General features: G+C 50.7%; 2 protein-coding genes across 3 annotated transcripts; both read right to left on the bottom strand.

Annotated features, from left to right (window-relative positions):
* Window positions 1–16,163: 16,163 nt before the first annotated feature.
* Window positions 16,164–17,741, bottom strand: LOC134346013 (basic proline-rich protein-like). The gene has a single exon (XM_063047353.1). The coding sequence runs from the start codon at window positions 17,739–17,741 to the stop codon at window positions 16,164–16,166; it is 1,578 nt and encodes a 525-aa protein (XP_062903423.1).
* A 5,381-nt stretch (window positions 17,742–23,122) lies between these two features.
* Window positions 23,123–97,258, bottom strand: cpxm1a (carboxypeptidase X (M14 family), member 1a). 2 transcript variants are annotated; one of them, XM_063047236.1, is made up of 14 exons: window positions 97,054–97,258; window positions 94,172–94,246; window positions 93,335–93,444; window positions 74,812–74,951; window positions 69,079–69,163; window positions 63,380–63,530; window positions 55,052–55,134; window positions 54,815–54,938; window positions 53,096–53,292; window positions 49,639–49,818; window positions 44,395–44,692; window positions 37,742–37,881; window positions 36,135–36,234; window positions 23,123–23,393 (listed from the first exon to the last, which is right to left on the bottom strand). In XM_063047236.1, exons 1-14 carry the CDS (start codon window positions 97,193–97,195, stop codon window positions 23,374–23,376), a joined length of 1,845 nt encoding a protein of 614 aa, XP_062903306.1. In that variant the 5' UTR covers window positions 97,196–97,258; the 3' UTR covers window positions 23,123–23,373. The 2 variants fall into 2 exon arrangements, with proteins under 2 accessions (XP_062903306.1, XP_062903304.1); XM_063047234.1 differs by lacking the exon at window positions 23,123–23,393 and adding an exon at window positions 28,083–29,190 and having other exon boundaries at window positions 97,054–97,249.
* Between the last annotated feature and the right edge of the window lie 19,649 nt (window positions 97,259–116,907).

Here is a 116,907-nt window from a genome sequence, read left to right as displayed (position 1 = left end):
GAGGGAGGGATTGAGGTGACGGGTTTGGGAGGGTTTGATAGAGACTGATGTCGGAAGGATGGTGAGGGAGGGATTGAGGTGACGGGTTTGGGAGGGTTTGATAGAGACTGATGTCGGAAGGATGGTGAGGGAGGGATTGAGATGACGGGTTTGGGAGGGTTTGATAGAGACTGATGTCAGAAGGATGGGGTGGGCGGGATTGAGGTGACAGGTTTGGTAGGGTTTCATAGAGACTGATGTCGGAAGGATGGTGAGGGAGCGATTGAGGTGACGGGTTTGGGAGGGTTTGATAGAGACTGTTGTCGGAAGGATGGTTTGGGAGGGACTGAGGTGTCGGGTTTGGCAGGGTTTGATGGAGACTGATGTCGGAAGGATGGTGAGGGAGGGATTGAGATGACGGGTTTGGGAGGGTTTGATAGAGACTGATGTCGGAAGGATGGGGAGGGAGGGATTGAGGTGACGGGTTTGGGAGGGTTTGATAGAGACTGTTGTCGGAAGGATGGTTTGGGAGGGATTGAGGTGTCGGGTTTGGGAGGGTTTGATAGAGACTGATGTCGGAAGGATGGTGAGGGAGGGATTGAGGTGACGGGTTTGGGAGGGTTTGATAGAGACTGATGTCGGAAGGATGGTGAGGGAGGGATTGAGATGACGGGTTTGGGAGGGTTTGATAGAGACTGATGTCGGAAGGATGGGGAGGGAGGGATTGAGGTGACGGGTTTGGGAGGGTTTGATAGAGACTGATGTCCGAAGGATGGGGTGGGAGGGCTTGAGGTGACGGGTTTGGGTGGGTTTGATAGCGACTGATGTCGGAAGGACGGTGAGGGAGGGGTTGAGGAGACGGGTTTGGGACGGTTTGATAGAGACTGATGTCGGGAGGATGGTGAGGGATTGAGGTGACGGGTTTGGGAGGGTTTGATAGAGACTGATGTCGGAAGGATGGTGAGGGAGGTATTGAGGTGACGGGTTTGGGAAGGTTTGATACAGACTGATGTCGGAAGAACTGTGAGGGAGGGATTGAGGTGACGGGTTTGGGAGGGTTTGATGGAGACTGATGTCGGAAGGATGGGGTGTGAGGGATTGAGGTGATGGGTTTGGGAGGGTTTGATAGAGACTGATGTCGGAAGGATGGTGAGGGATTGAGGTGACGGTTTGATAGAGACTGATGTCGGGAGGATGGTGAGGGATTCAGGTGACGGGTTTGGGAGGGTTTGATAGAGACTGATGTCGGAAGGATGGGTTGGGAGGGATTGAGGTGACGGGTTTGGGAGGGTTTGAGAGAGACTGATGTCGGAAGGATGGTGAGGGAGGGATTGAGTTGACGGGTTTGGGAAGGTTTGACAGACACTGATGTCGGAAGGATGGGGTGTGAGGGATTGAGGTGATGGGCTTGGGAGAGTTTGATAGAGACTGATGTCGGAAGGATGGTGAGGGAGGGATTGAGGAGACGGGTTTGGGACGGTTTGATAGAGACTGATGTCGGGAGGATGGTGAGGGATTGAGGTGACGGGTTTGGGAGGGTTTGATAGAGACTGATGTCAGAAGGCTGGTGAGGGATTGAGGTGACGGTTTGTTAGAGACTGATGTCGGAAGGATGGTGAGGGAGGGATTGAGGTGACGGGTTTGGGAGGGTTTGATAGAGACTGATGTCGGAAGGAGGGTGAGGGAGGGATTGAGGTGACGGATATGGGTGGGTTTGATAGAGACTGAGTCGGAAGGATGGTGAGGGAGGGATTGAGGTGACGGGTTTGAGAGGGTTTGATAGAGACTGATGTCAGAAGGATGGTGACGGATTGAGGTGACGGGTTTGGGAGAGTTTGATAGAGGCTGATGTCGGAAGGATGGGGTGGGAGGGATTGAGGTGACGGGTTTGGGAGGGTTTGAGAGAGACTGATGTCGGAAGGATGGTGAGGGAGGGATTGAGGTGACGGGTTTGGGACGGTTTGATAGAGACTGATGTCGGAAGGATGGTGAGGGAGGGATTGAGGTGATGGGTTTGGGAGGGTTTGAGAGAGACTGATGTCGGAAGGATGGTGAGGGAGGGATTGAGGTGACGGGTTTGGGAGGGTTTGATAGAGACTGATGTCGGAAGGATGGGGTGGGAGGGATTGAGGTGACGGGTTTGGGAGGGTTTGATAGAGACTGATGTCGGAAGGATGGTGAGGGAGGGATTGAGGTGACGGGTTTGGGAGGGTTTGATAGAGACTGATGTCGGAAGGATGGTGAGGGAGGGATTGAGGTGACGGGTTTGGGAGGGTTTGATAGAGACTGATGTCGGAAGGATGGTGAGGGAGGGATTGAGGTGACGGGTTTGGGAGGGTTTGATAGAGACTGATGTCGGAAGGATGGTGAGGGAGGGATTGAGGTGACGGGTTTGGGACGGTTTGATAGAGACTGATGTCGGAAGGATGGTGAGGGAGGGATTGAGGTGACGGGTTTAGGAGGGTTTGATAGAGACTGATGTCGGAAGAACTGTGAGGGAGGGATTGAGGTGACGGGTTTGGGAGGGTTTGATGGAGACTGATGTCGGAAGGATGGTGAGGGAGGTATTGAGGTGACGGGTTTGGGAGGGTTTGATACAGACTGATGTCGGAAGAACTGTGAGGGAGGGATTGAGGTGACGGGTTTGGGAGGGTTTGATGGAGACTGATGTCGGAAGGATGGGGTGTGAGGGATTGAGGTGATGGGTTTGGGAGGGTTTGATAGAGACTGATGTCGGAAGGATGGTGAGGGATTGAGGTGACGGTTTGATAGAGACTGATGTCGGGAGGATGGTGAGGGATTGAGGTGACGGGTTTGGGAGGGTTTGATAGAGACTGATGTCGGAAGGATGGGTTGGGAGGGATTGAGGTGACGGGTTTGGGAGGGTTTGAGAGAGACTGATGTCGGAAGGATGGTGAGGGAGGGATTGAGGAGACGGGTTTGGGACGGTTTGATAGAGACTGATGTCGGGAGGATGGTGAGGGATTGAGGTGACGGGTTTGGGAGGGTTTGATAGAGACTGATGTCGGAAGGATGGTGAGGGAGGGATTGAGGTGACGGGTTTGGGAGGGTTTGATAGAGACTGATGTCGGAAGGATGGGGTGTGAGGGATTGAGGTGATGGGTTTGGGAGGGTTTGATAGAGACTGATGTCGGAAGGATGGTGAGGGAGGGATTGAGGTGACGGGTTTGGGAGGGTTTGATAGAGACTGATGTCGGAAGGATGGTGAGGGAGGGATTGAGGTGACGGGTTTGGGAGGGTTTGATAGAGACTGATGTCGGAAGGATGGTTGGGAGGGATTGAGGTGACGGGTTTGGGAGGGTTTGATAGAGACTGATGTCGGAAGGATGGTGAGGGAGGGATTGAGGTGACGGGTTTGGGAGGGTTTGATAGAGACTGATGTCGGAAGGATGGGGTGGGAGGGATTGAGGTGACGGGTTTGGGTGGGTTTGATAGAGACTGATGTCGGAAGGATGGTGAGGGAGGGATTGAGGTGACGGGTTTGGGAGGGTTTGATAGAGACTGATGTCGGAAGGATGGTGAGGGAGGGATTGAGGTGATGGGTTTGGGAGGGTTTGATAGAGACTGATGTCAGAAGGATGGTGAGGGAGCGATTGAGGTGACGGGTATGGGAGGGTTTGATAGAGACTGATGTCGGAAGGATGGTGAGGGAGGGATTGAGGTGACGGGTTTGGGTGGGTTTGATAGAGACTGATGTCGGAAGGATGGTGAGGGAGGTATTGAGGTGACGGGTTTGGGAGGGTTTGATAGAGACTGATGTCGGAAGGATGGTGAGGGAGGGATTGAGGTGACGGGTTTGGGTGGGTTTGATAGAGACTGATGTCGGAAGGATGGTGAGGGAGGGATTGAAGAGACGGGTTTGGGACGGTTTGATAGAGACTGATGTCAGGAGGATGGTGAGGGATTGAGGTGACGGGTTTAGGAGGGTTTGATAGAGACTGATGTCGGAAGGATGGTGGGAGGGATTGAGGTGACGGGTTTGAGAGACTGATGTCGGAAGATGGTGAGGTGAGGGATTGAGGTGACGGTTTGGGAGGTTTGAGAGACTGATGTCGGAAGGATGGTGAGGGAGGTTGAGGTGACGGGTTTGGGAGGGTTTGATAGAGACTGATGTCGGAAGGATGGTGAGGGAATTGAGGTGACGGGTTTGGGAGGGTTTGATAGAGACTGATGTCGGAAGGATGGTGAGGGAGGGATTGAGGTGACGGGTTTGGGACGGTTTGATAGAGACTGATGTCGGAAGGATGGTGAGGGAGGGATTGAGGTGACGGGTTTGGGAGGGTTTGATAGAGACTGATGTCGGATGGATGGGGTGGGAGGGATTGAGGTGACGGGTTTGGGAGGGTTTGATAGAGACTGATGTCGGAAGGATGGTGAGGGAGGGATTGAGGTGATGGGTTTGGGAGGGTTTGATAGAGACTGATGTCGGAAGGATGGTGAGGGAGGTATTGAGGTGATGGGTTTGGGAGGGTTTGATAGAGACTGATGTCGGATGGATGGGGTGGGAGGGATTGAGGTGACGGGTTTGGGAGGGTTTGATAGAGACTGATGTCGGAAGGATGGTGAGGGAGGGATTGAGGTGACGGGTTTGGGTGGGTTTGATAGAGACTGATGTCGGAAGGATGGTGAGGGAGGTATTGAGGTGACGGGTTTGGGAGGGTTTGATAGAGACTGATGTCGGAAGGATTGTGAGGGAGGGATTGAGGTGACGGGTTTGGGTGGGTTTGATAGAGACTGATGTCGGGAGGATGGTGAGGGAGGGATTGAAGAGACAGGTTTGGGACGGTTTGATAGAGACTGATGTCGGGAGGATGGTGAGGGAGGGATTGAGGTGACGGGTTTGGGAGAGTTTGATAGAGGCTGATGTCGGAAGGCTGGCGAGGGATTGAGGTGACGGTTTGTTAGAGACTGATGTCGGGAGGATGGTGAGGGATTGAGGTGACGGGTTTGGGAGGGTTTGAGAGAGACTGATGTCGGAAGGATGGTGAGGGAGGGATTGAGGTGACGGGTTTGGGAGCGTTTGATAGAGACTGATGTCGCAAGGATAGGGTGTGAGGGATTGAGGTGATGGGTTTGGGAGGGTTTGATAGAGACTGATGTCGGAAGGATGGTGAGGAGGGATTGAGGTGACGGGTTTGGGAGGGTTTGATAGAGACTGATGTCGGAAGGATGGTGAGGGAGGGATTGAGGAGACGGGTTTGGGACGGTTTGATAGAGACTGATGTCGGAAGGATGGTGAGGGAGGGATTGAAGAGACGGGTTTGGGACGGTTTGATAGAGACTGATGTCGGAAGAACTGTGAGGGAGGGATTGAGGTGACGGGTTTGGGAGGGTTTGATGGAGACTGATGTCGGAAGGATGGTGAGGGAGGTATTGAGGTGACGGGTTTGGGAGGGTTTGATACAGACTGATGTCGGAAGAACTGTGAGGGAGGGATTGAGGTGACGGGTTTGGGAGGGTTTGATGGAGACTGATGTCGGAAGGATGGGGTGTGAGGGATTGAGGTGATGGGTTTGGGAGGGTTTGATAGAGACTGATGTCGGAAGGATGGTGAGGGAGGGATTGAGGTGACGGGTTTGGGAGGGTTTGATAGAGACTGATGTCGGGAGGATGGTGAGGGAGGGATTGAGGTGACGGGTTTGGGAGGGTTTGATAGAGACTGATGTCGGAAGGATGGGTTGGGAGGGATTGAGGTGACGGGTTTGGGAGGGTTTGATAGAGACTGATGTCGGAAGGATGGTGAGGGAGGGATTGAGGTGACGGGTTTGGGAGGGTTTGATAGAGACTGATGTCGGGAGGATGGTGAGGGAGGGATTGAGATGACGGGTTTGGGAGGGTTTGATAGAGACTGATGTCGGAAGGATGGTGAGGGAGGGATTGAGGTGACGGGTTTGGGAGGGTTTGATAGAGACTGATGTCGGAAGGATGGGGTGTGAGGGATTGAGGTGACGGGTTTGGGAGGGTTTGATAGAGACTGATGTCGGAAGGATGGTGAGGGAGGGATTGAGGTGACGGGTTTGGGAGGGTTTGATAGAGACTGATGTCGGAAGGATGGTGAGGGAGGGATTGAGGTGACGGGTTTGGGAGGGTTTGATAGAGACTGATGTCGGAAGGATGGTTGGGAGGGATTGAGGTGACGGGTTTGGGAGGGTTTGATAGAGACTGATGTCGGAAGGATGGTGAGGGAGGGATTGAGGTGACGGGTTTGGGAGGGTTTGATAGAGACTGATGTCAGAAGGATGGGGTGGGCGGGATTGAGGTGACGGGTTTGGGAGGGTTTGATAGAGACTGATGTCGGAAGGATGGTGAGGGAGGGATTGAGGTGACGGGATTGGGAGGGTTTGATAGAGACTGATGTCGGAAGGATGGTGAGGGAGGGATTGAGGTGACGGGTTTGGGTGGGTTTGATTGAGACTGCTGTCGGAAGGATGGTGAGGGAGGGATTGTGGTGACGGGTTTGGGAGGGTTTGATAGAGACTGATGTCGGAAGGATGGTGAGGGAGGGATTGAGATGACGGGTTTGGGAGGGTTTGATAGAGACTGATGTCAGAAGGATGGGGTGGGCGGGATTGAGGTGACAGGTTTGGTAGGGTTTCATAGAGACTGTTGTCGGAAGGATGGTTTGGGAGGGACTGAGGTGTCGGGTTTGGGAGGGTTTGATAGAGACTGATGTCGGAAGGATGGTGAGGGAGGGATTGAGGTGATGGGTTTGGGAGGGTTTGATAGAGACTGATGTCGGAAGGATGGTGAGGGAGGGATTGAGGTGACGGGTTTGGGAGGGTTTGATAGAGACTGATGTCGGAAGGATGGTGAGGGAGGGATTGAGGTGACGGGTTTGGGAGGGTTTGATAGAGACTGATGTCGGAAGGATGGTGAGGGAGGGATTGAGGTGACGGGTTTGGGAGGGTTTGATAGAGACTGATGTCGGAAGGATGGTGAGGGAGGGATTGAGGTGACGGGTTTGGGAGGGTTTGATAGAGACTGATGTCGGGAGGATGGGGAGGGAGGGATTGAGGTGACGGGTTTGGGAGGGTTTGATAGAGACTGATGTCGGAAGGATTGTGAGGGAGGGATTGAGGTGACGGGTTTGGGAGGGTTTGATGGAGACTGATGTCGGAAGGATGGGGTGTGAGGGATTGAGGTGATGGGTTTGGGAGGGTTTGATAGAGACTGATGTCGGAAGGATGGTGAGGGAGGGATTGAGGTGACGGGTTTGGGTGGGTTTGATAGAGACTGATGTCGGAAGGATGGTGAGGGAGGGATTGAGGTGACGGGTTTGGGAGGGTTTGATAGAGACTGATGTCGGAAGGATGGTGAGGGAGGGATTGAGGTGACGGGTTTGGGTGGGTTTGATAGAGACTGATGTCGGAAGGATGGTGAGGGAGGGATTGAAGAGACGGGTTTGGGACGGTTTGATAGAGACTGATGTCGGGAGGATGGTGAGGGATTGAGGTGACGGGTTTGGGAGGGTTTGATAGAGACTGATGTCAGAAGGCTGGTGAGGGATTGAGGTGACGGTTTGTTAGAGACTGATGTCGGGAGGATGGTGAGGGATTGAGGTGACGGGTTTGGGAGGGTTTGATAGAGACTGATGTCGGAAGGATGGTGAGGGAGGGATTGAGGTGACGGGTTTGGGAGGGTTTGATAGAGACTGATGTCGGAAGGATAGGGTGTGAGGGATTGAGGTGATGGGTTTGGGAGGGTTTGATAGAGACTGATGTCGGAAGGATGGTGAGGGAGGGATTGAGGTGACGGGTTTGGGAGGGTTTGATAGAGACTGATGTCGGAAGGATGGTGAGGGAGGGATTGAGGAGACGGGTTTGGGACGGTTTGATAGAGACTGATGTCGGAAGGATGGTGAGGGAGGGATTGAAGAGACGGGTTTGGGACGGTTTGATAGAGACTGATGTCGGGAGGATGGTGAGGGATTGAGGTGACGGGTTTGGGAGGGTTTGATAGAGACTGATGTCGGAAGGATGGTGAGGGAGGTATTGAGGTGACGGGTTTGGGAGGGTTTGATACAGACTGATGTCGGAAGAACTGTGAGGGAGGGATTGAGGTGACGGGTTTGGGAGGGTTTGATGGAGACTGATGTCGGAAGGATGGGGTGTGAGGGATTGAGGTGATGGGTTTGGGAGGGTTTGATAGAGACTGATGTCGGAAGGATGGTGAGGGAGGGATTGAGGTGACGGGTTTGGGAGGGTTTGATAGAGACTGATGTCGGAAGGATGGGTTGGGAGGGATTGAGGTGACGGGTTTGGGAGGGTTTGATAGAGACTGATGTCGGAAGGATGGTGAGGGAGGGATTGAGGTGACGGGTTTGGGACGGTTTGATAGAGACTGATGTCGGGAGGATGGTGAGGGGTTTGGGAGGGTTTGATAGAGACTGATGTCGGGAGGATGGTGAGGGATTCAGGTGACGGGTTTGGGAGGGTTTGATAGAAACTGATGTCGGAAGGATGGGGTGTGAGGGATTGAGGTGACGGGTTTGGGAGGGTTTGATAGAGACTGATGTCGGAAGGATGGTGAGGGAGGGATTGAGGTGACGGGTTTGGGAGGGTTTGATAGAGACTGATGTCGGAAGGATGGTGAGGGAGGGATTGAGGTGACGGGTTTGGGAGGGTTTGATAGAGACTGATGTCGGAAGCATTGGTTGGGAGGGATTGAGGTGACGGGTTTGGGAGGGTTTGAGAGAGACTGATGTCGGAAGGATGGTGAGGGAGGGATTGAGGTGACGGGTTTGGGAGGGTTTGATTGAAACTGATGTCAGAAGGATGGGGTGGGAGGGATTGAGGTGACGGGTTTGGGAGGGTTTGATAGAGACTGATGTCGGAAGGATGGTGAGGGAGGGATTGAGGTGACGGGATTGGGAGGGTTTGATAGAGACTGATGTCGGAAGGATGGTGAGGAAGGGATTGAGGTGACGGGTTTGGGTGGGTTTGATTGAGACTGCTGTCGGAAGGATGGTGAGGGAGGGATTGTGGTGACGGGTTTGGGAGGGTTTGATAGAGACTGATGTCGGAAGGATGGTGAGGGAGGGATTGAGATGACGGGTTTGGGAGGGTTTGATAGAGACTGATGTCAGAAGGATGGGGTGGGCGGGATTGAGGTGACAGGTTTGGTAGGGTTTCATAGAGACTGATGTCGGAAGGATGGTGAGGGAGCGATTGAGGTGACGGGTTTGGGAGGTTTTGATAGAGACTGATGTCGGAAGGATGGGGAGGGAGGGATTGAGGTGATGGGTTTGGGAGGGTTTGATAGAGACTGTTGTCGGAAGGATGGTTTGGGAGGGACTGAGGTGTCGGGTTTGGCAGGGTTTGATGGAGACTGATGTCGGAAGGATGGTGAGGGAGGGATTGAGGTGACGGGTTTGGGAGGGTTTGATAGAGACTGATGTCGGAAGGATGGGGTGGGAGGGATTGAGGTGACGGGTTTGGGAGGGTTTGATAGAGACTGATGTCGGAAGGATGGTGAGGGAGGGATTGAGGAGACGGGTTTGGGACGGTTTGATAGAGACTGATGTCGGGAGGATGGTGAGGGAGGGATTGAGGTGACGGGTTTGGGAGGGTTTGATAGAGACTGATGTCGGAAGGATGGTGAGGGAGGGATTGAGGTGACGGGTTTGGGAGGGTTTGATAGAGACTGATGTCGGAAGGATGGGGTGTGAGGGATTGAGGTGATGGGTTTGGGAGGGTTTGATAGAGACTGATGTCGGAAGGATGGTGAGGGAGGGATTGAGGTGACGGGTTTGGGAGGGTTTGATAGAGACTGATGTCGGAAGGATGGTGAGGGAGGGATTGAGGTGACGGGTTTGGGAGGGTTTGATAGAGACTGATGTCGGGAGGATGGTGAGGGATTGAGGTGACGGGTTTGGGAGGGTTTGATAGAGACTGATGTCGGAAGGATGGTGAGGGAGGTATTGAGGTGACGGGTTTGGGAGGGTTTGATACAGACTGATGTCGGAAGAACTGTGAGGGAGGGATTGAGGTGACGGGTTTGGGAGGGTTTGATAGAGACTGATGTCGGAAGGATGGGGTGTGAGGGATTGAGGTGATGGGTTTGGGAGGGTTTGATAGAGACTGATGTCGGAAGGATGGTGAGGGATTGAGGTGACGGTTTGATAGAGACTGATGTCGGGAGGATGGTGAGGGATTCAGGTGACGGGTTTGGGAGGGTTTGATAGAGACTGATGTCGGAAGGATGGGTTGGGAGGGATTGAGGTGACGGGTTTGGGAGGGTTTGAGAGAGACTGATGTCGGAAGGATGGTGAGGGAGGGATTGAGTTGACGGGTTTGGGAAGGTTTGATAGAGACTGATGTCGGAAGGATGGGGTGTGAGGGATTGAGGTGATGGGTTTGGGAGAGTTTGATAGAGACTGATGTCGGAAGGATGGTGAGGGAGGGATTGAGGTGACGGGTTTGGGAGGGTTTGATAGAGACTGATGTCGGATGGATGGGGTGGGAGGGATTGAGGTGACGGGTTTGGGAGGGTTTGATAGAGACTGATGTCGGATGGAGAGACTGATGTCAGGAGGATGGTGAGGGATTGAGGTGACGGGTTTGGGAGGGTTTGATAGAGACTGATGTCGGAAGGATGGTGAGGGAGGGATTGAGGTGACGGGTTTGGGAGGGTTTGATAGAGACTGATGTCGGGAGGATGGTGAGGGAGGGATTGAGATGACGGGTTTGGGAGGGTTTGATAGAGACTGATGTCAGAAGGATGGTGAGGGAGGGATGAGGTGACGGGTTTGGGAGGGTTTGATAGAGACTGATGTCGGGAGGATGGTGAGGGATTGAGGTGACGGGTTTGGGAGGGTTTGGGTGGGTTTGATAGAGACTGAGTCGGAAGGATGGTGAGGGAGGGATTGAGGTGACGGGTTTGGGAGGGTTTGATAGAGACTGATGTCGGAAGGATGGTGAGGGAGGGATTGAGGTGACGGGTTTGGGTGGGTTTGATAGAGACTGATGTCGGTAGGATGGTGAGGGAGGGATTGAAGAGACAGGTTTGGGACGGTTTGATAGAGACTGATGTCGGGAGGATGGTGAGGGATTGAGGTGACGGGTTTGGGAGAGTTTGATAGAGGCTGATGTCGGAAGGATGGGGTGGGGGGGATTGAGGTGACGGGTTTGGGAGGGTTTGAGAGAGACTGATGTCGGAAGGATGGTGAGGGAGGGATTGAGGTGACGGGTTTGGGAGCGTTTGATAGAGACTGATGTCGGAAGGATGGTGAGGGAGGGATTGAGGTGACGGGTTTGGGAGGGTTTGATAGAGACTGATGTCGGAAGGATGGTGAGGGAGGGATTGAGGTGACGGGTTTGGGAGGGTTTGATAGAGACTGATGTCGGAAGGATGGTGAGGGAGGGATTGAGGTGACGGGTTTGGGAGGGTTTGATAGAGACTGATGTCGGAAGGATGGTGAGGGAGGGATTGAGGTGACGGGTTTGGGAGGGTTTGATAGAGACTGATGTCGGAAGGATGGTGAGGGAGGTATTGAGGTGACGGGTTTGGGAGGGTTTGATAGAGACTGATGTCGGAAGGATGGTGAGGGAGGGATTGAGGTGACGGGTTTGGGAGGGTTTGATAGAGACTGATGTCGGAAGGATGGTGTGTGAGGGATTGAGGTGACGGGTTTGGGAGGGTTTGATAGAGACTGATGTCGGAAGGATGGTGAGGGAGGGATTGAGGTGACGGGTTTGGGAGGGTTTGATAGAGACTGATGTCGGAAGGATGGTGAGGGAGGGATTGAGGTGACGGGTTTGGGAGGGTTTGATAGAGACTGATGTCGGAAGGATGGTGAGGGAGGGATTGAGGTGACGGGTTTGGGAGGGTTTGATAGAGACTGATGTCGGAAGGATGGTGAGGGAGGGATTGAGGTGACGGGTTTGGGAGGGTTTGATAGAGACTGATGTCGGAAGGATGGTGAGGGAGGGATTGAGGTGACGGGTTTGGGAGGGTTTGATAGAGACTGATGTCGGAAGGATGGGTGAGGGAGGGATTGAGGTGACGGGTTTGGGAGGGTTTGATAGAGACTGATGTCGGAAGGATGGTGAGGGAGGGATTGAGGTGACGGTTTGGGAGGGTTTGATAGAGACTGATGTCGGAAGGATGGTGAGGGAGGGATTGAGGTGACGGGTTTGGGAGGGTTTGATAGAGACTGATGTCGGAAGGATGGTGAGGGAGGGATTGAGGTGACGGGTTTGGGAGGGTTTGATAGAGACTGATGTCGGAAGGATGGTGAGGGAGGGATTGAGGTGACGGGTTTGGGAGGGTTTGATAGAGACTGATGTCGGAAGGATGGGGAGGGAGGGATTGAGGTGAGGGTTTGGGAGGGTTTGATAGAGACTGATGTCGGAAGGATGGGTGAGGAGGGATGGTGAGGGGATGGGGAGGGATTCGAGGATGACGGGTTTGGGAGGGTTTGATAGAGACTGATGTCGGAAGGATGGTGAGGGAGGGATTGAGGTGACGGGTTTGGGAGGGTTTGATAGAGACTGATGTCGGAAGGATGGTGAGGGAGGGATTGAGGTGACGGGTTTGGGAGGGTTTGATAGAGACTGATGTCGGAAGGATGGGAGGGGAGGGATTGAGGTGACGGGTTTGGGAGGGTTTGATAGAGACTGATGTCGGAAGGATGGTGAGGGAGGGATTGAGGTGACGGGTTTGGGAGGGTTTGATAGAGACTGATGTCGGAAGGATGGTGAGGGAGGGATTGAGGTGACGGGTTTGGGAGGGTTTGATAGAGACTGATGTCGGAAGGATGGTGAGGGAGGGATTGAGGTGACGGGTTTGGGAGGGTTTGATAGAGACTGATGTCGGAAGGATGGTGAGGGAGGGATTGAGGTGACGGGTTTGGGAGGGTTTGATAGAGACTGATGTCGGAAGGATGGTGAGGGAGGGATTGAGGTGACGGGTTTGGGAGGGTTTGATAGAGACTGATGTCGGAAGGATGGTGAGGGAGGGATTGAGGTGACGGGTTTGGGAGGGTTTGATAGAGACTGATGTCGGAAGGATGGTGAGGGAGGGATTGAGGTGACGGGTTTGGGAGGGTTTGATAGAGACTGATGTCGGAAGGATGGTGAGGGAGGGATTGAGGTGACGGGTTTGGGAGGGTTTGATAGAGACTGATGTCGGAAGGATGGTGAGGGAGGGATTGAGGTGACGGGTTTGGGAGGGTTTGATAGAGACTGATGTCGGAAGGATGGTGAGGGAGGGATTGAGGTGACGGGTTTGGGAGGGTTTGATAGAGACTGATGTCGGAAGGATGGTGAGGGAGGGATTGAGGAGACGGGTTTGGGACGGTTTGATAGAGACTGATGTCGGGAGGATGGTGAGGGATTGAGGTGACGGGTTTGGGAGGGTTTGATAGAGACTGATGTCGGAAGGATGGTGAGGGAGGGATTGAGGTGACGGGTTTGGGAGGGTTTGATAGAGACTGATGTCGGAAGGATGGTGAGGGAGGGATTGAGGTGACGGGTTTGGGAGGGTTTGATAGAGACTGATGTCGGAAGGATGGTGAGGGAGGGATTGAGGTGACGGGTTTGGGAGGGTTTGATAGAGACTGATGTCGGAAGGATGGTGAGGGATTGAGGTGACGGGTTTGGGAGGGTTTGATAGAGACTGATGTCGGAAGGATGGTGAGGGAGGGATTGAGGTGACGGGTTTGGGAGGGTTTGATAGAGACTGATGTCGGAAGGATGGGGTGGGAGGGATTGAGGTGACGGGTTTGGGAGGGTTTGATAGAGACTGATGTCGGAAGGATGGTGAGGGAGGGATTGAGGTGACGGGTTTGGGAGGGTTTGATAGAGACTGATGTCGGAAGGATGGTGAGGGAGGGATTGAGGTGACGGGTTTGGGAGGGTTTGATAGAGACTGATGTCGGAAGGATGGTGAGGGAGGGATTGAGGAGACGGGTTTGGGACGGTTTGATAGAGACTGATGTCGGAAGGATGGTGAGGGAGGGATTGAGGTGATGGGTTTGGGAGGGTTTGATAGAGACTGATGTCGGAAGGATGGTGAGGGAGGGATTGAGTGACGGGTTTGGGAGGGTTTGATAGAGACTGATGTCGGAAGGATGGTGGGGAGGGATTGAGGTGACGGGTTTGGGAGGGTTTGATAGAGACTGATGTCGGAAGGATGGTGAGGGAGGGATTGAGGTGACGGGTTTGGGAGGGTTTGATAGAGACTGATGTCGGAAGGATGGTGAGGGAGGGATTGAGGTGACGGGTTTGGGAGGGTTTGATAGAGACTGATGTCGGAAGGATGGTGAGGGAGGGATTGAGGTGACGGGTTTGGGAGGGTTTGATAGAGACTGATGTCGGAAGGATGGTGAGGTGAGGGATTGAGGTGACGGGTTTGGGAGGGTTTGATAGAGACTGATGTCGGAAGGATGGTGAGGGAGGGATTGAGGTGACGGGTTTGGGAGGGTTTGATAGAGACTGATGTCGGAAGGATGGTGAGGGAGGGATTGAGGTGACGGGTTTGGGTGGGTTTGATAGAGACTGATGTCGGAAGGATGGTGAGGGAGGGATTGAGGTGACGGGTTTGGGACGGTTTGATAGAGACTGATGTCGGGAGGATGGTGAGGGATTGAGGTGACGGGTTTGGGAGGGTTTGATAGAGACTGATGTCGGATGGATGGGGTGGGAGGGATTGAGGTGACTGGTTTGTGAGGGTTTGAGAGAGACTGATGTCGGAAGGATGGGGAGGGAGGGATTGAGATGTCGGGTTTGGGAGGGTTTGATAGAGACTGATGTCGGAAGGATGGTGAGGGAGGGATTGAGGTGACGGGTTTGGGAGGGTTTGATAGAGACTGATGTCGGAAGGATGGTGAGGGAGGGATTGAGGTGACGGGTTTGGGAGGGTTTGATAGAGACTGATGTCGGAAGGATGGTGAGGGATTGAGGTGACGGTTTGATAGAGACTGATGTCGGAGGATGGTGAGGGATTGAGGTGACGGGTTTGGGAGGGTTTGATAGAGACTGATGTCGGAAGGATGGGAGGGATTGAGGTGACGGTTTTGATAGAGACTGATGTCGGAGGATGGTGAGGGATTGAGGTGACGGGTTTGGGAGGGTTTGATAGAGACTGATGTCGGAAGGATGGTGAGTGAGGGATTGAGGTGACGGGTTTGGGAGGGTTTGATAGAGACTGATGTCGGAAGGATGGTGAGGGAGGGATTGAGGTGACGGGTTTGGGAGCATTTGATAGAGACTGATGTCGGAAGGATGGGGTGTGAGGGATTGAGGTGACGGGTTTGGGAGGGTTTGATAGAGACTGATGTCGGAAAGATGGTGAGGGAGGGATTGAGGTGACGGGTTTGGGAGGGTTTGATAGAGACTGATGTCGGAAGGATGGGGAGGGAGGGATTGAGGTGACGGGTTTGGGAGGGTTTGATAGAGACTGATGTCAGAAGGATGGTGAGGGAGGGATTGAGGTGACGGGTTTAAGAGGGTTTAATAGAGACTGATGTCAGAAGTATGGCAGTGGGAGAGACAGAGATGGTTACGGGGAGGAGCGTAAGCGATGGTCGGTAGGAGAAGTTGTAACTCAGCTGATTGGGGTGGAGTCCATTCAAAATGAGTGTCATGTTCACTGAGATCGTGTGTCTGGCTGTTGCAAGTGTGCGGACATCTGAGTGGTGTGAGAATGCTGTCTGAGTGGGAGTTCCAGGTGGTGGGAGTGTCCGGTCTGGGTGGTGGGTGTCCGGTCTGGGCGGTGGGAGCGTCCGGTCCGGGCCCTGGGAGGGTCCGTTCTGGGTGCATGGTCTGGGCGGTGTGATCGTGCGATCTGGGCGGTGGGGACGTCCATCTGGGTGGTGGGAGTGTCCGGTCTAGGTGTACGGTCCGGGCGGTGGGGGTGCCCGGTCTGGGTGCTGGTGTGTCCGGTCTGGGTGTACAGTCCGGGCGGTGGGGGTGTCCGGTCCGGGTAGTGGGGGTGTCCGGTCTGGGTGTCCGGTCCGGGCGGTGGGGGAGTCCGGTCTGGGTGGTGGGGGTGTCCAGTCTGGATGGTGGGAGTGTCCGGTCTGGGTGGTGGGTGTCCGGTCTGGGCGGTGGGAGCGTCCGGTCCGGGCCCTGGGAGGGTCCGTTCTGGGTGCATGGTCTGGGCGGTGTGATCGTGCGATCTGGGCGGTGGGGACGTCCATCTGGGTGGTGGGAGTGTCCGGTCTAGGTGTACGGTCCGGGCGGTGGGGGTGCCCGGTCTGGGTGCTGGTGTGTCCGGTCTGGGTGTACAGTCCGGGCGGTGGGGGTGTCCGGTCCGGGTAGTGGGGGTGTCCGGTCTGGGTGTCCGGTCCGGGCGGTGGGGGAGTCCGGTCTGGGTGGTGGGGGTGTCCAGTCTGGATGGTGGGGGTGTCCGGTCTGGGCGGTGGGAGCGTCCGGTCTGGGTGTACGGTCCGGGCGGTGGGGGTGTCCGGTCTGGGCAGTGGGGGTGTCCGGTCTGGGTGTCCGGTCCGGGCGGTGGGGGAGTCCGGTCTGGGTGGTGGGGGCGTCCGGTCTGGGTGTACGGTCCTGGTGGTGGGAGTGTCCGGTCCGTGCGGTGGGAGCGTCTGGTCTGGGTGTGCGGTCCGGGCAGTGGTGGTGTCCGGTCCGGGCGGTGGGGGTGTCCGGTCTGGGTGCTGGAGTGTGTCCGGTCTGGGCGACGGTAGTGTCCGCTCTGGGTGTACGGTCCAGGCGGTGGAGGTGTCTGGTCCGGGCGGTGGGAGTGTCGGGTCTGGGTGGTGGGGGTGTCCAATCTGGGTATACGGTCCGGACTGTGGGGGTGTCCGGTCCGGGCAGTGGGAGTGTCCGGACCGGGCGGTGGGAGTGTCCAGTCTGGGTGTACGGTCTGGGCGGTGGGGGTGTCCGGTCCGGGCGGTGGGGGTGGCCGGTCTGGGTGCTGGGGTGTGTCCGGTCTGGGCGATGGTAGTGTCTGGTCTGGGTGTACGGTCCGGGTGGTGGGGGTGTCCGGTCTGGGTGTACGGTCCAGGCGGTGGGGGTGTCCGGTCCGTGCGGTGGGAGTGTCGGGTCTGGGTGGTGGGGGTGTCCAATCTGGGTATACGGTCCGGGCGGTGGGGGTGTCCGGTCCGGGCGGTGGGGAGTGTCCGGTCCGGGCGGTGGGGAGTGTCCGGTCCGGGCGGTGGGGGTGGCCAGTCTGGGTGCTGGGGTGTGTCCGGTCTGGGCGATGGTAGTGTCTGGTCTGGGTGTACGGTCCGGGCGGTGGGGGTGTCCGGTCTGGGCGGTGGGGGTGTCCGGTCTGGGTGTACATTCCAGGCGGTGGGGGTGTCCGGTCCGTGCGGTGGGAGTGTCGGGTCTGGGTGGTGGGGGTGTCCAATCTGGGTATACGGTCCGGGCGGTGGGGGTGTCCGGTCCGGGCGGTGGGGGTGTCCGGTCGGGTCCGGGCGGTGGGGAGGGTCCGGTCCGGTCCGGGCGGGGGGGAGGGTCCGGTCCGGTGCGGGCGGTGGGGAGGGTCCGGTCCGGGCAGTGGGGAGGGTCCGGTCCGGTCCGGGCGGTGGGGAGGGTCCGGTCCGGTCCGGGCGGTGGGGAGGGTCCGGTCCGGTCCGGGCGGTGGGACCTGTCCGGTCTGGGCGATGGTAGTGTCCGGTCTGGGTTACAGTCCGGGCGGTGGGGGTGTCCGGTCTGGGTGGTGGGGGTGTCTGGTCTGGGCGGTGGGGAGTGTACGGTCTGGGCGTGGGGTGTGTCCAGTCTGGGCAGTGGGAGTGTACGAGAGAGTGGTAAGTCTATGGAACGCTCTGCCAGAGACTGCATTGAGACCAAGTCTGTGTGTATTCAAGGTAGAAGTTGATAGTTTCCTGATCGGTCAGGGCATCAAAGGACATGACAAAAGGCAGGTGTGTGGGCTAGAGTGGGATCTGGGATCAGCCATGATGGAATGGTGGAGCAGACTCAATGGGCTGAATGGCCTTATTCTGCTCTCATGTCTTATGGGTCTATGGAGACCATAGTCTTGGAGAGTCCAAAGCTACAAGAAACAAATACATAAGATATACCAGACAGGTAACTTCTTTACACGGAGGGTAATGAGGAGCTGATACGATTGCCAAATCTGAGGCTCTGGGAGGGCCGTGGATTAACAGGGAGGTTGCCATGGGCCTGGTTTCCTCTGTCACCTTGTCCTCTCCACCCTCAGCTCCATCACTGCTTTATACTCCCCGTAATCCAGGCCACCCTTATTCTCTTCTCCCTCCCTCCATCAGTCGGTCAATGGCCCCTCCTGCCCCTCTCAATCACCTCTCCTCCCCGCTCTCAATCCTTCCTGTCCCCGCCCTCCACCCCTCAGTCACCCTCCCAGCCCCACTCCTCAATCTCCCCACCCTACCGCTGCCAGATACCCCCCAGTCCCTCCCCTCCCTCACCCCAACCTCCCCGCTCGCTCACCTACCCTCCCTCCTCCCCCTCCCCAGCACATCCCCTCCCCCAATCCGCAACGCTGCCCATCCTTCCCCTTCCCCAAACTCCTCCCTCCCCTGCGTACCTCCTACCCCTCCTATCCCTCCTCCTCCTTCTGCCTCTGACTGCTGCGGTCAGCCGGTACCTCCTCCCGCTCACTCCAGGACCTCACCTCTACTGCGGCCGCTCCGACTGAACTTCGCCCGGCTCCGGGTGAACACTTCCGGGTCGCTCCGCGCTCGGCTTCCGGCGCTACGTGGCCGCGCCTCGCTGACTGGTGCGTGTGTTTATATGTGTGTGTCAGTGTCTGCCTCTGTGACTGTGTGTCTGTATGAGCGTGATAGTGTCTGTCTCACTGTGAGTGTCTTTATTAGTGTTATTGTGTGCATGAGTGTGTCAGTCTGTCTCACTACAAGTGTGTTGGTGTGTGTCTGTGTGAGCATGTTAGTGTCTGTCTCAATGAGTGTGTCAGTGTCTCTACTTCCTTAGAGGTTTGTGAAAATTTGGCATGACATTTAAAACTTTGACACACTTCTATAGATGTGCAGTGGAGGGTATATTGACTGGCTGCATCAGAGCCGGGTATGGAAACACCAGTGCCCTTGAATGGAAACTTGTACCAAAAGTAGTGGATAGAGCCCAGTCCATCTCAGATAAAGCCCTCCCTGCCATTGAGCACATCTAGAGGAAGCACTGTCACAGGAAAGTAGCATCCATCATCAGCGACCGGCACCACCCAGGGCATGCTCTCTTTGGACCCTCCATAAAATCCTGGCAATTCTGGTAAAGGTTTCTCACCCTCTTGGCTGAATAGGCTAAGAACTGTGCTGCTCTAAAGAGCGCTATATGAGGTCATTTTAGTTAGGAAAAAGGGAAGTACAATGAGATCTTGTACATCAGTCACTGAAAGTAAACATGCAAGTACAGCAGACAGTGAAGAAAGCTAATGGCATGCTGGCCTTCATAACAAGGGGAATTGAGTATAGGAGCAAAGAGGTCCTTCTGCAGCTGTACAGGGCCCTGGTGAGGCCATACCTGGAGTATTGTGTGCAGTTTTGGTCTCCAAATTTGAGGAAGGACATTCTTGCTATTGAGGGAGTGCAGCGTAGGTTCACAAGGTTAATTCCAGGGATGGTGGGACTGTCACATGTTGGAAGATTGGAGCGACTGGGCTTGTATACACTGGAATTTAGAAGAATGAGAGGGGATCTGATTGAAACATAAGATTATTAAAGGATTGGACACGCTAGAGGCAGGAAGCATGTTCCCGCTGATGGGTGAGTCCAGAACCAGAGGCCACAGTTTAAGAATAAGGGGTAGGCCATTTAGAAGGGAGTTGAGGAAAACCTTTTTCGGCCAGAGAGTTGTGGATCTGTGGAATGCTCTGTCCCAGAAGGCTGTGGAGGCCAAGTCTCTGGATGCTTTCAAGAAAGAGCTGGATAGAGCTCTTAAAGATGGCGGAATCAAAGGTTATGGGGATAAGGCAGGAATTGGATACTGATTGTGGATGATCAGCCGTGATCACAGTGAATGGAGCTGCTGTCTCGAAGGGCCAAATGGCCTACTCCTGCACCTATTGTCTATTGACAAGCCTGGTGGTTCACCTGGAGGCTCCCACAAGGGGGAGTTACTGTCATGGTCCCAATCGTTTATTCCCTACCTTGCTCCTAACTTCCGTTGATTGTGCCACAGTTCCGACTGTTTATTTCCCAATTACTTCTAATTCGCTTTGATGACAGCACACCTGCAGTATAAGAACCCCGGTGTCACAACCACTAGTCACCAGTTCGTTGGTCTTTTTCCTGTGAGATAGCTACGTTTCCCGACCGTTTAGAACCGTTTGTTCTAAGTTTAGCCCCATTTTCAAGGTTTACCTATGAGACTCCATCTCTCTGAGTCAAGGCTCTGTATCAGGGCTCCGTGTCAAGATCCCTCCTGTTTGCTGTTCGGCGTTTACGCCTGTGTAAGCATCCAAACTGTATCTCCGTGCCTGTGTCCTGCACTTGGGTTGCTTCCTTCACTCACTGTAACAGCTGATCTCCCTCCTGGCACTTATCCCTGCGAGTGACAGAAATGACCAATCATTTTACTCCTATCCCCATTCCTGTTCCGACACGTCAGTCCATGGCCTCCTCTTCTGCCACACTCGGGTGGAGGAGCAACACCTGATATTCCGTCTCGGTACCCTCCAACCTGATGGCATGCACAATGTTGTGGCGACTTTTAAACCTACTCTAAGATCAATCTAACCTCTCCTACATTGCCCTCCATTTTTCTGCCATCCATGTGCCTAAGAGACTTATAATTGTCCCAAATGTATCTGCCTCTACGCATCTGCCACTCCTGGTGTAAAACAAACACCTCTGACATCCCACCCCCATACATTCCTCCAAATTCAAAATGATGCCCTCCTCATATTAGCCATTTTCACCCTGGGAGGCAGTCTCCACCCATCCTCAATCTTTGCCTCTGATCATCGTGAACTCCTCTCATGCTGAGAAAAGCCTGTGTTCTTCATACGACTCCAAAAGGAAGTATTCGATTTCTGCAACAACCAGGATTTCCCAACGGCCAGCCATTTCAATTCAGCTTCCCATTCCAATTCTGACATAGCTGTCCATGGCCCCTCTTCTACCACAATGGAGCCAAACTTGGGATGGAGAAGTAACACCGACTAGGTAGCCTCCAACCTGAAGGCATGAGCGTCTGAGCGTCGATTTCTCCAACTTCTAGTAATTTCTACTCCCCCTCCCTCTTTTTCCAATCCCCAGTCTTGTTCATATCCCACCTTCTTTCCTCACCTACCCATCTCCTCTGTCTGGTTCCCTGCCTCTCTAGCCTTTCACCTCTTCCTCCTCTCACCTCCCATCTTCTTACTTCATCCTCCCTCCCCCACCCGCCCATCACCTTCACAAGAGAAAATGTGCAGATGCTGGAAATCCAAGCAGCACACACAAAATGCTGGAGGAACTCAGTAGGCCAGGCAGCATCTACAGTCGACGTTTCCGAAAGGTCTGCTGAGTTCCTCCAGCAACTTTTGTGTGTTGCACATCACCTTCCTCTTGTTCCCATGCTCTCCAACACTTCAAGCACTGTCCTCTGCCGTCTAGAGGTTACACTGCCTTCTGTAGTCTGTTGGTAATAGTGTAACCGCTGTCCTCTGTCGTCTATGGGTAATAGTGTAACCACTGTCCTCTGTCATCTATGGGTAATAGTGTAACCACTGTCCTCTGTCGTCCGTGGGTAATAGTGTAACCACTGTCCTCTGTCATCTATGGGTAATGGTGTAACCACTGTCCTCTGTCGTCTATGGGTAATAGTGTAACCACTGTCCTCTGTCGTCTATGGGTAATAGTGTAACCACTGTCCTCTGTCATCTATGGGTAATGGTGTAACCACTGTCCTCTGTTGTCCGTGGGTAATAGTGTAACCACTGTCCTCTGTCGTCTATGGGTAATAGTGTAACCACTGTCCTCTGTCATCTATGGGTAATGGTGTAACCACTGTCCTCTGTCGTCTATGGGTAATAGTGTAACCACTGTCCTCTGTCATCTATGGGTAATGGTGTAACCACTGTCCTCTGTTGTCCGTGGGTAATAGTGTAACCACTGTCCTCTGTCGTCTATGGGTAATAGTGTAACCACTGTCCTCTGTTGTCTATGGGTAATAGTGTAACCACTGTCCTCTGTCATCTATGGGTAATGGTGTAACCACTGTCCTCTGTCGTCCGTGGGTAATAGTGTAACCACTGTCCTCTGTCGTCCGTGGGTAATAGTGTAACCACTGTCCTCTGTCATCTATGGGTAATGGTGTAACCACTGTCCTCTGTCGTCTATGGGTAATAGTGTAACCACTGTCCTCTGTCGTCTATGGGTAATAGTGTAACCACTGTCCTCTGTCGTCCGTGGGTAATAGTGTAACCACTGTCCTCTGTCGTCTGTGGGTAATGGTGTAACCACTGTCCTCTGTCGTCTATGGGTAATAGTGTAACCACTGTCCTCTGTCGTCTATGGGTAATAGTGTAACCACTGTCCTCTGTCATCTATGGGTAATGGTGTAACCACTGTCCTCTGTCGTCCGTGGGTAATAGTGTAACCACTGTCCTCTGTCATCTATGGGTAATGGTGTAACCACTGTCCTCTGTCGTCTATGGGTAATAGTGTAACCACTGTCCTCTGTCGTCTATGGGTAATAGTGTAACCACTGTCCTCTGTCGTCCGTGGGTAATAGTGTAACCACTGTCCTCTGTCGTCTATGGGTAATGGTGTAACCACTGTCCTCTGTCGTCTATGGGTAATAGTGTAACCACTGTCCTCTGTTGTCCGTGGGTAATAGTGTAACCACTGTCCTCTGTCGTCTATGGGTAATAGTGTAACCACTGTCCTCTGTCGTCTATGGGTAATAGTGTAACCACTGTCCTCTGTCGTCCGTGGGTAATAGTGTAACCACTGTCCTCTGTCGTCCGTGGGTAATAGTGTAACCACTGTCCTCTGTCATCTATGGGTAATGGTGTAACCACTGTCCTCTGTGGCTATTGCGTAATGGTGTAGCCACTGCCCTCTGTCACTTTTGAGTAATAGTGTGTAGCCCCCTGGTCAGCCTCAGGCTCGCTCAGCTGGCTTTCATCTACGGGGAGCAGCCTTCGGCCCCGCCAAACTGGGTAATCAAGTTTGTGTGGATGCTGTGTGATGTACCCCACACCGCCAATTAACAGACAGCACGCAATGTACGATTTACAGATTACACTTTATAGATCTTACTGGAACTATGTAATTAATAGAGATACAATATAAAAGGAAAGTAAAAGGTGCCAAACTTATCAGAGTTCAACCACTTCGTGCACAACCGTTGGAGTTCAATTAACGGAGTCTTCTTTCCACCATTCCTCTTTGGTTCTCCTGAAAAGCCCTGGGACTCGGACTCCCTCTTGGGTCCGATCCTCGCCCAGTTTACAGCACCTCTTTCATCACGTCTCCTCCCTCTGTCCCCATCACGCCTTCTGACCAAAGCCTGCGAAGACAATAGCTTACAGACACACAAGAAAGAATAACATCTATCCCAATTGGTTAGCAAATGAACACAATTCCCGTTATCAGTAATTATAACCCAAACAAGCTGTTACCGTTAACTCAGCAGTTAACATTACAGAGAAGCCATTTTATTAGAACATAACAAAGAAGCCATTTTATTAGCCTTAGCAGTAACATAAAAGAAGAAACCCCTTACACTCTCCCCCCACCAAATTTAGTCCTGTCCTCATGACTTCTAAATAACTTGCCAACCCTTCCTGCAGACGCAAAAAACCCAATCTAGGTACAGAAAGTCACTTTGCTCCCCAAACAGTAGACCTTACGCCCTGTTCCTCAGGCGCTACACAGGCCAACCTATCTGGGAGTTTCCTAATCCTCCGAGACCTCCGTACCCCCTCACCTAAACCCTTAAGGCTCGGACACTACTGGGGTAACTCGGGTCTGCTTGCCAAATCCTCTCTCAATCTCTGACTCATGCCCCCACTGCAACTCGAAGTCCCCTGTCCCGTGTCCAGGGCCCCGCTTCTTTTCCTTCCTGATCCTGCTGTAACCCAGGCTGCCCACAGATAGCCCTCTCCACTACCCCTGACTCAGTGGGTGAAGGGCCAAAAGTCTCTTCCTCAATGAAGGGGAAGTTAGCGAAAGGCAGCATGTACCACACATCCAGCACATCATCCTTCAAATCCGTATTCTTCCTCATTCCCTCAATCAGTAGCTGCTGTTTGATTTTCTCCAAACTGAAGCACTTAGCCCGGGCTGCCTCTGCAGCCTCTTCAGCATCCTGCAGTCGAGATGTCAGCTTCTTCACTGACTCCTCCAATTCTCGCCCCAGTCTCAGCAGTCCTGCCCCACGCTTCATGTCCATCTCCACCCGGGACGCAATTACACCACCAGCTTCTTCCAATCTGTTCTGGATCGATGTCTTGAGTTTCTGCTGATCCTTTCGAAGGTTGGTCATTATTTCGTCTCTCTGGATTAATTCATCAGTACATGACCGCAGTTTCGGCTCGGAATTCCGTTTCTCCGTCTCCACTTTCACGAGCGTGGACTCCAATTCTTCAATGGTTGTCCCAAAATTGCAGCACTCCATCTCCAGCCTGCATTTCTGAGCGTTCAGTTCAGCGGTGCAAATCTCCTCTCTCAACCACACACGCAGGAGCTGCGCCGTTCTCCAGACCTGGCACTTGTCCAAAGGAAGTTTTACTTCGTTAACCCCTAGTCGCCCGGGATTCCTCACTCGTCTCGCTTCATAGTCTTCCAAGGCGAATCCCAATGCTAGGACATCATCCAAATACACCAAAACTCCACACAAGTCCACATCCCCCATGGTCTTCCCATGGAGAAGGCTGCAGGGGATCGGATATGCCCTGCGGCATCTTTTCGGACCGGAACAATCCGAGGGGACCTATAACGGCCGTTTTCTCCTCGTCAGCCTCACTCATCAGGATCTGTCAACATCCACTCCTCAGATCCAGCACATTAAACCACGTCGCACCACTCAGACAGACCACCAACTTCAGCCCTCAATGATCGGTCCTCCACAGCTGTATGTGGCAATGAATTCCATAAATCCACGACCCTCTGGCTAAAAAAATTTTCCTCATCTCTGTTTTAAATGGGTAACCTCTAATTCTAAGACTGTGGCCTCTTGTCCTGGACTCACCCACCAAGGGAAACAGCCTTTCCACATCTACTCTGTCCAACCCTTTCAACATTCGAAATGTTTCTATGAGATCCCCTCTAATTCTTCTACACTCTAATGAATACAGTCCAAGACCGGACAAACACTCGTCATATGTTAGCCCCTGTATTCCAGGAATCATCCTGGTAAATCTTCTCTGAACTCTCTCCAACATCAGTACAACCCTTCTAAGATAGGGGGCCCAAAACTGCACACAGTATTCCAAATGAGGTCTCACCAGTGCCCCATAGAGCCTCATCAACACCTCCTTACTCTTGTACAGTATTCCTCTTGAAATGAATGCCAACATAGCATTTGCTTTCCTTACTGCCGATCCAACCTGGTGGTTAACCTTTAGGGTGTCCTGCACGAGGACCCCCAAGTCCCTTTGCACTTCCAATTTTTGAATTTTCTCCCCATCTAAATAATAATCTACCCGATTATTTCTTCTGCCAAAATGTACAACCGTACATTTTCAACATTGTATTTCATCTACCATTTCTTTGCCCACTCTCCTAAACTGACTAAGTCTCTCTGCAACCTTTCCATTTCTTCAACACTTCCTGCTCCTCCACCTATCTTGGTATCATCCACAAACTTAGCCACAAAACCATTTAATCCATAAACTAAATCATTGATATACATTGTAAAAAGAAGTGGCCCCAACACCGACCCCTGTGGAACACCACTAGTAACCGGCAAGCAATCAGAGTAGGATCCCTTTATTCCCACCCTTTGCTTTCTGCCTATCAGCCAATGCTCCACCCATTCCAATACCTTTCCTGTAATTCCATGGGCTCTCATCTTATTAAGCAGCCTCTTCTGCTGTACCTTATCGAAGGCCTTTTGAAAATCCAAATACATAACATCCATAGCCTCTCCCCTGTCAATCTTATTTGAGATTACTCAAAAAATTCCAATAGGTTGGTGAGGCAGAACCATGCTGGCTTGGGCCTATGTTGTCATGCACCTCGCGGTATTTCATAACCTCGTCCTTGAGGATCGACTCCAATAACTTTCCAACTACCGATGTCAGACTAATAGGTCTGTAATTTTCTTTTTGCTGCCTCCCTCCTTTCTTAAACAGCGGAACTACTTTTGCGACCTTCCAGTCCTCTGGAACCATGCCAGAGTCTATTGATTCCTGGAAGATAATTTCCAATGCCTCCACAATCTCCAAAGCCACCTCCTTCAGAACCCATGGGTGCACCTCATCCGGTCCGGGAGACTTATCTATTCTTAGTCCATTTAGCTTCCCAAGCACTTCCTCTCCAGTAATCTTGACTGTACCTAATTCTATTCCCTGAGACCTCTGGCTATCAGGTATGTTGCTAATGTCTTCCACTGTGAAGACTGATGCAAAATACTCATTTAATTCCTCTGCCATCTCTTTATTATGCATTATAATTTCTCCAGCATCATTTTCAGTTGGTCCTATATCTACCCATGTCACTCTTTTACCCTTCATAAATTTTAAAAAACTTTTAGTATCCTTTTTAATGTTAATTACCAACTTCCTTTCATAATTCATCTTTTCTTTCCTCTGTTGCTATTGGGTAATAGTGTGTTACGTACCCCATAACGGGTTAAAAGAACCAGCAGAAATGGAACACACCTGGAGTCTGCTTTTGCAGTTTACTAATACTATTTTTATTAGTAACTATGCAATATAGTAATATAAAACTAGATGAATCAAACAGGTTAGCAGAGTTTATGCATATACAGGTGTGGAAATGAGGTGTATAGGGTGTCAGGGAGGGGTAGCACCTCTGCTCAGGGAACACATCGTGTCCTTTTCAAGGCGGTTAGTCCACTTTTGGTCCCCACCTGGCACTCAGCTCTCACCTGTGGCTCCTCATAGCTGTTTGCATGCGACAGCGGCCACACCCCGGGCAACGGCTTCAACAAACCAGCTAAACCAGGTGAGGGTAGCCGACGGGTCTCAAACCCTCGGTGAGATAGGGAGTTGTCTATCCCAGCATGTGAAGACAGACTCTGGTGGATTGAGCGAACGAGACCGATGGAAGGTCCAACGGTCAAGAAGGCGGTCTCTGCAAGCGTCGTGGAACGTGTAGAGCAGGATAAGACACAGAAGATGTCCTGGTCATCCACTGCGCCTAGTCCCATCTCCAGCCGTCTAGACTCTGTCTTGCCACTGGATCCAGATGGGAATTGGGAAGAGTGAGGCTGACGCTGCGCAACTCTCCCTCACTTAAATCCAAATCACAATCGATCCTCAGTCCCACACTATTGGGCACCTGAAAGTGTAGTGGCAATTTCACCACACCTTAGTGCATCTATGTGTCCCTTTTTCTGTGCGTCCTGTGAAACAAGCAACTACGCTGGTTTAAATACTGTTGTGCTGAACACCAGCTGTCCATCAAGTAGCTCCTCCCTTCTCTCTCTGTAGGAACTCAGAAGCTGGCAGTGTCCTTGCAGAAATCCCAAACAAACTGTGAGCCATCTTCACCCCTCTCTCTCGGTAACAAGCTGTTTGTGCTGTACAGCTGCACTCTCTCTTTTTAAAAGTGCAGTCCATAATGAGTAACTCAGGATATCATCACAAGTGTAACCACTGCCCTCTGTCGTCTATGGGTAATAGTGTAACCACTGTCCTCTGTCGTTTATGGATAAGTTGTGTATTCCTCTTCACCTCGGTGTGTTGCACAGATGGACGTGGTCTTACTGGAAGCAAATGGAATTAGTGTGGAGGGAAGCCGGTGGGCCATAGGACGTGTTTCTGTCCTATCGAACTCTGATCTGTGTGCATTGGAGGTGTGACTCTGCACAAGTTGACCGGAAGCGAGTATACATGTCGTGCGAGTGCCCGTGGTGTGGTGGCTTCTTGGGAATGAGCTGGACGAGTAACTGAGAGACTTTATTGATTCTTTTGCTGTAGGGTCTCTGGACATCAGTGAACACAGCATGACTTCTCCCTTTGTTCCCACAGACAGTGAGAGGATATGAGAGGGACTCCCCGGAGATGCGCAGTGAGTGCTCAGTGTGTCCGTGGGGTCATCAGCACGTGCTGGTGGAGGGTGTGAGCAGAAGGAGCAGGTACACAGGAGCTGGACACCCGCTGAAAGGTGCTGTGGACCCAGGAGCCAGAGCATGGGATTGGTCCAGATGGAGTTCTTGTGGTAGCAGAGACATGTGGGCTGAAGGGTCTTATCTGAACAATACTGTGGGGGAGGGGGGTGACCAGCCTGTGCGCATGTGAGCTTCCCAACAACATGCGTCACTACATGGTATGGAAATTGCACTGTTACAGACAGGGAGGTCAAAACTGCCCAATGCTTCATCAGCACTAGCCTACCCACCATCAAGGACAATTATACAGAAAGGTGCCCGAAAGGGGCCAATAACATCACGAAGGATCATGGACAGTCTGTCCCACTCCCATCAGGGAGGAGGCTGCAAACATCCACACCAGGACCACCAGACTCAAAAACAGTGACTTTCCCCAAGCAGTGAGGCTGATCAACACCTCCCCCAACTAATCACCCACTACACACCACCACGACTTTATAATGTCCTGTCAGAGCCACCTTATGTACAGACACTCCTGTGCCGAGCATCATTTTATGGACATATAATCAATCCATGTATATAGGCTGTTTTATGTATTGATATTTATTATTTCGTTCTCCTTTACACTTGTGTTTCGGAAATTACCTTAAACAATCTCAGATCTTTAATGTCAAACAGGCACCTCCTAGCCCACGGACAGGGTTCGATGGGCAGAATGGCCCTCCCCTGTCCCTGAGCACCAGAATATGGGGTTTGGGTCTTCTGGTGCTGTGAGTAAGTGGGTGCCTTGGCTTCTGGGGTTGGGGTTCAGGGGAGGTGGTTCCAGGGACAGGCCAGCTGCCCTGTGCGGGTGGGACTCAGTGCACCTGGGACCTCCTGCGGACAGCCCCCCTCCCCCTGGGAACCCGCCCACCCGCCGGCCGGCGGCTCAGCTGGAAGTCACAGATGGTCGGCTGTCTGTCGTAACCGACGGAGCAGGTCTGGCTGGATGGGACGAACCCCGCCGCTTTCACCGTCACCTCGTAACGGCCGGGGTTCAGCAGTCGCCAGTAGTCACCGCTGGCAGCTGCGGACAGAAGAGGGAAGGCTCAGGGGTTGGGCACCACCACCCAGATACCATACCAGACCACCCCACCCCCTCCTCACCAACCCAACACCACAGCTTCCCCTCCCCAGGCACTGCAAACTCCGAGCTCATCTGCACAGTGCACTGTCGCAAGGGAGCAGCGTCCATCATCGGGGACTCCCACAACCCAGACCATGCTCTCTTCACTCTAAACAGTCAGCTCTCGAACCAAAGGAGATGACTTCACTCAACTTCACTACCCCTTCTCTGAACTGTTCTCACAACCTACGCACTCACTTCCAAGGACTCTGCATCTCATCTTCTCGATATTGATTTCTTCTTATTCTTATTTTTTCTTTTTGTATTTGCATAGTTTGTTGTCTTTTGCATGCTGGTCTTTCATTGATTCTATTATGGTGATTGAATTTATTGAGAATGCCTGCAGGAAAATGAATCTCGGGGTGCATATGGTGACATATCGGTACTGTGATAATAAATTTACTTTTCACCAAATGTCCCTCGGTCTGCACCGTGAATAACCCTGATACATTGGTATATATTGAACGTTCGATATGTCAGAGACTGCGGACTGACCTGGGAGTGGGAAGGGTGGGGTAGAAGGGGCTGAGGAAGGGCAGAGAAGTTCACCAGCGTGTTGCCACGACTACAGAGAAATTGTTGTAAGGAGAGATGGCCAGGCTTGGTCACAGGAAGCTGAGGGTGGAGGTTTATACAATCATCACAATCTTTATAATCAGCAGCCAATCCAGACATGGAAGTTGGGAGAGGAGACGACTTCAATCAGCTCCACTGTCCAAGGACAAAGAGCAGTGGCAGGTCGCTACAAAGTAAAAGAACTCTGACCAACAAGAAATCGGCGTTTGGGATTGATTACTAAAATCAAATTAAAGAAAGGCAAGGGCAAGCACAGTGGCCATCATTGCAGTGGACGCAGTCAGAGTGGACAGGGTCAGAGAGATGATCTTGACCCTTTAACTCTTCGAGGCCTCAGTGAAGAGAGGCTTCAGTCAGAGAAAACAAAGAAAAGCTCCAGTCTTTTCCTTTTCTTCTTTCTATCTGGTCAACTAGGACAGTAGAGAAGCCAGGCAGGTTACTGAAATGCTCCTCTTGTGGGATGTGGGAAGACAGGGAAACATCCATTGACCCTGGTGACTACAACTGCAATTGAGAAGTGCATCCAGTTGCAGCTTCTAGCACTCCACGTTAAGGAGTTGGAGCTGGAACTGGATGAACTCCGGATCATTCGGGAGGCTGAGGGGGTGATAGATTGGACATATAGACAGGGAGTTAAACCCAAGGTGCTGGACACAGGAAACTGGGTGACAGTCAGGAAGGGGAAAGGGGTTAAGGAGCCAGTGCAGAGTACCCCTGAACAACAGGTATACCACTCTGGATACTGTCGGGGGGGGGAGGGGGCGACATAATATTGCAAAGTCACGGTGGTCAGGTCTCTGGCACTGAGCCTGCCTCTGTGACTCGGACAGGAAGGGGGAAGAAGAGGCATACTGTGGTGGTAGAGGATTTGTTAGTCAGGGAATGGACAGGAGGTTCTGTGGTCGAGACCAAAATTCCCGGATGGTACATTGCCTCCCTGGAGCCAGAATGCTGGATCGAGTCTTAAGTGGGAGGGTGAACAGCCAGAAGTCGTGGTCCATGAAGGTACCAATGACATGGGCAAGACAAGTGACGACATTCTGGATAGGGATCTCTGGGAGTCAGGTTCTAAGTTAAAGAGCAGGACTTCCGGGGTTGTGATCTCAGGATTGCTACCTGGCCACCTGCTAGTGAGGCCAGAACTCAGAAGTTTATACAGTTTAATATGTGGCTAAGGTGTTGGTGTAGGAAAGAGGGTATAAGATTTTTGGATCATTGGGCTCTCTTCCAGGGAAGGTGGGTCCTGTACAGAAGGGACAGCCTGCACCTAAACTGGAGGGGGACTAATATAAGACCATAAAACATAGGAGCAGAATTAGGCCATTTGGCCAATCAAGTCTGCTCCACCATTCAATCATGGCTGATCCTTTTCTCCCCCTCCTCTTCAACCCCAGTTCCTGGCCTTCTCCCTGTAACCTTTGATGCCGTGTCCAATCAACAACCCAGTAATCCCTGCCTTAAATACACCCAACCACCTGGCCTCCACAGCTGCTTGTGTTAATAAATTCCACAAATTCACCACCCTCTGGCTAAAGAAATTTCTCCACATCTCTGTTTTGAAAGGGCGACCCTCTATCCTGAGGCTGTGCCCTCTTGTCCTAGACTCTCCCACCATGGGAAACATCCTTTCCACATCTACTCTGTCTAGGCCTTTCAACATTCGAAAGGTTTCAATGAGAATCCCCCCGTCATCCTTCTGAATTCCAGTGAACCTCTGGAGATGATCTTTGCATCATCAATGAGGACAGGAGAGGTTCCAGAGGATTGAAGGGTTGTAGATGTTGTTCCATTATTCAAGAAAGGGAGTAGAGATAGCCCAGGAAATTATAAACCAGTGAGTCTTACTTCAGTGATTGGTAAGTTGATGGAGAAGATCCTGAGAGACAGGATTTATGAACATTTGGAGAGATATAATATGATTAGGAATAGTCAGCATGGCTTTGTCAAAGGCAGGTCGTGCCTTACGAGCCTGATTGAATTTTTTAGGATGTGACTAAACACGTTGATGAGGATAGAGCAGTAGATATGGATTTCAGCAAGGCATTTGACAAGGTCCCCCACGTGAGACTTATTGAGAAAGTAAGGAGGCATGTGGTCCAAGGGGACATTGCTTTGTGGATCCAGAACTGGCTTGCCCACAGAAGACGGGTTATATTCTGCATGAAGGTCGGTGACCAGTGGTGTGCCTCAGGGATCTGTTCTGGGACCCCTACTCTTCATGATTTTTATAAGTGACCTGGATGAGGAAGTGGAGGGATGGGTTAGTAAGTTTGCTGATGACACAATGGTTGGGGGTGTTGTGGATAGTGTGGAAGGCTGTCAGAGGTTACAAGGGGACATTGATAGGACCCAAAATTGGGCTGAGAAGTGGTAGGTGGAGTTCAACCCGGATAAGTGTGAGGTGGTTCATGTTGGTAGGTCAAATATGATGACAGACTCTTGGTAGTGTGGAGGATCAGAGGGATCTTGGGGTCCAAGTCCATAGGACACTCAAAGCTGCTGCACAGGTTGACTCTGTGGTTAAGAAAGCATATGGTGTATTGGCCTTCATCAATCGTGGGATTGAGTTTAGGAGCTGAGAAGTAATGTTGCAGCTATATAGGACCCTGGTCAGACCCCACTTGGAGTACTGTGCTCAGTTCTGGTCGCCTCACTACAGGAAGGATGTGGAAGCATAGAAAAGGTGCAGAGGAGATTTACAAGGATGTTGCTTGGATTGGGGAGCATGCCTTATGAGAATAGGTTGAGTGAACTTGGCCTTTTCTCCTTGGAGTGACGGAGGATGAGAGGTGACCTGATAGAGGTGTACAAGATGATGAGAGGCATTGATTGCATGGATAGTCAGAGGCTTTTTCCCAGGGCTGAAATGGCTAGCACAAGAGGGCACAGTTTTAAGGTGCTTAGAAGTAAGTACAGGGGAGATGTCAGTGGTAAGTTTTTTTACGCAGAGAGTGGTGAGTGCATGGAATGGGCTGCCAGTGATGGTGGTGGAGGCGGATACAATAGGGTCTTTTAAGAGTCTCTTCGATAGGTACATGGAGCTTAGAAAAATAGAGGGCTATGTTACCCTACGTAACTTTTAAGGTAAGGACCTGTTCAGCTCAGCTTTGTGGGCTGAAGGACCTGTATTGTGCTGCAGGTTTTCTCTGTTTCTACGATGTTTCAGGCCAAAACCCCTCAGCAGGACTGGAGAAAGAAAGCTGGGGAGTCGATTTAAAAGGTTGGGAGGGGGAAGAAATAGAAACACATGGTGAGAGGTGAAACCTGCAGGAGGAAGGGATGAAGTGAAGACTTGGGAAGTAAATTGGTGGAAGAGACAGAAGGCCATGGAAGAAAAAAAAGGGGGAGGAGCACCAGAGGGAGGTGATGGGCAGGCAAGGAGATGAGGTGAGAGAGGGAAAAGGGGATGGGGAATATAAGCTGCTGTTCGCCCAACCTAAGTGTGGCCTCGTCACAACCATGAAAGCGGCCATGGAAGCAACAGCAGCCGTGCCTCTGGCACCAAGTCTGGCCCTGTGCCTCAGAAGGGTAGGAAAAGGAAGAGGATGGCAGCAGTAACAGGGGACTCGATAGTCAGGGGGACAGATAGGCGATTCTGTGGATGCAAGGAAACACGGATGGTAGTTTGCCTCCCAGATGCCGGTGCCTGAGATGTTTCTGAGTGCGTCCACAATATCCTGAAAGGGGAGGGTGAGCAGCCTGAAGCTGAGGTATATATTGGTACCAACAACATAGGAAGGAAAAGAGAAGAGGTCCTGGAAAAAGTATTCAGGGAGTTCGGAAGGAAGCTGAGAAGCAAGACCTCAAGGGGAGTAATCTTGGGATAGCTTCAGGATAGAGGGATGCCCCTTTCAAGTGGAGATGAGGAGGAGTTTATTTCATCAGAGGGTGGTGAATCTGTGGAATTCATTGTTGTGGATGACTGGAGAGGCCAGGTCATGCGGTATACCTAAAATGGAGGTTGATAGGTTCTCGATTAGTTAGGAAGTCAAAGGAGGCAGGAGAATGGAGTTGAGATGGAACGTTGGAATGGCCAAACAGATCTGAGGGGCCAAATGGCTTCCTTCCACTCCTTTATCTTGTGAACCACGGAAGGGGTACAGCCTGCCTGCCTTTGTCGGTCAGGGCATTGAGCGTAAACAGCAGGATGCCATGTTGCAAGTTATATAGAAACATAGAAACATAGAAAATAGGTGCAGGAGTAGGCCATTCGGCCCTTCGAGCCTGCACCGCCATTTATTATGATCATGGCTGATCATCCAACTCAGAACCCAGCCTTCCCTCCATACCCCCTGACCCCTGAAGCCACAAGGGCCATATCTAACTTCCTTTTAAACATAGCTAATGAACTGGCCTCAACAGTTTGCTGTGGCAGAGAATTCCACAGATTCACCACTCTCTGTGTGAAGAAGTTTTTCCTAACCTCGGTCCTAAAAGGCTTCCCCTCTATCCTCAAACTGTGACCCCTCGTTCTAGACCTCCCCAACATCGGGAACAATCTTCCTGCATCTAGCCTGTCCAATCCCTTTAGGATCTTATACGTTTCAATCAGATCCCCCCTCAATCTTCTAAATTCCAATGAGTACAAGCCCAGTTCATCCAGTCTTTCTTCATATGAAAGACCTGCCATCCCAGGAATCAATCTGGTGAACCTTCTTTGTACTCCCTCTATGGCAAAGATGTCTTTCCTCAGATTAGGGGACCAAAACTGCACACAATACTCCAGGTGTGGTCTCACCAAGGCCTTGTACAACTGCAGTAGTACCTCCCTGCTCCTGTACTCGAATCCTCTCGCTATAAATGCCAGCATATAAATCTTTCAAGAGACCAGATTTGTAATGTTGTGTTCATTTCTGATCGCTGCACTACAACAAGGATGTCGAGGGTGCAGAGAAGGTCTCCCAGTCTGCTGCACCCAGAGAGCTTGTGCTGTAAAAGAGTTTGGACAAACTTGGGTTCTTTTCTCTGGAGTGTCAGAGGCTGGCAGGAGATCTGATAGAGGTTTATAAGATTATGAGAGGAGTAGATAGAGAGAATCTGTTTCCCAAGGTAAACATGTCTGGTACCCCTGGAGGGCATACATTTAAGATGAGAGGGAAAGGAGATGTGAGGGGCAAGTTGTTTTTTTTTCAGAAATGGAAGGGGCGGTGACTGGAAAGCACTGCCTGGGGTGGAGTTGGAGGCAGCCGTACGCAAGGAATGGAGGAATATGGGGTTAGTTTCATTTGGAACCCATGGTTGGCACCGAGATTGTGGGCTGAAGGGCGTGTTTCTGTGCTGAACTGTTCTATGGTGTGGAGAGGAAAGGGGGGTCGGGGAGAGGGATGAGTCTTTCTCCCCCAGGGCTGGAGAATCAAGAACTGGAGGGCAGAGGTTTAAGGTGAGGGGGAGAAATTTAAAGGAACTTAAGTTTGTAGGTGACACTAAGATAGATGGTATAGCAGAAAATGAAGAAGTTTATCAGAAGTTACAGGGGATCTTGATCAGCTGGGGAAGTGGGCCAAGGAATGGCAAATGGAGTTTAATCTGAATAAATGTAAGGTGTTGCATATTGGAAAGTCAAATCCTGATGGGGCCTCCATACCGAAAGGCAGGACCGTGCCAGCTGTTGTAGAACAGGGTAGGAGTGCAAACACATGGTTCCCTGAAGCTGGAGTCACAGGTAGACAGGATGGTGAAGAGGACTTTTGCCGTGCTAGCTTTCGCAACTCAGAGTATTGAGTTTAAAAGTTGGGAAGTCACAGTGTGATTGTACAGGAGGCAGGTGAGGTCCCACTTTGAGTATTCTGTTCAGTTTTGGTCACCCTGCTATAGGAAAGATGTTGTCAAACTGGCAAGAGTGCACGAAAGATTTATGATAATACTGCCAGAACTTGAGAGAATGTGTTATAGAGAGAGGATGGACGGGATGGGACTTCTTTAGAGCATTGGAGACTGAAAAGTGATCTCATAGAGGTGTTTAAAACCATGAGGGGAACAGATAGGGTTAATACACTCTTTACCCAGTGTTGGGCAATTGAGGACTAAAGGGTGGAGGTTTAAGGTGAGAGGGAGAGATGTAATAGGAACCCGAGTGGTCAGTATATGGGGTGAGTTGCTAGAAGATGTGGTTGAGACAGGTGCATGAACAATATTTGACAGACATTTGGGCAGGAACATGGATACAAAAGGTTTAGAAGAAAATGGATCAAACATGGGCAAGTCAGATGAAGTTAGGCGTGAATCTTGGCCAGTGTGGATGATTTTATGACCTGGCTATGATCCCTCACCTGTCCGAATGTCGTGGTTTATACCGTCCACGCTGATGATGGCTCCGGCAATCCCGTTGCCCTGGTGATCCTTCACCACACCCTTTATACCCCGGTGAACCTGCAGAGGGAGAGGTCAGAGGTCACGGGGCACTGAAGAACACATATACGGAGTGAGCGTTGCTCTCTGACGGGGGGAGGGGGGCATGAATCTTTACTGGGACCTACTGAAAGTCAGGAGTGGAGCTGCCTCTGGCCGGGACCCCCTCCGCCGGCAGGGGGAAAGTGCCCTGACCGAGGGAACAGTGTACCTCTGCCCTATCACGCCGGGTGTGGAGAGATTCCTGCTGAGCTTAGCTCTGCTTGTGAGAGCCAGGCCCCAGAATCTCAGCAGGGCGCAGGTCCCTCCAGACTTGACATCGACATCTACGGTTCCTTTCAGAGATGCAGGTAGGAGGCACCTCCTCCAATTCCTAGCCCTTGTCCACCGTCCCGACACATTGTGGCAGTCAGATGTTCCACCTTGGAGCTAGGGGGAGACCCCAGTGGAAGTCCTTCGACAAGGGTGCTCACCTCATGTACATCAGGGACCTGGGTGAGGAGGTGCTGCATAGAGAGGTGTTTTTGTACATGGATCTCCCACCTACCTGTCACTTCTGCAGGCAAGAAGAGACCGTGTACCATGTGTACATTGAGTGTGCAAGATTGCAGACCCTAGTTGCACATCTGTGAGGGCAGGGGACTGTTTCTCCCCTCCTTTAGCACCACCCTCACCACCTGTGGTAACCCAGTATGGAAGGGGCAGAGGGCGTGGCGGTTTGGGTGGGGAGGGAGGATATCTGGGGGCTGGCCAACTTGGGAATCCACAGGTCCTGGAGGTGGGTGGCGGGCAGCCTGATGTGCCCAGGTGATCATGGAGAGGGCACACACAGTGTCCATATGCACCATAAAGGTGTTCTGGGACTGTTGGGCATCACAGGGGATTAATTTCATCTTAGATTGGAATGGAACATTTTAATACAGTTTGTGTTTAGTTACTGTTGGAGTCTGTAGACATTTGTCATAGGAGTGTCCACGACTAATACAGTATACATGGAATAACCTTGAGATTCTGTGAAACCCAGTACAACACACACAAAGCTCCTGAGCAGCTCAGCAGGAGAGGCAGTGTCCATGGAGGGGAATTAACAGTTGATGTATTGGGATATTACTTATTTATTCAGAGACAGAGCCAAGAACAGGCCTTCGCAGCTCAACAAGCCATGGTGCTCAGCAACCCAGCCTATTCACAGCAGTTTTCAATGACCAGTGAACCTCCTACCCAATACACCTTCATACCTTTGTACAGGTACTTGCAATAAATTAAATTAAACTTCTGTAGCCAGAGGTGGGGATCTACAAACGGGAGAGAAGGGGGCTGTTGGTGTGACAGGGGGATGGGTATCAGTGCGGTGTGTGATGAATGATGGTTTAACGGGGTGTCAGTGTGGCAGGTGACCAGCGTTGGGGTGTCAGAGTGACGGGCATCGGGGTGTAAGGCGAAGTGTCGGGTTGACGATGTTGGGGTGTCAGGGTGACGGCGTCGGGGCGTCAGGGGACATGGGTGACGAACATCCGTCTCCACCCACCTGCTCCATGTACAACAGGAGGGACTCTCGGCTGTTCTCCCATTCCATGGGCAGTTGGCTGTGGTGGGGGAACTTGTCACAGCTCAGCTCCACAGTCACCTCGAAGCAGTTGGTGTGAAGGTAACTGAAATCGTTCATACCTGGAACAGAGAGCGAGGCAGAGCTTGTGTGTACGGTCCTACACCCCGACACTGACCACACCTGTCCCTCTTTATATAGGCATCTGTTAGTCTCATGAGATCCATGGATTTATGCCTTGGAAGGTTTCCAGGGCGCAGGCCTGGGCAAGGTTGTATGGAAGACCAGCAGTTGCCCATGCTGCAAGTCTCCCCTCTCCACGACACCGATGTTGTCCAAGGGAAGGGCACTAGGACCCATACAGCTTGGCACCAGTGTCATCGCAGGGCAATGTGTGATTAGGTGCCTTGATCAAGGACACAACACGCTGCCTCAGCCGAGGCTCGAACTAGCGACCTTCAGATCACTAGATCAATGTCTTAACCACTTGGCCACGAGCCAACACACCTGTCCCTCTACACCCCCACGCTGTCCACGCCCGTCCCTCTACACCGTGCCCACACTGTCCGTGCCCGTCCCTCTACGCCGTGGGGAATATCCCTGCCCCCACGCTGTCCGCACCCATCCCCCTACGCCGTGGGGAATATCCCTACCCCCACACTGTCCATACCCGTCCCCCTACGCCATGGGGAATATCCCCATCCCCACACTGTCCCCTCTGATGCTCACTGAACACTGGGAGATTATCCGTACACCGTAAAGTCATCACTTCTCTGATTCGCTCGAGTCAGTTTGTTGGGGTGGCCCTCCGAGACCTCTCTCTGTGTCCTGCTGTGATGTTGTCATAAACAGAGCAGGGCCGTACAGGAACAGGCTCTGCGGCCCAGAAACTTGTGCCGAACCAAATAAATTACTAATGAAATGCCTCTCAGGCCAGCCATTACCGTGAAACGGCAGTATCCGAGGGGTGTGTGTGTGTGTGTGTGTGTGTGTGCGTGCGTGCGTGCGTGCGTGCGTGCACGCGCGTCAACATCAAGCTTCCAGTCCTTGCTCTCCCTGGCTACAGGAACATGTTAATTGCTACCCCATGGACCAGGCTGTCAGGCTGTCTGCAGTAAAGGCCGATCTCACCCCCACCCTCTGTGTCCACCCATCACACTTGTTGCATGGATCTCCCTCGCCTGCTACTGAGGCGAGGGTCTTGACTCATCTGGGCAGCAAAGGTACAGCAGAGAAGGCAGAAGGAAACTAAGCCATCATGGAATGGGGGAGCAGATTCAATGGGCCGAATGGCCTTATTCTGCTCCTATGCCTTATGGTCTTACTATCTCTTTCCTCTACCCAATCTGATCTCCCCACCCACCACACTGCGACTGAGTTTTCCATTCCCACAGAAGAGCAGCTGAAAGCCTCCCCAACAGTTCGAGCTGATAACGCGAGGACTGAGCTCCTGCTCCAGGTCAGCTGAGATCACAGCAGCTCTGAACCGACTCCACGTGCTGGAGTGACCCAGGTGTGTGCCAGGCGTAAGGCGGGGCTGATCCGGGAATTCCCCAAGTATGCCGTGAGTGAGTCCGGAATGAGCTGGGTGTATTCCAGGAGTGAGTGGTATCTATAGTGACCACAGTGGCTACTTTCAGAGAGTGCCAAGCATGTGTCCGGGAGGTTTTGTCTGGGAAAGTTTTTGGTCATGGAGACTGAGGTTGACCATGACCAATGTTCTGTCTCATTTGTAATCACCAGAGTGCACAAAAATCTGGCGCTGGGCAATTTGTTCTGCAACATGTGCACACAGTTAGTGAATCAATAATTTCTTCCATAAAAGCGGTATAAATGAGCCAGTTCTAAAATCTGCAGACAAATCTGCAGGCAGAGGGAGCAGAGCACCCCTGTGGCCATTCCCATCAACAATAAGTATACCGTTTTGGATACTGTTGGTGGGGATGACCTACCAGGAAGTTGTTGCAGTGGTCCTGTCTCTGGCACTGAGGTTGGACCCTCGACTCAGAAGGGGAGGAGGGAAGAGAGGACAGCGGTAGTGATAGGGGATTCTATAGTCAGGGGGGCAGATAGGAGATTTTGTGGGGGAGATCGGGAGTCTCGGATGGTATGTTGCCTCCCTGGTGCCGGGGTCCGGGACATCTCAGATCGGGTGCAGGTTATTCTCGAGAGGGAGGGCAAGAATCCAGATGTTGTGGTCCATGTAGGGATCAACGACGTGGGTAGGAAGAGTGAAGGGGTCCTGCGTAGTGAGATCAGGGAGTTAGGTGTGAAGCTGAAGGGCAGGACCTCCAGGGTAACAATCTCAGGATTGCTACCTGTGCCACGTGCGAGTGAGGCGAGGAACAGGAGGATTATACAGATCAATACGTGGCTGAGAGGATGGTGCAGGAGGGAGGGCTTCAGGTTTTTAGATAATTGGGCTTTGTTCCAGGGAAGGTGGGATCTGTTCCAATGGGACGGTTTACACCTGAACTGGAGGGGCGCTAACATTCTTGCAGGAAAGTTTGCTAGTGCTGCTTGGGGGGGTTTAAACTAAATTTGCAGGGGGCAGGGATTCAGAATGTGAGAGAGGATAGCGAGATGAAGTATAAAGGACAGGTGGGGACTACACGGTTCCGGAATATTAAGTGTGAAGTAGAGAAAGGTGAGGCGGGACGAGTGATAAGGAGGATACATGTGCAGAGGGATGGTCTGACGGAGCATGAAGTTAAATGTGCAGAAAGAGTAAGTAAACTTAAGAAGGACAACAAAATTCAAGGGCGTATAGCCCGGTGAGAGTTCGGGGAGCTGGGTTATGCACAACAGGCGGCGATTTAAACAGAGAGAGGAGAAATGGGTTAAAAATTCTATATCTGAATGCACGAAGTGTCAGAAATAAGGCGGATGAGCTTGAAGCTCAGGTGCGAATGGGTAACTATGATGTTGTTGGGATAACGGAGACTTGGCTGCAGGGGGATCAGACCTGGGAATTGAATGTACAAGGGTATACGTGCTATCGAAGGGACAGAAAGGTGGGCAGAGGGGGTGGGGTGGCCCTGTTGGTGAGGAATGAGATTCAGTCCCTTGCAAGGGGGGACATAGAATCAGGAGAAGTAGAGTCAGTGTGGATAGAACTGAGGAACAGTAAGGGCAAAAAGACCCTAATAGATGTTATCTACAGGCCCCCAAACAGTAGCATGGATATTGGGTGCAAGTTGAATAGGGAGTTAACAATGGCATGTGGCAAAGGAAATGTCGCAGTAGTTATGGGGGATTTCAACATGCAGGTGAACTGGGAAAATCAGGTTGGTACTGGACCCCAGGATAGGCAGTTTGTAGAGTGCCTACGGGATGCATTTTTGGAGCAGCTTGTACGAGAGCCGACCAGGGATAAGGCTATTCTGGATTTAGTGTTGAGCAATGAACAGGATTTGATAAGTGATCTTGAAGTAAAGGAGCCATTAGGAGGTAGTGACCATAATATGATAAATTTTTATCTGTAAGTTGAGAGGGATAAGGGCAGATCAGAAGTGTCAGTATTGCAGGTGAACAAAGGAGACTATGGAGCCATGAGGGAGGAGCTGGCCAAAGTTGACTGGTCGGATATCCTAGCAGAAAAGACAGTGGAACAGCAATGGCAGGTATTCTTGGGAATAATGCACAAGGTGAAAAATCAGTTCATCCCCCGGAGAAGGAAGGATTCAAAGGGGGGAAAGTGGCCACAGTGGTTGACAAAGGAAGTCAGAGATAGCATAGCATTAAAAAAGTATAACAGAGCTGAGGTGAGTGGGAAGACGGATGATTGGGAAATTTTTAAGGAGCAACAGAACTTAACTAAAAAGGCTATACGGGGAGAAAAAATGAGGCCTGAACGCAAGCTAGCTAGGAATATAAAGGAGGATAGCAAAAGTTTTTTTAGGTATGTGTTTTTAATGGAGGTCGGGATTGAGGACGTGATTTTAAGTTTAACTCTGTTTGGTTTCAAGTTAGCCCATTGCTTTGCTTTGCTTTTAGTTAGTTGCACGGTGGGTTTTTTTTGGGGGGTTTTTTTTTCTTTTTTTTTCCATTGATATATATAAAATTTAGTATACTATTAGGTTATCTTGGTTTCTTATGTTTAAATTACATTGTTTGTAGTATTTTTTTTGGTATTGATACCTTTTGGAATTTTATTATACTTTAACATTGTATTAATGTTTATATGCCCTTATACTTATTCAATAAAAAGATTTAAAAAGAAAAGAAAGGTATGTGAAGAGAAGGGAGATAGTTAAGAACAATGTTGGGCCCTTGAAGAATGAATTGGGAGAAATTGTTATGGGAAACAGAGAAATGGCAGACGAATTTAATAAGTACTTTGGATCTGTCTTCACTAGGAAGACACAAGCAATCTCCCAGAAGTATGGATGGGCCAAGGACATAGGGTAACAGAGGAACTGAAACAGATTGACATTAGGAAGGAAACGGTGATGAGTAGACTGATGGGACTGAAGGCTAATAAATCCCCAAATCCAGATGGTCTGCATCCTAGGGTACTAAAGGAGGTGGCTCTGGAAATTGTGGATGCATTGGTGATCATTTTCCAATGTTCCTTAGATTCAGGATCAGTCCCTGAGGATTAGCGAATGGCTGATGTTATCCCACTTTTTAAGAAAGGAAGGAGGGAGAAAACAGAGAACTATCGCCCTGTTAACCTAACATCAGTAGTGGGGAAGATGCTAGAGTCCATTATTAAAGATGAAATAGCGGCATATCTTGATAGCAGTGATAGGATTGGGCCGAGCCAGCATGGATTTACCAAGGGCAAATCATGCTTGACTAATCTATTGGAGTTTTTCGAGGATGTAACCAGGAAGATAGACGCGGGAGATCCAGCGGATGTGGTGTACCTTGACTTTCAGAAGGCATTTGATAAGGTACCACATAGGAGATTGGTGGGTAAAATCAGAGCTCATGTCATTGGGGGGAGGATATTGACATGGATGGAAAACTGGTTGGCAGATAGAAAGCAAAGGGTAGCAGTGAATGGGTGTTTCTCGGAATGGCAGGTGGTGACTAGTGGGGTGCCACAGGGCTCAGTATTGAGACCACAGCTGTTTACGATTTACGTCAATGATTTAGAGGAAGGCATTGTGAATAACATCAGCAAGTTTGCTGATGATACTAAGCTGGGTGGCAGTGTGACGTGATGAGGATGTTAGGAGAATTCAAGGTGACTTGGATAGGCTGGGTGAGTGGGCAGAAACTTGGCAGATGGCGTTTAATGTGAATAAGTGTGAGGTTATTCACTTTGGAAGCAAGAACAGGAAGGCAGATTATTATCTGAACGGTGTGGAGTTAGGTAGGGCTGAAATACAAAGAGATCTAGGAGTACTTATTCATCAGTCTCTGAAGGTGAATGAGCAAGTGCAGCAGGCAGTGAAGAAGGGTAATGGGATGTTGGCCTTTATTACAAAGGGAATGGAGTACAAGAGCAAGGAAATCTTTTTGCATTTGTACAGGGCCCTGGTGAGACCACACCTGGAGTATTGTATGCAGTTTTGGTCTCCAGGGTTAAGGAAGGACATCCTGGCTGTGGAAGAGGTGCAGCGTAGGTTCACTAGGTTAATTCCTGGGATGTCCGGACTGTCTTACGCAGAGAGTTTAGAGAGACTGGGCTTGTACACGCTGGAATTAAGGAGATTGAGGGGGGATCTGATTGAGACATATAAGATTATTAAGGGATTGGACAAGATAGAAGCAGGAAATATGTTCCAGATGCTGGGAGAGTCCAGTACCAGAGGGCATGGTTTAAGAATAAGGGGTAGGTCATTTAGGACAGAGTTGAGGAGGAACTTCTTCTCCCAGAGAGTTGTGGAGGTGTGGAACGCGCTGCCTCAGAAGGCAGTGGAGGCCAATTCTCTGGATGCTTTCAAGAAGGAGCTAGATAGGTATCTTATGGATAGGGGAATCAAGGGTTATGGGGACAAGGCAGGAACCGGGTATTGATAGTAGATGATCAGCCATGATCTCAGAATGGCGGTGCAGGCTCGAAGGGCCGAATGGTCTACTTCTGCACCTATTGTCTATAAATCATTGCAAACTCAATGTTGACAACACTGTCCACATCAGAAACCGGAAAAGGAAACGTGATTGTGTTCGATCGTGAAATATACTTAATGTGGCATCGACGTAGAAGGTGCAGTTTAAATTCCTCACTGCTCGGGTAGCAAAAGATGAGTGTGCGAACACGTGCACACCTTAGAGGGGGCATTGGCTGTGTCCTGGGGTGTTGATGGAGCAAGTTTAGATGTTGGGAAGCACTTGGCTGTGTCTAGGCGCGTTCAGCCGTGGGGAGTTGTTTAACGGTATCCGAGTGAGTTTGGCCGTGGGGAATTGTTTAACAGTATCTGAGTGTGTTTGGCCTTGGGGCAGACTGTTCGGCTGTGGGGAGATGTTTAACGGTATCCGAGTGTGTTCAGCCCTGGGGAGGAGATACGACTGTGGGAAGTTGTTTAACGGTCTCCGAGTGTGTTTGACTGTGGGAAATTGTTTAACAGTAGCTGAGTCCATTTGGCCGTGGGGAGGAGTGTTCATGGGTGGGGAGATGTTCAGCTCTGTCTGGGTGAGTTCAGCTGTGTCGTGCTGCGTTCCCACGTGTGTGTGAGACTCACTGCCAACCATGGTGTGCCAGTGGGCGCCGTTGATAATGTTGCTGTGTTGCATGAAGTCGTCCCCGTGACAGAGGCGCCGGTTGTACTGAGCCATGGCCCGGTGGCTGGAGGCGAAGGCAAAGGAGAGCCAGCGGAAGACTTCTTCGTCAGGCGTCGGGCTGGGCTCATGGTCAGTGCCTATCTCGCGGCACTGATCGAACGGGTAACTGACCACCATGTCCCCTCCATGCAGGTTTGCACTCAGCACGAATGGGACCTTCTTCATCCAGTTAATGACCGCCCACGTCTCCGGAGCAACCTGGCAAAGGGACAATATCGCAGAGTCACAGCCACAACCTTTCCCAGCAGAGACCCGTACCCACAGCAGCCACAACCTTTCCCAGCAGAGACCCGTACCCACAGCAGCCACAACCTTTCCCAGCAGAGACCCGTACCCACAGCAGCCACAACCTTTCCCAGCAGAGACCCGTACCCACAGCAGCCACAACCTTTCCCAGCAGGGACCTGTACCCACAGCAGCCAAAGCCTTTCCCAGCAGGGACCCGTACCCACAGCAGCCACAACCTTTCCCAGCAGAGACCCGTACCCACAGCAGCCACAACCTTTCCCAGCAGGGACCTGTACCCACAGCAGCCAAACCTTTCCCAGCAGGGACCCGTACCCACAGCAGCCACAACCTTTCCCAGCAGGGACCTGTACCCACAGCAGCCACAACCTTTCCCAGCAGGGACCCGTACCCACAGCAGCCAAAACCTTTCCCAGCAGGGACCCGTACCCACAGCAGCCAGAGCCTTTCCCAGCAGAGACCTGTACCCACAGCAGCCAAAACCTTTCCCAGCAGGGACCTGTACCCACAGCAGCCAAAACCTTTCCCAGCAGGGACCCGTACCCACAGCAGCCAAAACCTTTCCCAGCAGGGACCCATACCCACAGCAGCCAGAGCCTTTCCCAGCAGGGACCCGTACCCACAGCAGCCACAACCTTTCCCAGCAGGGACCAATACCCACAGCAGCCAGAGCCTTTCCCTGCAGGGACCCGTACCCACAGCAGCCAGAGCCTTTCCCAGCAGGGACCCGTACCCACAGCAGCCAGAGCCTTTCCCAGCAGGGACCCGTACCCACAGCAGCCAGAGCCTTTCCCAGCAGGGACCCGTACCCACAGCAGCCAGAGCCTTTCCCAGCAGGGACCCGTACCCACAGTAGCCAGAGCCTTTCCCAGCAGAGATCCGTACCCACAGCAGCCACAACCTTTCCCAGCAGAGATCCGTACCCACAGCAGCCACAACCTTTCCCAGCAGGGACCTGTACCCACAGCAGCCAAAGCCTTTCCCAGCAGGGACCCGTACCCACAGCAGCCACAACCTTTCCCAGCAGAGACCCGTACCCACAGCAGCCACAACCTTTCCCAGCAGAGACCCGTACCCACAGCAGCCACAACCTTTCCCAGCAGAGACCCGTACCCACAGCAGCCACAACCTTTCCCAGCAGAGACCCGTACCCACAGCAGCCACAACTTTTCCCAGCAGGGACCTGTACCCACAGCAGCCACAACTTTTCCCAGCAGAGACCCGTACCCACAGCAGCCAAAACTTTCCCAGCAGGGACCCGTACCCACAGCAGCCACAACCTTTCCCAGCAGAGACCCGTACCCACAGCAGCCACAACCTTTCCCAGCAGAGACCCGTACCCACAGCAGCCACAACCTTTCCCAGCAGAGACCCGTACCCACAGCAGCCACAACCTTTCCCAGCAGAGACCCGTACCCACAGCAGCCACAACTTTTCCCAGCAGGGACCTGTACCCACAGCAGCCACAACTTTTCCCAGCAGAGACCCGTACCCACAGCAGCCAAAACTTTCCCTGCAGGGACCTGTACCCACAGTAGCCACAGCCTTTCCCAGCAGGGACCCGTACCCACAGTAGCCACAGCTTTTCCCAGCAGGGACCCGTACCCACAGCAGCCACAACCTTTCCCAGCAGGGACCCATACCCACAGCAGCCACAGCTGCCTGGAGAGGCCATGCAGTCGTAGACGAACACAAACAAACTGCTGGAGGAACTCAGCAGATCAGAGATGTTTCAGGCCTGTCGACGTTTCGGGCCAAGACTGGAAAGGAAGGGGGAAGATGCGGGAATAAGGAGGTGGAGGAGGGGGAAGAGTTAGGAGGGAAAGCTGGCAGGTGATGGGTGGAAGAGGGAAAGGGCTGGAAAAGGAATCTGATAGGAGAGGAGAGTAGACCGTGGGAGAAAGGGAGGGAGGAGAGGCACCATGCGGAGGTGGTAGGCAGGTGAGGAGGAAAGGGAAGGGGCCAGACTGAGGAACAGAAGAGGGAAAGTATTCCTGGAAGGAGAAATCTATGTTCATGCCATCACTGATGCCAGGCTCACCAACCTGTAGTTTGTTGGCCTTTTCTTGTAGTCCTTCTGAACTGCAGACCCCGCCGGTCCCCCGGTACCTCGTAATGACACAGATATCTGTGCCAGAGCACCAGCAGTTTCTGCCCGAGCTTTCCATAACAGCCACAGGCATGCAGGCTATCTCTTGGGTTTTTAGCCACCAATACAAGGCAGGCAACGCACCCCCCCCCCCGCCATGCTCTCTTGTTGGTCTGCTGGAGGGATTTCCCATTCTTTACCCCGGAATTCCTGCTTCCATGAGTTTCTCCACAGATAATCCAGGTGGGAAACATCTACCTCCTGTGGCTCCACACGGACTCCCGAGGGCCCTATTCTCTGCCGAGGTACTATTTGATTTTAATATAGGTTCCCCTTTCCTGACCCCCTAGACCTGCCTTCCTATCACTCACTGCTGTACCCTCCTCCATGTGCCCGTACCCCTGGGAGGACACGCTCAGCAGGAGGACAATGCCCAGACTCAGGGAACAAAGATCGACGCTTCTGGTCACCCCATTATAGGAAGGATGTCAGGTTTTGGAGAGGATGCAGAAGAGGTTTACCAGGAGGCTGCCAGGTTTAGAGGGCATGTGTTTTGACAAGAAGCTGGACAAACTTGGGTTGGTTTCTCTGGAGTGGCGGGGCTGAGGGGAGATCTGTCAGGGGTTTATAAGATTAAAAAAGGCACAGACGGAGTGGATGATGGCATGAACATTGAATTCTGAAACTTCCATTAATGCCCCACCTCCCCCTTGTATCCCATCCCTTATTTATTATTATTAATATATAAATATATTCTCTTCCTCTCTCTTTTTTCTCCCTCTGTCCCTCTACCTATATCCCTTGCCCATCCTCTGGGGTTTTCCCCCTCCCCCTTTTCCTTCTCCCTGGGCCTCCTGTCCCATGATCCTCTCATATCCCCTTTGCCAATCACCTGTCCAGCTCTTGGCTCCATCCCTCCCCCTCCTGTCTTCTCCTATCATTTCAGATCTCCCCCTCCCCCTCCCACTTTCAAATCTCTTACTAACTCTTCCTTCAGTTAGTCCTGACGAAGGGTCTCGGCCTGAAACGTCGACTGTACCTCTTCCTAGAGATGCTGCCTGGCCTGCTGCATTCACCAGCAACTTTGATGTGTGTAGATGGGGAGTATCTGATTCCAAGGGTTGAAACGTCTAATCGCAGTGGGTGTGCATTGAAGCTGAAAGTGGGTGGGTTCAATTCAGATGAGGGGAGTGCTGGCTGCCTGGGCTGGTGCTAGAGGTAGAGACACAACGGACTTTCAAGAGGCGTTTAGAGAGACACGCGAGTGTGAGGAAAATGAAAGACATGGACATTGTGTAGGCAGGAGAGATTTGATTACCAATCTGATCTGTTTGGCACAACACTGAGGGCCAGAGGGCCTGTTCCTGGGCTGTACTGTTCTGTGTTTCTCTTGAGAGAAGGTCCTGAGGTCAAGAGGCAGTCAGTCTGGAGGTGAGCAACGGCAGATCCACTGATACCGCTGGGGAGGGGAGGGGAGGGGAGGGGAGAGGAGGGGAGGGGAGGGGAGGAGGTCGGGGAGGGGAGGGGATGAGGTCGGGGAGGGGAGGGGATGAGGTCGGGAGGGGAGGGGAGGGGAGGGGAGGAGAGGGGAGGGGAGGGGAGGGGATGAGGTCGGGGAGGGGAGGGGATAAGGTCGGGAGGGGAGGGGAGAGGAGGGGATGAGGTCGGGGAGGGGAGGGGATGAGGTCGGGAGGGGAGGGGAGGGGAGGGGAGGGGATGAGGTCGGGGAGGGGAGGGGATAAGGTCGGGAGGGGAGGGGATAAGGTCGGGAGGGGAGGGGAGGGGATAAGGTCGGGAGGGGAGGGGAGGGGATGAGGTCGGGAGGGGAGGGGAGGAGAGGGGAGGGGAGGGGATGAGGTCGGGAGGGGAGGGGAGGGGATGAGGTGGGGAGGGGAGGGGATGAGGTGGGGAGGGGAGGGGAGGGGATAAGGTCGGGAGGGGAGGGGAGGGGATGAGGTCGGGGAGGGGAGGGGATGAGGTCGGGAGGGGAGGGGAGGAGAGGGGAGGGGAGGAGAGGGGAGGGGAGGGGATGAGGTCGGGGAGGGGAGGGGAGGGGAGGGGATGAGGTCGGGGAGGGGAGGGGATGAGGTCGGGAGGGGAGGGGAGGGGAGGGGAGGGGAGGGGAGGGGATGAGGTCGGGGAGAGGAGGGGAGGGGAGGGGAGGGGATGAGGTTGGGGAGGGGAGAGGAGGGGAGGGGAGGGGAGAGGAGGGGAGGGGAGGGGAGGGGAGAGGATGAGGTTGGGGAGGAGAGGGGAGGGGAGGGGATGAGGTCGGGGAGGGGATGAGGTCAGGGAGGGGAGGGGAGGGGAGGGGATGAGGTTGGGGAGGGGAGGGGATGAGGTCAGAGAGGGTAGGGGAGGGGATGAGGTCGGGGAGGGGAGGGGATGAGGTCGGAGAGGGGAGGGGAGGGGATGAGGTCGACAAGGGGAGGGGATGAGGTCAGGGAGGGGAAGGGAGGGGAGGGGATGAGGTCGGGGAGGGGAGGGGAGGGGATGAGGTCGGGGAGGGGAGAGGTTGGGGAGGGGAGAGGTTGGGAGGGGATGAGGTCGGGGAGGGGAGGGGAGGGGATGAGGTCGGGGAGGGGAGAGGTCGGGGAGGGGAGAGGTTGGGGAGGGGAGAGGTTGGGAGGGGATGAGGTCAGGGAGGGGAGGGGAGGGGATGAGGTCGGGGAGGGGAGGGGAGGGGATGAGGTCGGGGACGGGAGGGGATGAGGTCGGGGAGGGGAGGGGATGAGGTCAGGGAGGGGAGGGGATGAGGTCAGGGAGGGGAGGGGATGAGGTTGAGGGGAGGGGTTACTGAAGGACTCACTGTGGCGTTGGGCGATCTGTAGTACTTGGGAATGGGAATGAAATGGTTACGGACACGTTTAGAATCCGATTGTACATCCTCGGACGCCCAGAAAACGGAGTTCAGGCTGGCGAAGTTATGGTTCAGGTCGAAGCCCTGCATGTTCCAGCGTCCGTAGGCCCAACCGGCAAGTTCTGACCCCTAGGGCGGAGTGAGAGTAGATGTGTCAGACCCACACGAAACACACAGTACCTGACCCCACCCCACACTAATCCCACTGTCCCACTCTCTCCCCACACTAATCCCACTGTCCCACTCTCTCCTCACAGTCCTGTGTCAGTCCCCACACTAATCCAACTGTCCCACTCTGTCCTCACACTAATCCCACTGTCTCACTCACTCCCCACACTAATCCCACTGTCTCACTCTCTCCCCACACGAATCCCACTGTCTCGCTCTCTCCCCACACGAATCCCACTGTCCCGCTCTCTCCCCACACTAATCCCACTGTCCCGCTCTCTCCTCACACTAATCCCACTGTCCCGCTCTCTCCTCACACTAATCCCACTGTCCCACTCTCTCCCCACACTAATCCCACTGTCCCGCTCTTTCCCCACACTAATCCCACTGCCCCACTCTCTCCCCACACTAATCCCACTGTCTCACTCACTCCCCACACTAATCCCACTGTCTCACTCTCTCCCCACACGAATCCCACTGTCCCGCTCTCTCCCCACACGAATCCCACTGTCCCGCTCTCTCCCCACACTAATCCCACTGTCCCGCTCTCTCCTCACACTAATCCCACTGTCCCACTCTCTCCCCACACTAATCCCACTGTCCCGCTCTCTCCCCACACTAATCCCACTGCCCCACTCTCTCCCCACACTAATCCCACTGTCCCGCTCTCTCCCCACACTAATCCCACTGTCCCGCTCTCTCCCCACAATAATCCCACTGTCCCGCTCTCTCCCCACACTAATCCCACTGCCCCACTCTCTCCCCACACTAATCCCACTGTCCCACTCTCTCCCCACACTAATCCCACTGTCCCGCTCTCTCCCCATACTAATCCCACTCACCGACTTTCTCACCACAGTCCTGTGTCAGTCCCCACACTAATCCCACTGTCCCACTCTCTCCCCACACTAATCCCACTGTCCCGCTCTCTCCCCACACTAATCTCACTGCCCCACTCTCTCCCCACACTAATCCCACTGTCCCACTCTGTCCCCACACTAATCCCACTGTCCCACTCTCACCCCACACTAATCCCACTGTCCCACTCTCTCCCCACACTAATCCCACTGCCCCACTCTCTCCCCACAGTCCTGTGTCAGTCACACACTAATCCCACTGTCCCACTCTCTCCCCACACTAATCCCACTGTCCCGTTCTCTCCTCACACTAATCCCACTGTCCCACTCTCTCCCCACACTAATCCCACTGTCCCACTCTCTCCCCACACAAATCCCACTGTCCCGTTCTCTCCTCACACTAATCCCACTGACACACTCACTCCCCACACTAATCCCACTGTCTCACTCTCTCCCCACACTAATCCCACTGTCCCGCTCTCTCCCCACAATAATCCCACTGTCCCACTCTCTCCCCACACTAATCCCACTGCCCCACTCTCTCCCCACACTAATCCCACTGTCCCGCTCTCTCCCCACACTAATCCCACTGCCCCACTCTCTCCCCACAATAATCCCACTGTCCCGCTCTTTCCTCACACTAATCTCACTGTCCCGCTCTCTCCTCACACTAATCCCACTGCCCCACTCTCTCCCCACACTAATCCCACTGTCCCGTTCTCTCCTCACACTAATCCCACTGACACACTCTCTCTCCACACTAATCCCACTGTCTCACTCTCTCCCCACACTAATCCCACTGTCCCGTTCTCTCCTCACACTAATCCCACTGACACACTCACTCCCCACACTAATGCCACTGTCCCGTTCTCTCCTCACACTAATCCCACTGTCCCACTCTCTCCCCACACTAATCCCACTGTCCCACTCTCTCCCCACACAAATTCCACTGTCCCACTCTCTCCCCACACTAATCCCACTGTCCCACTCTCTCCCCACACTAATCCCACTGTCCCATTCTCTCCCCACACTAATCCCACTGTCCCACTCTCTCCCCACACTAATCCCACTGTCCCGTTCTCTCCTCACACTAATCCCACTGACACACTCACTCCCCACACTAATCCCACTGTCTCACTCTCTCCCCACACTAATCCCACTGTCCCGCTCTCTCCCCACAATAATCCCACTGTCCCACTCTCTCCCCACACTAATCCCACTGCCCCACTCCCTCCCCACACTAATCCCACTGCCCCGCTCTCTCCCCACACTAATCCCACTGTCCCGCTCTCTCCCCACACTAATCCCACTGCCCCACTCTCTCCCCACAATAATCCCACTGTCCCGCTCTTTCCTCACACTAATCCCACTGTCCCGCTCTCTCCTCACACTAATCTCACTGACCCACTCTCTCCCCACACTAATCCCACTGTCCCACTCTCTCCCCACACTAATCCCACTGCCCCACTCTGTCCTCACACTAATCCCACTGACACACTCACTCCCCACACTAATCCCACTGTCCCGCTCTCTCCGCACACAATTCCCACTGACCCACTCTCTCCCCACACTAATCCCACTGTCCCACTCTCTCCCCACACTAATTCCACTGTCCCACTCTCTCCCCACACTAATCCCACTGTCCCGTTCTCTCCTCACACTAATCCCACTGACACACTCACTCCCCACACTAATCCCACTGTCCCATTCTCTCCCCACACTAATCCCACTGTCCCACTCTCTCCCCACACTAATCCCACTGTCCCGTTCTCTCCTCACACTAATCCCACTGACACACTCACTCCCCACACTAATCCCACTGTCCCGCTCTCTCCTCACACTAATCCCACTGTCCCACTCTCTCCCCACACTAATCCCACTGTCCCGCTCTTTCCCCACACTAATCCCACTGCCCCACTCTCTCCCCACACTAATCCCACTGTCCCGCTCTCTCCCCACACTAATCCCACTGTCCCGCTCTCTCCCCACAATAATCCCACTGTCCCGCTCTCTCCCCACACTAATCCCACTGCCCCACTCTCTCCCCACACTAATCCCACTGTCCCACTCTCTCCCCACACTAATCCCACTGTCCCACTCTCTCCTCACACTAATCCCACTGTCCCACTCTCTCCCCACACTAATCCCACTGTCCCACTCTCTCCCCACACTAATCCCACTGTCCCACTCTCTCCCCACACTAATCCCACTGACACACTCTCTCCCCACACTAATCCCACTGTCACACTCTCTCCCCACACTAATCCCACTGTCTCACTCTCTCCCCACACTAATCCCACTGCCCCACTCACTCCCCACACTAATCCCACTGTCCCGCTCTCTCCCCGCAGCCCTACAGTGTCCACGCTTTCTCTTCCTACCATCTTGTTGGCCATTTCGTGTCCATCGGGATTCATCGAGGGGAGCAGGTGAATCCGTGTGCTGTTTATGAGCTGCTGCACCCGGGGATTTTTCCGCCGGTATTCCTTGCAGAGGAATTGCATCAGGAGAATGAGCAGTTCCCGGCCCAGCACCTCATTGCCGTGCATTCCCGCCACGTACCGGAACTCGGGCTCCCCTACCACCCGGCAGACACAGGCAGAGTCAGACTGAGGCACCCTGTCTGCTCCCACCCCTGCGTCACGCCTCCCGCCTGCCCATGGGTACCACACACCCCCCCAGTCGGTGCCACACACCCCTCCCACCCGCCCATGGGTACCACACATCCCCCCAGTCGGTGCCACACACCCCTCCCACCCGCCCATGCGTACCACACACCCCCCAATCGGTGCCACACACCCCTCCCACCCGCCCATGGGTACCACACACCCCCCAGTCGGTGCCACACACCCCTCCCACCCGCCCATGGGTACCACACACCCCTCCCACCTGCCCATGGGTACCACACACCCCCCAGTCGGTGCCACACACCCCCCAGTCGGTGCCACACACCCCTCCCACCCGCCCATGGGTACCACACACCCCCCCAGTCGGTGCCACACACCCCTCCCGCCTGCCCATGGGTACCACACACCCCCCAGTCGGTGCCACACACCCCTCCCGCCTGCCCATGGGTACCACACACCCCCCTGTCGGTGCCACACACCCCTCCCACCCGCCCATGGGTACCACACACCCCCAATCGGTGCCACACACCCCTCCCACCCGCCCATGGGTACCACACACCCCTCCCGCCTGCCCATGGGTACCACACACCCCCCGGTCGGTGCCACACACCCCTCCCACCCGCCCATGGGTACCACACACCCCCCAATCGGTGCCACACACCCCTCCCACCCGCCCATGGGTACCACACACCCCTTCCGCCTGCCCATGGGTACCACACACCCCCCGGTCGGTGCCACACACCCCTCCCACCCGCCCATGGGTACCACACACCCCCCAATCGGTGCCACACACCCCTCCCACCCGCCCATGGGTACCACACACCCCTCCCGCCTGCCCATGGGTACCACACACCCCCCGGTCGGTGCCACACACCCCTCCCGCCTGCCCATGGGTACCACACACCCCCCAGTCGGTGCCACACACCCCTCCCACCCGCCCATGGGTACCACACTCCCCCCAGTCGGTGCCACACACCCCCCCCACCCGCCCATGGGTACCACACACTCCCCAGTCAGTGCCACACACCCCTCCCACCCGCCAATGGGTGCCACACACCCCCCAGTCTGTGCCACACCCCCCTCCCGCCTGCCCATGGGTACCACACACCCCTCCCACCCGCCCATGGATACCACACACCCCCCCAGTCGGTGCCACACACCCCTCCCACCCGCCCATGGGTACCACACACCCCTGCCGCCTGCCCATGGGTACCACACACCCCCTAATCGGTGCCACACACCCCTCCCACCCGCCAATGGGTACCACACACCCCCCAGTCGGTGCCACACACCCCTCCCACCCGCCAATGGGTACCACACACCCCCCAGTCGGTGCCACACACCCCTCCCACCCGCCAATGGGTACCACACACCCCCCTGTCGGTGCCACACACCCCTCCCACCTGCCCATGGGTACCACACACCCCCCAGTCGGTGCCACACACCCCTCCCACCCGCGGGTGCCACACTCACCCAGCTCGTGCACCGCAGGCTTATCGGAGATTTCCATGACGTAGAGCTTCCGGCCCTGGACACTCCGGCCAATGCTGTAGGTGCGGCTGATGTCCGGACATTCCTTACGGACTCGCCGCATCACCTGTGGAGGAGCAGGTGGTGAGGGGGGTGAGGGTGATTCGGGTGGGGGAGGGAGTAACTGAGGGAGGAGCTAGGTTGGAGGTCCTGTGTTTTTGTAGGGGGAGTCTCACTCACCTCCCTCAGCTGCTCGTAGCTGTGATGTCTGAAGTCAAGCTGGTCCGAACTTTCCTGCTCCACTACCGAGGGGTCAGTCCGGCCTTGGGGGGAGAGAGAGGAATGTGAGGGCGGGGCTCTTCGGAGGAAGGGGAGGGGGGAGATGGTGTGCAGGCAGAGGGAGGGAGAGGAGAGGGTGCGAGGAACAGAGGCAGACCTACTGGTCAGAAACCAGCCCATGGACAGTCGAAGGGATAAGGAGGGACGAGGGACAATGGACGTAGGGAGTGACTGATGGAGGGAGGGAGGGATGGTCATTGGTGTTACAATTAAAGAAAAATCTGAAGAGTTTACCGTGCCCTGTACAGCCGAATGGGTCTGCTTGAGTCGTACTCAGCCAGAAAGAATGAACACCCCACACACACAGAATTAGTAGGTCAAACATTAAATGATAGATGGGTAAGTGGAAGAAATTGACCAATCCCCTGATGGCACATGACAGATAACCAGTCACCCAGTGCACAGGACAAATCTCCACCTGTGAGTGCTTAGGCAAAACCGGCTTGCTGATATTCCACCGGTTTTCTGGTCTGCTCTGATCAGCGCAATCCGGACACCCGGAATTGAGTGTTCGTGGGGATTCACTGCTTCCAACTGGGAATTCTGCTTTGATAAGCTGCGGGGTTAACCCGTCCTGTTCACTAGCTCGTTCTGAAATGAGAGATTCATTTGGACTTTTCCTGATGTGGTTCAGAAGCCAGCAGCGTACACCAGCATTCTCAAGTGCTGAAGAAACTTGTTGGCCCTCTTTTACCACAACCTCTCCTTTCGTCCGCCTTTGGCTGCCAGAGTTCGTACTGGACCCACCTCCTGATGTTCCGAATTTGAATCGTATCGCACTTTCATTGTCTTTTGTCTGTCCCTTTCCCGGTCTTCCGGGCCTGGGCACAAAAAAGTCAAATCAACAGCTCAGACAGTCTGAACAGCTCTTTCGGCCATACCATTTCATGATGTGTGATAGGGGGGCGTATGTTGCAATCGAATTCCATTGCCTTGTAAAGATGATTTTAATGCTTCTCTGGTAAACGCGGGACCACATCACAGACTACAGTACTGGCGATTCCATGCGTACAAAATAGTGTGCGTAAAATGTTTATCGTCGTCCTGCTGGCCAAAGTCTTCACTGCTTTGGCTTCGATCCATTTACAATGTGCATCGATGACTACCAATAGCACATGACCATCTAATGGTCCTGCATGGTCTACACGTAAATGTTTCCAGGGTTTGGTGGGCCAATGCCAGGGAACCACAGGCATGGGAGCATCTAAAGGTCGAGAGTGCTGGTATGGGTCGTATGCTCAAACAATGTGCTTAATGTCTTCAATATTCAGCCAGCAAACGTAATTCTGGGCTAGCTCCTTTATACGTGATATTCCTGGATGCGCGCAATGTAACTCTTCCAGGATAGGGGACCTCAATTGTGTAGGAATTACAATACGACTTCCCTACAGTAGACAACCATAGTGGATGCTAAACTCATTTTGACATCTAGCATAGAGTAGCACAGTTTTGGGTACAGTAGTTGGCCATCCATCTTCTACCCTTTTTACTAGTGCCAAAGTCACACCTCTTCTTGTACCTGAGAACGTGTTGACCCAGTCCATCAGTAGTACCAGTTCGCCTGGTGGATCAACTCGCGAGGCTATTCACGTAACGGAAGACGGCTTAAGGCATCTGCGGTGTAGTTGTTTCTACCAGGTACGTAAGATACCGTGTACTGATGAGCGGACAGGTACTGTTGCATCCTCAGTGACGCCTTGCCCTCACCAAGCAATCCCACCAATGGCTTGTGGTCCGTATGAATCTCGAAACGTTGGCCGTACAGGTAATGGTGAAACCACATGACTCAAAAGCAACTGCCAGTGCTTCCTTGTCTGACTGTGCTCAGTTTTGTTCGGCTGGGTTAAAGGTGCGTGACGCGAGAGCACCAGGCTTCTCGTCATCGTTTGTGTTCTCCTGGGTTAGCACCACGCCATCATAGAGAGGCGTCACAGACAAAATGATTGGCTCCCCAGGTCTGGAGTGCACGAATACTTGGGATTGAGTCAGAATTTGTTTGGCTCTCCGAAAAGCAGATTCCTTTGCCTGTCCCCAACGCCACCTCGTATCGTTCTTCACTCGATAGTTAGGCGGAGCAAGAGGCCTAGTTCTGTGTGCCATAACGATTGAACCTGCCCAGAAAGGAGCAAAGTTCATGGATATTCATTGGTGCTATGGCTTCAAGAATCGGGCGACACTTTTCTTTGAATGCATACCTTCGGAGTCCAAGCGAAAACTCAGGCATTCTACATGATCTGCTAGAAGGATGCATTTTTTGCGTGATTGTCATAGACGAAGTTGCATCAGTCAGGAGAACTGATTATTCAGGTGCTCTTCTGGAGTCGATCTGATAATCAGAATATCATCTAAGGAAGCTGTTGTGTGTGTGGCCTGGTTACACAACAATGCTATTAATAAAAATGCTGGAGACGGGAGCTAAGTTTCATGGTTCTTTACTGGCAGAATCTGAATTTTGAACACACACGTACAGATCAATACGCGTCTAATAGCGCATGCAACGACATGTTTCTACAACATAAAGTAGTCCCATATTATACAGTAGGCTATACGGTACACTCTTCCGCTTTTATTTTAATAGTGTATATGCTAAACAAATATGTTTACCCTTAACATACAAACACCTACCATTTGTTTACTTAGTAACTTAATAACATCAAATTATAACAATGTAACAGAATAACATCAAATTATAACGAGCCTTTTTTTAACTCCTTCACACTTTATTGAATTATAATTTTAATAAATTTAGAAGATGCACTTATATCTTGGATTTCAGTAATCTACTTGCCTGTCATCTGATTTAATACATTTTCAATATGTATTTTTAACCTGACAGTAGGAACATTTCAGTCTTTGTACTGAAATCTATTATTTGAAGAGAGCTTTTACCAACAGGAATGAAATATAGTGACATTTTGCATTAATATTTGGCGTTTAGAATTTTTTAAAAAATCAAGCATAAATAGGTGATTTCATACATACTTTTATACTGTACAACCAAATGAAATTTCACAGGAGTAATTAAGACATGCTCAGGTTAGCAGAGATTATTTTCATATTATTGCTATGGAAACCATGCACATTGTAATGTTCAGCCAACAGCAGCGAAATGTGGGCCATCGAATTACAATGTTAGTTCCTCCCATACACTTGCACTTCCTTCATCACTATTTTTAGTTGCTATCCTTTCCCCTCTCCAAAAAGATGTGTTCATGAACACAAAACCACACGAACAGAGAACAGAGATATGGACCAAATAAAGAAAATATTGCTGTTTGGGAATTTAGACTTCTTCATTATTCAAAGAAAGCACTCTGTTTACTTATTCTCAACCTACTTGTTCTTTGTGTTGTCTCTGTACTTTGGTTTCCTAAATATAGTCATTGCCAATTTAACCACTTTTAAAGTCATAGGCATAAATTATTAAGAAGCTAGGTAACTGCATCGGTACATTTGTGGTTTATCACTGGAACTTTACTCACATTGATAATCCCAAGTAAAATAAACATTTTTCCCCTAAAAATAATTCACCAAGTGTTTCCAATTCCCTTCCCAGGAGACAGAGCTGAGGTTACTATTGATGTCCTGCTTCTCTTTCCTGTTACATTCATTGGCATTCTGTGAAAGCATATAGCCTGGTAAACATATGCATTTATATGACCCCTCTGTGTTCTCACAGTTTGCATTCCTGTTGAGTGGTATAGTATCACTGAGATCGTCACATTCATTTATATCTACACAAGTCATTTTTGTCATATCAAGCTCAAAGCCGTCAAAACAATCACAGGTGTATCCTTCCTGTACTCGTACATATCGACCATTTTCACAGCCAGTCTTCGTATTCTCCTTAGATTCCAAATAGAAAACCTGACCTTTATGATACCATCTCTTATCATAATATAACTTTTCATCTTCTATTCGTGCTTCATAGCTTTGTGCTGGTGATTCAGCAGGAGTGCTGGAAAGATGCTCATGAGGACAGAGATGCTAGTCTTTTCGGAGATTTAAGCTTATTGAGAGTTCGCAGATCTTCCATTATCTGTTCATCTGTTAACAAGTAATTTAACTGCGCAGGTGCAGGTTTTTGTCTTTTGTCTGTAATTGGAACAGGGTCATTAGGTCTCCTCCTTAGTTTCCTAGTCATTATTGGCTTTACCTCCATAGAATCTCCTGTGAGTTCCATTGTTAGCCTCTCATCCTCAATCATCTTTTTCTTTTCTTCTAACTCAATCTTTTCATCTTCAAATTCTTCCACTGCTTTCCTCTTTAATATAATTCTTTTCCACTTGTTCTGTCTCCAGTTGCAGAAAAAGCTCTGCATTTCGTATTCTTTCCTTGTATTGTTGATCTAGTTTCTTCATCCTTTTCTGATACTCCTGCAAAGTGCCTTCCTGTAACTGCTGTAGCTGTCTTTTGAGAGATGTCAATTTCTCCTGGTACATCTGCTCTTTTATTTCCTGGTAGTCTTCATCATCCTGCTTATTGGCAATATCTGTCTCCCTTGCATCCTTTGTATCTTCATCTGATCGCGGCCACGGATATAACATTCGTCCTCATTGTCAATGCAATCTAGCTCCTCCTCGTTATTGTAATAGTCAACAATGGGTGAGAGGAGATCTGTGGACATTTTCCCCGCCGAGCTGTCTTCCTTTGTTGACACACCTAGTGCCTTGATGGTGTGCCAATCCAACTGGATTTTCCTGAGCCATTCCCGTCCCAGCAATGGTGGTCCTCTATTTCTCAGTACCTAGAGGTTCAGCTGCTGTGTTTTGTCTCTGTAGGTCACTGTCACTTTAATTTTACCTTCGGGACGCACTTTCTGTCCTGTGTAAGTCTTTAGCAGTAGTTTAGTTCATTTCAGGGGTATGTGAGAAAACAGTCATTTGTAGCCATGTACAAAGATCACTGTTAAAGCTGAGCCTGTGTCCAACTCCATTTTCAGTCTCACGCCTGCTGCTTGTGGAGTGATCCATATTACTCTTCGATCATCTAGCTCTTTCACGCTGTGAAGTTGCAGACAAGACAATTCACATTTGTCTGAGTCGTTTTCATCAGAACTGCCTTCTTCCATTTTGTGTGCATTGTTGTATTTTCCTTTCTGGGGTTTCTTGTTTCTCTGTACTTTGCCCTTTTTCTGCTGTTGACTAGCTTTGCACACTCTGCCAATGTGGCCCTGTTTGCCACAGTTTCTGTATTCTTTGTCTTTAAACCAGCAGTCATCAGGGTCAAGTAATCTTTTCCCACAATGGTAACATTTCTTTCCTTCATTCCTGCTCAGTGACATTTCATTTGTGGCATATTCCAGAGATTTCTGTTGTATCTCTGAAGCACCCCGTGTTGCTGTTTCCAATGATATTGCAATGTTCAGCGCCTTCTCGAATGTAAGGTCTCTTTCACCCAGGAGTTTCTTCTGTGTGGTTTCACAGTGCATGCCACACACTAACCTGTCCCTCGATGCGTCCGATAGACCAGCTCCAAATTGACAATGTTCTGATAACTTACGCAATTCAGCACAATATTCAGAAATGCTTTCATTCCGTTTGTGAAATTTAAATCTTTCAGCAATGACCAGGTTTGGGGTTTAAATGCTGTGTGAGAGTGTCTACTATTTGCTTGAACGTTTTGTCAGCTGGCTTTTCAGGGGTTAACAAGCTCCGTAGAAGCCCGTATGTCTTTGCAAGACGCTGGCTTTCTTTTCATCATTAACACCGTTAGCATCACAATCTAACTCCACTCTTTCAATGGAAGTTGCCCAGTCTTCAATGCCACTATCAAATGCTGTGATGGTTCCAATCACCGTCATCTTTGTTATGTTAATTTAGCCCCGTTCACCCTTTCTTTTTGACTCACGTGACCTTCTTGCTAGTGCCACGAGCGCACCCCGTCTAGATGTGTGTGTATCGCTCCCTTTTATCTTCCTTCTGGGGCAGGCAGACCCTCAGCCCCTGGGGTAGGCAGACCCTCAGCCCCTGGGGTTCCACGCCGGCTGGACGTGCTGTGGCTCCGACTCTGTCTCTTGGTCTCCCAACGTTCCCGACCCTGGCTGTGCTCCCGCTTCCTTAGCTCGTTCCTTGCACTCTTCCTCCGAGTGTCATTATCAATTAAAACATGGCGTTCCGAGACGATGTAGGTTCATTAACCTCGTCGCCAATTTGTTGCGTTTGTGGCCTGGTTACACAACAATGCTATTAATAAAAACGCTGGAGACGGGAGCTAAGTTTCACGGTTCTTTACTGGCAGAATCCGAACCTTGAACACACACGTACAGATCAATACGTGTCTAGTAGCGCATGCAACGAAGTGTTACTACAACATAAACTAGTCCCTTATTATACAGTAGGCTATACAGTACAGAAGCTATTGTATTTGGCAAGTCTCTAATGCAGGATTCGGTGGTACATTGGGATATTGCTGGCGATGTGTTTGTGCTCAACGGGACCCTGGTACAATGGATTGCAATAGTAGTGAGGCTCAGACTGTCCCTCTAGCTTGAGTTGTTGGTATGCATGTGCGAGGTCAAGTTTAGTAAAGAAATTTCCACCTCCTACTGTTGCGTCGTTGACTTCTGTCTTTGGAATCAGGTATGTCTCCGGTAGGCATGAATTCATTGTGACCTTCTAAACTCCACATATTCTTAAACTCCCACCACTCCGGAGGGTGGCAAAAGAAAGGAAATTATAGGCCAGTTAGCCTAAGTGCTTGGGAAAGTGTTGGAGTCTATTATTAAGGAATGAGGTTTTGGGGTACTTGGAGACTAATGATAAACTAAGTCAAAGTCAGCATGGTTTCTGTAAAGGGAAATCTTGCCTGACAAATCTGTTAGAGTTCTTCGAGGAAGTAACAAGCTGGGTGGACAAAGGAGAGGCAGTGGATGTCATTTCGATTTTCAGAAGGCTTTTGATAAGATGCCACATATGAGGCTGCTTAACAAAATAAAATCATGTTACATTACAGGAAAAATACTGGCAGGGATAGAGGAATGGCTGACAGGCAGGAGGCAGTGAGTACGAATAAAAGGAGCCTTTTCTGGTTGGCTGCCAGTGACTACTGGGGTTCCGCAGGGGTCAGTATTGGGACTGCTGCTTTTCACATTGTTTGTCAATGATCTAGATAGTGGAATTGATGGCTTTGTTACAAAGTTTGCAAATGATACGAAGATAGGTGGAGGGGTAGGTAGTGCTGAGGAAGCAATGTGATTGCAGCAGGAGTTAGACAAATTGGAAGAATGGGCAAAAATTGTCAGATGGAATAGTGTTAGAAAATGCATTTTGATAAAAGAACAATAGTGTAGACTATTATCTAAGTGGGGAGAAGGTTCAAACATCAGACGTGCAGAGGGACTTAGGAGTCCTTGTGCAAGACTCCCAGAAGGTTAATTTACAGGTTGAGTCTGTGGTAAAGAAGGCAAATGCAATGTTGGCATTTATTTCAAGGGGAATAGAATATAAAAACAAGGACATAATGCTGAGCCTTTATAAGACACTAGTTGGGCTGCACTTTGTCAACAGTTTTGGGCCCCATTTCTCAGAAAGGAATGGGTTGACATCAGAGGAGTATTTGGCAGCTTTGGGCCTGAACTCACTGGAATTTGGAAGAATGCCTCGGGATCTTATTGAAACCTACCAGATGTTGAAAGGACTAGATAGGGTGGATGTGGAGAGGATGTTTCCTACGGTGGGGGCATCCAGAACTAGAGGGCACAGACTCAAAACTGAGGGGTGACCTTTTAGAACAGAGGTAAGGTGGAATTTTTTTAGCCAGAGAGTGGTGAATCTGTGGAATGCTCTGCCACAGACTGCAGTGGAGGCCAAGTCTGTGGGTATATTTAAGGCGGAAGTTGATCGTTTCCTGATCGGTCAGGGCATCAAAGGATATGGCAAGAAGGCGGGTGTATGGGGTTGAGTGGGATCCGGGATCAGCCGTGATGGAATGGTGGAGCAGATTCGATGTACTGAATACCCTAATGCGGTTTCTCTGTCTTATGGACTTATGGAGAGAGGGATGGATGCAGAGAGGGAGTGTGGGAATGAAGGATGGAGAGAAGCAGGGGGGAACGTAAGGACGGACGGAGGGAGGGACGTACCAGGCAGACCACAGCAGAAGACCTCAGTGCAAAGACAGACAGGGGGAAGTTTGGGTGGATAGGGATAGGGATGAGGGGTAGGGAGGATGTGAGTGGCGGGAGTGATGGACGGAGGGTTAGCAGTGTATGAGAGCAGAGTGACGTACCGGTCAGAGCGCAACCCAGGACCTCAGCCCGTAGACAGACGGTGCCATTGGGGAACCAGGAACGCGGGTTGATGCGAATATAACGAGCCACAATTGGCTCCGACAGGAAAATGCGCACCGGCGTCTCAGGATCTGAATTTGCTGTGAAAACCTGCAGGGAGCAGAAACCACAGCCGGATGGAGAACACAGAACCTCTGTGATGCACCCACATGCAGAACGCACCCATGCACAACACAACATGGACACACACAAAGCAACACACAGGGCAAAACAAATACACACACAACCCCAGACATCCCACCTCTCCCGAAACTTCCGGGAGTCTCCCACATATTAATAGTGGCTCCCTGATGCCCATAAATTATATACAATATTACGGAAATCAATTTTTTTGAGAGTGAACGAGCAACTGAGAGAGCACGCGAGCGAGAGAGCGCCATTGCAGTGTGTTCCAAAAAAAAAACGTACGTCACCCCAGACTACACTGAAGTGTACCCCTGCCTAACAGGGATCAAAAATAATGACGGTGTTGCTCGCTGCACTGTTTGCAACAGTGACTTTTCTATTGCCCATGGTGGGTTAAGACAGTAAAAGACATGTTGAGGTGAGTTTAACAGGTGTCATTCGTTCATTAGCATCGCTAACGTTATTTAAACTAGCTGGCTAGCTGCTAAGGAGCTACTCTATTGCAGACATCCCACCTCTCCCGGAATCTCCCGCAAATTGTTGGTGCTACCTCCCTGAAATGAGTTTCTGCAGGGTGGGATGTCTGAAATCCAACACATACACACAACACACACATGACATATACACAGCACAGACATCCACAGCATAAACACACACACACACACACACACACACGTACACACACAACCACATACGACACACACATTTACTAGAAGCCTGAGGGGCAACATTCACACCCAGAGCGTGGTCAGTTGGTGGAATGAGCTGCCCGAGGAAGGTGTGGACACCAGTACATTCACAACATTTCGATGGGAACACAGATAGGAAATGTCAGAGGGAGGTGGAGGTAACACAAGCAAACGGGATGAGTTTATTTGGGAATCTTGGCCAATGCAGACCATGTTCCATGACAGGACTCAGCCTGTCAGGGCAAATGTAAAGAGATTGTACAGAGGGGCCTTGAAGTCCAACTTCCGAGCTCCCAGGATGTGGCTTCACAGGTTGATAGGGTGGTTAAGAAAGGAGAATGAGGAGATGATAGACAGGAGCTACAGGGAGGTAGCCAGCCCTAGGTGAGTGGAGACAGGTAACTGGGTAACTGGATAACTGTCAGGAGGAGGAGGGGAACGTACACCTGTGCCCAATCCCCTCAATAATAGGTACTGTATACCACCTTGGATGCTCTAAAGGGGGACAACCTACTGGGGGAAGCTGCAGCGAGTCTGGTGCTGTGGCTCAGAAGAGCAGAGAGTGAAGAGGACCTCAGTGGTGACAGAAGATTCCACAGTCAGAGGTTCTGTGGGTGTGATAGGGGTATCCGGATGGTATGTTGCCTCCCTGGTGCCAGAGTCAAAGATGTCTCAGATCGGGTCCATGGCATTCTCAAGGGCGAGGGTGAGCAGCCAGAAGTCTTGGTACAGATTGGCACCAATGACATAGGTAGACAAGGTGAGAAGGTCCTGAAGAGAGATTTTCGGGAGAAACAAGACCACCAGGGTAGCAATCTCTGGATTGCTGCCCATTCAACAGACAGGAGGGCAAGAATAGGATGATTTGGCAGGTGAATGTGTGGCTGAGGAACTGGGGCAGGGTGCAGATTTCTGTATCATTGGGACTTTTTTTAGGGAAGGTATGACCTGTACAAAAGGGACGAGTTACACCTGAACCAGAGGGGGACCAATATCCTTGCGGGCAGGTTGGCTCGAGTTGTTTGGGAGGGTTTAAACTAACTTGGCAGGGGGACGGGAACCGGAGTGATAGTGTTGAGGATGGGGTAGTTGGTTTACAAACAGAGACAGTGTGTAGTGAGACACTGAGCAGGGACACAAATGACAGGGCAAAATTGCAATCAATAGGATGTGCTGCAATGTAAAATGGGGACAAAATCGAAAGGGACTGAAGGTGTTAATTTGAATCTGGTAGATGAACTTACAGCACAGTTACAGATTGACATGTATAACTTTGTGGGCATCACTGAATCATGACTGCAAGATTGAAGATTAGAGCTTTACGTCCAAGGAGACACACAGTGTATCGAAAGGACAATAGATAATGGAATCGATGGCTTTGTGGCAAAGTTTGCAGATGATACGAAGATAGGTGAAAGGCAGCTAGTGCTGAGGAAGCAATGTGATTGCAGCAGGACTTGGACAAATTGGAAGAATGGGTTTAAAAGTGTCAGATAGAATACAGTGTTGGGGAATGTACGAAAATGCATTTTTGTCAAAGGAACAATAGTGCGGACTATTATCTAAATGGGGAGAAGGTTCAAACAGCAGAGGTGCAGAGGGACAGAAGTCCTCGTGCAAGGCTCCCAGAAGGTTAATTTACTGGTTGAGTCTGTGGTAAAGAAGACAAATACAATGTTGGCATTTATTTCAAGGGGAATAGAATATAAAAGCAAGGAGATAATGCTGAAGCTTTATAAGACAATAGTCAGGCTGCACTTGGAGTATTGTCAACAGTTTTAGGTGACATATCTCAGAAAGGATGTGTTGTCACTGGGGAGAGTCCAGAGGAGGTTCATAAGGATGATTGCAGGAATGAAAGGGTTAACATATGAGGAGCATTTGTCAACTTTGGGCCTGTACTCACTGGAATTTAGAAGAATGCTAGGGGGGGGATCTCATTGAAGCCTACCAAACGTTGAAGGGACTAGATAGGGTGGACGTGGAGAGTGTGCCGCTGGGGTGACCCGAACTAAAGGGCACAGCCTCTAGAGAGCTTAAGATAAAGGAACCCTTCGGGGACAAAAATTATCATTCATCCTGAAATATGAGAAGGAGAAGTATCAGTATTCCAGTGGAGTAAAGGGAATTACAGAGACATGAGAGAGGAGCTGGCCAAAACTCATTAGCAGGAAACACTATCAGGGATGAGGCTGTTTAACAAGTTAAGTGCCCATGACTGGAAAGATGGATAAAGCAGTGACTGATTTGCAGGAGGCAAAGAGTGGGAACGAAGGGAGCCTTTTCTGGCTGGCTGCAACACGTGGTGTTCCACAAGGGTCTGTGTTGGGGCTGCTTCTCTTTACATTATATGTCAATGATTTGGATGAAGGGGTGATAGATTGGACACATGGTGAGGTAGTTGCACAAAATGCAGGAAACTGGGTGACAGTCAGGAAGGGGAAAGGGGCTCGGAGCCAGTGCAGAGTACCCCTGTGGCCATCCCCCTCAAAACCTGGTATATTACTTTGGATACTGTCAGTGGGGGCAGGCTGGGGAATGACCAACAGAGGAGAGTCAAGGTGTTCGGGCCTCTGCTGCTGTATCTGGCTCTATGACTCAGAAGGGAATGGAGGAGAAAAGGCACGCTGTGGTGATAGGGGAACAAAACTGCTATCACCATGAGGTTCTGGACTGGGAGTTGGTGCTCAGTTAAAGGGCAGGACCTCCAGGATTGTGATCTCAGGATTACTACTCAGCCAGATGCGAGTGAGGAAGATTATACAGTTTAATACATGGCCAAGGAGTTGGGGTAGGAGAGAGGGCTTAAGGTTTTTTGATCATTGGGCTCTCTTCCAGGGAAGGTGTGATATGTACAGAAGGGATGATTTGCACCTGAACTGGAGGGGGACTGATATCCGAGCAGGAAGGTTTATTAACGCTGCATGGTGGGGTTTAAACTAGAGTTCCAGGGGGATGGGAACCAGAGTGCCAGAATATTTAGTGGAGAGGTTGTGGAGGCAGATGTTGGTATGACCTCAAGAATCAAAAGGTGCAACTAGTGTCCTGAGCTGCATATATTTCAATGCAGAAGTATTGTAGGGAAGGAGGATAACAGTGCTGAAGATGAGGTAGCTGGTTTACAAACAGAGGCAATATGTAGTGAGGAGAGGCTGTTGAAAGGGCAAAATTGTAGTCAACAGGATGAGTTGTAATGTAAAAGGTGGACAAGATCAAAAAGTGTGAATATAGGACTGAAGGTGTGGTATTTGAATACACCCAGTACATGGAATAATGTAGATGAACTTGTAGCACAGTTACAATTGACAGGTACAATGTTGTAGGCATCTCTGAGTCATGGCTGAAAGAAGATTATAGCTGGGAGCTTAATGTCCAAGGATACACTTTGTATTGAAAAGACACACTGGAAAGCAGACGGGGTTGTGTTGCTCTTTTGGTAAAAAATCAAATCAAACCATTAGAAAGAGATGACATAGGGTTGGAAGCTGTTGAATCATCGTGGGTAGAGCTAAGGGACTGCAAGGCTAAAATGACCATGATGGGAGTTGTAGACCAGCTCCTAAACCGTAGTAAGGATGTGTAATAAGGATACAAATTACAGTGGGAGATAGAAAACGCATGCCAAAAGGGCCGTGTTACAATAGTCATGGGGGATTTCAATATGCAGTTAATTGGGAAAATCAGGTTGGTACTGTATTCCAAGGAGGGGAAATTTCTAGAATGCCTATTTGCAGTTCAGAAGCAAATCGTCCCTTCTGTACGTATCACACCTTCCCTGGAAGAGAGCCCAATGATCAATGGCTTTTTCGAACACTTTATGGTGAGCCCACTAGGGGAACAGCTATTCTGGATTAGGTGTTGTGCAATAAACCAGAATTGATTAGAGAGCTTAAGGTAAAAGAACCCTTAGGGGGAAAGTGATCATAATATGATGGAATTCACCCTGAAATTTGAGAAGGAGAAGCTAAAGTGAGATAAGACCACAAGATATAGAAGCAGAATTAGGCCATCAGTAATAACAGTACGACAAGGAATTACAGAGGCATGAAAGAGGAGTTGGCCAGCATTGATTAGAAAAGAACACTGGCAGGGATGATGGCTAAGCAACAGTTCAGAAGGCACGGGATATATACATTCCGAAGAGGAAGAAATATTGTAAAGGAAAGATGACACAACCGTGGCAAACAAGTGAAGTCAAAGCCAATATAGAAACCAAAGAGAGGGCATATAATAAAGCAAAAATAAGTGAGAAGCTAGAAGACTAGAAATCTTTTAAAAACTAACAGAAGGCAACTAAAAAAGTCATTAAAGTAAAGATGGGATATGAAAGTAAGCTAGCAAATAATATGAAAGATGATTTCAAAGGTTTCTTCAAATATGTACATTGTAAAAGAGAGGAGAGAGTGGACATCGTGGACACAATGCTGGAGAGGTCATAATGAGGCACAATGAAATTGTGGATGAGCTGAATAAGTATTTTGCATTGGTCTTCACTGTGGAAGACAGTAGCAGTATGGTGGAAGTTCCAGATGTCAGGGGTCATGAAGTGCGTAAAATTACCATTACTAGAGAGAAGGTTCTTGGGAACTGAAAGGTCTGAAGGTAGCTAAGTCACCTGGACCAGACGGTGTACACCCCAGAGTTCTGAAAGAGAGGGATTAGTAATAATTTTTCAAAAATTACTGTACTCGATTCTGTAATGATTCTGCAGAACTGGAGGGCAGGGGAAAAGTGAAAGAGGGAGAGAGGCGGGCAGGAGGGAGAGTGGAAGGGACTGAAGGGGAGAGGGAGGGATTGAGAGGGGAGAGGGAGGGAAGACTCACGGAGTCAGTGCTGCCATTGCGGTGGGCTGTCCAACTGTGGGTGTTGTTACTGAACAGCAGTTTGTAGGAAGTGACCCAGTCCCAACTGTGGGGGGAACAAAGGCAGTCAGCAAACTCACACCCAACACCTTCATCCCTCCCGACCCTGTCACTCTTCCCCCACTCCCCCATCCTCATCCCACCTCACCCCCACAGCCCACCGCTCCCCCACACACCCACCCTCCCCACCCCCAATAGCCCCCTCTCCCACCCCATCCCCACAGCCTACCTCCCCACAGACCCACCCTCCCCCAATACCGCACACTCACGGCCGTGCAGAATATGACCCGTCTACAACCACTCTTTGCTTTCTGTGGGCAAGCCAGTTCTGGATCCACAAAGCAATGTCCCCTTGGATCCCATGCCTCCTTACTTTCTCAATAAGCCTTGCATGGGGTATCTTATCAAATGCCTTGCTGAAATCCATATACACTACATCTACTGCTCTTCCTCCATCAATGTGTTTAGTCACATCCCCAAAGAATTCAATCAGGCTCATAAGGCACGACCTGCCTTTGACAAAGCCATGCTGACTATTCCTAATCATATTATACCTCTCCAAATGTTCATAAATCCTGCCTCACAGGATCTTCTCCATCAACTTACCAACCACTGAGGTAAGACTCACTGGTCTATAATTTCCTGGGCTATCTCTACTCCCTTTCTTGAATAAGGGAACAGCATCCGCAACCCTCCAATCCTCTGGAACCTCTCCCGTCCTCATTGATGTTGCAAAGATTATCGCTAGAGGCTCAGCAATCTCCTCCCTCGCTTCCCACAGTAGCCTGGGGTACATCCCGTCTGGTCCTGGTGACTTATCCAACTTGATGCTTTCCAAAAGCTCCAGCATATCCTCTTTCTTAATATCTACATGCTCAAGTTTTTCAGCCCCTACAATCGCCAAAATCCTTTTCCGTAGAGAATATTGAAGCAAAGTACTCATTAAGTACCTCTGCTATCTCCTCTGGTTCCATACACACTTTTCCACTGTCAAACTTGATTGGTCCTATTTTCTCACGTCTTATCCTCTTGCTCTTCACATACTTGTAGAATGTCAGGGTTTTCCTTAATCCTGCCTGCCAAGGCCTTATCATGGCCCCTTCAGGCTCTCTTAATTTCATTCTTAAGCTCCTTCCTGCTAGTCTTATAATCTTCTAGATCTCTATCATTACCTAGTTTTTTGAACCTTTTGTAAGCTCTTCTTTTCTTCTTGCCTAGATTTACAGCAGCCTTTGTACACCACGGTTCCTGTACCCTACCATCCTTTCCCTCTCTCATTGGAACATGCCTATGCAGAATCCCACGCAAATATCCCCTGAACATTTGCCACATTTCTTCCGTACGTTTCCCTTAGAACATACGTTCCTAATTTATGCTTCCACATTCCCGCCTGATAGCCTCATATTTCCCCTTACTCCAATTAAATGTTTCCCTAACTTGTCTGTTCCTATCCCTCTCCAATGCTATGGTAAAGGAGATGGAATTGTGATCACTATCTCCAAAATGCTCTCCCACTGAGAGACCTGACACCTGACCAGGTTCATTTCCTAGTACCAGGTCAAGTACAGCCTCTCCTCTTGTAGGCTTATCTACATATTGTGTCAAGAAACCTTCCTGAACACACCTAACAAACCCCACCCCATCTAAACTTCTTGCTCTAGGGAGATGCCAATCAATATTTGGGAAATTAAAATCTCCCACCACAACAACCCTGCTATTATTGCTCCTTTCCAGAATCTGTCTCCCTATCTGCTCCTTGATGTCCCTGTTACTATTGGGTGGTCTATAAAAAACACCCATTCGAGTTATTGACCCCTTCCTGTTCCTAACTTGCACCCACAGAGACTCCGTAGACAACCCCTCCATGACTTCCTCCTTTTCTGCAGCCGTGACACTATCTCTGATCAACAGTGCCTCGCCCCCACCTCTTTTGCCTCCCTGCAATTTATGGATCGGACTGTGGTTCTCTTGGACTTTTCTGTTTTGTGTTTTCATATTGTGTGTTTCGCCCAATCTTTCTTGCTGCTGTTTCCATGATTTGTTTGGTATTTTCCTGCGCGAGGGTGGGGGGGGGGGAAGGTGTAGTTGTTGTTGCTGTTTGCACAATCTTTTTGGTGCAGTTGGGGTTGGGTTGGGGATCTGATGTTCTTGTGCTGTTTGCGTGATTTGTTTACTTTTTTGTGTGGGGGGGGTTCATGTTTTTCTTTGAACGGCTGCCATAGCTTTCTTTATTTTGTGGCTGTCTGGGGAAGATGAATATCAGAGGTGTGTACTGTATACATACTTCGATAATAAATGTACCTTGAACCTAATAACTCCACAATCACTCTTCAGCTATCTCTTTCAGAACCATGGGGTGTAGTCTGTGTGGGCTAGGTGACTTAATCTATCTTCAGCTTCCCAATCACCTTCTCCTTAGTAACACTCACAACACGTTGGAGGAACTCAGCAGGTCAGGCAGCATCAGTGGAAAAGATCGGTCGACATTTCGGGCAGGACTCGCCTGACGAAGGGTTCCGGCCCGAAACATTGACCAATCTTTTCCACGGATGCTGCCCGACCTGCTGAGTTCCTCCAGCGTGTTGTGAGTGTTGCTTTGACCCCAGCATCTGCAGATTATTTTGTGTTTACCTTCTCCTTAGTAATAGCAACAACACTCCCTTCTGCCCCTAACACTCCCATATCTCTGGCATACTGCTGGTGTCTTCCACAGTGAAGACAGATGCAAAAAACCTGTTAAACTCATCTGCTGTTTCTTTGTTCCCCATTACCACTTCTCCTGTGTCAATTTCCAGTGGTCCAATATCCACTTTCGCCTCTCTTTTACTCTTTATATATCGGAAAAGAATTTTGGTATCCTCTGATATTATTGACTAGATTACCTTCATATTTCGTCTTTTCTCTCCTTATGGCATTTTTAATTGCCTTCTGTTGATTTTAAAAGCTTCCCAATCCTCTAACTTCCCACTAATTTTTGCTCTATTATATGCCCTGTCTTTGGCTTTTATGTTGGCTTTGACATCTCATTAGCCTCATCCTCCCTTTAGAATACATCTTCATCTTTGGCATGTATCTTTCCCGCTCCTCCCAGAAATCTCCCAGAAACACCAGCCATTGCTGCCCTGTTGTCATCCTGCTAGTGTTCCCTTCCAAGCAACTTTGGCCCGCTCTTCTCTTATCACTTTGTAATTCCCTTTATTCCATCTGACTTTAGCTTCTCCTTCTCAAATTGCAGGGTAAATCCTATCGTATTATGACCACTGCCTCCTCAGGGTTCCTCCCAATCCAGAATTGGCATTCCCCTAGTGGGCTTAACCACAAGTTGGTCTAAAATCCATCTCGCAAGCATTCTACAATTTCCCTCTCTTGTGATCCAGCACCAACCTGATTTTCCCACTCTGCCTGCATATTGAAATCCCTCTTAAATATCGCAACATTGCCTTTTTGACGTGGCTTTTCTACCTCCTGTTGTAATTTGTATCCCACATTTTAACTATTGTTTGGGGGGCTCTGTATACAACTCCCATCGGGGTCTTTTTACCCTTGCAGTTCCTTAGCTCTACCCACAACAATTCTACATCTTCCAATCCTATGCCACCTCTTTTAAATGATTTTTCACCAATAGAGCTACGCCACCCCCTTCTGCCTTCCTGCCTGTCCTTTCGATACAATGTGTATCCTTGGACATTAAGCTCCCAGCTATAATCTCCTTTCAGGCATGACTCAGTGATGCCTACAATATCATACATGCCAATCTTTAACTGTGCTACGTTCATCTACCTTATTCCATATACTGTGCACATTCAAATATAACATGTTCAGTTCTGTGTTCACCCTTTTAGATTTTGTCCTCTGTTTACATTGCAACTCATCCTGTTGGCTGCAATTTTGCCCCATCATCAGTTCCTCCTTGTTTGGAGTCTCACTATACTTTGACTGTTTGTAAACCAACTACCCCATCCTCAGCACTATCACACAAATCCCATCTCCCTGCCAAATTAGGTTAGCCCTCCTGAACAGCTCTCACCAACTTGCCCACAAGGACATTGGTACCCCTCCGATTCAGGTGATCCTGACCCTTTTCCTGTCCTCTGAACTACTCCTCATCCCATTTCCACCTTCCCCCTTCCTCTCCCCCACCTCTCCGCAAAACCCAGCCAGTTGTGGAGGGAGTGGGAACACTGTGAGGGTCAAGTGCAGACGGAAGGAGGGGCAGGTAGACACAGAAGTGGGGTAGGCAGTTGGAAGGGGCTGGAGAGGTGTGGAGGAGGTGAGTCAGAGATGGGTGTGTGGAGATCTGGGGGTGACCATTTGAGGCGGAGGAGAGAGATCGGGGGTAGATGTGGGGGTGACAGAGCTGTCTAACCAATCATAGAGTTTTTTGAGGAAGTTACCAGGAAAGTGGATGAAGGCAAGGCAGTGGACGTTGTCTACATGGACTTTAGCAAGGCATTAGCAAGGTCCCACATGGGAAGTTGGCCAAGAAGGTTCGGTCACTCAGCATTTCAAGATGAGGTAGTAAACTGGATTAGACATTGGCTTTGTGTGAGAAGCCAGAGAGTGGTAGTAGATGGTTGCCTCTCTTGCTGGGCACCTGTGACTTGGGGAGTGCTACAGGGATCGGTGCTGGGTCTGTTGTTGTTTGTCGCCTGTGTCAATGATCTGGATGATCATATGGTTAACTGGATCAGCAAATTTGTGGAATGACACCAAGATTGGGGGTATTGGGGGTGTTGCGGGCAGCGAGGAAGCAAAGGGATCTGGACCAGCTGGAAAAATGGGCTGAAAGATGGCAGATGGAAACAAGTGCAAGGACCAGCCAGGGTAGGTCTTACACAGTGAATGGTGCGGGACTGAGGAGTGTGGTAGAACAGAGGAATCTGGGAATACAGGTCCATAATTCACTGAAAGTAACATCACAGGTAGTTGGGGTCATAAAGAAAGCTTTTGACAAATTGGCCTTCACAAATCAAAATACTGAGTACTGGAGATGTGGGATGTTATGTTGAAATTGTATAAGATGTTGGTGTGTGCTAACTTGCAATGTTGTATGCAGTTTTGGTCACCTACCTACAGGAAAAATGTAAACACGGTTGAAAGAATGCAAAGAAAATTTACAGAGATGTTGCTGGGTCTGGGGGACCTGAGTTATTAGGAAAGATTGAATAGGTAAGGACTGTATTTTTTATAACAGAAGATTGAGGGGAAATTTGATAGACGTACACAAAATTATGAGGGGTACAGATAGGGTAAGTGCAAGCAATATTTTTTCCACTGAGGTTGGGTGGGACTACAACCAGAGGTCATGGATTAAGGGGTGAAAGATGATAAGTTTAGGGGAAACATGAGGGGAACTTCTTCATTCAGAGGGTTGTGAGAGCGTGAAATGAGCTTCCAGCACAAGTGGTGCACGCAAGCTCAATTTCAACATTTAAGTGAAGTTTTGATAGGTACATGGAGAGTAGGGCGATGGAGGGCCATGGTCCCAGTGCAAGTTGATGGGAGTTGGCATTTGGAATGGTTCAGCATGGACTAGATGGGCTGAGTGGGTGCACTTTTCTATGACTGTGGGTGGGGGTTAGATGTAGAGGTGACAGTCAGTGATGGGTGGGGGAGATCGGGGTTCATAGGGGGGTGATAGAGGTGGAAGTGGTGAGATGGGGTAGATGTGGGAGATGACATGGAATGTCTCACCTCCAGATTGAATTGCGGCCCTGGGTGACGACTCCAGTGAACTTGATCAGCTTCTGAGCATCGAGTTGCAGCCACTGCTCCGCATCCTCGTGGGCAGCACACCAGGCTCCATCATAATAATCCTCCTCATAGATCCCAGCCTGGACACAAGCAGGGCCTCAGTGTCCACACAATACCACTCCAGCCTCCTCCCACCCTCACGTCTAGCCCCGACTCTCACACCGTGTCTCTGTCTCTCAGACTGAGAGTCTCACTGTCTGTCTGCACATCCCCCACCCGCACCTCTATCCGTCTCTCTCTCTCTCACCATCTCCATCATTACCCATCCCTGTGCCTGTCTCTCTTTCTATGTCTCCACCTCCACCCACCACTTTCCTACCTCCCTCCCCATCAGCCTCTTCCCTGTCTCCCCCCTCCTCCCACCCTCTCTCCACCATGCCTGTCTATCCCTCTCCCTCCCCCTGTCTCTCTATTCACCCCCTATCTCCATCGTTATCTCCATCCCATCTCTATCTCTCCCACACCCCTCATCCCTTTCCCTCAACCCTCCTCTCCCTCAAATTCTCATCCTCCCACAACCCTATCCCTCAACCTTCTCCCCTCACTCTCCCCTTTCTGACTGCCCACTCAGCCCTCCTCCCCTTCCTCAAACCTTTTCCCCTTAACTCAAACCTCTCCCCCTCACTCACCCCTCTTCCCCCTCCCTCAATGCTCTCCCCTCTCCCTCAACCCTCTTCCCCTTGCTCATTCCTCTTTCCCTCCCTCAACCCTCACTCAAACTTCCTCCTTCAGCCCTCTCCCCCCTCCATCAACCCTATCCCGTCAACCCATTCTCTCAACCCACACTCTCAATCCTCTCCCCCTCCCTCAATCACTTCCCTTCTCCCTCAATCCTCCCTGTCAACCTTCTCCCTCTTCCCTTCATCCACCCACTCCTCCCTTTCTCACTCCTCACCCCTCCCTCAATCCTCTCCCCTCTCTCTCAACCCACTCCCCCTTGCTCATTCCTCTTTCCCTCCCTCAACCCTCTCCTCCTCCCTCAGCCCCCTCCCCCTCTCCATCAACCCTATTCCCTCTGTCAACCCATTCCCTCAACCCACACCCTCAATCATGTCTCCCTTCCTCAATCCTACCCCTTTCCCTCAACCCTCCCTGTCAACCTTCTCCCTCTCCCCTCCATCCACCCACTCCTCCCTTTCTCTTCCACTCACCCCCCTCTCTTTCTCTTCTACTCCCTCAAACCTCCCCCTCCACCAACCCCCTCCCACTCTACAGCCCCCCACCCTCCTTCACCCCACCTCTCTCTACCACATGAATTCAGCTCTGCATTGGTGAAGGGTCCCTAGTCCCAGCAAATGCTCCTCCGTTTTACATCAGTCTTTAACCTCACTCTGGTTGCTTGGACATTTCACTTCTCCAGGACCCCCCGGTCTCAGTGTTGCAATTATTCTCCCCCTAGAGGAGATGTGCCACCTAACCCCACCCCCCCACAACCACCCTTTGAGACTCTTCAGACCTAATGAGTTCCAAACAAACCCTCTCAGATGGTCTAACCCATTCCTGCCCGATCGTCTCTCACAGGACAGTTGTCCATTCTGTCAGACGGTCTAACCCATTCCTGCCCGATCGTCCCTCACAGGATAGTTGTCCATTCTGTCAGACGGTCTAACCCATTCCTGGCCGATCATCCCTCACAGGATAGTTGTCCATTCTGTCAGACGGTCTAACCCATTCCTGCCCGATCGTCCCTCACAGGACAGTTGTCCATTCTATCTGACGGTTTAACCCATTCCTGCTCGATTGTCCCTCACAGGATAGTTGTCCATTCTGTCAGACAGTCTAACCCATTCCTGCCCGATCGTCCCTCACAGGACAGTTGTCCATTCTGTCAGACGGTCTAACCCATTCCTACTCAATCGTCCCTCACAGGATAGTTGTCCATTCTGTCAGACGGTCTAACCCATTCCTACTCAATCGTCCCTCACAGGATAGTTGTCCATTCTGTCAGACGGTCTAACCCATTCCTGCCCGATCGTCCCTCACAGGACAGTTGTCCATTCTGTCAGACGGTCTAACCGATTCCTGCCCGATCGTCCCTCACAGGATAGTTGTCCATTCCCTCAGACGGTCTAACCCATTCCTACTCAATCGTCCCTCACAGGATAGTTGTCCATTCTATCTGATGGTTTAACCCATTCCTGCCCAATCGTCCCTCACAGGATAGTTGTCCATTCTATCTGATGGTTTAACCCATTCCTGCCCGATCGTCCCTCACAGGATAGTTGTCCATTCTCTCAGACGGTCTAACCCATTCCTACTCAATCGTCCCTCACAGGATAGTTGTCCATTCTCTCAGACGGTCTAACCCATTCCTGCCCGATCGTCCCTCACAGGACAGTTGTCCATTCGCGGGATCAGTCCAGTGGACTTTCCTACTGGGCCTCATCGCACCTGCAGTCTTGGTGAGGAGACGGCCCGTGGAGAAATGCACACTCAATGTTTTAAAAACAGTTTCTTCCCCTCCGCTATCACATTTCTGAACTACCTTGTTATTCCTCTCTCTTGCACTATTCATTTAATTTTAGACTATATAAGGTATATTCTGGTTAGTTGGGCTATCAGTCAATTGGGGCAGCCACTTATTTGGGACAACTCTCAAAGTACAAAAACTAATCGAGTGAATTGCTGGGACCCCCTTCATTTACTGCTTCTTTTCACACTATCCCGTAGGGTGACGTATTGACGGCTTTGTGGTCAAGTGTGCAGGCGATACAAAGACTGGTATTGTTGAGGAAGCAGGGAGGTTACAGAAGGACTGAGGCAGTTTAGGAGAATGGGCAAAGAAATGGCAGATGGAACACAGTATCGGGAAGTGTATGCTCATACACTTTGGTAGAAGTAAAAGGGTTGACTATTTTCTAAATGGAGAGAAAATACAAAAGTACTGAGGTTCATGAAAATGATTGCAGGATTGAAAGAACTGTTTTGCTCACTACAGGCTTGGATATGGCAGAAATGACAGGAGTGAAATCAAAATGATTTCACCACTTCAACAAGTTAGCAACCACAAAGATTTTGCCGATATCGACAGTCATCATGAATGTTACAGTGAAAACGATTTGGAGGATGCAATCATCAAAAGCACACTATGAAAGCAGGCCACTATCTGCACTCGGTGTCTGTGCTGACTTTGTTCTTTTACAGTCAATCAAAAGAGAACAGCAGCGTACACTGGATGAGTTCCTTTGTCGATAACTCTTCGAAATGAAAACAGTTTTATAATACTGGAGCTAGACCAGAATCTAGCCACTCGGCACAGTCTGCTCCACCATTCCATCACAGCTGAACCATTTCCCTCACAACCCCTCTCCTGCCGTCCGTCTCCCAGTAACTCTTTATGCTCTGTCTGATCGAGAACCTAACACATCTGTTTTAAGTATACCCAATGACTTGGGCTCTACAGCAATGAATTCCACAGATTCACCATCCCCATACCGTTTGAGGCCCTGGCTAATCAAGAACCAAGTTATCTCTGCCTTAAGTACACCCAATGACAATGACAGCCGCTCATGGCAACACATTCCACAGATTTACTGCCCTCTGACTAATGTGATTTCTTCATGTCTCAGTCAGCTCCATCTTGGGCACCAGTCTACAAAGTACCCAGAACATCTTCAAGGAACAGAAAGGCAGCGTCCATTATTAAGGACCTCCAGCACCCAGGACATACCCTTTTCTCACGGTTACAACAGGTAGGAGATACAGAAGCCTGAAGACGCACACTCAGTGATTCAGGAACAGCTTCTTCCCCTCTGCCATCCGATTCCCAAATGGACATTGAATCCTTAGACATGACGTCATTTTTTTTAATATATAGTATTTCTGTTTTTTGCACATTTTTAAAAATCTATTCAAATAAGTAATTGATTTACTTGTTTATTTATTATGTTTTATTTTATTTTTATTTTATTATGTATTTTTTTTTTCTCTGTCTGCTAGATTATGTATTGCATTGAACTGCTGTTAAGTTAACAAATTTCACGTCACATGCCGGTGACAATAAACCTGACTCTGATTCTAAATGGATGTCTTTCAAACCTGAAGTCGTGCCCTCTTGTTCTAGACTCCCCTATCATGGGAAATAACTTAACCACATCTAATCTGTTCAGGTCTTTTAACATTTGGAATATTTCTATGAGATCGCCCCTCATTCTCCTGAACTCCAGGGAATACAGCCCAAGAGCTGCCAGATGTTCCTCATATGGTAATCCTCTCATTCCTGGAATCACTCTTGTGAATCTTCTCTGAGCCCTCTCCAATGTCAGTATATCCTTACTAAAATAAGGAGCCCAAAACTGCACACAGTACTCCAAGTGTGGTCTCACGAGTGCCTTATAGAGCCTCAACATCACATTCCTGCTCTTATATTCTATACCTCTAGAAATAAATGCCAACATTGCATTCACCTTCTTCACCACTGACTCAACCTTGAGGTTAACCTTTAGGATATCTTGCACAAGGACTCCCAAGTCCTTTTCACATCTCTGCATTTTGAATTCTCTCTCCATCTCAATAATAATCTGGTCATTTATTTCATCCAGCAAAGTGCATGACCATACACTTTCCAACATTGTATTTCATTTGTCACTTCTTTGCCCATTCCCCGAAACTATCTAAGTCTCTCTGCAGGATCTCTGCTTCCTCAACACTACCCGCTCCTCCACCTATCTTTGCATCATCCACAAATTTAGCCACAAATCCATTAATACTGTAATCCAAATCATTGACATACATTGTAAAAAGCAGCGGTCCCAACACCGACCCCTGTGGAACTCCACTGGTAACCGGCAGCCAGCCAGAATAGGATCCCTTTATTCCCACTCTCTGTTTTCTGCCGACCAGCTGATGCTCCACCCATGTTAGTAACTTCCCTGTAATTCCATGGGCTCTTATCTTGCTAAACAGCCTCATGTGTGGCACCTTGTCAAAGGCCTTCTGAAAATCCAAGTACACCATGTCTATTGCATCTCCTTTCTCTACCCTGCTTGTAATTTCCTCAAAGAATTGCAGTAGGTTTGTCAGGCAGGATTTTCCTTTCAGGAAACCATGCTGGCTTTGGCCCATCTTGTCATGTGCCTCCAGGTACTCTGTAATCTCATCCCTAACAATCAATTCCAACAACTTCCCAACCACTGATGTCTGGCTAACAGGTCTATAGTTTCCTTTCTGCTGCCTCTCACCCTTCTTAAATAGCGGAGTGACATTTGCAATGTTCCAGTCATCCGGTACAATGCCGGAATTTATCGATTATTGAAAGATTGTAAAGGCCACCACAATCTCTCCAGCTGCTTCCTTCAGAACCCGAGAGTGCATTCCATCAGGTCCAGGAGATTTACCCAGGAGAGGATAAGGCGTGAGAGAATAGGACCAATCAAGTGTGACAGTGCAAAAATGTGTATGGAACTGGAGGAGATAGCAGAGATACTTAATGAATACTTTGCTTCAGTATTCACTACAGGAAAGGATCTTGGCGATTGTAGGGATGACTTACGGTGGACTGAAAAGCTTGAGCATGTAGACATTAAGAAAGAGGATGTGCTGGAACTTTTGGAGAGCATCAAGTTCGATAAGTCACCGGGACCAGACAGGATGTACCCCAGGCTACTGTGGGAGGCGAGGGAGGAGATTTCTGAGCCTCTGGCGATGATCTTTGCACCATCAATGGGGATGGGAGAGGTTCCGGAGGATCGGAAGGTTGCAGATGTCATTCCCTTATTCAAGAAAGGCAGTAGAGATAGCCCAGGAAATTATAGACCAGTGAGTTTTACTTCAGTCATTGGTAAGTTGATGGAGAAGATCCTGAGAGGCAGGATTTATGAACATTTGGAGAGGCATATGATTAGGAATAGTCAGCATGGCTTTGTGAAAGGCAGGTTGTGCCTTACAAGCCATATTGAATTTTTTTAAGGATGTGACTAAACACATTGATGAAGGAAGAGCAGTAGATGTAGCATATATGGATTTCAGCAAGGCATTTGATAAAGTACCCCATGCAAGGCTTACTGAGAAATTAAAGAGGCATGGGATCCAAGGGGACATTGCTTTGTGGATCCAGAACTGGCTTGCCCACAGAAGGCAAAGAGTGGTTGTTGATGGGTCATATTCTGTATGGATGTCGGTGACCAGTGGTGTGCATCAGGGATCTGTTCTGGGACCCTTACTCTTCGTGATTTTTATAAATGACCTGGATGAGGAAGTGGAGGGATGGGTTAGTAAATTTGCTGATGACACAAAGGTTGGAGGTGTTGTGGATAGTGTGGAGTGCTGACAGAGGTTACAGCAGGACATTGATAGGATCAGAAACTGGGCTGAGAAGTGGCAGATGGAGTTCAACCCAGATAAGTGTGAGGTGGTTCATTTTGGTAGGTCAAATATGATGACAGAATATAGCAGTAATGTTAAGACTCTTGGCAGTGTGGAGGATCAGAAGGATCTTAGGGTCCGAGTCCATAGGACACTCAAAGCTGCTGTGCAGGTTGACTCTGTGGTTAAGAAGGTATACGGTGCATTGGCCTTCATCAATCGTGGGATTGAGTTTAAGAGCCGAGAGGTAATGTTGCAGCTATATAGGACCCTGGTCAGACCCCACTTGGAGTACTGTGTTCAGTTCTGGTCGCCTCACTACAGGAAGGATGTGGAAACCATGGAAAGGGTGCAGAGGAGATTTACAAGGATGTTGCCTGGATTGGGGAGCATGCCTTATGAAAATAGGTTGAGTGAACTTGGTCTTTTCTCCTTGGAGTGACGGAGAATGAGAGGTGACCTGATAGAGGCGTATAAGATGATGAGAGGCATTGATCATGTGGATAGTCAGAGGCTTTTTCCCAGGGCTGAAATAGCTAACACAAGAGGGCACAGTTTTAAGGTGCTTGGAGGTAGGTACAATGGAGATGTCAGGGGTAAGTTTTTTTTTTACGCAGAGAGTGGTGAGTGTGTGGAATGAGCGACTGGCAACCGTGGTGGAGGCAGATACAATAGGGGCTTTTCAGAGACTCTTGTATAGGTACTTGAAGCTAAAAAATAATAGAGGGCTATGGGTAACCCTAGGTAATTTCTAAGGTAAGGACATGCTTGGCACAGCCTTGTGGGCCGAAGTGCCTGTATTGTGCTGTAGGTTTGCTATGTTTCTACGTTTATCCACCCTCAGACCATTAAGCTTCCTGAGCACCTTTTTAGTCATAATTTTCACTGCACAAACTTCACTTCCCTGACACTCTTGAATGTCCGGTATACTGCAGATGTCTTCCACTGTGAAGACTGATGCAAAATACGCATTCCGTTCCTCTGCCATTTCTGCGTCTCTCGTTACAATATCTCCAGCATCATTTTCTGTTCGCCCTATATCTACCCTCAACCCTTTATGTAATTAAAAAAGCTTTCAGTATCTTCTTTGATAGTCGCCAGCTTCCTTTCTTAATTCATCTTTTCCTTCCTAATGACCTTCTTAGTTTCCTTCTGCAAGTTTTTAAAAGCTTCCCAATCCTTTATCTTCCCACTAGCTTTGGTTTCCTTATATGCCCTCTCTTTTGCTTTTACTTTGGCTGACTTCACTTGTCAGCCATGGTGGTGTCCTTCATCTTAATTGGAATATATCTGTCTTGCACTTCCCTCATTTTTCACAGGAACTCCAGCCATTGCTGCTCTGCTGTCCTTCCTGCTAGTGCCCCTTTCCAGTCAACCTTAGCCAGTTCCCCTCTCATGCCATTGTAATTTCCTTTATTCCACTGAAATACCAACACATTGGACTTTACTTTATCCCTCTCAATTTTCAAAGTGAACTCGATCATATTGTGATCACTGTTCCCTAAGGGTTCCTTAACCTTAAGCTCTCTTATCACCTCCTGATCATTGCACAACACCGAATCCAGCACAGCTGATTCCCTAGTGGGCTCAACAGCAAGATGTTCTAAAAAGCCGCCCCTTAGACATTCTACAAAATTCTGTATCAAGGTCCAGTACAGACCTGGTTTTCCCAATCCACTTTCATGTTAAAATCCCCAACGATTATCATGACATTGCCTTTCTGACACGCCTTTTCTATCTCCTGCTGAAATTTGTAATCCACATCCCGGCTGCTGTTTGGAGGCCTGTATACAACTGTCATTAGGGTCCTTTTACCCTTACCATTTATTTACTCATCCCATAGAGACTCTACACCTTCCAATCCTATGTCATCCCTTTCTAATGATTTAATATTATTTCTCATACACAGGGCCACACCACCCCCTCTGCCTACTAACCTATCTTTCCAATACACCGTATATCCTTGGACATTCAGCTCCCAATGGCAGCCATCCTTTAGCCGAGTTTCAGAGACGGCCACAACGTCATACTTGCCAATCTGTAGCTGAATTTCAAGATCGTCCATTTTACTTCTTATAGAAACATAGAAAATAGGTGCAGGAGTAGGCCATTCGGCCCTTCGAGCCTGCACTGCCATTCAGTGTGATCATGGCTGATCATCCAACTCAGAACCATGTACCAGCCTTCCCGCCATACCCCCTGATCCCTTTAGCCACAAGGGCCATATCTAACTCCCTCTTAAATATAGCCAATGAACTGGCCTCAACTGTTTCCTGTGGCAGAGAATTCCACAGATTCACCACTCTCTGTGTGAAGAAGTTTTTCCTCATCTCAGTCCTAAAAGGCTTCCCCTTTATCCTCAAACTGTGACCCCTTGTTCTGGACTTCCCCAACATCGCGAACAATCTTCCTGCATCTAGCCTGTCCAATCCCTTTAGGATTTTATACGTTTCAATCAGATCCCCCCTCAATCTTCTAAATTCCAACGAATGCTGCATGCATTCAAATACACTGTACAACACTCTCCATCCAGTATTTGTTGCTTTCTGTTTTAACTGCACCATGCCTCTATTTCCCTGTAACTCATCTCACTGGCTGTGATTATGACTCATCTCCTGCCTGTCCTTTCTATCATCTCTGTTGCACGCTATCTTTGATTTATTTCTGTTTTCCCCTTTCTCAGCCCTATCACTCCACTTCCCATCCCCTGCCAAATTAGTTTAAACCCTCCCCCACAGCTCTGTTAAACCTGCCCGCTAGGATATTGGACCCCTTTGGGTTCAGGAGTAACCCGTCCTTTTGGTACAGGTCGTACCTCCCCCAGAAGAGGCCCCAATGATCCAGGAATCTGAAGCCCTGCCCCCTACACCACTCAGCCACACATTAATATTCCTGATTATGCTATTCTTATGCTCATTAGTACGTAGCACAGGCAGCAATCCTGAGATTACTACCCTGGAGGTCCTGCTTTTCAGCTTCCTACCCAGCTCTCTAAATTCTCTCTTCCTATGAAACCTCATCCTTAACAATTGATTCCAACATCTTCCCAAGGACTGAGGTCAGACTAACTGGTCTATAATTTCCTTTCATCTACCTCTCTCCATTCCTGAAGAGTGTAGTGACATTTCCAATTTTCCAGTCCTCTGGAATCATTCCAGAATCCATTAACTCTTAAAAGCTGATTACTGATGTCTCTGTGATCCCTTCACCACCTTTTTCAGAACCCCAGAGTGTACACTACATGGTGCAGGTGACTTCAGACCTTTCAGTTTCCCAAGCACCTTCTCCCTAGTGATGGTAACTTCACCCACTAATGGCCCCTGACACTCTCGAACACCCAGCTTACTGTTGAAACCATTGTATGGATAGTGTTCCAATTTTTCATTAAAATACAAATTAAAATAAACACGATACTCAAAAAACAACAGGAATTCTGCAGATGCTGGAAATTCAAGCAACACACATCAAAGTTGCTGGTGAACACAGCAGGCCAGCCAGCATCTCTAGGAAGAGGTACAGTCGACATTTCAGGCCGAGACCCTTCGTCAGGACTAACTGAAGGAAGAGTGAGTAAGGGATTTGAAAGTGGGAGGAGGAGGGGGAGATCCAAAATGATAGGAGAAGACAGGAGGGGGAGGGGTAGAGCCAAGAGCTGGACAGGTGATTGGCAAAAGGGATACAAGAGGATCATGGGACAAGAGGTCCAGGAAGAAAGACAAGGGGGGGGGGACCCAGAGGATGGGCAAGAGGTATATTCAGAGGGACAGAGGGAGAAAAAGGAGAGTGAGAGAAAGAATGTGTGCATAAAAATGAGTAACAGATGGGGTACGAGGGGAGGTGGGGCATTAGCGGAAGTTAGAGAAGTCGATGTTCATGCCATCAGGTTGGAGGCTACCCAGACGGAATATAAGGTGTTGTTTCTCCAACCTGAGTGTGGCTTCATCTTTACAGTAGAGGAGGCCGTGGATAGACATGTCAGAATGGGAATGGGATGTGGAATTAAAATGTGTGGCCACTGGGAGATCCTGCTTTCTCTGGCGGACAGAGCGTAGATGTTCAGCAAAGCGGTCTCCCAGTCTGCGTCGGGTCTCGCCAATATATAAAAGGCCACATCGGGAGCACCGGACGCAGTATATCACCCCAGTAGACTCACAGGTGAAGTGTTGCCTCACCTGGAAGGACTGTTTGGGGCCCTGAATGGTGGTAAGGGAGGAAGTGTAAGGGCATGTGTAGCACTTGTTCCGCTTACACGGATAAGTGCCAGGAGGGAGATCAGTGGGGAGGGATGGGGGGGACGAATGGACAAGGGAGTTGTGTAGGGAGCGATCCCTGCGGAATGCAGAGAGAGGGGGGAGGGAAAGATGTGCTTAGTGGTGGGATCCCGTTGGAGGTGGCAGAAATTACGGAGAATATTATGTTGGACCCGGAGGCTGGTGGGGTGGTAGGTGAGGACCAGGGGAACCCTATTCCTAGTGGGGTGGTGGGAGGATGGAGTGAGAGCAGGTGTACGTGAAATGGGAGAGATGCGTTTAAGAGCAGAGTTGATAGTGGAGGAAGGGAAGCCCCTTTCTTTAAAAAAGGAAGACATCTCCTTCGTCCTAGAATGAAAAGCCTCATCCTGAGAGTAGATGCGGCGGAGACGGAGGAATTGCGAGAAGGGGATGGCGTTTTTGCAAGAGACAGGGTGAGAAGAGGAATAGTCCAGATAGCTGTGAGAGTCAGTAGGCTTATAGTAGACATCAGTGGATAAGCTGTCTCCAGAGACAGAGACAGAAGGAAAGAAAGACAGAAAGACGTTACTCAAAATGAGTTTTTTTTAATATCTTTCTAACTATTTCATTGGAACTTTGGCTAATTGGGGCAGTTGCTTAATTGGGCAAGATGTACTGGTCCCAATGGGTCTTGAGAACTGGAATCTACTATTTGTCTTATTGTAATTTATGTTAACTTCTATGTTCTGCTGCCATAAAACAAACTTCACAACATATATCAGTGATGATAACATCTGCTTTTGATTTGTTTGCCCAACTTGCTGTTGATCAGAAAGACCAGCTGCCCACGTACCCGGAGACGGGAATTTCAGGAACTCTCCCATGTCACGGACCTTGTCACCTGCCCTGCCCGCACTAGGTATGCAGAGCAGAGACCCAGCTCTCTACGCTGGACCAGATGTACCCATCAGACCCCACCCGCTGAACCCTTCTCACTCGCTAACCTGCCCATAGGCCCCAGGGGCCTCCTCCCCCTCAGTCCAAATAACATTTATCTGCTCAGTGTTTTTCCCAGGGTTGGTCTATCAAGGTCCAGAAGGCACAAGTTTAAGGTGAGATGGAGATCTTTAATAGGATGTTTTCCTCATGCAAGGGGTAGAATGATTGTGCAGTGAGCTGCCATTGGCTGGTTCTATGTTTCTATTTGTAACATTTAAAAGACAGTTGTACCAGTAAATGGATAGGAAAGGTTATGGGTCAAAGTGGGCAAATGGGTCCAGCTTGGATGGGCATCTGGGTGGACACGGGGAGTTGCACCAAAGGGCCTGTAACTGTATTGTAGGGCTCTATCTCATCCTTACATCACCACTTCCACCCTCTGCAGTAACCTTTACTGCATAGAATATTAGAACACACGACAGTCCCTTCAGCCCACGACTAAGATCAGTCTTGCTCTTCCCTCTCACATAGCCTTCCACTTTTGCTCTGCCATGACCCTCTCTAGTGGCCCCAATCTTTTGGGTCCTTCTGTCCAACAAGCTTTACTGACCAGCAACCCTTGATTTAACCCTAGCCGAATCACAGAACAATTTACAATAACTAATTAACCTATTAACCAGGACATCTTTGGACTGCAGGGAGAAACCAGGGCACACAGGAAGGAGCTTACGCACTCCTTAAAGATGACATAGGGATGGAACTCTGAACTCCGACACCCCAGCCTGTCACATTGTCATGCTAACTGCTACGCGACTGTGGAGTCCCAAACGATATCCTAGGCGATGTCACATTTTCCGCGGCCACTCTTCCTTGTGTCCTCTCTCACAGAACCCTGCTGACATCCCTTGTGCATGATGTACACCTACAGTAACATCGTCCTTCTTCAACCTGCTCTGATAATTCCTGTCTCGTTCCCAGTGGAGTGGGTCACTGCCCCCCCCGACCCCTTCAGGACTCCAGACATAAACACAGAAACATAGAAACATAGAAAATAGGTGCAGGAGTAGGCCATTCGGCCCTTCGAGCCTGCACCGCCATTTATTATGATCATGGCTGATCATCCAACTCAGAACCCAGCCTTCCCTCCATACCCCCTGACCCCTGTAGCCACAAGGGCCATATCTAACTCCCTCTTAAACGTAGCCAATGAACTGGCCTCAACAGTTTGCTGTGGCAGAGAATTCCACAGATTCACCACTCTCTGTGTGAAGAAGTTTTTCCTAATCCCGGTCCTAAAAGGCTTCCCCTCTATCCTCAAACTGTGACCCCTCGTTCTGGACCTCCCCAACATCGGGAACAATCTTCCCGCATCTAGCCTGTCCAATCCCTTTAGGATCTTATACGTTTCAATCAGATCCCCCCTCAATCTTCTAAATTCCAACGAGTACAAGCCCAGTTCATCCAGTCTTTCTTCATATGAAAGACCTGCCATCCCAGGAATCAATCTGGTGAACCTTCTTTGTACTCCCTCTATGGCAAAGATGTCTTTCCTCAGATTAGGGGACCAAAACTGCACACAATACTCCAGGTGTGGTCTCACCAAGGCCTTGTACAACTGCAGTAGTACCTCCCTGCTCCTGTACTCGAATCCTCTCGCTATAAATGCCAGCATACCGTTCGCCTTTTTCACCGCCTGCTGTACCTGCATGCCCACTTTCAATGACTGGTGTATAATGACACCCAGGTCTCGTTGCACCTCCCCTTTTCCTAATCGGCCACCATTCAGATAATAATCTGTTTTCCTATTTTTGCCACCAAAGTGGATAACTTCACATTTATCCACATTAAATTGCATCTGCCATGAGTTTGCCCACTCATCCAACCTATCCGAGTCACCCTGCATCCTCTTAGCATCCTCCTCACTGCTAACACTGCCACCCAGCTTCGTGTCATCCGCAAACTTGGAGATGCTGCATTTAATTCCCTCATCCAAGTCATTAATATATATTGTAAACAACTGGGGTCCCAGCACTGAGCCTTGCGGTACCCCACTAGTCACCGCCTGCCATTCTGAAAAGGTCCCGTTTATTCCCACTCTTTGCTTCCTGTCTGCTAACCAATTCTCCACCCACACCAATACCTTACCCCAATACCGTGTGCTTTAAGTTTGCACACTAATCTCCTGTGTGGGACCTTGTCAAAAGCCTTTTGAAAATCCAAATATACCACATCCACTGGTTCTCCCCTATCCACTCTACTAGTTACATCCTCAAAAAATTCTATGAGATTCGTCAGACATGATTTTCCTTTCACAAATCCATGCTGACTTTGTCCGATCATTTCACCGCTTTCCAAATGTGCTGTTATCACATCCTTGATAACTGACTCCAGCAGTTTCCCCACCACTGATGTTAGGCTAACCGGCCTATAATTCCCCGGTTTCTCTCTCCCTCCTTTTTTAAAAAGTGGGGTTACATTAGCCACCCTCCAATCCTCAGGAACTAGTCCAGAATCTAACGAGTTTTGAAAAATTATCACTAATGCATCCACTATTTCTTGGGCTACTTCCTTAAGCATTCTGGGATGCAGACCATCTGGCCCTGGGGATTTATCTGCCTTCAATCCCTTCAATTTACCTAACACCACTTCCCTACTAACATGTATTTCACTCAGTTCCTCCATCTCACTGGACCCTCTGTCCCTTACTATTTCTGGAAGATTATTTATGTTCTCCTTAGTGAAGACAGAACCAAAGTAATTATTCAATTGGTCTGCCATGTCCTTGCTCCCCATAATCAATTCACCTGTTTCTGTCTGCAGGGGACCTACATTTGTCTTTATCAGTCTTTTCCTTTTTACATATCTATAAAAGCTTTTACAGTCCGTTTTTATGTTCCCTGCCAGTTTTCTCTCATAATCTTTTTCCCCCTTCCTAATTAAGCCCTTTGTCCTCCTCTGCTGAACTCTGAATTTCTCCCAGTCCTCAGGTGAGCCACTTTCTCTGGCTAATTTGTATGCTACTTCTTTGGAATTGATACTATCCCTAATTTCTCTTGTCAGCCACGGGTGCACTACCTTCCTTGATTTATTCTTTTGCCAAACTGGGATGAACAATTGTTGTAGTTCATCCATGCAACCTTTAAATGCTTGCCATTGCATATCCACCGTCAATCCTTTAAGTGTCATTTGCCAGTCTATCTTAGCTAATTCACGTCTCATACCTTCAAAGTTACCCCTCTTTAAGTTCAGAACCTTTGTTTCTGAATTAACTATGTCACTCTCCATCTTAATGAAGAATTCCACCATATTATGGTCACTCTTACCCAAGGGGCCTCTCACGACAAGATCGCTAATTAACCCTTCCTCATTGCTCAAAACCCAGTCCAGAATAGCCTGCTCTCTAGTCGGTTCCTCGACATGTTGGTTCAAAAAAACCATCCCGCATACGTTCCAAGAAATCCTCTTCCTCAGCACCTTTACCAATTTGGTTCACCCAGTCTACATGTAGATTGAAGTCACCCATTATAACTGCTGTTCCTTTATTGCACACATTTCTAATTTCCTGTTTAATACCATCTCCGACCTCACTACTACTGTTAGGTGGCCTGTACACAACTCCCACCAGCGTCTTCTGCCCCTTAGTGTTACGCAGCTCTACCCATATCGATTCCACATCTTCCCGGCTTATGTCCTTCCTTTCTATTGCGTTAATCTCTTTTTTAACCAGCAACGCCACCCCACCTCCCCTTCCTTCATGTCTATCCCTCCTGAATATTGAATATCCCTGAACGTTGAGCTCCCATCCCTGGTCACCCTGGAGCCATGTCTCTGTGATCCCAACTATATCATAATCATTAATAACAATCTGCACTTTCAATTCATCCACCTTATTACGAATGCTCCTTGCACTGACACATAAAGCCTTCAGGCGCTCTTTTACAACTCTCTTAGCCCTTATACAATTATGTTGAAAAGTGGCCCTTTTTAATGCTTGCCCTGGATTTGTCGGCCTGCCACTTTTACTTTTCTCCTTTGTACTTTTTGCTTCTACGCTCACTTTACACACCTCTGTCTCTCTGCACTGGTTCCCATCCCTCTGTTGTGAACTAACCTCCTCACGCCTAGCCTCTTTAATTTGATTCCCACCCCCCAACCATTCTAGTTTAAAGTCACCTCAGTAGCCCCCGCTAATCTCCCTGCCAGGATATTGGTCCCCCTAGGATTCAAGTGTAACCCGTCCTTTTTGTACAGGTCACGCCTGCACCAAAAGAGGTCCCAATGATCCAAAAACTTGAATCCCTGCCCCCTGCTCCAATCCCTCAGCCACGCATTTATCCTCCACCTCATCGCATTCCTACTCTCACTGTCGCGTGGCACAGGCAGTAATCCCGAGATTACTACCTTTGCGGTCCTTTTTCTCAACTCCCTTCCTAGCTCCCTATATTCTCCTTTCAGGACCTCATCCCTTTTCCTACCTATGTCATTGGTACCTATATGTACCACGACCTCTGGCTCCTCACCCTCCCACTTCAGGATATCTTGGACACGATCAGAAATATCCCGGACCCTGGCACCAGGGAGGCAAACTACCATCCGGGTGTCTGGACTGCGTCCACAGAATCACCTATCTGACCCCCTTACTATCGAGTCCCCTATCACAACTGCCCTCCTCTTTCTTGCCCTACCCTTCTGAGCTACAGGGCCAGACTCTGTGCCGGAGGCAGGGCCACTGTTGCTTCCCCCGGGTAAGCTGTCCCCTCCAACAGTACTCAAACAGGAGGTCACTGCTAACCATCTCACTCCTCACCATGAACCACTGCCGTGCACCCTCCACCCGACCCCTCTGCCACCAGGGTGAATACTTCGCTATCCGGGATGACACAAGAGGCTGCAAAGAACTGGTGCAAGGTTTAGGCCTGAAATGACACTAACTTCTCTCCACCCACCCCATAAGACATTAAGATACAGGAACAAAATTAGGCCATTTGGCCCATCGAACTTGCTCCACCAACTCATCATGGCTGATCTAATTTCCCTCTCAGCCCCAATCTCCTGCCTTCCCCTGTCCCTTCATACTATTACCAATCAAGAATCTATCAACCTCTGCGTTAGATACACATAAAGACTTGGCCTCCACACCCGACAGTGGTTCCAACGAATTCCACAGATTCACCACTCTCTGGCTGAAGAAACTCCTCATCTCCATTCTAAAAGGATGCCCCTTGGGTCTGAGGCTGTGTCCTCTGGTCTTGGGCTCTCCAACCACAGAAACCATCCTCTTTACATCCACTGTATTGAGGCCTTAACCATTCGACAGGTTTCAACGACGTCACCCCTCATTCTTCTGAATGCCAGTTTCTGTTCCTGGTGTCCCTTGTGTTTCTCTGCTCAACCAATTCAGCTGCTTCACCCACACAACCCATTTCCCCCTCCCAGTACAATGAAAACCTTCCCCAGTACAACCACAAACCTACCCCTCCTTGCACAATGAGCAACACCCCACACCCTAACCCCAGTACAATCCACCCACCTCTCCCCTCCCTGTACAACTAACACCCTCCCAACACCCATCCCCAGTACAATTCACCCACCTCTCCTCTTCCGGAACAACTAACACCCTCCCAACACCCATCCCCAGTACAATCCACCCCCTCTCCTCTCCCTGTACAACTGTCACCCTTTCCCATTACAATATATCCATCTGCCCCCCCGTACAACTAATACCTTCCCACGCTCTTCCCCTGTACAATCCACCCATCTGCCCCCCATTGTACAATAAACCCCCTCCCCAGCACAATCCACCCACCACCCCCTCCCTGTACAATAAACATCCTTCCTCACACCCTTTCCCCATAGAACCCAGCCACACCCCCCTCCCGTAAAACTAACAGCCTCCCCACACCCTTCCCCCAGTACAATTCACCAACACCCCCTCAAGTACAATGAGCACCCTCCCACTCCTTTCCTCAGTATAATCCATCCACTTCACCACTCCAGGTAAAACTAATACCTTCCACACACTCTTCTCCAGTAAACCCTCCAATCTCCCCCCTCCCTGCACAACCAATACCCTTCCCCAGAGCACCCACCTCTAACACCCTTCCCGCGTCCTGAACAACTAACACCCTCCCCACAGCTTTCCCCAGTACAAACCACCAATCTACTCCCTCCCATCTACAATCCGTTCCTCATTTCTCCTCCTTTATCTTCCCTCCCAATATGACCCACCCTTCGCTCTCCTCCCATACCATATCCTCTCCCACTTACACTCTTCTACTCATCTCCCCCTCCCATCTACAAGCTCTCCCACCCTTCCCCACCCATATCCCCCTCCCACCCTTCCCTGTCCACCCCACCCGTCTCCCCCCACCCTTCCCCACGCACCCACCCGTCTCCCCCTCCCACCCTTCCCCGTCCACCCCAACCGTCTCTCCCTCCCACCCTTCCCCACACACCCCACCCGTCTCCCCCTCCCACCCTTCCGCACTCACCCCACCCACCCATCTCCCCCTCCCACCCTTCCCCACGCACCCACCCGTCTCCCCCTCCCACCCTTCCCCGTCCACCCCACCCGTCTCTCCCTCCCACCCTTCCCCACACACCCCACCCTTCCCCACTCACCCCACCAGTCTCCCCCCCACCCTACCCACCCGTCTCCCCCTCCCACCCGTCCCCGTCCACCCCACCCGTCTCCCCCCCCACCCCACTCGTCTCTCCCTCCCACTCTTCCCCGTCCACCCCACCCATCTCCCCCTCCCACCCTTCCCCACCCATCTCCCCCCACCCTTCCCACCCATCTCCCCGTCCACTCTTCCCCACTCACCCCACCCGTTTCCCCCCACCCTTCCCCACACCCCACCCGTCTCCCCCCACCCTTCCCCACTCACCCCACCCATCTCCCCCACCCTTCCCCACCCACCCCACCCGTCTCCCCCTCCCTCCCTTCCCCACGCACCCTCACACCTGTCCCCTCCCGTCCTCTCCACCCACACACCCTCCGGCAGGCTGACCTGAATGTTGAGCCTCCCCCGGTGCGGTCCGAGCCCCACCCTCAGGTAGCTGGAGGCTGTCAGCTGTGTGTCCTCCACCCTCAGTGACTCCAACCCCAGCGGGGGACACTCTGTAGAAAACACCACGGGGTCAGGGAGCAGAGCAGGGCCCGGCCCGGTGGATAAATTAACGCAATTCATACATTAACCCCTCCATCGCCCTGGTGGTCCGGTGGTCTGGGATTGCTCACTCTGGCAGGATAACCGGCCCCGAATTCCGGGATCTTTTCCACGAGAAGAATGGGTGGGATATTCTAATGTGGGGGTTGGGGTGCAGAGGGTTGAGCTGAAGGGGGTGGAGGGAATCTGAGTGCCTTGGGGTCAGGATCGAGCTCATGGAGGGAATGGAAACAACTGGAAGGTGCCAACTGGGGGTCATGTGGTGTGATGGGCAGGACAAGCTGAGGGGGTGGAGGGAATCATCCTGTGCTGTACAGAACCCGACAGGACCAGCCCTGTGACTCTGAGATTAGACGGTGACCGCTGGGGGAGGACAGGGACGATGTGGTGACCTTAGAGGGAGAAGGTGACCCCATGGTGACCCTGACATCACTAAGGTCACTCTCCTCCAAGGAGAGTGGCCCCACAGTGACCTTGGAGGAGAGTGACCCCACAGTGACCCTGGGGGGGAAGGAGAAGTTGTCCCAAGGGGAGAATGGGATCTCGTAGACACCCGGGGACAATACAGCACCCCCATGGAGACCCAGGGACTGGAGGCAGTGACCCAGGAGAAGATGGCAAACCCACAGAGACCCGGGGGTGGGGTGGGGAGGGGAGCAGACGTCCTCCCTGACTGACCTTCCTGCCGTGCGGATCCATCTGACACGTCCCCTGGAATGTGTTCTGGCGCCTCCACCTTCGACCTCTGCGTCCCTGCACAATGTATAGAGAATAGGTGAGGTCACTGAGCCTGGGTCAATGTGGCTGTGGCCATCAAGCATGGCCTTTCCAGAACTTCAACCTCTGCACCCACCCCCAACCCACGTCCCCGCTGCCCAGCCTACAACCTCCTGTAACAATCCATCGGATACACCGCAGACCCATAACAGCTCCTCCTCGCTGATCGCCAACGCTGTAGCTCCTTTCTGCTCTTCTCTCTCCACACCCATGACTGTGTGGCTAGGCAGAGCTCAAGCACCATCGAGTGTTGGCAGGATTTTAGATGGTGGCAAGCAGTCGTACAGGAGCAGGATGGTTCAGGCGGGTGAGTGGTGTCACTGCAACAACTCTGTACTCAGTGTTAGTGAGACCAAGGAAGTGATTGTGGACGTCAGGAATGGAGGAGCTGAGGGAACACACTCCAGTCCTCATCGAGGGGTCAGCAGGGAAGGGTGAGACATGCTCTCTTCTCTTGGCAGTCTGGAGGATCAGAAGGATCTTGGGGTCCATATCCATAGGACACTCAAAGTTGCTGCACAGGTTGACAGTGTTGTTGAGAAGGTGTATGGTGTGTTGGCATTCATCAACTGTGGGATTGAGTTCAAGAGCCGAGAGGTAATGTTACAGCTATATAGGACCTTAATCAGACCCCACTTGGAGTAGTGTGTTCAGTTCTGGTCATCTCACTACAGGAAGGATGTGGAAACTATAGAAAGAGTGCAGAGGAGATCTACAAGGATGTTGCCTGGATTGTGAGAATAGCTTGAGTGAACTCAGCCTTTTCTCCTTGGAGTGACCGAGGATGAGATGTGACCTGATAGAGGTGTATAAGATGATGAGAGACATTGATCGTGTGGATAGTCAGAGGCTTTTTTCCAGGGCTGAAATGGCTAACACGAGGGGGCATAGTCTTAAGGTGCTTGGAAGTAGGTTCAAGGGGGATGTCAGAGAGTGGTGGGTATGTGGAATGCTCTGCCAGTGATGGTGATAGAGGTGGATACAATAGGGTTTTTTTAAAGAGTCTCTTAGGTAGGTACATGGAGCTTAGAAAAATAGAGGGCTATGCACTCGGGAAATTCTAGGCAGAGTAGGTTACATGGTTATCACAACATTGTGGGCCGAAGGGCCTGTAATGTGCTGTAGATTTCTATGTTCAATGTTCCCATTGCTACCATCAGGGAGGAGGTACAGGAGCCTGAAAACACACACTCAACACTTTTGGAACAGCTCCTTCCCCTCTGCCATGAACCCATGAACGCTAACTCACTATGCCTCGTTTACACTAATTACTTATTTTGTCTTTGGGTTGAACAAAACAACTATTTTTATGAGACATAGGTGCAGAATTAGGCCATGTGGCCCATTGAACCTACTCCGCCATCCCATGGGGGCAGCCCCAGTCTCCTGCCCTTTCCTCATAACCATTCACTCCCTGGTTAATCAAGACCCTGTCAATCTCTGCTCCATTTTTCCATGAATACATCTCCAGATGCTCCCCTCACATCATCATTGCTGCACCCTGGGTGGTTTCAACATCAGACACCCTGGCCCAGGCCACCCAGCCCTGGGTGATCCAACCACGACGGGTTCAGGTAGCCTGTGCTGCAGACCGCCAGGGACTTGCTCACTTCATCCAGAGCCGTCCTGAGGCTTTCTGCCTCCTTGGATCGGCGGGGGTCCAATGCACCGAGGGCTCGGTGAAGAGACTGTCCCGCGAAGCCCGGGCGCCCCGTTTCAATGGGGACGCGCTTCGCCCCTCTGACAGCCAGCGGTTACCGACCAGCTCCTCATCTCTGGCCAGCTTCCTCTCTCGGGCCTCCACAGACCCTCCTCCCGGGGCACCGTCAGCGGCAGCAGGAGGCTGTGCACCTCTGGAGGATGTCTGGTCTCGACGCCGTGCTGTGGGATCTCCTGGCCAGCCGTGAGTGGGAGCCAGAATGCCTGTGGTCGCTCTCACAAAGGTGATGCTTCCATTGCGGGGTTGAGCTTGTTTGCTGTTACTAATTCTTGCTGCAGCGAAGGTCTTCAATACTTGATCAAAAAACTTTCATCTCCGCATTAAACATGCCCAGTGACTTGGCCTCCACAGACGCCTGCGGCAACGAATTCCACAGGCTCACCGCCCCCCGGCTGAGGAAACTCTCCTCGTTTCCGTTCTAAGTGGACGCCCCCCCCGCCCCGTTCTGGGTTCGCGCCGCACCTCCTCCCCACCCCTCCGTCCCAGTCGGAAACAGCTTTTCCACGTCCACTCTACCCGGGCCGTCCAGTATTCGATGAAATCCCTCCTCATTCTTCGAAACTCCGGAACCATCAAACGCGCCCAATACTTTAACCCTTTCATTCCCGGAATCGTTCTCGCGAACCTCGTCTGGAACCTTTCCAGTGTTAGCACCATCTTCTCTCACATGGGGGGCCCCCAAGCCGCGCACTAGACTCCAACTGCGGTCTAACGCACCACTTATCAACCTTCGGCATCACATCCCTGCTTTTATATTCTAGTCCGCTTCAAATGAAATGCTAACATTGCATTTGCCTTCCTCACCACCGACTCAACTTGGAAGTGAACCTTTAGGGAATCCTGCACGAGGATCCCGAAATCCCCCTCGGATTTTTGACTTCGCTCCGATCCTGAATGTCGGTTCCTCCACGTTTCAGATTTTCGCCTGGCGTTGCTTTAGAGCAGCAAATACAATAAGACGGCTAAACAACAGCGGATCCACAAGGCTCGGAGGATCCGGTAGGAACCCAGCTCACCAGCAGACCCGCTGCTCGGACTCGCACCCCCCCGGCTCCGGTCTCACCTGTCTCCGCGCTGCCGGACGGTTTTGGGTAGTTGGGTGTCCCGGGGCCCGGGGACGTTCGCGGCTCCGTTGGGATGGAAGCGCCGGGGAGCCCAGCCGGGAGGCAGAGGACGAGCAGCAGGGTGAAGATCGGCGACTCCATCCCGACGGCTCGGCGGCGGCAGCCCGAGTGGGAAGCCCAGCGGCGGGCGTCAGTGCCAGGAGCGCCCGGGACCACCCCCGGCCCGCCCCTTCCCGGTTTCGGAACCACCTACCCATTTCGGATACGGACCCCGAAATACGCGACCGCCCATCGCAACTCCGGTTATGGAACTAACCCCACCACCTTACCCCCGGGTTACGGCACCGGACCCCGTCCAAGGGTCTCACCAGGAAACGGACCGGCACCGTTCACTGCGGAGGGTGGGGTGGGAACCCGGGACCCAAATCAGAACCAGAACAAGTAACACAACCTCACCCCGCGGAGCTGGACCCCCCGTCATTCACCCTTTTGTTACCGAGACACAGGCCCTGCCTCCCCTCCCCTCCCCTCCTGGGACGGGCCCCCCCCCCAATCCACCACCGCTCTCCGCCAGTCCGTCATCCCCCGTTCCGACTCACTCCCGATCTGCTCGGCGTCCGTCCCCCACTCAGCCAGGGACCGAGTTGCCTCACCTTCTCGGGCAGCGTCTCTCCCCCAGGTGGGTTATCCAGGACTCCTCGCTCAGGTAAAGCAAGATCCCGTCCCATTGCCCAGACCCGTCTGTCTCTCCCTAATCCCACCAAAAAACCCTTCACGGCCGGCTCACCCAACCCGAGCCCTCTGAATCCCCTCCATCCTCCATCCTCCATCCTCCACACCCCTCCCCCTCATCCTCCATCCTCCACACCCTCCCCCTCATCATCCTCCACACCCCTCCCATCCCCCTCCACACCCCTCCCCCATCCTCCATCCTCCACACCCTCCCCTACCCTCCACACCCCTCCCCCTCATCCTCCACACCCCTCCCTCTCATCCTCCACACCCCTCCCCCTCATCCTCCATCCTCCACTCTCCACACCCCTCCCCCTCATCTTCCCCTCCACCTTCCATCCTTCTCATCCTATCCTCATCCCTCCCTGCACTCTCCTTCCCTCTCATTCTTTTATCCCTCAATTTCATCCTCCCCTCCTCCCTAACTCCCTCTCAACCTCCCCCTCCTGCTCCCTCACTCACTCATCTTCTCCTCCTCACTCCCTCCCTCTTACCCTCCACTCTTTCCTCCCTCCTTATCAACAACACCTCCTCCCCTTTATTCGTCTCCTCCCCTCCCTCCATCTCATCCACCCTTCCTCCCTCCTGCCCAGCTTTCCTTTGTTATCCCACTCATCTTCCCTTACTCAATCTCTTTCTTCCAACCTTCCTCCATCCCTCTCACTCTACCCCCCTCCATCCCTCTCTCATCATCCCCTACTCCCTCCCGCTCATCCTGCCCCATCTCCCTCCCCTCTCATCCACCCCTGCCTAATAGTCCCCACTCCCTCCCATCATTCTTCTCTCCCCTCCTTAGCTCAAACCCCCTTTCCCCTCCCTCCCATCTTCCCCACTCTCTCATCCTCCACTGTTCCCTCCCTCCCTCTCTCCCTCCCTTCCTCTCTCCCTCCCTTCCTCTCATCCTCCTATCCTCCCTTTCATCTTCCCCTCCTCCCTCCCTCTCATCCTCCCCTCCTCTCCTGCTCTCTAATTCTCCCCACCCCCCTGCTCCCTCTCAAACTCCCCGTTCACTAGCAACATTTTCTCCTCCCTCCCAGTCATCATCCCCTCCTCTCCTCTCGCTTATCGTCCCCTCCTCCCTCCCTCTAATTCTCCCCTCCTACCTCCCTTTCATTATCCTCTCCTCCCTCCATTTCATCGAAGAGCCCTAGCCTGCGTCCAGTCCTGTAGCCACGTCATATCCTCGCCTAGTTCTGGGGTCCAAGCCCGAGTCAAGACCCAGGTTCTGGGTCCTTGTCCAGTCTCCGGCTCGGAGCCCAAACCCAGGCTCCTAGTTCCCAGTCCCTTGTCCTGGGGGTCTGGCTTTCCCAGCCAAAGTCCTAGCCTAAGTCTGTGTTCCTGTCCCAGCTCCTCGTCTGTGTCCAGTTCTGTCCCCAAGCCTAGTCCAGTCCAGTTCCCAGTACTTCAGTGTCTGTGTCTTGCATTTGGGTCTGCCATCAACACCCACCGTATGACAGCCATATTAGTTTAAACCACTCCCAACAGCTCTAGTAAATTTTCCCGTAATTATAACCCTCAGATTCAAGTGCAACCTATCCCTTTTTGTACAGGTCACTCCTGCCCCAAAAGAGGTCCCAATGATCCAGAAATCTGAATCCCTGCCCCCAGCTCCAATCCCTCAGCCACGCATTTATCCTCCACCTCATTCTATTCCTATACTCACTGTCACCTGGCACAGGCAGTAATCCCACGATTACTACCCCCTGAGGTCCTGCTTCTCAACTTCCTTCCTAACTCCCTGTAGTCTGTTTTCAGGACCTTCCCCCTTTTCCTACCTGTGTCATTGGTACCAATATCTACCACGACCTCCGGCTGCTTACCCTCCCTTTTCAGGATATCGTGGATGCATCCAGAAACACCCCAGACCCTGGCACCTGGGAAGCAAACTACCATCTGGGATTCTTTCCACAGAATCACCTATGGGACCCCACTAACTATAGAGTCCCCTGTCACTGCTGCCATCCTCTACAGTTCCCTACCCTTCTGAGCCACAGGGTCAGACTCAGTACCAGAGACACGGCCACTGTCGCTTCCCCCAGGTAGGTCGTCCCCACCCCCAACAGCAATCAAAATGAAGTATTTATTGTTGAGGGGGACAGCCACAGGGCTGCTCTCCACTATCTGACGTTCTCCCTTCCCTCTCCTGACAGTCACGCATTTACCCGTCTCCTGTAGCCTAGGGGTGACTGTCTCCCTTTCATCCTCTCCTCCTCTTCCCTCCCTCCCTCCTTTCCTCCCCTCGTCCCTCACTCTCATCCTCCACTCTTCCCTCCCTCTCATCCTCCCCAACTCCCTCTCATCCTCCCCAACTCCCTCTCATCCTCCCCAACTCCCTCTCATCCTCCTGAACTCCCTCTCATTCTCCCCTCGTCCCTCTCTCTCATCCTCCCCTCGTCCCTCCCTCTCATCCTCCCCTCGTCCCTCCCTCTCATCCTCCCTTCGTCCCTCACTCTCATCTTCCCCTCGTCCCTCACTCTCATCTTCCCCTCGTCCCTCACTCTCATCCTCCCCTCGTCCCTCACTCTCATCCTCCACAACTCCCTCTCATCCTCCCCAACTCCCTCTCATCCTCCCCAACTCCCTCTTATCCTCCCCAACTCCCTCTCATCCTCCTGAACTCCCTCTCATCCTCCCCTCGTCCCTCCCTCTCATCCTCCCCTTGTCCCTCCCTCTCATCCTCCCCTTGTCCCTCCCTCTCATCCTCCCCTCGTCCCTCACTCTCATCCTCCACTCTTCCCTCCCTCTCATCCTCCTCTCATCCCTTTCTCTCATCCTCCTCTCATCCCTCCCTCTCATCCTCCTCTTCCTTCCCTCCCTCTCATCCTCCCCTCGTCCCTCACTCTCATCCTCCCCTCGTCCCTCCCTCTCATCCTACCCTCGTCCCTCACTCTCATCCTCCCCTCATCCCTCCCTCTCCCCCTCCCCTCCTCCCTCCCACTCAACCATCGCACCCTCATCACTCCCTCTAATCCTCCCCTTGCCCCTCTCTCCCTCATTTTCCCTTCCTCCCACTCTCCCTCATCCTCCCCTTCTCCCTCCCTCCCTGCCTCTTATCCTCCACTCCTCTCTCCCTTGTTCTCATCCTCTCCTCTCCCTCCTCATCCTCTCTTCCTCACTCGCTCACTCTCATCCTCCCCATCTTTCATCCACCCCTCCTCCCTTCCCATCTTCCTTCAATCTTCTCTCCTTCTCCGGCCTTTCACTATCTTGTCCTAACCCCTGCCTCTCATCCGCCCCTGCACGCTCCCCAATCTCCACCACTCTCTCCCTCCCTCTCATCCTCCCATCCTGCCTCCCTCCCTGCCTCTTATCCTCCACTCCTCTCTCCCTTGTTCTCATCCTCCCCTCCTCCCCCTCTCTCCCTCTCATCCTCCCCTCCTCACTGTCTCATCCTCCCTCCTTCTCCTCATTCCACCTGTCCTCTCTCTAATCCTCCCCTCCTTCATCCCTCCCTCTCATCATCCCCTCCTCTTCTCCGCTCCCCTGGCTTCTTCCCTTCCACTCATCCTCACCCCCTCTCTCCCTCTTATCCTCCCGCTCTCAGTCCATCATTCAAATCATTGACATATAACATAAAAAGATTCAGTCCCAGCACACAGACCCCTGCGGAACACCGCTATTCGCCGATAGCCAACCCTTTATTCCCACTCGCTGTCTCCTGCCGAACAGTCACTGCTCTATCCATGCTAGAATCTTTTCTGTAATACCATAGCTTGTTAAACAGCCTGATGTGTGGAAATTCTGAAAATCCAACTACACAACATCCACTGATTCTCCTTTGTCTACTCTGCTTGTTATTTCTTCAAAGAATTCCAACAGATTTGTCAGGCAGGATTTTCCTTTGGGGAAGCCATGCTGACTACAGCCTCTTTTATCATGTGCCTCCAGGTACATGAGACCACATCCGTAATAATGGACTCCAACATCTTCCCAACCACTAAGGCCAGACTAACTGGCCAATAGTTTCCTTTCTTCTTCCTCTCTCCCTTCTTGAAGAGTGGAATGACACTTGCAATTTTCCAGTCTTCAGGAAGCTCTGTAATTCCCTTTCGTTCATTCAGGTGCCTTGCCATTTGGCATGGGCGATCATGTCTCTCCATCCGTCACGGTCCCTGACCCTCTGAATTGTAGTTGTTGCCTCCCCTGTTTCTAACCATGATGTTATTCCATCGATCATTTCCATTCTCTGTCTGTCTCTGCTCTTTTTCCTCCCAGCTTTCCCGTTGTAACTAAATGTTCTCATGTCTCTCTTTGCATGCTGTGTCCAAAGAATTTTGGTTGCTGTTTTCTAATTTTTTTTTAAGTAATGTACATTTTGTTTTCGTTCTCTGTAGAACTTCTTCGTTGGTTATCCTGTCCGTATATGATATGCATAGGATTCTTCTGAGGAACCACATCTCTGCTGCATTGATTCTTTTTTCCATTGCATTTGTGATGGTCCATGACTCACAGCCGTACAGCAATATAGGAAGAATGTAGCAGCTGAGAGTTCTAAGGAGGATGTCAATTGTTATTCTCTTGTTCGTTAGAATGTTTCTCGTTTCTGTAAATGCTGTTCTTGCCCTTGCTATTCCCTTTACTGCACCTTAATACTGATACATCTGACTGTCGCTTTTCCTGCAGGGTGAATTCAATCATATAATGACCACCTACCCCTGAGGGTTCTTTTACCTTAAGCTCTCTAATCAATTCTGGTTCATTGCACAACACCCAGTCTAGAATAGCTGATCCCAATGTGGGCTCAACCACGGGGGGCTCTAAAAAGCCATCTTGTAGACATTCTAGAAATTTCCCCTCTTGGAATCCAGCACCAACATGATTTTCCCAAGCTACCTGCATATTGAAATCCCCCGTGACATCTATAACATTGCCCTTTTGGCACGCATTTTCTATCTCCCATTGTAATTTGCAGAGCACATCCTTGCTACTGTTTGGGAGTCTGTATACAACTCCCATCAGGGTCTTTTCACCCTTGCAGTTCCTCAGCCCTGTCCACAATGATTCAAAATCCTTTTGACTCTATGTCCCCTCTTTCTACTGATTTGATTTCATTTTTTAACCAACAGAGACACGCCACCCCCGCTGCCTTCCTGCCTGTCCTTTCGATACAATGCGAATCCTTGGACATTAAGCTCCCAGCTGTAATCTTTCAGCTGTGATTCAGTGATGCCTACAACATACCTGCCAATCTGCAACTGTGCTGCAAGTTCATCTACGTTATCCCATAAACTGCACATAGTCATATATAACACTTTCAGCCCTGTAGTCACCCTTCTTGATTTTGTCCACCTTTTAAATTGCAACTCATCCTGTTGACTGCAATTTTGCCGTCACTATTCAGTGCCTCTGTTTGTAAACCCGTCACCTTGTCTTCAGCACTATGATAGAGGATACCTTTTGCATTGACCCTTGGCACTGGGCCCATCCTGACCCTGATACTGACACCTGCCACAGCTTTGACCCTCTGGCACCGATGGTCACCCAGAGGTGACCGTTAAAGGCTCCTCACCTCTATCTTATCTCTATCTGGCGGGAGGAGAAGATAGTGGCACAACGCAGCGTGCAGCGACCACTCTGGTGTGATGTCTGTTATCTGTTAAGTAGGGTGCCGTGCACAATCCTGATTTGATGGAGACAGATGTGAAAGCACAGAGGAACATCTGGTGAAACTTCTGAAATACCCGCTTTGCTGCTGCTGCTACTGTGTGATCCAGAATCTCTGGAGGAGAAGGCCCCGAGTCCTCGGCTTTGCCTGTTGCTTGGCGGCCGGGGCCGGGGTTGAAGCTCTAGGCAGAGATGGTGCTCGGTGCTTGGTGTCGGAGGGCTGGTCGGAGGCTCGAAGTTTTCGGACGGACTCAGAGTCCGCTGCGGTCGGGTGCTTCCAATGGTGCTGCATTGGCAAGTTTACAGCGCTTGGAGGTTCATGGCAGGGAGAGTTTCTCCCTTCTACCGTCTGCGTGAGATGATGAGTCTATCGAGACTTTGAGACTTTTTTTTACCGTGCCCGTGGTCTGCTCTTTATCAAATTACGGCATTGCTTTGCACTGTTGTAACTATACAGTATAATTATGTGGTTTTGTCAGTTTTAGTCTTGGTCTGTCCTGTGTTTGTGTGATATCTTTCTGGAGGAACGTTGTATCATTTTTTAATGCATGCATTTCTAAATGACAATAAACGAGGACTGAGTGTCTTCACAATCTAACCTTCTGCAACTACTCCTGACCCCCACCTCTCTCTAAAACAATGAGATAGACTCTTGACCTTACAATCTACCTCGTGTTGATCTTGTTGTCTACCTGCACCACACTTTCTCTGTCACTGTGACAATTTACTCTGCACTCTGATCGTTCTGCCTCATTACACTGTCATGATGAAGTGACTGATACACCACTTTTTCACTGTAGCTCACCACACTCCGTAGAGTTATAGAAATGTACAGGCCCTTTGGCCCATCTTGTCTGTACCGATCCATTTCAACTGCCTACCCCCATTGACCTGCACCAAGATCACAGCCCTCCATATCTTTACTATCCATGTAGCTGTCAAACTTTTCTTAAATCGAGCTGGCATGCATTACATGTGCCAGTAGTTCATTCCACACTCTTACAACCTTCTGTGAAGACATTTCCTCTGATGTTCCCCTTAAACTTTTCACCTTTCACCCGTAAGCCATGCCCTCTGGGTGGTGTCCCACACAACCTCAGTGGAAAATTTTGTATACCTCTATCAAATCTCCTCTCAATCTTCTACATTCCAAGGAATAAAGTTCTAACCTATTCAATATTTCCTTATAACTCAGGTCCCCCAGACCCGGCAATATCCTTGTAACTGTTTCTCTGTACCCTTTCAACCTCGTTTACATCTTCCCTGTAGGTAGGTGACAGGAACTGCACACAGTACTCCAGATTAGGCCACACCAATGTCCTGTACTCAGTACTTAGATTTATGAAGGCCAATATGCCAAGAGCTTTCTGTATGACCCTATCTGCCTGTGACTCCACAATAACAATTTGCTTTCCCATTTCCTCTCTGTCTGCTCACATTCAGATTGTACTTCCAGTTGTGCCCCATTCTCCCCTCTCCTGGAACCCAGTCAAAGCTCACTCTTGCCAAAATGAAGCAGTTATAGATGTAAACTGAGCCAAGATCTATTAAGCACACAGTAAAACTAGATCCATTAAGGGATTGGACTGTGTGTGCAGGTGCCAGGTCGGCCGGTAGCCCAGGCAGTGACTGTGGGGAGCTCTTCTCCTCCAGACAGAGAACACCGGTGGTGATCGTACCGGCAGCGGCCGTTGTGCTGGCTCCGGCCTCACTTGAGGTGTCAGCACGTCAGGCGTCGGTAATCCCTCATGCGTGTGCGTCGCGCCTGGTGTGGGAGAGTCGTGTGGTGTCTGTGTAGGGATTGGAGTGCACGGTGTCTCGTGGGTACATATATCGGTGGGTACGGGGTCAATAGTCACCACGGAGTGTTCAGGGTAGGGGCCCGGTTCTCCCGCGGGCGCCAGGTCGCGGATGCAGACCGTGTCCTCTCGCCCATCAGGTAAAACCACATAGTCATACTGGGGGTTCGCATGAAGTAAGTGAACCTTCTCGACTATCAGGGAGTATTTATTGCTCCTCGCATGTTTCTGGAGCAGCACTGGCCCCAGGGACGTCAGCCAAGATGGTAGGGTGGTTCCAGTGGTCGATTTTCTGGGAAAAGAAAAGAGCTGCTCATGAGGGGTGGCATTGGTGGCCATGCATAACAGGGAGCGGATGGAGTGGAGTGTCTCGGGAAGGACCTCCTGCCAGCGGGAGACCAGCAGTCCCTTTGACCTGAGGGCTAAGAGTGTGTCCTTCCACACCGTGTCATTCTCCTTCTCCACCTGTCCATTCCCCCGGGGATTATAGCTCGTGGTCCTACTGGTTGCAATTCCCCTAGCCAGTAGATATTGGCGCAGCTCGTCACTCATAAACGAGGACCCTCTGTCACTGTGGATATAGCATGGGTATCCGAACAGAGTGAAGAGCTTGCACAGGGCTTTTATAACTGACGTGGTAGTGGTGTCGGGGCAGGGGATGGCGAAGGGGAACTGCGAGTACTTGTCAATTATGTTAAGAAAGTACACATTGCGGTCGGTGGAGGGAAGGGGGCCCTTAAAGTCAACACTCAGTTGCTCAAAGGGGCGGGTGGCCTTGATTAGTTGTGCCTTTTCGGGTCAGTAGAAGTGTGGTTTGCACTCTGCGCAGACTTGGCAGTCCCTGGTCATCATCCTGATCTCCTCAAGGGAGTAAGGCAGGTTCCAGGCTTTCACGAAGTGGAAAAGCTGGGTGACCCCTGGGTGGCAAAGATCTACATGTAGAGCGTATAGCCGGTCGATCTGCACGCTGGCGCACGTTCCCCGGGATAGGGCGTCGGTGGGCTCGTTGAACTTCCCAGGCCTGTACATGATGTCATAGTTGTAGGTGGAGAGTTCGATTCTCCACCTCAGAATTTTATCATTTTTGATTTTGCTCTGCTGTCGGTTACTAAACGTGAACGCGACTGAGCGCTGGTCAGTTAGCAGGGTGAACCTTTTGCCGGCAAGATAGTGCCTCCAGTGCCTTATAGCTTCCACTATGGCCTGGGCCTCTTTCTCTACTGCAGAGTGCCGAATTTCAGGGCCTTGAAGGGTACGGGAGAAGAACGCCACTGGTCTTCCTGCCTGGTTGAGGGTAGCAGCCAGCGCAAAGTCGGAGGCGTCACTCTCTATTTGGAAGGGAATGGCCTCATCCACCGCATACATTGCTGCTTTGGCAATGTCCCCTTTTATGTGGCTGAAGGCCGCGCGGGCCTCGGCTGAAAGGGGGAATGTGATGGACTTGACCAGGGGGCGGGCCTTGTCTGCGTAGTTAGAGACCCATTGGGCGTAATATGAAAAGAAGCCCAGGCACCTTTTGAGGGCTCTGAGGGTTTTGGGAAGAGGGAGTTCCAACAGGGGGCACATACGGTCGGGGTCAGGGCCAATGACTCCATTCTCCACGACACACCCAAGGATAGCAAGTCGGGTGGTTCCGAGCACACACTTGTCCTTGTTATAGGTGAGGTTGAAAGCTTTGGCTGCTTGGAGAAATTTTTGGAGGCGAATGTTGTTCCCTTGTTCAAAAAAGGTACTAGGGATAGTCTGGGTAATTATAGACCAGTGAGCCTTATGTCTGTGGTGGGAAAGCTGTTGGAAAAGATTCTTAGAGATGGATCTATAGGCATTTAGAGAATCATGGTCTGATCAGGGACAGTCAGCATGGCTTTGTGAAGGGCAGATCGTGTCTAACAAGCCTGATAGAGTTCTTTGAGGAGGTGACCAGGCATATAGATGAGGATAGTGCAGTGGATGTGATCTATATGGATTTTACAAAGGCATTTGACAAGGTTCCACACAGTAGGCTTATTCAGAAAGTTAGAAGGCATGAGATCCAGGGAAGTTTGGCCAGGTGGATTCAGAATCGGCTTGCCTGCAGAAGGCAGAGGGTGCTGGTGGAGGGAGTACATTCAGATTGGAGGATTGTGACTAGTGGTGTCCCACAAGGATCTGTTCTGGGACCTCTACTTTTCGTGATTTTTATTAACAACCTGCATGTGGGGGTAGAAGGGTGAGTTGGCAAGTTTGCAGACGACACAAAGGTTGGTGGTGTTGTAGATAGTGTACAGGATTGTCAAAGATTGCAGAGAGACATTGATAGGATGCAGAAGTGGGCTGAGAAGTGGCAGATGGAGTTCAACCCGGAGAAGTATGAGGTGGTACACTTTGGAAGGACAAACTCCAAGGCAGAGTACAAAGTAAATGGCAGGATACTTGGTTGTGTGAAGGAGCAGAGGGATCTCGGGGTACATGTCCACAGATCCCTGAAAGTTGCCTCACAGGTGGATAGGGTAGTTAAGAAAGCTTATGGGGTGTTAGCTTTCATAAGTCGAGGGATAGAGTTTAAGAGTCGTGATGTAATGATGCAGCTCTTTAAAACTCTGGTTAGGCCACACTTGGAGTATTGTGTCCAGTTCTGGTCACCTCACTATAGGAAGGATGTGGAAGCATTGGAAAGGGTACAGAGGAGATTTACCAGGATGCTGCCTGGTTTAGAAAGTATGCATTATGATCAGAGATTAAGGGAGCTAGGGCTTTACTCTTTGGAGAGAAGGAGGATGAGAGGAGACATGATAGAGGTGTACAAGATAATAAGAGGAATAGATAGAGTGGATAGCCAGCACCTCTTCCCCAGGGCACCACTGCTCAATACAAGAGGACATGGCTTTAAGGTAAGGGGTGGGAAGTTCAAGGGGGATATTAGAGGAAGGTTTTTTACTCAGAGAGTGGTTGGTGCGTGGAATGCACTGCCTGAGTCAGTGGTGGAGGCAGATACACTAGTGAAGTTTAAGAGACTACTAGACAGGTATATGGAGGAATCTAAGGTGGGGGCTTATATGGGAGGCAGGGTTTGAGGGTCGGCACAACATTGTGGGCCGAAAGGCCTGTACTTTGCTGTACTCTTCTATGTTCTATGTTGTTGTTGTGATCCTGCTGGCCGTGACCGCAGATGGTGATGTTATCCAGATATGGGAACGTGGCCTTCAGTTGGCACTGGTCCACCATCCGGTCCATTTCCCTCTGGAAGACAGATACACCATTCGTGACACCAAAGGGGACACGCAGGAATTGATAAAGCCTGCCGTCCGCCTCGAAGGCAGTGTAAGGGCGTTCCTCCCGGCGGATGGGGAGCTGATGGTAAACGGATTTTAGGTCTATGGTCGAGTACACCTTGTACTGTGCTATCTGATTGACCATATCCGCGATGCGGGGTAGAGGGTACGCGTCGAGCTGCGTGAACCTATTGATGGTCTGGCTATAGTCCTCGACCATCCTGTTTTACTCCCCGCTCCGAACAACCACCACCTGCGCCCTCCAAGGACTTGTGCTTGCCTCAATGACCCCCTCCCTGAGCAGCCGCTGCACCTCCAACTTAATGAAGGCTCTGTCCCCCGCGCTGTACCTCCTGCTTTTAGTTGCCACAGGTTTACAGTCGGGGGTCAGGTTGGCGAACAGCGGTGGGGGAGGGATCCTGAGGGTGGAGAGGCCGCAAGTGGTGTCGGTAGTGTGGCAGTTGGCATGATGTTGGGTGGGATGCGCGGGTCGGTGTGTGTGTGTGGTCAGTAGCGGGGTACATGACATATCTCTACAAAACAGGGGATTTATGACAGTAATTGGCGGGAGGGGCCCATCATACTTCATTGTCACGCTTTTCAGGTGGCTCTGGAAGTCCAACCCCAACAGCACAGGGGCACACAGTTGAGGCAAGACCAGTAACGTAAAGTCCCGATATTCTGTGCCCTGCACCACTAGTGTCGCTACACAACCCCCCCGAATGTCTGTTGTATGCGACCTGGAGGCCATGGTGACCCTCCGACTTACCAGCCGTATCATGAGTCCACAATGCTGCACCGTGGCCGGGTGGATAAAACTTTCTGTGCTGCCTGTGTCAAACAGGCAGCTTGTCCCGTGTCCCTTCACCAGGATGTCTATCATTGACCTTGCGAGCTGGTGGGGAGCGCTTTGGTCGAGGGTCACGGAGGCCAGGGTGGGGTCGCTGCCTTGGTCCGGCGCGGTGGGGTGCCCCGTGAGCACCTGCTGGTCGTAGGCGGTGGGAGGTGGCGCCGACCAAGATGGCCGCCCCCACGTCTCGCACATGGTGGCGACATGTAGGGAAGATGGCCGCAGGCAAGATGGTGACCCCCATGTCTCGCACGTGGCGCTGCTCGATCCCGCTCGCGGTTTGGACTTACAGACCTTGGCGAAGTGGACCTTCTTTCCGCAGCTGGATCAGGTAGCTTGTGGCGACGGGCAGCGTTTCCGGGGGTGCTTCTCGAGTCCGCAGAAGTAGCACTTCGTGGACTTGCGACTGGTATGGTAATATACTGCTGCCAGAAAACAACAAAGTTCACGATAAATGCCAATGATATTTAATGTGATTCTGATTCAGAGTCAGCTCTGTCATTTGATCATGGTCCATATATTACCCCCCTTAATCCCATAATCCTGCTTTCTTGCCATAATTTTAGATGCCCTAACTAATCAAGAACCATTCTAGAGGCAACAAACACTCTTTATACATTAAATCTTTCATTCCTGGGATTATTCTTGTAAAGCTCTTCTGGACATTCCCCAGTACCACATCTTTTCTTAGATAGGGGGCCTAAAACTACACACATACTCCAAATCTGGTTTACCCAGTCCCTCAGCACTACATCTTTGCTTTTATATCCTCGTCCTCCAAGGAAACATCAGCCCTGCATCTAACTTGTTAATCCACCTTGCACCATGGAACCTGGAGTTTGGTAGAACATAGCACAGGAATAGTCCTACAGCCCACAATGTCTGAGCTAAATTGGCATTGGCATTGGTTTATTATTGTCACACCTTCTGCAGAAATGGGACTGAAATTGATTTGCTGCAGGAAGTCAGTATGGAATGGTTCTCCGCTCACTGCGTTTGGCGAGCACATTTACTCTGTTTTACAGGGAGATTTTGATGCCGTCTCTGAACGTAAAGTACTATGCACAAGCCTTCGGTATGTATATATCTCGGTTGCCAAAGACTTTTGCACAGTACCTGTACTGTATTTGTCAGTGTGGAGCCGGAAGCAACTTTGTAAATCTGGCAGGAGCAATGTATTTTGGGAATGATGAGGGTGCAGCATCAGGTGAGGGGTGTGGGACAGGTGGCAGAGAAAGAGTGCCAGGAACAGCGGGTATGCATAGCCCCGTGACACCAGGTAATATAATTTGATTTCAAACAATTGGTTTACTGAGCATTACAGAATGTCTCTCCGGTGCTCCCTACCCTCTCCCTTCCCCTTTTCCCAACCATGATTCCCCTCTCCCTGCTTACTTCCCACTCTCAGTCCACAAGAGAGATGCAGAACACAGTCAGGTTTATCCTCCCTCACGTATAGTATGTCATGAAATTTGTTTTTTTGTGGCAGCAGTACAGTGTAATATATGTAATTATTACAGTACTGTGCAAAAGTCTTACGCATCCTACCTGTATATACAATATCTGCCTAAGACTTTTGCACAGTATTGTACAAGAGAATGAAGATATGGGAACCTATAGCAACAATCACAGATACAATCTCTGTTTCTTCCATTCCTTGGTTTGATTGCCTTCTCAGTTAATTCACTTCCCTCAATTCACTGGGGAAACTGCTGTCAGCAGAAATTTTATTTAAATTGCAAAATAATTAAGAATCATGTAGATGGTAGCTTTGATTTAGTCATTCATGTCGAAAGGTTCCCTTGCTTCATTAATCATCTCTGGAAAGAGTTTTTGTCTCCACCACCACACCATTTCCGTCTCAGTGAGGAGGAGAAATTACTGTCATCAGCCAACATGTAATGTCTTTGACAACAGGCCTTTCAATCTCAGTGGCCACCTGCTCATCAATGCAAATATCTGATCAGCCAATCACGTGGCAGCAATTCAATGCAGATGTGGTCATGATGTTTTATTTACTTATATATTTATTTAGACATACAGTACTGAACAGTCCCTTGGGCCCAACGGGCGCCCAGCAACTCACCTGTTTAAAACAAGACAAATCACAGGACAAACAACAGAAACTCTGCAGATGCTGGAAATCCAAGCTGTCAGCCATTTCACGGGAGAAAGGGAAGGAGGAGGGACACCGGTGGGGGTGGGGGTGACTATATTTGAAGCCTCTGCGTGTTGCTCTTGTTCATCTCCAGTTGCTGCTCACTCAGTGTGACTGTTAGCATCACAGTAATCTTTCTTACAAGTGCCATTCTTCTCCAGCGACTCAGAGCGACCTAGGCAGTGTGGCTGTGGTTTCATACTTTTTCCACTTTTTCATGATCAACTGCACTGAGCTCCAAGGTGTGTTCAGTGCCTTTGAGATTGCCATGTGCCATTCCCCAGATTTGTGCTTCCCTTTCCTCAGTTCCCTGACTTGTCTTGAATGCTCCTGTGTCTTCATTTTGGTTTGGTCTGTTGTAAGTCTATCATACAGCTGGACCTGACAGAGTGAGGGGTTTTTATTCTTATGAATTCACTGATCCTACAATGTTCTGCATTGGCAAATTAGGTGAGTTGGTGAGATCACAAATGGCACCTGAGGAAAGTGAGTGTGGTCATCACAAAGGAAGGGATGAATACTTATTCAGGCTCACAATTTTGGTTTTAATTTTTAATAAATTGTTGAGAAATTTTGGAATTTTACTTTTGATTTGATATGATGCACAATGTTTTGTAGATTAGCTCAATAAATTCTTCTTCAAAATATTTAGAAAATGACAGAGTAAAACATGAAAATACTGTATTTGTGGGGACTGAATACTATTTCAAGGGGTGGGTAATGTCTGTCAGGGTCTGTCCCAGTCTCAGAACACAGGAGCATGGTGACAGTCGGAAGGGGAGAGGGGTTAAACAGCCAGTACAGACTAAACCTTTGGTCACTCGCCCTCAACAACATCTTTCGGGGCATGAGCAAGCAGAGAAAAGTCACAATGGTCAGGTCTCTGGCACTGAGTCTGTCTCTGAGACTCAGAAGGGAAGGAGGTTGAAGAGGCAAGCTGTGGTGATTAGGGATTCGTTCGTTAGGTTAACAGACAGGAAGTTCTGCGGGCGAGTACGAGATTCCCAGATGGTATTTTGCCTCCCAGGGGCCAGGGTTCAGTACACCTCAGATCGAGTCCTTAGCTTTCTCAAGAGGGAGGGTGAGCAGCCAGAGGTCGTGGTTCATGTAGGTACCAAGTGATGAGGTTCTGCAAAGTGAATTCATGGAGTTAGGTGCGATGTTAAAGGGCAGGATGTCCAGGTTTGTGATCTCAGGATTGACACCTTTTCCACATGTTAGTGAGGCCAGAAATAGGAAGATCATATAGTTTAACTCATGGTCAAGGAGTTGGCGGAGGAGGGATGGCATTAGACTTTTTGAATCATTGGGCTCTCTTCCAGGGAACTTGCAACTTATAGAGAAAACCCGGTTTGCAAGTGAACTGGAAGGGGACTGATATCCCGGTGGGAAGGTTTGCTTGTGCTTCATGGGCGATCTAAACAGGAGTTGCAGGTTGGTGGGAACCAGACTGCCAGAACAAACCTTGGTGTGGTTTTGGGGTTCTGTCATTTTGGACTTTCAATTCCTACCAGTCTTCTACAAGCCCTACGGTGGTGGGGGAGCAACAGGAGGTGGTGACCACTGGGAGTTGTGGTCACAGACCCGCATGTAGGCGGCCTTTGGACAAGTGGTCGTTCTTCTCTGTACCCAGGGCAGCAGAGGAGTCCGGCAGCACCAACGGCAACTGAGCAGCCCTTTTCAGGACAGCACTGCTCACCCTTTGATAGGGAGGGGCCTAGAAAAGGTGGCCTAAACATTGCCTGCCCCACAGACAGATAACTGGCCAGCTTGCCGCGGCTGGCAGTTCATCCACCAATGCGGTTACGCTCAAAGGAGAAGAAAGAAACTTCTGTTAGGATCATGGAATGTCCACACACTCATAGACAGAGAGAACTCAGCAAGACCCCAAAGAAGTACAGCCCTTGTTGCCAAGGAACTTTCACGATACAACATCAATATGGCAGCCATCAGTGAAACCAGGCTTGCAGGGGAAGGATCCCTGACTGAAACCACCAGCGGCTACACTTTCTTTTGGAAAGGAAAAGCAGAAGATGAACAGAGGATTCATGGAGTTAGATTTGCAGTCCAGTCCAGCTTCCTGAAACAACTCTTCGACCTGCCCGTGGGAATCAATGAAAGGCTTATGTGGCCACGTCTGCCCCTCAGCCACAAACATCACACAACAGTCATCAGCGCTTCTGCCCCCAACGTGACCAGCAAATATGAGACCATTGAACAGTTCTATGCTGAACTTAGCTCTGTTCAGTGCTCAGTCCGTGCCAATGACGAACTAATCCTGCTCGGTGACTTCAATGCCCGAGCAGGCTGCGATCACAGTCGCTAGGAAGTGTTTCTAGGCAAACATGGTATTGGCAATATGAACAGCAACGGCCTCTTACTCCTTAGCAAATGTGCAAAATACGACCTCCTCATCACAAACACAGTGTTCAGGCTGGCAAACAAGTACAAGACAACATGGATATATCCAAGATCCAAACATTGGCACATGATCGACTACATTATAGTACGTCGCTGAGACATCCAGGATGTCCTCATCACCAGAGCCATGCGAGGAGCAGAGTGCTGGACTGACCACAGGCTTGTCCGCACCACATTGAAGCTAAATATTGCTCCCCACCATCCCAAGCACCCTAAGTTCATCAGAACAGCTTTTAACACCACCAGACTCCAAGAGCCTCTGTATCTTCCCGAGTTCCAGACCACCCTTGATGAGAAGCTGTCTGCCAACGGACCACTAACTGGTAGGCCAACCCAGAAGTGGAATCAGTTCAGAGAGATGGTGACGGAGACAGCAATATCAGTCCTCGGCCCCAAAGACCGGAACCACCAAGATTGGTTCAACGAGAATGACAGTGCCATCAAAGATCTCCTGGCCAGGAAGAACAAGGCATTCATGGAGTGGCAAAACGACCCAAGCTCCGTTCCCAAAAAAGAGCGGTTCAAGTCCCTTCAGGCCCATGCCCAACGGGAAATTGACAAGATGCACGACCTGTGGTGGGATAGGAAAGCGGTAGAGGTGCAATGCTTCGCTGACATCAACAACTCGAAGCTGCTGTTCAGCTCCATCAAGATGATCTTTGGCCCCTCAAGATCTGACTCATCTCCACTGTTGTCCGCTGATGGAACCACACTGCTAAAGGACAAGGAGAGCATCCAACACAGATGGAAAGAGCATTTCAGCCAGCTCCTGAACCACCCTTCATCAGTCGACCAGTCTGCTCTGGACCAAATCCCCCAACAGCCTATTCACGAGGAACTAGATGATCCTCCCTCGATAGATGAAGTCAAGAAGGCTATCACGCAGATGAGCAGTGGCAAGGGGCCCGGCAAGGATGGAATACCTGCTGAACTGTACAAGGCACCCAGCAAGGAATCACTTGAGGCTTTCCACAGCACCCTGACAAGCATGTGGGAAGAAGAATAGATGCCCCCTGACCTCAGAAACGCAACGATAATCACCCTCTATAAGGATACAGCATTGGGCTCTTACATTGTCAGCCTACCGGTACACTATAGTGTACAGAGCGGGTGGGAATAATGCAAATGCTGATGCACTGAGTCGACTACCTTTACCTGAGACGCCTGTTACTACATGTAGAACATAGAACATAGAATAGTACAGCACAGTACAGGCCCTTCGGCCCACAATGTTGTGCTGACCCTCAAACCCTGCCTCCCACATAAGCCCCCACCTTAGATTCTTCCATATACCTGTCTAGTAGTCTCTTAAACTTCACTAGTGTATCTGCCTCCATCACTGACTCAGGCAGTGTATTCCACGCACCAACCACTCTCTGAGTAAAAAACCTTCCTCTAATATCCCCCTTGAACTTCCCACCCCTTACCTTAAAGCCATGTCCTCTTGTATTGAGCAGTGGTGCCCTGGGGAAGAGGCGCTGGCTGTCCACTCTATCTATTCCTCTTATTATCTTGTACACCTCTATCATGTCTCCTCTCATCCTCCTTCTCTCCAAAGAGTAAAGCCCTAGCTCCCTTAATCTCTGATCATAATGCATACTTTCTAAACCAGGCAGCATCCTGGTAAATCTCCTCTGTACCCTTTCCAATGCTTCCACATCCTTCCTATAGTGAGGTGACCAGAACTGGACACAATACTCCCAAGTGTGGCCTAACCAGAGTTTTAAAGAGCTGCATCATTACATCGTGACTCTTAAACTCTATCCCTCGACTTATGAAAGCTAACACCCCATAAGCTTTCTTAACTACCCTATCCACCTGTGAGGCAACTTTCAGGGATCTGTGGACATGTACCCCGAGATCTCTCTGCTCCTCCACACTACCAAGTATCCTGCCATTTACTTTGTACTCTGCCTTGGAGTTTGTCCTTCCAAAGTGTACCACCTCACACTTCTCCGGGTTGAACTCCATCTGCCACTTCTCAGCCCACTTCTGCATCCTATCGATGTCTCTCTGCAATCTTTGACAATCCTGTACACTATCTACAACACCACCAACCTTTGTATCATCTGCAAACTTGCCAACCCACCCTTCTACCCCCACATCCAGGGCGTTAATAAAAATCAAGAAAAGTAGAGGTCCCAGAACAGATCCTTGTGGGACACCATTAGACACAATCCTCCAATCTGAATGTACTCCCTCCACTAGCACCCTCTGCCTTCTGCAGGCAAGCCAATTCTGAATCCACCTGGCCAAACTTCCCTGGATCCCATGCCTTCTAACTTTCTGAATAAGCCTACCGTGCCTTCAGAGACTGTGTTTTCATTAGAGAGGCTGTCAGAGACGCCTGTAAAGGTGACCCAGATCAGGCAGTGGACAGAGAGGGACCTAGTCCTGTCCCAAGTCAAGACTATCTTTTACAAGGTTGGCCCAGAGTCGTGGAAGGAGAGGAACTGAGGCCTTATGCCAAACGCAAGACAGAACTCAGTCTGCAGGATGGCTGCATATTCTGGGGGGGGGGGTGAGGGTCATTGTGCCTCCCCCTGGCTGTTCACAGATTGTGGAGGAAATTCATGAGACTCACCCAGGAGTGTCTCGAATGAAAAGCCTTGCAAGATCCTATGTTTGGTGGCCAGGAATGGATCAGGATCTGGAGAACAAGGTAAAATCATGCACGCAATGTCAGACTAATCAGAATGTGCCACCACCAGCTCCTTTGCATCCATGGGAGTGGCCAGACCACCCCTGGTCTAGGCTACTTTGGGACTCTGCTGGCCCTTTTATGGGGCAGATGTTTCTTGTCATGGTAGATGTGCATTCTAAGTGGATTGAAGCTCACATCATGAGCAACATCACAGCCCCCTCAACCATAGACAAACTCAGGCAAGTGTTTGCAGTCCACGGGTTGCCTGACACTCTGGTCACTGATGATGGCCCAACGTTCACCAGTGAGCTGTTCAGTGAGTTCATGCAGCAGAATGGCATTCATCACATTCGGACGGCCCCTTTCCACCCAGCCTCCAATGGTTTGGCTGAGC

This window comes from Mobula hypostoma, chromosome 4, assembly GCF_963921235.1.
Source record: "Mobula hypostoma chromosome 4, sMobHyp1.1, whole genome shotgun sequence".
In the NCBI taxonomy this organism is placed as follows: domain Eukaryota; kingdom Metazoa; phylum Chordata; class Chondrichthyes; order Myliobatiformes; family Myliobatidae; genus Mobula; species Mobula hypostoma.
The sequence above is the reverse complement of the archived record's forward strand: the minus strand, read 5'-3'. Positions and strand labels throughout refer to the sequence as shown.

Coding starts and splice junctions, on each gene's coding strand:
- LOC134346013 (XM_063047353.1), bottom strand. CDS start 17,741: ATGCAGTCTCTGGCAGAGCGTTCCATAGACTTACCACTCTCTCGTACA.
- cpxm1a (XM_063047234.1), bottom strand. CDS start 97,195: ATGGAGTCGCCGATCTTCACCCTGCTGCTCGTCCTCTGCCTCCCGGCT. Junction 74,952..93,334: donor GGGGGAGGCTCAACATTCAG/GTCAGCCTGCCG, acceptor GCTTGTGTCCAG/GCTGGGATCTATGAGGAGGA. Junction 37,882..44,394: donor CTGGCACACCATGGTTGGCA/GTGAGTCTCACA, acceptor TCTCTGTTCCAG/GTATGAACGATTTCAGTTAC.